The sequence below is a fragment of the Vanellus vanellus genome, assembly GCF_965231255.1.
Source record: "Vanellus vanellus genome assembly, chromosome: 14".
In the NCBI taxonomy this organism is placed as follows: Eukaryota; Metazoa; Chordata; class Aves; order Charadriiformes; family Charadriidae; genus Vanellus; species Vanellus vanellus.
Window position 1 is genome coordinate 7973929 of NC_138919.1, and position 144179 is coordinate 8118107.

The following is a 144179-nucleotide window of genomic DNA, read 5'->3' on the forward strand; positions in this document are numbered from 1 at the left end:
TATGTATAATTGATGCAAATATTCTTATATTTGTAAACTGTATTTATACTTTGGTCCATCTCTGACTTCTTCGTGCTAGAAATAATACCATTGCAGTAAATGTGAGCAAAGTAGAGGGCTTCTTTTAGGAAAAATGCAATTTTCTTAGTACTATAAATTATATCTTTGCTGTATGAGGCTAAAGGTGCCTCATTTATTAGCTTTTATGCCTGTTACCAGTATAAGAGAGGACATCTGCCCCAGAGGAAAGCGGGCCCTATAACATTTGTCAAGATTAAATAGTCTTTCAAAAATCTATACAGTTTGTATTGGAAAAATATTTGATACAAGTTTTATCAAAATTATACCCTGTGTGAATATCTAAAACTCATATACATAATCCTGACATTTGTATGGACATAAATTATCTCAGTTTTCAACATAGCTTTGAAGCTACTAGCTACAGACTAGTATATTTTACCCATAAGAAAAGCAGTAAGCAAAACAAGGATTATGACAAAATTTAGATCTTTTAATTTCCATTAATGTTAGCAAAATATATTTATATTTATTTTTTTCTGCCTAAAAAGAATAAAAAATTCCTCAGTTCTACATCGGCATTGTATTCAGGCAGTCTGGTTCCTGTATGGAGTCCCGCCAATTTAATTATGTTTACAGCAGATTACAGATCTACTTGCAGAAGCACAGTTTGCACAGGGAAGAATAATACATTTATATACCATAAATACAAACTACTTGCACAACGTTACACAAATTTAGGATTTATATTTTGAAGAGCAAGCCAAAGTAACCTCTATACTTCCAGCAAGGTTTTGACTCTGTGTAGTGAATACCACCCATGGATATGGAAATCAATGAACTATTTTAGATATTAGATATAAAGAACAGAGTTATAAAATTATTCACAAAATTCTATCACCTGAAACTGAAAAACAGTTTACTTGGGTTTATTTAAAGTAAACATAATTTAAATTTTTGCTGTGACATGGGTTGTCTGCGTGCAAAATTTCTTACAATAAAAGGCTGACAGAAGGACAAACTGGATGATTGACAAGAAAGAGCTCTATAAAAATGCAATAAAAGCCAACTTTATAACTTTTTTATATAGTTTCAAAGAGAAATTAAGTTTATCAATGATTAAGTTCCTCAAGCAAGGAAAATTGGTTTTCTTTCCAAAAAGGAAGTAAAATGAAGGCATAATATAATCATATTTAGCAATATTTACATACCCACAAATACATAAAGGTAATACCTCATATTTTTTTAGCATTCAGGTTCAATACTCAAGATTTGACATCTGAGGATGCAAGGTTTATCATACGTTACTGTAATATACCCATGTATGTTTTCAGTTATCTACGTAGAATCAGAATGGTTTAGGTTGAAGATCATCTAGTTCCAACCCCCCTGCCATGGGCAGGGACACCTTCCACTAGACCAGGTTGCTCAAAGCCCCATCCAACCCAGCCTTGAACGCCTCCAGGGATGGGGCATCCACAACTTCTCTGGGCAACCTCTGCCAGTTTATCACCACCCTCACAGTAAAGAATTTCTTCCTAATATCTAATCTAAATCTATCCTCTTCCAGTTTAAAACTGTTACCCCTCCTCTTACCACTACACTCCCTGATGAAGAGTCCCTCCCTATCTTTCCCATAGGCCTCCCTTTATGTACTGGAAGGCTGCTATAGGGTCTCCCCGGAGCTTTCTCTTCTCCAGGCTGAACAACCCCAACTCTCTCAGCCTTTCCTCATAGGAGAGGTGCTCCAGCCCTCTGATCATCTTTGTGGCCTTCTCTGGAGTTGCTCCAACAGGTCTACGTCCTTCTTACATTGGGGGCTCTAGAGCTGGATGCAATGTTCCAGGTGGGGTCTCACCAGAGTGGAGTAGAGGGGCAGAATCACCTCCTCTACCTGCTGGCCACGCTTCTTTGGATGCAGCCCAGGGTGTGGTTGGCTTTCTGGGCTGTGAGCACACATTGCTGGCTCACGTTGAGTTTCTTGTCAACCAACACCCCCAAGTCCTTCTCCTCCGGGTAACTCTTCATCCATTCTCCGCCCAGCCTGTGTTTGTGCTTGGGATTGCCCTGACCCAGGTGCAGGACCTTGCACTTGGCCTTGGTGAACTTCTTGCGGTTCGCATGGGCCCACCTCTCAAGCCTGTCCAGGTCCCTCTGGATGGCATCCCTCCCCTCATGACATACTGTCAGCACAACCCATATTTTCAAATAATATTTTTTTTACTTCTGATTTTGCATGCCTCAATTTTTGAAATGTATTTTCAAATTTTGGAATGTATTTGTATTGAACATTGACAGATGTGAGCTGCAACTGGAACCTGCCTCAGAAGCAGATTCTTTTTACGCTCCAGACTAAGCGAGTAAAGATTTCAGAGTGAGTGGGCAAGAGAGAAGTTCATTGGAAGATGCTTTTGGCCAAATGTTTCTTTTATGAATATAATCTTTTTCAAAATATTTTGTAGGTAGAATATGAGATCCATTGGTATAAAACCCTAAAAGTTATATATTGGAATAGTTATCTTAAGTCACTTTATTCCTTGCCCCTTTATGAGTAGTGTTGCTATCTGTAACTCAAAATTAGAAAGGATTTCTTCATAGTAGGAAAGGGACTGGATAACTCATTTTTATAAATACCTGGAATACAGAGATTATTTTGAAAACAATGGTATATTTTGCTGAGTTTTTAACTTACAGTGTTTATTTTGACATTTAAAAATTTCAACTGAAACTCAGTCTTTATCAACATTTTAGGAATGTGGTGTATGGACTCTGTAAATTCCACCAGTGCCCTTAAATTCCACAAACAGAGTGGGGTTCCAGAGTGTTCTGCAGATATCTAGCAGCTAGCTTGTATCAGAGAATAACAATTTACTAAGTCTTTTTGAAATGTAACTTGGGCGTTTCTGTCAACATAGAAGTAATTTATTTGAAAAAACTCATTGTAATGTGTCTTAATTAGGAGATACCTTTTTTTCCCCCAATTATAAGCCATTTTTTAGCTATTGATCTAATCCAGGTTTACATAACTGACATAAGGCTGAAATGAATTTTTCAGCTTGGAGCAAACTTCATTGCTAACTAAATCAAACCTTCCCACAAACAGAACAGATACCAGAAACGCTAACAACACATCCATAACTATTTCACTAAAAGCTGACATAGATATAGCAATGATACTTAAAATCATACGATTATTTAAAAGACTCTTATTTTCAGGGTAGAAATATTTTTTGCAGTGAAATAAATTGAAATCTCTCCAGGAAATTTTTATAATACTGATTTTCTTTAAAAAGTGAGAGAGATTTCTGCAGTATTTATATACTCATATACATGATTAATGGTGTCAGTGCTGTATTTTTTATTAGCATGTCTTTCCTATGGTATTTATGACATTAGGGGATTAATAGTAATGGCTGTAGTCAAATCTAGCGTAGAGAGGCACTACGCAGGCTTCTCCTACATACATTGACTAGACCATTACATTTTAGGACAGATTCTCCTGATGCAGCAAAAAAACTATTTAAAATGATGAATTAAACATATGACTTCTGGTTAACCTGTTGTGCTTTCTCCTCCTAAACCAACAGGGGTATTCCAGAAGAACGAGTACGAAGAAATAGCCAGTAGTAATATCTAGAAGGTCATCATCCTCATTTATTCAATGTGTTAATCCAGCTATCAGAGTCTAACTATGTTCCAGAGAGAAACTCCTCTGGGACAGGCACCAGCCATTTTTATCAAACAGCATTTACAATCTCCAGTGTTTAATCACTGTGCATTTAATAAGAGAAGAAACCTTGCTTGTTCAGCACAGTTGGACGATTTGGGATTTTTGGTTTATGAATATAGCAAAAACTTTTCATTTTGGTAAATAATTTGGCATGAAAAGGTTAGTAAGGATATTTCTTTCATTTCCGTACTAGTTTCTCACACTTTAGAGTTACTAATACTGCAGATTCCACATGAATCTTGGCCAAAATCTCTCAAGTTTCACATTGTTTCCTGTCATTAGTACTAACTTTTTGCTGTGTTGAAATGAAACCATACATCAGCTCAGGCATACTAAATGTCTTAAAGGGAATTTCAGACATTTAATCCCCCCCAATTGGGGGATTGGACTAGATGATCTTTTGAGGTCCCTTCCAATCCCTAGCATACTGTGATACTGTGATACTGTGAATTTGGTCTGGGTTTCCAGTTGATTTAAAAGCAAAACCTATTGAAATCAAGACTCTCTTCCATAGATCGAGATTTCTTTTTGAGAATTTCACACTATCTATGAAACGCTTAAAATTTACATAAATGATTTTTAGGGTAAAATATAGAAGTAGGCACTCAGAACAAAATGTTCTGTCAAAAGAACGTTTTGCTGTGTTCCATTATAAACAAAATGGTCTGTTACAAATGTAGTTGTTTGAAGATACGCTAAACTTGTGGTTGTGCAAATCAGTTTCGGATTTCAAAACGGATCTATGCCTACTAGAGATGTCAGGTGATAGAGATACCTATTTCTGCATTCTTTGATTTTCAATAAGGGTTCTCTAAATAAGGAAATTCAAGTTTCATTATAACCATATGCTACAAGGGGTTTTACAACATAATGTTTAATGCACACTCTTTTACTCTAGAAAGATTTATCAGTATGACTATAATGACATAATAATATTAGTGCCAGTAATTTTCTTTAAGTAGACAATTACTAAGTAAAACTATGTTTTGTCATTTAGACTTTATCTTTGATCGTGCTAGTACTTTGCGAGTCAAACATGTAGTTGCTTTATTTTTTATGTGATATTACACTTGCCTCGTACAATTTACAACATGTTCATAGGCTGAAATGATTTCTGGATGATAAATGCATGATTTTTTTCTATATTCATTTTTAATTTCATTTTGTCATTTAGAGTATTATCTGTAGGTTGCTTGAATAGATTTGGGCCGTTTATGAAGTGGTGTCAAAAATAGAATAGGCAGCCACAATGAGACAGTATTAAAATACTTTTTTCAGTATTTCTTCGGATCTTGTAAGTAAGAAAAACAATGTGCTGGCTTTTCATTTCTTAACCCTTTAAGGAACATAGCGGCTTTAAGGAGAATTAATCTCTCCTTACTTTGGTCATCTAAAACTTAGGCATCGTGAGGAACAGATCACTGAGGAGTACCCTCATCTTCCCTTATCAGGGAAGAGAAATAGCTACTGCCAAAGAGTTATTCATCTTCTCATATGATAAGCATCTACGATGGGTAGGACTCCAAGAAAAATTTGTTGAGTTTTGAAAGACTCTACCCTGAATGTGGATTTATTCTACAAAACCAGACCGCATCTTTAGGAAGGTTATGTTGTTAAGTCACGCTACAGCCATGAAAAGGTGGGTTGTATAGAAAGGGGTATTTCCTTTGCATCTACTAAAGCAAACTAATGTGTGTATATATCTATATGTAGTTTTGTATATATAAATAGATAGTAGGTTTTAAATGATCATTCATTGTGGTGAGGCAGAACCAGGTACGAGACATTACCTGTATTCTGAAATGTTTGTTCATTATTTTAATCACTTTTTAATTTAGACCTTGGCTAAGAACAATCAACATGGCTGTAAATCTGAAAGTCAAGTAGAAATGGATATTTCAGCTATAGGAGTATAGATAAGGTACTTCCCATATTATCAAAAATTGCTTAATAAGAATTTGTTAAATTTGTAAAATTTGTTACTTCAATAAGGATTAAATTAGTCATGCTCTGTAGGAGTTCTTTCTAATACTCTACTTAATTTATACTTTTCTGTAGAGAACTTATCATTCACCTCTATAGTACTTTTTTTCCATAGAGGAGGACTACATTATTTCAATTCCATTCATCTTTACATTGCATTTGCTGCTTTACTAGGATTAGCAAAGCGTTCCAAGTATTTTAACAGGAAAGTAATACATTCACAAAAATTCTCATTAAAGTCTTTATCTTCAAGTTACAGAAGACTGCACTTTTTAATGATTAAAAACTGCATACTGAAGCAGCACATACTTAGAGAATGATTCTGATAGTACTTTTGTTGTAGTGATTTGGGAAGATCCCTTTCTTCACTACCGCATTCTTCTGTCTTGGAACTTTATTAATAGAGTGATAAATATTGAATTCTAATTCCAGGATATAATGTGTGGCTATCAATGCCTGACTAAGTAAAACAGATCTCTCTTATTATTAAAACAATCCCAATATGGAAAAGTTCAGTTTTAAATCTAGAGGATCAAATTATATTTGGGTTTGTACAAAGTGAATAAGGCTAGCACATGGCAACAGAAATCCAAATGAACAGAATTCCCAACAAAACGTTCTGAAATTAGGTGTTTCAGATTCAGGGCATGTTCCCAAGAGGGGTCCTCCCAGAGAAATACTGCTGGCCTGTTGTTTTAAATGAAGGGGTCCATGAAGTGCCTCTGTAGATGACTTCTGCAGTAATGTGTAAGTAGAATAGAGATGATTTCTCAAAGGTGGTATCTACAGTGATATGTCACATACATTCAAATCTTAATTTTGACATACTCAATTCTGAAGCAAAGCTCTTATTAACTTAGTTATGCAGCCAGGCCTATGATGCTGCAGTTTCTAATACATTTCAAGTTATTGTATTGACAAAATACAAATATGGCTCATTGCTTTGGGATGTACACACACATTGCAAAGTAAATGACTTGTTAGAACAATGTGAATATTCTTCATGCCTGAAGAACATTGGCTATTCTCAGCAAACATAGAAATGAAGAAATGCTGTTCTTAATTGTTGTTATTCTCCATTATTTTCTCAGGATTTATGAATGTACACCATTGTTTGCTTCTATACACATATGCTTTCTTTTGCTTGCCTCCCTGACAAGTTGTCAGGGCTTTGTTTTTCAAAAATTAAGTTTTCAAACAGTTTTGTAAGTACTGCCATGGCAGGTGTGTGAAAAGTGGCAAGAATTTGAAATCAAAATTTGAAATGTTCGTCCATTGTAGAGACAATAATTTTTATGGTATCTGAAAATAATTTGTGCATGCATACATATGGGTAATTAGGAATCTTTTGGACACTAAACGTATCTTGCAATATTCAATACAATGCCCTGTACTAAGAAATTTTACAAATTCTATTGTACATTGAGATGCCATGTAACTTGGCATTATGCAAATCCCTATTGGTATTTTGCTATTGTTGTGTGTCTTTTCTGTTAGTGTGAAAGAATCCAAAGAACAAAAGGAAGAGCTGATTATAGAAGAAGAATTATGAATTTGACTCCATATAGAAATAACTTGTGAAAGCAAATTTTTACATGTATTTATACATTTACAGATAAAATAGTTCTGATTTTTCTTCACTCATATATTTAATGTAATAATTTTAAAAGATGCAGATGGAGTAGGAACAGTTACATAATTTCCATTTTGCCAACAGGTTTCTTGTGCAAGAGTGTTTTCCTGAAAAACATAGAGTTATTTCAGGCAATTAGTCATTCTTCTCTCCCTCCCCAAGTTTCTGTGGTCACCTTCACCAATGGAAATCGCAAACTCATTATTACTACTTGAACTGGTAGGTATTATAAAAATACTAGGTTCAAAAATGAAAATGAGACAGCAGCTTGTTATCTTAAATGCATTAAAATCACTGTTTACATAACCTTTCAGAATTATATCAATTATTAAAGGAGGCAAATAAAAGACCACTTTATCTTCTAGTCCTACTTCTGAATATTTTTCTGTTCATCCTGTATTAGTAGTGAATTTACATTGTGTAAAAAGACTTGGATGTAACTACACAATTTAGATTTGATACAACTAATAAACTTGCCTATAATATGCCTCAATTATTTTAAAAGACTAAACTTTTTTTAAAATAAATGTTGATAACTACAAACCATGCCAGCATTGGGAACAGGTTATCATAGAATATAATCATCATATCACAGAATATCATATCATAGAGTCATAGCATATAATCATAGAATTATATAAATTCTTAGGTAAGGAAAAGATTTTAACAAGCATTCACTAACTATATTATTTTCAGAAAAAGTCACCTGAGTTTTAAATAAATCCTGCATTCAAACATTACACATTTGGCTAAATCCAAATATCTCTTAGTTAAAAACAATAAGATACATTCCCGCTGCCTTATATTTCAATGTAAAGCCAATGTGCAGATATAATTCTGTGTGTCCATTCCCTTTACTATTTCTGGAAGAGGTCTTAACAGATTTAGATTTATCTATATCAGATATTCCAGAACTGACTTGTTGATACATTTCTTTGGAAGAGAGATTTGCCTCTAAATTGTGCTTAGGTGTTTCTAGGGTCCAAGACAATCAGAGCCAAAACTTCAATTGATATGAACTGGCATAATACTACTCGACTTAATCCCGATGTATACGAGCTACCAAGTGATTCTTGGTTTTTCTCTAGACTTAATAAATCAGGGTAACAGAACAAGTTCCCCATTAAGGTCTCATTTCATTACTCTAAAGTTGAACAAGACATTTAAGATCATTCAGGTCAAATTTTGTGTCTAAGTCAGTCTTTCTTTTTGAAATATGATGCTTGTTTTGGGAGACCTAATCTAACCTAATATAACCTGATGACAAAAAATAAATTGAAATCTCCCTTAGGGAGGATAATGAGTCTAAAGTGCTATATCAGTGGTCTTTTATGATATATGAACTTTATTCTACCCTAAACATTAAATCCATCAGACCCAATACAAGGCAAATGTTATCAAACAATAGTCTCTTCCATTTTAACTTAGATTTATTAGTTCCTTATGGCCATTTCAGTTTTTGCACAAACTAAGGAAAAATATTCTTAGACCTTGGAAGAGAAATTCTGTCTGTGTCTGGTGTTTCTGTGCTTGCCATATGTGACCTATTTATCTTAGATACCTGCAGTAAAGTTGTTGGTGTGAAATTGAAAGACAATTTAGTCTTTAAGCAGTGTGTTGCTCCTTTAGGCAGCAAGTTGGCTAAACTCGCATATTTCTTCTTTGCTTCTGCATTCTTACAGGTTATTATTTATGTTACAGGCCTACATAAGTACCTTTGATCCAGAGCTAAAAAGCCTGTGGAATGATGATCAATTACCATCCTGCTTTCTTCATGCCACAGTCAAGGTACAGAAGTTTTGTAACATTATGTGCTGATTATCACAATATAGATTATCACAAAACAGATTACCTGCTGATTATCAGAATATAGAGATCTGATGCCATGAAATATTAGACACTTTGGAGGAATCTTATTGCACTGCAAGAAGCTATTGACCTCACAGAAGACTTAAATTGAAATTTACACCTTGTAGGCCATCTTACTAGGTTGCTTGCTTTCTGAATCTTCTAGAGTGACTCTAAGCCCCAGTTGCTTAATAGTGCTACTATCTCCTGATTCAAGAGCCATCTAATTTCAGCATCCTGTTCTGTGAAGGCCATATCCCGTACCTGAATTTACATCTACCCGTCAGTGTCTGGTCTGTTGCTTAAGTTTTAATATTCTAGATTTAAGAATCAGAAGAAACAAGGATAAACAAATAAATGAATGTAATAAATAACTAATTGAAAATTATTCATGTATTAAATTATTGAACTTATTAACTTAATTAATTGAAAATATCTAGCATGCCAGTAGCAATACTTCTGTGCTATTAGCCTGAGAGTAATTCAATTTGAAAAATAATAACCCCTAGTTTACTAATATTAATTAGTATGGTGAATAAATATGCTACCAAGAAAACTGTTTATGTTTTCAAGGAAGCCAAGCATCTGCACACAAACAATTTCTGTCTTACAGCAGAATGTTATTCAGTGTCTGAGAATACAGAGAAGAAGAAAGCCTTCGTGCTTTCTCCTTCAAGACTAGACAGGAGTGTGTTTACTTTCACCAAATATCCATATATGTGTGACACTCTCTCTCATGAGCATTCCGTTGCTGTAAGAGTAAAACTTTTTTATTCCTTTCAGTAAACATCCTGCATATGCATCTCCTGTGTGTGTGCACTAAATAAAGGAGGAAGGAAGTCCTGAAAGATTGTCTATGTATTCAGTTGTGAGCTCCCAGTGGGAAACCAAGGCAAAGGACACAATTCTCATACAAATGGGCAAAGGTATCTACATTCCACAGTGCCAAGCAACCATCAAATCCAGAAGAAATTCCTGGTCCTCATCCTTGCCCTACTTCAGGCATCTGGGAATCATTGAAGTCTTGCAAATAACTGAAAATATTAGCCTTCTGGTTACTGATCACATCATGCTAAAGTATACATTTCATCTACCCGTCCTAATTTTCTTGTCCCTTTTACCCCATATTGTGAGACAGGATATTAAAATAGGTTCATCATATTTCTTTGACAGAGCGTAACAACATTTTCCAGGCAAAATGTGTCACCGTTTTCTCCACAGTGTATTATTGTTATTATAGAGTCATAAAAATTGGCATACCACAAATGTCAAAGGTGCTTAAAAGCCTGTCTTAGTGGGGAAAGGGACTATAACAATAGGAGGGATACTTTTGTGAGAAAAAAAAATTAAAACTTTTCTAAAATAGGTGTTCAATAAAAAAAATTCTATAAAAAAGTCATTAGAGTGTAGGATAAAAGTCTCTTCCTGCAGTCTAGGAAGAAGACCTTTTTCCTTATGTTTTTATCATCTGTGATTAATATACCCACCTCCAATTTTTCCCAGTAAACCCTGATATTACAGCACTGTGCATTATTTCTTTGTTTCTCCTTGTTTATATTATGCTGCATACCATTACAAAAAGGTAACTAAAAGTGACATTTGGGATATGTACAGCAGGATTTTTAATATTTACTTTGGCAGATCTTAGTTCAAATACAGATTTGATGACAATATCAAGAGCCAAACACAACCAATTTGTTCTAAGGCATATAGGCCTACATCAAAAAAATAATCAGGCAAGAATTTAAGGAGTGCTAAATAAAGGTGTACAGCAGAAACCATCATAGCACCTATTACGTACCATACCTAAATACACTTAGTTAATTTTCAATAATTACAAAAGGGAAAAACGTGGAAACAAGATCCAAAAACATCCACAGTTCATGTGAAAAGATACAGAACAGAAAATGCTTATTTTTAATCTAATGAAGTCACTAAACCAAATTCTGTCTATTGTGCTGTGAGTTTAGCATAGTTGCTTACGTTTATCAGTGTAGAATTTAGACTCCTATATTTGTATCACCTGAAAAAACAGAACCATAGCATGGTGGTATAAGGTGTACGAAGGAGGTAGATACATTGAGGAATTTACCACAAACAGAAAGAAGAGTTTTCTATAGCAGTGAAAGCTCCAGTTACTAAGAATAGAAAACCTTTCTTCAACAGAACACTTTGGGCATTGACCAATTATTTTTTGTTTTTCAGCTGCATTTCAAAACTTCCCAGCACATTTCTATCTTGTTCAAATGAACTAATAAACTCCTGATACAACTCTTGATACAGCTTATCAACTTGTCACGCATGGCAGTGTTTGTTAACTTGCAACAAGAAAATGTTTATCTTTTTGCTACACTCAAAGCAAGCAGCAGAACTGAAAGTTCCTGTAAGAAGCAGCTGGCAAGTGGCCGGCAGTCTAAAGAGACTTTGGTTTGCTGTGTTTTATTTTTCATTCCCATGCCTTTTCTCAGCACTACATTTTCTAGATTCCTAATGCTAAAGATTGGTAATAATTATGTACAGCCTGAAGTACAAAAAATGTTCAAAAATAAGGTACAGCACCTTAAAATTACTGTTTGTTCTTTCCAGTCTTTTAACACCCAAGTGTTAAACACACAGATCAGGACTGGGAGATGTAGAATCACAGAACAGAAACAAAGTCCCTATCTTCCAAATATGTTTAAAAGTCCATGTTACTGTTGTCACACTGCTGTATTCTGGTGCTTTAGCATAAAATACTGAAGTGGTTTTAAGTGTTCTGTAGGTAGAATGGGAAAATACATTTTTTTCTGTTCTCTGTGATATAAATAAAAGGGGAGAATATGTCCTTGGAATATATAATAGATAATATATATAATGTTAATACCATCCAATATTATGCTTCATTAGAAATGTTTTTTGTGCAATAAGATAAACTTGCTATTACAGGTATTGTCATATACTCTGCAGAATTTGGCATTCAGGTATACTGCTCTGCTCATATTAGTTCCTAGTGAAATCAGTTAAAACTGTGTGGCTAATCGGTTTGTCTGTTATGCAGGATCAGGGTTGTAGGCTGTTTTTTCAATACCGTTATTAACAATGATAAATGAAATTTTCTTAGGGAGTCAGGCGCGATGAAACTCATAATGCAGCAGTTCACCATTTCTTGCTGTTTTGTGGGTGATGTCTGAGAAAGTCAACAAAACCAGACACATAAAATAGCAATAATAAAGGTCAAGTGTGATCTGCTCGCTGACCAGCCCCAGGTAGTGTGTGCAGCACAAGGGACAGAGCCACAGCATTGCCCTGCAGGCGGAGGACGGGTGTCTTTTCACAGGGTCCTGCCAGAAGGCACTTTACCCCCAGCTCCAGCTTTGCACTGCTGTCTCCTCATATCACGGGCACCAATGTGTTTGTTGTACAGCCCCCTGCAAAGGCATACTTTTATTATACAGCCCACCACACTAGATGCATGTCTCTGTTGCAGGACATGATGCAAGGAGTGCCCTGCTTTAAAAGAAATCAAGAGGCTTGAATTGACAAATTGGTGTACTTTTTCCACACACGTGCACCATACTCGATGTTAGCGAGAGGTACATTATCAGGAAATTGCAGCTGTGGCTCAGTCTTTACTTTCTGGCAGGAGTGTCTTGAAGAAGCGTTACCTCTGGTGTGGTGGTTTGGTTTGTTTTTTTGGTTTTTTTTTTTTTTTTTGACTTCTTGGAACTTTCTGTTTATTAACTGGATAATCTGTAAAGGAGGAGATAGGAATAGAGCTGGGACAGAAAGATACTCTGTTTATGGCCAGAGCTCTGTTTATGGCTCTCGCCCACTATTCCAGATTACAATGTATTCTGAAATGAGCTGGTAGCTGTACTGCTCCCTCTGATAGGTGAAGTGCGTGCAGTACCTTACCTTGCTCAGATTCTAACGAAGGCATTTTGCACCTTCCTGTGACTGGCTAGAGGGCAAATCAGGGCCCAGACTTTGAATCTGGAACCACTTGAATTTGCAACATTCATCTCCTAATGCTCAGACTGGAACCAAAACTCCACAATTTTCATTTCAGATATATTCTAAGAAGGGGGTTATTTTCCTTTTTGGTTTTAGATATACCCAGAGTTTTAAAAGAATATTATTGTGAAATTCTGGTACAAATTAGAATAAATTTATAAGATAAGATGATTTTATATGAATTATCAAGATATTGAATCTAGACTATTTGAATATGAGTCCAGATTATATCACAGTCTGAGTTTAATTCAGACTGCAATCTGAAGATCTTCTGGACACGCTCAGTTCTTACTGCCAACTCTAGTCATGGGATAATTTTGTTATGGATTGGTTCAGAACTTCAAAAATGACTAGCACAGATTCTCTGGCTTTATATATGAATATCTTAGTGCTTCCTCTGATACAAAATTAACCTGCTGCAATATAGTTGGATAGTTATGCTATTCTCACTACTGAGCTCTCCGAAAGCCTCAGACAGCAGTCATAGTGAGGCTGTAGATTTCCTTTTATATAAAATATAATTTTTCATTGGAAAGGTAAAGAAAAAATGTGTCTTTTTCTTAAAAAAAACCCAACCAAACAACCCAGAAGTCAACAAAAAATCATTTTTGGTTAATTATTCCAGTCACTCAATAAATTATTTATTAGGTAATATCACATGTCAAGTCTAACTACTGGGTAAGTTAATCATCTCCAAATATTTCAGCTTCTATTTTAATTGCTTAAGTGTAAAATAGGTCATATCATCTTGATGAATGCATGATTATGAAATGTGGGATTTCTTTTAATGATCTTTATTAATTTACAAGGATTCCTTGTATTTCTGCATTGTATACACACTGGCAAATCTTTTTCCAGCTATAATTAAGATCATTTCAGCACTGTACTTCATAACTTACATTTGGACTTCTTTATAATGCAACCATAAAGATCCACTTCAGTCAGAATCTTGGCAGTGGTGGTTTAAATTTGGGATTAAAAATGTTTATACACATTTAAAATTTAAGGAAAATGAAAACAAATCCATTAACATATTTAATCAGCCATCAATGGCAAAAAATTAACAGTCTGAAACAGTTTAGTGTAACTGAGAAATGTAGTAGTGACCATTTATTAATTGAGTTTATTTTTGTATGCATTTCTGCTCCCGTAACTAACCATTTAAGGAAAAGATACATTGCAGGCTCATCATGAATACTGGTCTGCTTCTTTTATCCTTACTCCTAGCCACATCTGGTCCCCTGTTCAGAAAACTAGTTTGGTCTTTATCCTATAGATTTATTTACAGCATCTGAGTAGTGATTTATATCTTGCAGTTGACTTGCTACTGTGTTTGCTATAGATCTTCCCTTTCTCACATCTTTCTCTAACACAGGGCGAAAGAACATGGCTTATCTGAGCTTTTCTGAACAGCTTCATTTTGACACAGGTACAGTACTTCTTCCTGCATTCAAACTCTGATTCTGTTCTTTATGTAGGCGCATGCCCTACAGGTAATGGTACGAGGAGCTGCACTGGTACTCCCTCAGCACTGACTGAAGCAGAATTGATACTATCTTAGTTCAGTAAGAAGCTGGATCTAACATATCACAAGTCCAATAACATAGTAAATAAATATTATTAAAATGGATGAGCCAATTTCTGTATTCTGAATAATATTTTAAATAGTCAGTCTACCTACAGTTGAGGTAATGTTCGAAACTTGAGATAATAATGGGCATATACATAAATGACACTACATAAATGAGATTGGTTTATCTTAGTGTATTGAACGACTGCCTGTCTTTTCTGCTATTTTTGTTTATCTATTATGAGACTGTTGGTAATCACAAAAACTTTATACATAATAAAAAACTAAAATGCTGTAAATGCTCTTCCATTTTGTAAAAGAATGAAAGTATTCTCGTATTACTCATTTCTTGGCACACAACAAACATCTAATATCTTTTCCACTGTGGAAATTCTTTTTGAAAGATATTACCTAGTTGCTACTGTTCTAACTTTTAGATGAACACTGTGAATTTGTTGGTTCATGTTAATGACTCTTGGTCATATAATGAAAAGAAATCAAAATCCCTAAGAAGAGCCTAATAGAACTCTTAGCTTTGCTCATATTTAAAAAAAAAAAAAAAAACACAACAGGCAGCAAAATTATGTTTTACAAAATATTTTATATTATAACCTACTCACACCCTATTAGCAGACAAATTGCTTTTAGCTTCAGTGGACAATTTTACAGATGAGTTTTGCAGTCTTTCCTCTAAGGCTGTATCAGATCCAGAGGTTTTTGTGACATACTATTTCAAACCAAATAATTTAAATACTTAAAAGAAGCAATCTGAAGCAAGTATTTGAATTCTAAGTTTTAAGTGTGTATCTCAAACCGTGTACTTGGCTCTCATTTTCTAACGCTTGTTATTCAGTGATAAAGATGTGTAAAAAAATTACAATTGTATGTCAGGTGGTTTCTATTAGATATAAAAGGGACTGGAATATAGTGTTACTGGTTGTGATTCCCTTCCTCAGGATTGTTAGCTCTAAGCAAATACTTCTTTTGACAGCAGTGTCGTATGATAAATATAGTTTTACATATTTCATATTTACAGAGAACATATTCAGAGGGAATCTGACTTTGGCTACAGCCTGTATGTATATAAGCAGGTATGTATGTAAGAATCAGCTGTTGAGATCTACAAGTTATACTGCAAGAAATTTTATGAAAAATTACTTATGTTGGGAAAAAAAAATAATTCTGATGCCCTTGAAAGATTACATGTAAGATAAGATTGTAACATGGGAAAAATGGTTGGACTTGATGACCTTAAAGGTCCCTTCCAATCTAGATGATTCTATGATGCTAAATACAAAAGCAGATCGGGTTTAATGCTCAAATCTATCACAGTATTCTTTACATAGTATTGTGACTGGCATAGCCCCAAAAGACTTTTAAAAAGTAATTAAAATTCCAGTCAGTTCGTATGAGCAGTATCTTCCACATAAAGTTGATACAATTTATAGCTCTGGGAGCACTCCCTTCATGATCCTTAATATTACAGAACTCCATAGAATATGTGCGGTCTCACACTTTTTTTTTTAAACATTTTCAATTAAATGCTGAGTCTTTAGCTAGGAGTGTTATGGGGAAATAGAAAGTTTGCTACACATGCACACAGATGGCAAAAAAACCCTTTACTAATAACATTAATAATTCAATTAATCTAATACCTTGTAAGTAACTTTTATAATTTTAACGGCTGTGTAAGTCTTCAGGCAGTCTGTGTTATAACACCTTTCATTTATGTCAGAAGGCGTTAGGAATCATCTTGCGATCAGTAGTACAAATAGAAACACTAAAGTATTGACATGAAAATTTAGAATTAGTGTAACGACTATTTTTCTACTGCTTTCTGTCTATACATACATTTGAAATGCTGTTGCATGTTGAAATGTTGTATGTTGAAATGCATATGCCAGCGTGTTTTTACCTGTAACTATAATATTGTGCAACATGGCTCATTCTGTCCTTATAGAAAGTAATTTTCTTGTTATTGTGGTATTTATCTGGGCACCAAAAGTTCTGGGTTCCAGTCATAACAGCAAGCTTGCTTTGTGACCTATAGGACATGACTTAACCTGTAAGTTTTTCCTGCCTGAAAAATGAGAAACGCTCCTTTAGCAGAATGAAGAAGAGCATTTTCTTGGGGATTAAACTTTAGTATAAATGGGGCAAGGGGGGGGAGAATCTACCCAGCTCGTTTCTTTCCTATGTCACCAAATATTTTGAAGTCTATTTAAAGATATTGGACACTGTCAGAGGGACAATCTGATGCCGTATATCTTTTATTTCTTTTAAGCTACTTAGTGGAGTCAAGAGCACGTTTAACACAAACAAGTTATAGTACTGTCTTACACACAGCTACTGAAATAAATGTTACTAGCACTGCACATGTCAAACTGATGATATATTGCACTGCAATACCCAGTGCAATACCAGACAAAAACAAATCATGTTTACATTTATATGTTCCTGCCTTTTCCTTCAAGAACTGTGGAAAACCGCAGACTGCAGGGGAACCTGCCACCTAGCAGGGATAAACTGTGCCTGAGAGACTACGTGTGGGCACTCCAGTCCGGATCTCTCCCACTCACCCAGAGGGGTAGAGAGAGGAGCCATACAACATGACTGCATTCCCAATGGACTATGCTATCCTTCCTGCCTCAAAAGCCCCAGCAAGAGGTATGCCCACACAAAGATCTTTCAGGTTGAATAAGCATAGAATAGCTGAGAACCCACAATGTCTTTTCTAGGTTTAACTGTAAGTTTATTTTGGGACTGCATGAAAATTTGATGTGAATATTTTTGTGTGTGTAATTTAAACAAAAATACTGGGCAGAACTATTAATTTGATAAGTGGCCTCACGTATGTTCTTAAAAGCAGTTAATATTCTAAGTGAGGTCTGCTATAGCAGTCATTAAAATTAGCTTGCAAAATCTGTGTTGTTTTCAGAGACATACACACTAAATTCTTTATGTTATAAACAAGTTAATCATACCAAAAGAGTGAGGCTCTCACTCTTAAGCCAAAATATATTCCTTTTCATAATACCATGCAGTTATCGGCATGTCCCTTGGATTTATGACTTCTGACATTTGTTTACCAACAGGTGGTTGCATATCTTGCCATTTATATTTTAAGCAACAGTAAACACAACTAAAAATAATATAAGATAAACAAAATAAAACTCAGTGTTTTTTTTAAAGTGGTTTTAGAGAAAAGCTGTACTTATAAGCTAGGTCTTCAAGTAGTTCACACCAGGCCCAGCAACACGGAAGAATACTGCAAGAGCAATAAGGATTTTTAGGGGCATTATGATAGTGTAATGGAAACACATCTGCCCCCAAAAGTCCCTCATTTTCCCTGCGGTAAAGAGCCATGCAGGAAGTGGTGAATGCTGTGGAACATCAAGACTGAAACTATAAAGAAAATTTTTTTAAGTTAGAACAATTTTCCAACAATACTTCAGGATTTCATAATTTCCTGTTAGTCCACTGCATAGGAAAATTGTAGTTTTTCAAATAGCCTCTAACCTCATTTACTTTGGATGTATAAAATGGTTCTGTCCATTCACCAAAGTGAATTCTGAAGCAGCTATCTTAGAAATACTGTTAGTATTGGGAAGTTAAAAACATTATGTGTATAAAGTACAGACAATCCAGGACAATTCTTGTTCTTTCAGCTCCCAAAAAGCAAAAAATGAAACAGAATAATCACCATTAACAGTTGACCTGCATCTCTCATGTTTATGGATTTACTTCAGTGACAGCGTGAATGTTAGTTTATAAAAGAAAATGATACATAATAAAATCTTATAACATGGTTCATTTTAAAGAATTTCAAAATATTTTCCAACCCTGTGGGCAGTTTTTCATACAGACAGAAGGACCACTCAGAGTAAAAATGCGAAGAGGAATCCCAATTTAGTAAAGACGGAACACTCCATATTTATAAATCTCCTGAGTAAAACAGGGAGCAGATTTGAACTCTTAGTTATGCCTATTCAATTAACAAGCCTAATGAAGTTACTCTTTAAAAATACTCCACAATAAATAGCACTTAACAGGCATATTCTTCAATGGATTCTTGTAGCATAACATATAAAATATAATTGAAAAAAGCAATGCTCCATTCCTCATATATTATTTAATATGGTTTTCTGTGTAATACATTTGCTCTTTGTTTGTTCACGTTATAATATAAAAAACGAACCCAGCTCTTTCCTCAGGTTCCAGAAATTTTATGTGATCTCACTTGCATTTTTTGTTGATGTAGGTCCAGTGATTTCAGTGGAGATACTGCTGACTTACACCAGCATCCAGGCACGTACTGACAGTTATGTGCTGTGTGTGTGATTTGAAATAGACCTTTTATTACAAAAGAAAGCTTTTATACAAACAGCAGCAGCAACAAAGCAAAAATCTAGATTATGCTGACTTTAATAGACATTTTTAACAATAGCAATATGTAACAAATAGAAATAGCCCTTCAGTAAAATTACTGCATTCAGTTATTTTTACTGACCCTTGTGGGCCAATCCTGGAACATTCTAAAATGATTTTTCTCACCCTTTACTAAAACCATTTATACGTGCCTTGTTGCAGATGACAGAATGTGTTTTGTCTTTCTTTTTTGTTCTGTTTTAATTCTTATCCTGACCTACAAAACAAAAGAAAAGCTATTACATTAAAAAATTGATGTCTAGCTACTGTTTTATATCAGTTCACATAGAAAGGCCACGATTCGAAGACTGTCTGACAGAAGCGGAGATATTTAAAATACCAAAAACGCATCAATATTACATTACACTGGTGAATTGTAGCCTCCCTCATTAACAGCTGAATTAAAATATTACAGTAGTATTAACTGAAAATATTGAAATCATTTAAAGTCATTAATGTGTATCAACGATGTAAGCATTCAGTATATTAGGAAATCAGATAGGGCTGATGCATCATTTTTAAGATTTCTTTTGTGCTCAGCTCGGAGGAGGTATGCTCCAAACAAGACGAGAAAAAAATGTATTTTAAAACTCTCAAGCCTGTCTGTAGAGAATTATGATTCCAATGTGAAAAAGAAAATGTTGATAATTGAAGAGCCTTATATGCAACAGGGAGTCAGAAATCAGTGGCAACCTTCTGAAACCAACCACTAACGTATTCATATTTGGCTAGCTTGCAAAGCAAGTTACCTCAGTAATAGATGTGGTTTTATTTCTATTCCTATTAACTTTATTTATTCTGTACATGTTGTGGAAATGTCCTGAAAAGAAATCCACAAGCTGAATAACGCCTGTCCATTCACAGGTCACCTACATAAACATTGACCTTGCACTGAAACCACGTAAACAGAAATTATTTGGGCATTTTGACAACAGGCAAAACCCCCTGATTCTTTGTTTCCTTTTGCCATATTTGCAGCTCTACCAAATTCCCTACACATTTGCATTGTTTGACTGAGAAAAGCGTATGACATTGCAACAAGAGATTTGCGTAAGTATTAACTGATATGCACTGCGAACTGGGCAAATGATGCCTTAAATTCATTAATTTCACCAGAAGCGTCACAGTCTCAATCTGCGTGGTCCAAAGTGGATTTGGCAGTTCATGTAACATAACCACTTTTCTACTGCTTCTTCTCCTACAGGTGCAGCTTCCAGGTGATAGCAATGTTTTTCCCCTAATATTGTAAAGCTATCAAAAAAACTTAAAACCTTTTTTTTTTTTTTTCTTCATAACCTGCTAAATACAATTTTTAAGGCAAATAGAAAAGGATTTTTGAGTGATACCTTTGAAAAATATGTTTGAAATGCACTGGTATATGTTCGCATAGATTTTCTTTGTGGTATGAGGTCCAGGTTTTACACAGGCAAGCAGTGCTGATGTGTAACATTACAACAGAGAGCAGAGAACAAGACCCAATTTAAAAATCATACTTTGGGTGTCTGAGTTCTTGCCCTGGAAAAACTCTGGATAGCTTCATAGGAAGGGCCGACTGATTTTTGTAGCCTTTACTAAGGCAAAATTTTTAGTTGTTCCAGGTCATGAGTTTCCAAACTTGGGGTCACTACCTCCCTCTCTTTTTTTCTATGGCTAGATCAGAGGGGAGTCACAAAACTTTTCTGTCGCAACGTGAGGTCAGGAGATGTCAAAGGTTGAGGCCCTGCTTCAGAAAATGCAGGCCACAGACCAATCCCCAAACCATGCCCCGGGATTCTGGTGGAGATCCTGATCTTTTTCACTGCTTTCAATAAAATTTCAAAAGTAAACAGATTAGGCCATTTGATAATCCTCTGCTGATTCAGGGTTTGTAAGCTGTTTTTTTAAAGGTTTGCTTAAAAATGCAGAGAAGTCATTCTAAAAATGTAGTTTTAAATTTATTTTAAATAGAAACGTAGCTAGTAGGGCTTTCAATTTTATAAATTATAAATGCAATAAATAATTGGAGTTGATATTTCTAAATATTATTTTTTTAATAATTCATGACAGTTTTTATCTCAAGGAAAATTAATTTTGATTCCAAACATACCATCTACTTTTTATCTTCTGTAAATTTCTTTTTTCATTTCAAATAGCAAGACAGACTGATCCCAGGTATTTAATTATTAATGCTCTGGATACGCAATGCACTTCAGGAGTCTCAGCTCTGAGGCCACCACCCCATGCTGCATGCAACCCTTGTAGGGAACACCAGTGTGAGGGAAAGAGATCAAATTTTTATAACATACATGTTTAGGGAATCTATCACTGTTTTGTCTAATCATCATTAATTTGGGTGATACATATAAACTGAACATACATTTAAAGTTTAATATATATGCATCATATCTTTAGTAGTAGAAAATTGTTTTACCGCACACTAGAGACAAACAGGAGCTCTTTCTGTAAGCTTACTAATAGGAAAAAACCTAAATAAAAACTTTGTATGAGGAAGGCCTACAGGAGTGTAACTGTGTTCTTTAACGTTGTTCATTAATCATTTAGTTTATTAATTCTATAGCTAGGTTGTCGGCGCTAGAAGGAATGCATGTGAATTTTATGCATCTTCAATAGAGACTCAGATAGAACCTATTTGAAAAAAATACCTAAAAATGGCTGGTAAATAAAGCGCGCTACGTAAAGCACACCTTACTGAAAGTAGCCGTACAAAATTATGTTTTAATTTAAGAGCTTTAAAGTAATAGTTGGTGAGAAGCAACTGCTGTATTTCAGCAGAGCAGAGCTGATCTTTGCTGCTGTTTGGGTATGTGAGTTTGTTTCTCTTTTCCCTTAAAGCAAGATCCTCACACTGATCCGCTCTCTAATCTCTGATTCTCTGCTCTTATGTTCTCAGAATGCTAGGGAAGAGAGCATAGGAGTTAAACCAATCCAAATCTGACAGCTTATCACATTGGACAGGTCTAGAATGTATTCACAAACTAAGTACTACAATTAAAAAATAAATAAAACTCTACAGTTACATGTGTAGCTCAACTGGTTCATGAATATTGAACCTTTTTATAAATGCTGCTTTTGAACAGCATTATTTCATGCACAACAGTAGCTGAAAGGCATATTAGCAGCGCAATTCTGACCTAAGCTCTTCCACATCATTGTTCAGCCTTAAACAAGTGAAGAGTTTGTTGCACTGACGTTTGGATATGTCCTATTTCATGTGTGTAGAAATTACATTGCTACAAAATGTAAAACACGAGAATCACGTAGCACAATCTTGAAAATTCAGCATCATATCCATTTGCATGAATACAGAGATCCTGCATGTAGCCATGTGATTATACCGCAAACCCACAACTTTGTTTTAACAGTGTATCACTGTGTCGCTTCAGCTGAATTTCCAGGCCTCTTTGAAATATTCAAATTGATTCCGTCTGAGCAGGACAGCACTTAAAGTTAATCTGACTGCAATGATAATGTGACCACAATGTGAATGTCTCGATGTTTATGTGTAACTTAAGCAGGTGATTAGCTGGCATAAAATGTCAAAACTATGACAGACACATTTACACCAACTGAGAGGATGCTCCTGTGTGTATTTTGTGTGCGTATGCTGCATACGTGAGCCATTGTATAAAGCGGATTGTGTGAGTGTAATGTGTTTCTTTGTCTTGAATATATGTACAGTATATTCAGAACCACAAGAAAGTTCAGCTTATCTACTAACAAATTTTCAACGCTTACTCGAATCCCATGAGGAAAGTACGATGACCTAATTTTAAAGTAAAAATTATGCTTAGATTCTTTAGGATACTGATACCAAAATGTAAATAGTAAAATGGACTTAAACAGCTTTATCAAGCTCAGGTTTACAGTGCCTTACTCATAAAAAGATATTGTACAACTTTTATCAGTACAAAAATTAGTAATCTTTAAATTGGTTCATAGATACAGAGTGTAGACATGTAGACACACACATGTAAAAATCCAGCTAGTTGAAGAGATACATTAAAACTGAACACTTTGTGAGCTGAGGAGGGGATTGACAATACAAATATTAGTGGTGTTTATATGATGTTTTCAAGGTTTAAGCTGCCTCTCTTTTTTAGGGTCTTACTCCTTCTCTCCCAATTCACCTATATTGAATAACCACTCTTTGAAATGTAATTTTTTCTTCAGCTTTTGCTGGCTTTTTAAGAGAAAAACACCACCAACAGTTAGAACATTTTTTTTATGTTAAACTCTTAGAATGGTAGTATTTTCTATCCACTTTTTATTGCTGAAGACAACATTAAAATTAGAATATTATTATTTATTTAAAGTGTATAATAGCCTTTCACTAAGCGCAGCAGTAGTTTACTACTAAGTTTAATGTCCACTGTAAGAGCCATAATGTACTGGTTTCTTTTGCAGAACAAAGTGACCACCAAAAGCGGGACTTTGTGGGCCAGTTGGATAAAACATAAGCTCATCTCGCCCCCAAAACCCCGACTCTGGAACCACAACCTTCCGAGATTCAATTTGTAAGTAAAGTATCTTTGTAAAATATGCCCAATCAACTGAGAGAATCATTGCTTATAAAGTGGGTAATTTTCAGAGTAATAACAGAGAATATTTTAGCTAAGTCACAATACACACTCCTTCACTTTCTGGACAGCAAGAATTGCGAACAGGTACTATTTGGTTTTATTCACATTTTATGATTTCTTTATTAAGTAGCTAAGCAGCACCTTCTATAAGTGTCTATAAAATGACACAGAACAGTTATTTATTTAGACGCAGCACTCAAAATATCTATTAAGAGTTTTTCTCAAAGCGAGCAACAACTTACTTGCTTATTGGCACCACTATATTTCAGACAAAAGTCGACACATTATAGAGATGTCTGTCATTATTCTAAATTTGTTACTTGTACACTATATTTTCACTTTCCTTGAAACAGTTAGGTCTTTTTCCACTAACAGTGGTGGTTTCAAATATGCAGCCGTGTGTCTAAATCTTACTGCCCTGAGCATGATGTTTCTTAAGAACTTCTTTCAAAGATGAGAGGAAAAGTAGAGATTTGTAGACAAAAGGAACAAATTTTCTAAATCCTCAGTTTATAATTCCAACAGAACTTCTAAATAAAATCCCAGTTTAAAAGCATTATAGTTTACACTTGGATGACCGAAGTAGGTAAATGCTGTCAGTTACTTTAAAATAAACTAATTACGGTGCTTGAAAAGCCACTATTACATTTATTCTGCTTTTGATAATCAACATACAGAGCCAAAGAATGCTGTCCTCGCTGAACTGCTGTGCTACCAGCAAGTAAATACATCTTGAAACGCAGAGAAGTTGATGGTAATTCTGGCTAAGTGGTAATTATAATAGAAAACGTATGGCCTGTAGAAAGAGGAATTAGCCGGCTTATGCACGGCTGTGATGATTTAGAAGATTTTTCTTACTATTCTTTCAGACGAGCTTATCAAACGACACGTATCGAACCTCGCAGCGCGCCTCTTGGCCGTTATTTGCCGTGGGCTAGAGGCGACCCCAGAAGCCGCGTTCGGGCGCCGGGACGGGGCCGCTGCCCGCGCCCCCGGCAGGAGCGGACCACCTGTAGCTCCCGAGGGTGGCGGGCACGGCGGCCAGACCCGCCCGGCCTCCTGGCGCGGCGGCGGCGGCGGAACCAGGAGGGCCACGGCCTCCCGCCCGCCGGCGCCCCCTCCGCGGCCTGCGGCAGGTGGGCGAGGGGCGGCCGGCACGTGCCGCCGCGCCGGGAGGCGGCCGCGGAGGGGGGGTGGGGGGTGCGCGGCCCCCGCCCCGCCGGCCAGCGCCGCGCGCCTTTCCGCGGCCGCGCTGGCCCGGCCGCCCCCCCAGGTGCCCGCCTGGCGCGGAGCCGCCCCATCCCCGCGGCAGGGCGCGGCCCCGGCTGCCTGCGGCGGCGGAGCGGGGCGCGGGGCGGCGGCCCCACCTGCGGGCCTGGGAGGCAGCGGGGACGTGCGCGGGGCCACGCTTCTCCCCGCGGGCGGGGGGCGCGGAAGGAGAGCGCAACTTACCACTTGTCAGTTCCCCCGGCGGAGCCCCCGCCAGCCGTGAATAAATGAACGCCCGAAGCGAGCGGGGATCCCGAGGAGAGGGCGCCGCTCGCCTGGCCGGTCCCCGTTCTTGAAAGGAGACAGCCCTTCGGTCCTCGCTCCGAGCCGGCTCCTTCCGTTGGCAAAATCCTGACTCATTACATAAAAAGATCACCCTGCCAGGCGCCCAGAAACATTTCTTCATCACGGTCACGCCACAAGCTAAACAAGAGGCCACATCAAGGGGAGGGGGAGAGGGGGAAGCGGAGAGGGAAAAAAAAAAAAAAAAAAAAAAATCCAGAAGGTTTTTTTTTCTTAAGATCCTCTTCCTTTACAAAAGGGGGGGAAGTGCGGGGGGGGGAGAACAGCCACCAGGAAATAACTAGAGAAGATTCACTCATTGTTGCCACAAAGACACCTCTCCCCTTACACTCCCTCTCCATGCTCGTTCCTCCAACAGTGCTACAAAGACGTGCAGTCTGCGCCGGGAGTTGCTGAGCCCGAGCCGTGAGCTCCTCAACTCCGCGGGGGCTGTGCCAGGAGACCCGGGGCGCAGAGTCCTCCGAGAGTAGGTGTGGTGAGTCCAAGACCGTCCGAATATTATTTTTTTTTCCTAGAAGCTACCTCCAAATATAGTAACAGGGAAGGGGCATTCCTAGAAATTCGGGAGACGTCAGAAAGGGAAGATTTGTGAAATTCAGCTTCGCTTCCTGCAGAGGGCTCCTAGCACAGGAAAAAAAAAATCAAGTGAGCAATAAAGTGCTTTTCATGCTTCTCTGATCAGATAATGGTTAAAAAAAGAAGAATGGTAAAACACTTAACTCACATTTCTCCGATATGATCTAGGAGTTTCATGTGGGAAGAAAGCTAATCAGTAACCCCCTCTCCTCATTTTCTAGTAATGTTTATAGATTTCTATCTCCTTTATTTACTTTCCCCCATGTCCTCGTATCAGACCTATGCACACAGCAAATAAAAGGAATGCGCATATAAGTAAAAACCGAGCCAAATGATAACCCTCCCATGTATCATAGGAACACTAATTAATGTTTGTGTGTTATTTTAAACATGCTTTGCGGGTTACATCTTTCCTGCTACACTGATGTGAATAATTCATGTTATTACTGTAGATGTGTGCAGTATCATTACTCGCGTGAACGGGAATTTGTAGGTTGGCTTTTATTTAAGGGCCCCAATACTGAGGACTGCTGAGCACTGTCAGTCTCCACTGACTTAATGGTATCTTAGGCTGTTAATTAATTCTGCTCAGCAATTCACAGGATCAGGCCCTGACTGACAAATGTAAATCGGGACTTGCAGTAGATCCGCACACTGTCACGAGCCACTATTATTCCTCACGTGTCTCCTAAATCTGTATATTTGCTTTCTGCTTGTGTCTAACACCTAATCCTTCTTTAGTCATATCTTTTTTAAAAAAAGACTACTTGATACATTTCATAGGAAGCGGGAATGAATGTTTACAAAGCAGTAACAGATGAAGATGTTTTTATATGCTGTTAATTATATAAGATGTCAATGCATTTGTAATAAAGCATTATTTATCCAGGAACAGCAAATATTGCTATAAAACCCACAATAGCCAGCTTTTGGGGAAAGATAATAGATTTCAATGTGTGTAACTCTTGCAGGTTAATTGAATTTCCGTAATGAAATTCCCCTCAGCCACATGAAATCCTTGGGTTTGTTCTTTGAATTTCATTATGACTTGCAGAGTCTTCTCTGCCCCCAAATGAAATGCAATAAAAACACTGGAGTCTGGCTTTACTTCAGTGTTTTATAAACACTCACATTTAATCAAAACTTCGTTACAGAGACCTTGTCTGTTTGCAGTTTTGAAGGGGAATTAGCAGAGTTCACCTGAAAATCCTAAGTGTGCTTTGACTCCCGAGTATGTTTTAACTGTTATTGAAGTGCTCGATAAACAATTGCTTCAAAATACAGACCCAGCTTTCAGGGAGGTGCACCCACAGTGTTCCGTTAGCAATAATGCCTGGTTAGAAGTAGATTTATTTTGAGTAATCTCTTGGAATTCAAAACAGCTCTAGTTAATTGCAAGAAGGCCTTTTTAAGCTGGCTGGCTTATTTGTGACACGCTGCTCCACTCCGCCTGTCACTCTCATTTCCTGAGTGAAAAAGTGAATGGCAGCTTCAAGTTCAGGATCTTTTGATCATTCAAAGAAATGGATGTGCTGTCCTCTGTTGGCCGTACTGGTTGTCACATGTAAAATTCAATTAACCCAAAAAGGCAGCGAGAGGCTCTGTTGAAATGACAAAAATGATGAAACTAAATTAAATTTGCTTCACCTTCCGCGTTCACCAATAAGACTGCACAGCGTGAGGGATTTCAAAATCGTTTCTAAAAGATGATGCAATGATGGGTACTAAAAGCTGGATTAAGGAGAGGACTCATTTCACATGACTCCGTGCTACCGGTTCTGCCCTGGGATGGAACCCCATTGGACTCGGGCCGCTGTTTTAACCACTTGCCACGGGCCACCTGCCGTGCTGTGCTGTGCATGGTGGGTGGCACCGGGAGCTGCAGCCTCCCTCTGGCTCCTGGGCTGGCCCCCTGCGCGGCCAGGGTTGCAGGGGGGGCTGCAGCGCTGCCAAGCGCATGGTGAGAGAGGAAGTTTCCAGCTTAAATTTCATGTCACACGGTCCGGTCTGGAGACAGGGCCATGTGTGCCAGTACGGATAGTTTGCGCTTACGTGTAATGACGCATGTCGTGTGATGTGATGGCAGCTATGCAGCTTCTCAAAGCACTGTCACTATGGCAGCTCTGGCTTTGCTGGGTACACGTAATGCAAATTCCCACCTGCCCGCTCGTGGTGCCCTGCTGTGAGTCATGCTCTGTAGAAATGCTCTGCTCACTGTTGGTAAGCAGCAGTAGTGTGTCCGCTTTCGGGCCTCATTTCAAAAATAGTACGGAGCAACTGGAGAGGATGCGGGGAATTGTAGCAAGGATGATGAGAGGTGTGATTAGAGCTGTAGAAAACCTGACCTAAAAGGAGAGATTTTAAAATCTGGGGATTGTGTTGTCTAGAAAGGAGAAAGCTGAAGGCAAATACAGTAACACTTTCAAAAAGGTTTGACGTCGAGTAAATGAATCTATGTCATGGCAGTAAACCTGTGTGGTATGTTGATTATTTCTACTCTTAACTGCTACTGGATTTATCAATTTCTGGTCTGTGCTAGCTTCTCTTACACTGTGATTTCACAGTTTTCTAATTACAAAATTAATTTCAAGTAAATAACCATAAGACATGTCTTAAAACATTACTTAGAAAAATTATTATCGTGCTCATATTTTGCTACAAAACATTGCTAAATTGTAAGTTCTGCCTGCAAACTATGGAAGAACAGGCTCTGTATTACTTAATTTTGATGTGTGCCACGTAACACAGACTCGCAGGCCTCAAACCATTGTTATGTGGGTGAGATGCCACCGTAACTCTCGTGCATACCTGGTTTACTCTTATATTTCTGAAAAACAAGCAAAAATTTTTCACATTACTCATCACGGGCAGGGTGGCTCCTATCCAGGTTTATCCCTGAGGTTGTAGTAACAGAAAACAGTATTTATCAGATACACATTTTGTCCTTGAGTTTGATTTTTATGTTTAGTTTTGAAAACCCTCTTAAGATAGCAGGTTCAGGGACACAGCTGTTCCTCACTGTCCTTCATATCCATGAGTAAAACGTTAAAGAAAACAGAAACCAATTTAGAACGTTTTGGGTTCTAGTTTTGTATGTGCTCTGTGCTGAAACTGTCACTGCTCAAAATCAATAATTACATTTTTCTTCTCTCTAGGGAGATTGGGCAGTGTTGTCCCGGATTTCATACCAGAAATTTCAAGTTCAGAAATGAGCTGGAAGGTATGCACCATGGTTTCCTCTCTGCTGATGCTTCATCAAAGTTATGCCAAATTTGCTAAAGAGCAGTTCTGGAGACTTGTGATGTTGACAGTAAACTAAGTGCAAAAAATACGGATTTTAATTACATATAATTAATACGGTCAGATGATCTTCATAACAGTAAATTTGTGCAAAAAACCCCATTTTGTATAGAATAAATGGTTACAGCCCTTCTTTAAATCAAAATACAACTTGAATGATGATTTTGACCTACCAACAGAACTTATGTAATTTAGTTTAAAATATTTTACACAGCGTAGTGTAAAAAGTTAATGATGGTTACTTTTGTTCATACAACAATTGTACAATTTTGATTCTAAACAACAGTGGTGCAGATGATGAGAGGAAGATTTGTCAGGAAGAAAACAAAACTGGGTGTGTGGACTCATCAGAGGTCAGTGAAACTTCAGATGGTGAGCAAATGTCAAATGTGAATCAAGAAGATTTTCTTCAATGTGTACTGCTGTTATTGTTTAAATTGTTGCGATGGTTTTATGCACTGTCAGCCCTTAACAGTGTGTGCTGGTTTGGCGGCTGGTCCCGTCGGTGTCCCTGAGGTGGCAGTCCCGGCTGCTCGTGATCCGGGTGGCCCAGCTGTGTCCGAGGCCTGCGGTGGCCGTGCTGGGCGAGGGGGGAAGCACGGCACATCGCTGCCAGCCCCACCAGCCTCACCTCCCCTTCCCCGCCGCCTGTGTGACACGGGGTTGTTCTCTTTAACAAAATAGAGAACGTACAGTGGACGCTACCCAGATTGCAAATAATCCTTCTAAGTGGTTAGTGATACAGGTGAAACCGTGTGTTTTCCTAAACAGAAGACAGAACTAAATTAATAAATAATGAAATTAATTATGGGGTGGGGGACCCCAATGAAAAGAGCCCGGAATTACAGGGTGCTCTTGGCAGCTGCAGCCTGTGGGAACATCCCTTCAACCATGAGCTTGTTCCCCTTGTCCCTCGCAGGAGGAGATCCCCGTCGTGGCGGGTGCCGGCACGTGCTGCCAGGCCGCTGCGCAGGCCACGTGTGTGACACGGCCCCGTGGCACCGGCTTCTCGCACATGTGGAACGATCTTCTGCTTTTGCTTCTGCAGGTGAGCTCGGGACCCGCTCGGGTGGAGGGTGAGGCCCCGGGAGGGTGCTCTGAACAAAAACGTTTGGGCTCGGCGTGGCGGCGTTGGCCCGCTGGGGCCGGGGGGCGCCGGCAGCGACACCCCCGCGCTGCCCCACTGCGGCTGCCACGCGCCGCCGGGTGACCGGTCCCACCGCCGCAGGGGAGCCCTGCGGGATGCCGGGCCGGGCCGCCGCCGGCCGCGCTCCCTCCTGCCCCTAAAAAGGGATCGGGAAAGCTCCCGCGGCGCGTACCCGCCAAGGCACGGACGGGGTTCGAACCCGTGATCTTCGGTTTACGAGACCGACGCCTTACCACTTGGCCACCGCGCCTGCGTTAAGTGCCCCTCCCGACGCCCTTCTATCGCCAGCAGCCCCGCCTCGTTCCACCCCCCCGCCCCCGCCACCTGCACCTGCGCGTGGCAGGCGCTGAGGCGGGCGCTGCCGTTCCCTCTTGGTAGGTGTCCGCTGAGGAGGCGGAATTCGCGGGAGGGGGCTGAGGAAAGCCCCTCTCTCCGTGGGAGCGGCGAGGAGCTGCTCCGTCCGTCTGGGGAGGCGTCCATCTTCCCGCGTCGGCCGCAGCGAGGGGCCCTGGGGCGCTCCCGCCTCTGAGGGCGGGCGGGCCGGTCGGGGCGGCGGAGGGGTGTTCCCCGGGGGAGGGGATGGTTCTGTGGTGCCGCCGCCGACTGTGGCACGCGGCTGTGCTGCAGCCCGGGTTTTCTTTACCAAAAGATGGCACTCTTACATTTAGATTAGTACATGTATTGGGAGCAATGTAGTGTTCCTCAGACCAGAAAGAACAGCTGGGGGCGGGGGGGAGGCGGAGTAAAACTTTCCTCTCCCGAGAAAAGAAGCAGAAATGCCAAACGTTGGGATAATGAAATGGTAAATATCAAATTAAACTCACTAAGTGGCTGGTACTCGTTCGCTGTAAAAACTTAGTGTTGTGAAATGCAGAAAAGATACTAAAATACGTATTTTTCTAGGTTTGGTCTCCTAGATACTTATAAGTGTGACCTGAAAACAAAGCTTTCCATTTTCCTTTGCTGTTCACTGTGGAGATCCCTTTAAATTCCTTATGAAACTTTTGCTGGACACCCAAGTTATATTCCATCGCCTTGGATGAAAGAGATTTTGTTAATTGACCTGAGACGGAAGAGGGGGGATACTGATCCCAGTTATGATTAGTGGGGTTTTTCGGGTTTGGGGTTGGTTTTTTTGGTGGAAGAAGCATGTTAACAGAGGTACCTTTGTAAAGGTTGAGATCAGAGTTACTAATTTGCTGGTGCTGTAATGCAGAAGTGTTAAAAGATTAATATATCTGTATCCTTTTGAGATGTTCTTTGAACTTTCATCAGGAAAACTCATGCTTGATGGCTTGACTGTATGAGCAGTCAGTTCTTTAAAAGTTGCCATTTGTCAGTTTCTCTGATAACCCCTCTGCATGCTTCTGTTTCAGCAAACAGAGAAATTTTAAATAGCTTCACCTGCAGTGAAAGGTACCTAATTTAAGTCACCCTACTGGATAGTCGGCCCACCTTAAGTGTGTTTGCTGCTACCCTGGGATATCTGCCCCAAAGGTGATTCGTTTGGTTGAGTCCGTATGGGCATAACTGATGGCCTGGTCAGACCAAACACTTGCTGGAGTTTATCTGCTAGTCTTGCTCATCTCTAGCTTCAAAGCTTCATCTGGACTATGGGAAGTTGGGAACCCAGTAGTAGTACTGTTGTAGTCTGCTTCTGTCTTGATTGTGGTGATCACTGCAGCACTTCAAAAGTGGGATGATGAGTAGCAGTGAAAACTGCCTCATTCAACCCCCCACCTGTAACTTTTACGATAAGGAGTGACCTCAGAGGGCCACTTACCTTAGCTGACTGATGAAGAGACTCTTAATATTAGCAATGTTGGCAGCAAGAAGGAGTTAGATTTTAATAGATCATGTTTGACTGATGTCCTTCCATTTCTGGCCTACTAGCTTATTACAAATTACACTATTTTATGTGCCAATCCTTGCCACTTCTAACTTGTCATTGCAGTTCCTGTGAAGTTTGTATCTGTGTTTTATTTATGTTTTTGTATCTTTGTGAGCTGGGATGTACTTTTGCAATGGGAAGAACTAGAGAGGACTATTTGAGTTATATGAATTCATGAGTTGTCTGTCTTCAAATACACTACATTTTTAATAAATGTATTCAGTTGGCATCAGAAATAGTATTTAATGGTAAAGCAACTTCTAATGCTAAAGTCCTTCCTTAACTGTACAGGGAGATTGAAAGTTTGATTTGAAATCATAAAGATCTTCTGAGTAGATTAAGAGGAAATACTTGTCCGGTTTAAAAAAAGTTGCCTGCTCTGAGCTTAACTTCTTCAATGCGTCTGTTACTGTCTATCTAAATAAAATGCTATTTAATGGTCAGCTGATTTATCAAAAAGGTAGTTTTTATAACTAAACATGTAAATTTGATTTTAAAATGTGTGATTTCCTGTGGGGTTTTTTGACTTCTGGATACTTCTGTTTGAAAGTGTCTTTTCTGTTGGTCATTACCCTTGTTTGAGCTCTGTGTGAAAGCCTTTATTCTTTATGCTGAATTTTCCTTATGCAGTGTTCTCTTCTGACAAACTCTTTTTTAAGACACAACATGGATTTCCTAAAGGAAATTCTTTAGGAGACTCCAATGCTGAAAAGATAATTTCAGAGATTTTGTTGGAAGGAGAAGATAATCACCAGCTTTTTTTCTTCCTTCCCTAAGCCTCACTCTTATGAGATGGAGGTATTGCTTTAGGAGAGGGCTTTGATGTCTGCTTTAATGTACAAAATTAGGCCTTTCTACAAATCTCCCCAATTCTCAAGAGGAGATACAGAAGAACAGTCATATTTATGCAGAATTTGTGCAACTGTGTAACTGAGTTTATAAAGACTTGCTATGGGGTAGTTCGAATGCTCCTCGGTTATCTATTACTTAAGCTTAGACTTTGTCCTAGCTTTATGAAAGAATGTTTCTGTTCACTATTTTAACTTTTGATCAACAGCAGTTGCCTTGAAGGGATTCAAGAAGGATGCAGTTTTATGGTAGAGTGGCCCTGCAGTCCTTGTTCTGAAGAGAAGATTGGAGACTCATCTTCAGGTAACTTTTTATGTGAAAGGAAATATTTCTTTGAGTTACTCTGTAAATTTATGGATAAACACTTACAGGAAAAAAAAAATCCTCTAGCTGTTGCATCTCAGATGCTCCTCTAATTTGTTACTTTGATTCTCTTTTTAGGAAGGTCTTCGTGGGGTTGTAGACTGCAGCATGGGGTGTGGGAAAATGTTTGTGACTTCTTTGCTATCATGGCAACATCTTTGACTTGAAACAGTACAAATATTCTAAGAAATTCGTCACTCTCTACAACATTTGTATAATACACAACAAGCTAAAAGGCAGGAGTATATAGCATTATATATATAGTATATAGAGTGACGACAAATATGATGATGGCCATTTGTAGAATATGGTTTAATGTATTCAGGTTTTATTGAAAACCAGGGTTTAGCTTGTGGAAGCTCATTCAGCATAGTCTCAAGTTTCATCAGTCCTTCTTGTCTTGATGTTTACATCATAATACTAATATGAATACACTTTTGGGGGTCGGGTTATGTGTTTATATTTCTTCGTCTTTGTAAAACAGTCAAAACCCCAAATTGCCAGTTGGCACCAAACAAGTGCTTTATCTCTGATATATTCTAACTATAAATTCTGCAATGCACAAACACATAGTCAAAAAGTGCTGTACTTGTTTTGCAATGTTTGAGTTAGGTGTGTGATATCTGAAGGTAGGTTTTTGGCATATATAGTCTACAAACTTTTAGAATGGTTGAAGTTCATAAAGAAAAGGGGTGTTATGAAATTTGCAGGGCATATTAGTAAGTTTTAATTATTCAGTTTTACTGGTACTAGCTACTTTATGGGTTTTGTAACACTTGGCTGAGTTCTGATGTCATCAGCACAGAACAGACTTTAATAAGGAAAGGACAGGTGAGCTAGTATGAGGACTGCCTCCACAAGAAGAAGTATAATAGTAAGTATTTAAATGAAACAGCTTCATCATGAAAAGAAGCTTTGTGCATATTAAGCAGCTCATAGCTAATTCTCCTGAAGAAATGCGCAAAGGTGTTCTGGAACACAAGCTGAGCAGAATATAAATACAAATACCAAATCCTGTGATCCAGCACATCTTGAAAACCTTGGAAGAATTCAGGAAAGTCATGAATGAAAGTGGGTGTAATCTTGTCTACATCAGAAATAATTTTCTAATCCTTTCGTTGCCTTATAGTTCTGAAATATCCCTTAATTTCTCACAGAAGAGCCTTATTATTTGTACTTATTTGGGTTTTTTTACAAATTATTTTTTATTGTTAGAGAATTACAGGTAGCCTCTATTCAGAAAAATGTGATACAAACACTATTTACTTTCTTGTTAAATTTAAAAACAGTACTGTAAAGTATAAAAAAGAATCACAGTATTTTGTAGCCAATAAGAATGCCCATGTAAATTTACTTGGGGATTATTTCTGTATCTGTGACAATGTAACTCAATTAGGAGCAGAAGTCTGTATCACAAGGTGAAATACACCCAGTAATCTGCAGTGGTATTTTAATAGTTTCATTAGACTTCACTCTAAGAGGCCTTAAAGGTTCATTTGCATTAAGTGAACAAAATGTTGCATTTGACTCACAAATGAGGTTCAACTATCTGGGGAATATTGAGAAGCTTGCCTTATCACGCAGGCACAGCTTTCTAAGAGAAAGATCTCAGATCTTCGTGGCCTGATCTGAGCAGTGTAGTGGAACCATTCCACCAGGCTGCTCCAGGGCAGTGACACGAGAGGTTCACTATAGGAACATGCACCTCTCTGGAATGCCTCGTTTATTCTGTATTTCGAGTTGCCCTTTTTCCCTTCTCTGAAAAAATCCCCACTTCGAGGGTGGAGAGACTCTAGGTTTTTCCTTCTTCCTTTTTCACTGTGGTACTGTGAGCCAGTATTAGAGCCTCCCATCTCCCTTGCTGTTGCTTTTATATGTGACTTCACTATTGCAGCTTGTTCCTCTCTCCACCAGCATAAGGTGTGGACAAATTCAAGAGATTATCCTTCGGGAATTTTGCTAGAGACTTGACTCTCTGTGGTTGACAAAAATACATACTAGACACTCATACTGTATTTTCCCAAGTCCTACCACAGCATGTTGAGTTTTGATCGATTGTTGATTCAGTTTCTTTTTAACGGGGATGGGTTTAAACTAGTGCTTGTTCAGTGATCTCTTTAGTACTCCTATGCATGGTCAATGCATGCATTATGTAACTGTAAAGCCCTCTTCTATGCTAGACTTCAGAAGACTTTTTAAATAAGATGTTTTGCTCTTGTGAAAAAGAACAATGTCCAGAATTACTTAATACATCTCTGGAATTGTTAGTACAGTGTCAGAGCTTCTTAGGTTTGTGCAGTTAACACATGGTTACTAGGAAAAGCACTCCCTTCCAAACTGTTCATACCTTCTAAGAAGTACTATGGCAGGATAGGCATTCTTGGAAGCTTTATTTTTTAAGATTGGGCAGATCCAAAGAAAACAGTAATTTTTCAATGAACTAGTTAGTAGATGAGGTATTTGGGGGGATGAACCCCAGCAGTTGCACATCGTGAAAATACGATAAGAAATTACAAAATAAGGACTGTATGGCTTACGAGCTATATAAAAAGGTCATTGATTACAATTGCTTTAATTTTTACGAAGCCACTTCATTTAAAATCATTCTTCTATGAAAATATGTTGGAGAGTATCACACATATTTTACATGTATGTTATGTAAGATAGTTACACTTGTGCATACATTTGGATTTTATTTTTTTTTAATGACAAAAGTACTGAAAAGTCTGGGTTCTTACCCTACCTTTTCTTGATAAAAGAATAAAAAAGAAAAAAAAAAAGAAGGCCAAGCCCAAAATTTGAGAGTTCAGGAAGTCTGTTTTGGCTCTGATTTTGAAGACAAGCTATCATTCTTTTGGAGTTTGTCTAAGTATAGATTTTATTCTTTTTGTGACAAAAACACTTAGAACATAGGCCAACTGTTTCTGGCTTCTAAAAGTCAAAATTTTTATTGATTATTAATGTTTTTCACGTTTAAGTAGTAATCATGGACAAATGAACACAGTTTTCCTTTTTTATTTGAGACACTTAGCAAAAATGCTGAAATATCAAACATTTCCTCAGTAGCTACAATATTGCCACTATGTACAAAATATTTGATAAATGTAGTACACATATAAAAATACAGTATGCATTACATATATACAGTACAATGTGCAAAACATATGGCATTCAAACATATGGAATTGATTTTAGGGGTGCAAACAGCAAATACAAAGGCATCATGGTTTCTTATAAAAGGCAATACATAAACTGACGCCCTGATTGCCATAATTTGCATTTAGTAAAGTAGTGCTTAAATGAAGAGGGCCCTGGAGACAGGTGTCTGTCTTCTTCTTTTCACAAAATGAGATGCTAAGACATAATTATGACTATGAAAAAAAGAAAAGAAACACCTACTAGGGTTAGCATTATTTCTACTGCAAGCAGTACTGTGAAGAAAAATCCTATCTCGAAAAAAGCCTGTGCTATTACTTAATACAAATTTCTCAAACAACAAAAACAAATCTGTACTGTTAAACATCAAAAACAGCTTTGAAAATATCTACATCCTTAATTTTAAAAAAGTATGGATAATACTTTTGGGGATTTAATTTCGTATGCTTCAAAATACAAAGTGCCTCCTTTGGCAATATAAATGGCAATGCTTTGGTTCCTATTTAAATTTTTATATTATTATAATTTATTTTAGGCTGTCTTTTGAATATCTGAGCTGTATTTTTTAGAAAAATAGTGTGATTATATAGTTATTAACCATTCCCTGCTTTTTATTGAGAATTTGCTCTCAGAGCTAGAATGGCTTTTTTGGCTAGATTTCTACAAATACATTTATGCACTTTTAACTTAAAAAGTCTTTATATTCAGTATTGGACACTACAGAATGATGTAGGTGTCTCTTTTTTGCACTTTATATTTATTCCTAGCAAACTGGTATAAAAGGAATATTTGAGATTTCTTCAGCTTTTAATGGATGCTCTTTATTGGCCATGTATCTACTATATGCAACTCCATTCCACGTATCTCACATAAAAAACCATCTGTAGTATGGTCTAGAAGTCATCAAAAGGCAATTTAATAGACCATAATATAAACAGTTTTAACAGAACATTTACTAGAGATAAGTGGAAGAACTTTTTTTCCAGTTTTAATAGAATTTGCTTTAAGTTTATAATACACTGAAGATGCCATCCAAATAATAGTTGTTTACATCAGTGAGCTTTACTGTGATTTGATTACATAATGCCCTTCCAGTTAAATGTATTCTGTGATTGCATTTTCTCTGCCTTGAAAGCAGTTCAGCAGCTTGTGCTTGGTTTCCAATTACGGTGCCTACACTTTTCAGGCATCAGAATGTTTGGGATTACATAACATAAAAGTGTAATATTGAAACTCCTGTTTTGATCACCTGCTTCCTTGAACATAACTCCTGTTGGTGAATTTACAAATACCTTGGAACGAAATTTCAGTATGAAGTAGTGATTATTTCTAAAAGCTGTGGCCTCAGCTTTTTAAAGGTCTGATTCTGCAAGCCCACATTGCTGGATTAGACTCTAAATTCCTGTAGAGAACTACTGACATAAATTCACTTTATTCTCGGGGAGAATTGCTAGATTTATGACAATGATTTCTTAACTATTTATAATGTTAAACAAAATTTTGCCTGTAAACTTCTTTGCCTTAACTAATGCTGAATGGCACTAAAAGTGCATAACAAATATAATTTCTGTATTAAACACAGGATGTGATTCCTCTTGATTAACATTAGCCTTGTAAAACATATGTCTGAGCTCTCTCCATTGTCTAGAAGTGTAACACCAACTTTTGATTTTCACACTGATAAAATGGTATTCTTAATTACTTTGAAGGATGTACTAACAGCACATTTGATAGGATGTGTTCTGTTAGTATACTGCAGCCATTAAATGGCAAATTTAGTGCCAGTGCATTCCTTTGCAACTGTTCTCTTAATGAGAAATATATTCAGTTCTGTACAGTCAAACTGCACAGGCATGATGAAATTTCTAAGATGTATTAGTGTTACAAAAATTGTCATATAAAACATGCACACACAAAAGTCTAAGCAAAACCTATTTCTGCCATAACAGGCGTATATAACTATGGCAAATATACCACATTTCAGAACAAAGTCTAAAGCAAACCATTATATATAAGGTTGAATACACATAATTCTGAAATGTACAAAAAAGTAATCACATTCCCTATACTAGAATATTTGTACTTTAAAAACTAAAATGATCCCTTAGTTTTTTTAATAATTATATTTATCTTTTTTTTTCAAATAGAATTTTATAGTAGAAAGCTATACTGTACTGATAACAACACATCTCAACTGTTTGGGTTTATTTCTGCACATAGATTCCTATGGATTAGTTAACATTCTACACTGCCAATCAGGATAGTTTTGTAGCAAGATGACTTTGCCAGTTTTAAGCTCTATTTACACGCACATCAAAAATGACAGTATAGTTGCTCTATGTTAATTTGTCTGCTAAAAATTAATTTACTTGCCTCTTATTTAATCAGAAGGCAGGGTCAGAAAGGGGTAACTCTAACCACACATGTGGTATGATGTCCGGTGTATCACACATAATAAATTGACAGTACTACAGAACAGTAGCTTTCATTCAAAGTTGTTCCTATCAGGCCAAGAGTCCTTAATTCTTATTCTCGTAACAGCTGAGGGCACCTACTATCTTTGATCATTAGCTCCCAAGATAATATGATGAAAAGGAATGCAAAAAGTTAAATGTATTTGTTTAATGTTATTGAAGAGTCCTATAACATCAAAATTTAAGGCAGACAGTCCACATGTAATGTTGTACTCAAATATTGTAGGCACAGCAAGAAGGAATAAGGAAATAAATCTTTCAACTTCGTTTTTTTTTGTGAAAATCTCCACAGACTGTTCTTTTGGACTTAGTTTCAGATTAAAGTAAATCCTGGCCTGTAAAACTACTGAAGATATATAATGATTTAAAGTGCTGATAACTGATATGATGCAAACATACGATGCTAGTTTAAACCCTAAATCAATGATATAATCCACTATTTTATCTGAAGCCAGTGGAATTCTGTAATATTAGTAAACCAGACTGTGTTGTATATCTAGAGACATAAATTTGCAGTTAATTCCACAGTATTTTCTCACAAAATACTTTGTTTGATGATCGTGTTATGTTTTGTTTTTTTAATGTAATACAGGATGGTGAATAGTTAACAGCTACCTTCCGTTTTCTTTATTTCTTTGATACGTATCGTTACTCTAAGAAGTAAGAAAAAGATTCACGGCATTTTTTTAACTGGTTCCTACAAAACTTTATTTTTGAAGGTTGCTGGTGAGGAAGGAATTCTTCAAAGAGATCAGTTTTCAGACTAGTAAACATATCATGTTTTCATTGTTCAGGAAATAGGGAACTGTTTCCTTTTATCTTAATTTAGCAGTTCCCTAATAGAAAATAATGCCAATTTCATGTCTGATTATCAGCCTACGTCATGTATGGCAACATTCAACAGCTATTACCTGAGAGACAACCACAGAATTACAAAGTATGTATTTTACTTATATTTGCATTTTTTTTGTTTGCTTTTCCAACTGCTTTCATAATAGACTCTGAAAAAAACAACTAAGGGCTTAAAAAAATATTTTCATGTGCTTTGAGGTAAAAGATTAATTTTTGCTATTATCTGTTTCAGGTATGACATATGCATTCTTACCACAAAACAGTACATCCTGGTACTGCTTATTAGCCTTTTATAATTTTCCATAAGTGTGTGCTATTTAGGATTCTCATTGAGCAGCTTCTCTGTTTAGCTTCCCTGATGTTATGCAGCGGTAGATAAAGCTGTTTGATTAAGTGTTCAATAAGAAATGATGGCTGTCCTGTCAGTACTGTCCCCTGCAACTCGGTCTGAATCTACAAACATCTTTTATTGAGGGCATTGGGACTATTCTTGCATAGGTGCTTGCAGATCATAGTGCACAACAGCATTAATTAAACTTTTCTACTTCCTCAAACTGTTCTAATATGCTGAGATACTGGATTCAATGATATAACAAATATCCTCAAACACAAAGTAAGTTAGGATATTTATTATTTCCATTATAGTAATCTCTTGTTGAAGACACTGTTCCCCTCTGTTCACAAAAATAAGCTATACAAAGTTACAAGAGTATACAAATAACTGTCTGATATACACATTAAAACCTAGCTATTAAATCCAGAGCATTGCTATACAAAATTCAGTGTTCTCAATATTACCTGGCGTAGCTACAGTGGATTTCTTTGCAGTTACACTTAATGTCCCTTTGGATGCAGTTAAATTCTTCCCTCATGATTAAAGAATGGGGGAAGAGTTTTTAAAACCACAAAACCAAAATATAAAAACAACTTGAACAAATTAAGAGACTAGATATATGAAATTTCACTGAACCAGCCAGTGCTTCTACTTGCCTTTGCCCTCGCTTATCATTTTGAACCTGGCTCAGGCTATCCACAGGAACAATGAAGTGCAGTGATACCTCCATCCTCCCCCAAACATTTGCTCACTGTGTCAATACAGACAGTTGAAATCTCACTTTTTCCCCCCATAAGTTTAGCCATGTTGTGTTGCTCATTTAAGCACTACAGAGTCAGAGACATAACTTCATTCTTAAATATTTGTGATGCATTTACCTCGGGGTACTTTTAATCAGTAAGTACAATCATCCTTTCTTGACTTGTGGAATACAGCTTTCAGATGGCCCTGATCTGCATTACTGATAGGAGCATAAAGTAATTCACTGTCGTAAACTTGAAAATCAATAAGGAATTAGCTTCAAGCATTTGTTCTTCCAAACATTACCGTCCTAATTTATCTTAACCGCAATCAGAATTGTATAATAATGGATCTCTGCTGTAAAGAGACTTGCAGGTCGTGTTCTCATTGGCTATAGCTTAATCCCAGTGCAACTGTAAATCTTGTGGATCTAGAAAGTCAGTGGAAAACACGCTGGGGGCAGTAGAGCTGAGAGGAGTGAGTCCAGATGAGGAGCTGGGCATCGTAATGTCTAGCCATTCCATATTGTCCAAATTTGTATCGGGAAGGTCAAGAGACAAACAAGAATTATTAGTGGTAAACTGTGGGTCGGATGTTTCCATGGGTGAATGAGAGTGATCTAAAATGCTGGAGTGATTAAGCAAATCATTCTGGAGGTCTTCAATTAAAGAAAATGACTCTCTGTCCTCATTACTGCTTGTGAGTTGAGGAATTTCATTACCTGATGGCAAAGTTCCATCCAAGAGGGCTTCAAGTTGGTTTTCCAGACTTATAGACAAGCTGGTTGTTGGTTCTAAGGACACAGGAGGAGGGGCCATTTGGATTTGTGGTGGTGGGCGGGATATCACTGTATTCACTGGCATTGTAGTGATGTTGGCTGTTACTGGTCTCATTTTAGAAATGGGAGATGGTTCCTCCTTTATTGGAAGGGAAATCTCTGTAATAAAAAAAATAAAATTATTGGATTCAGATAAGATAATGACATATATCCTCAGGCTTACAACTTCCACCTGTTTTTGCCCACTTTGGGATGCATCCACAGTGAAGTCAAAGCAGTCAGTCATTTTGCTGTTCTGATAATACAAACACTACATACATCAGACTATGTCAGATACTCTATGAACAACAAAGTATATTAAAACAAGTTCCAGAGTTCTGCTTTCAGTAGTACTTCAGTCAATTACAGTATTTATATTGATGAAAAAAGGAACAATTTTCTAGATGTTAGCTTTACCTCCTTCACTTTTACAGTTCTTCTGACTAATTATAATAATTATGGAACCAACACATATCCTCATTTAGAGAAGAATACCTGAACCAATTCTCAGTTCCGTCCCTGTTTAGTACATGTCTGCCTTGATGAATTAAGAGTCTAAGATCAGTTGATTTGATTAGGATGCATTTATTCCTGATTCTAGAATCCAAAAATTCTCTTCTAGCAAAGCATTACTAAACAGACCCTCTCACTCTCTTGAAGTACATTAATAAGCTAAATATTTTTCAGTGTAGAACTTGCTCATGTAAGTGAAAGAGCCCTGAATGCTTTACTTTTCATAAAGAGGATCAGGAAACATTTGCTTTGTTGTGGCAACTTGGCAAATATGGAGCAGTTGTTACCTTTAAGATCAAATAGGTTTAGTAATATAACACTTGAAGCAAATATTTAAGTACACCAATGTTTCCTACATCCTCTGTTACAGAGGTAGAACTTTAAACTACCTATGCAGTATTCTAATAAAAGCACTGAAAGCATTTTTGAATGTAGCTTGAGTTGTTCCCTGCACAGGTTACTTATCTCAGTCTGTCACTGTCTACTCCATTTTCTTCAGCTGACTTTGCAATTTGCTTCAAAAAAGAGAAAATACTTTCATGTTTAGAAAATGGCTAACATCTTCTAATAGCCTACAATCAGTCACTTATGTCCTGGCATTCGGTGCTGTCAAGATCCTTATGTGACAGTAGTAAAAAACGTTAAGTTAATTGAATTGCTTGGCACCAGAACATTTCTCAGTATTGTAATGGTTTCTTAGTCTACAAGGCCTAATTATGCCTGAAAGCCTCCTTTTACTGCAAAGCTACTTTGTATATTGCTTTAGTTATTTCAGTTCCTTTCTGATAGCTCTCTTATTTTAACTGACATAAAAAGTTGTTATTCATTAATGTCTCTAGGTAGTTCATACGTGCTTTTTCCAGTAATGTATCTTTGATGTTTAGAGTTGATAATACATGGTTATATTTAATGGAATTTTAGTAACAACGTGCTTTAACTCTTACCTTATTCTATCTTTTTTTAATGTCAATATACTTTACATGGAATTGCTCAACTTTTCCAATTTTCATAAAATACATCTGTGCTAACCTAAATTTTAATTGTTTGAATGCTTTGTGGATTACTTAAAAGGGCTAATTTAAAAGCAGAGAAGTTCCAAAGCAGGTTGACTGTATGTGTTTTGGTAAATGTTTTCTTTAATAGATTATTACTGCATACTTTCAGAAATACTAGTTTCATCCAGGCTGGATAAATTCTGTCTCCTCTCCCAGGAAGAATTCTTTCCTTTGATTATAGCACTGAGTTTTTATTATCAGTTTTTACATCACTACATCACACAGATGTCAATTAGCTTACCTCCGCTCTTGATGAGAATATCAAAAAGATCATCCATCTGCTGACTGTGCGCACTGGAAATCTGTAGTGCATGAGAAAATGGTTATTCTTTTTCATGTAGTGTTTTTTCCTAAGCTGATGGATCCTAGCTTCTCTCAAGAGTACAGAGGTACTAACCTATGATCAAGACTAAAATTCTTCATATGAAACTGTCAATCTAGAAAACAGAGAAATAGTTTGGAGACACCCTTGTAATCCCTGTGGTCAGTTTCAGTACAAAGGAATAGGGAAAAAATCTGAAAAGCAAGACAAAGATTTCATAAAGGCAACCTAGAAGACAGGTGCAGAGAACCAGGGATAAGAAGGATAATTACTAACCCTGTTTTGTAGAAGGGTAAGTATCTGGAATAACTGCAGGACTTCGGGGGTGCACACTGAAATGGCTTTCTCTCAGACATATTCTTCAAATAGCTATCATGTAAGATGTATTAGGTTAGGTGAGGGTTGGTTTGGGTTTTGGTGGTTTATTTTCGTTGTTTTGGGGTTTTTTTCCAAGTTTGTAGATTAATGTTCTTTTTTAAAGAGGAGGGAAGCTTTCATCAACTGTTTATCTGTTTGTTTTAAACAGCCATCTCCTGAATACCCAAATCTTAAGCAGAAGGTAACAAAACCCCCACAAACCCATTCTTTTGAAAACAGTCTAGGAAAAATGGAAACTTTTATGATGGTCTCAAAACTAAAACTGTTTTAAAACATTGGTTATACTCCAGAGATGAGAAGTCATTTGTCATCAAGAAATCTAGCTCCTGAAAAGAGGCCATCTGGTAATGATAGAGTCATGTAAGAAGTTCTGTGTGCCTTCACTGTGTGGATCTGTCACACATGGGCAACAACATAAGAAATGGCATTAGATACCCATGCTTCTGCCTCAGTGTCTGCCACCACAAAACCAGTAACCAATACTAAGTTGCTACCAGGCTTTATCTTTTGGGATAGCTCTGAAATGCATGAGGTTAGGGATGCTCGTTAGTTTTGTTTGCAGCTTTCCGCCAACATGAAGGGTATAATAGTGTACCAAAGTGCTACACATGGCAAACTGACAGAGCATTCTGTAGGATTATTCATCAAGCTCACTAATATAGCCTCTTTTGAAGCAAGCACAACGCTCATGTGTATATATATATGTTTGCTTAAGTGTGTATAAACACACACATTCTCAAGTTTACTCACTTTGGAAAACATTTCTCCCTTCTAAGTCTGAAGTTTGGCTATCATATATCCTTGAAACATGTCAGTTGAAGGCTAATTATTGTTAAGTAGCACTAGCAGCATTATACCAATTATATATATCACCAACTTGATACTGTAAGACTTATTGACATGTCTGTCGCTTTAATAAGAAGAATCATGAAACAGGAGTCCTGCAGTTAAACACAGTTATGAAAATATTAACAGGGCATGTTAGAAAATCTTGACACCAAACAAAAAAATAAGCAATGGCTTTGATAATTCTGAAGAAAAGAAAATGGTTTTAATAAACTAAACAGGAGAAAATAACTACCTCACGGTGCGATGTCTGAATATTGCGGGTCTGTTTTATGGCCTCTTCATAACGAGGAGGATCTTTTGTCTTGGATACTGTGTTGTTGAAGAGGGATTGCTGAACAATATAAGGCTGGGCTTGAGATGGAGAGCCAGGCTGCATGAAACAACAAAATAACGATTAAATAATACGTTCTAGTGAATTCAAGATGTATCAAGTTCTACAGGTTATTATATTTTGTTGTACCAGTCTACATATTTACAAATAACAATAGCATAGGTAATCAGAGGGATAAGATAATAGTTTCTTCCTCACACACATATACATATACGCATTATGAAAATCTATAAAACATTCTTCCTCCTTGAGTGAACTGCAGTATGTACATAGTCACGTTATTTAAGAATAATAATATAAAACTGAACTTTATGGAACATTGTTGCGCTAATCTTACCTTATTAGGAGTAGCAGGTCCATTCTGCACAGAGGGAACCTGATTACCACCAGTATGAATGTTGGAGTTTGATGTTTTATTAATAAAAGATTGTGAAGGTGTTGTAACTGGTGCAGTCTGATAGGAAAATACTGTATTTGATGTGGTAGGTGGAAAAACCTGTAACGGATTAATAGGTCAGTCTTAGGTTGTGTTTTGTTGTTGGTTTTTTTTTTTTTTAAATTAATAACATCAGGTAAATGACATCAATAAAGTTCAAGATTTTTATTTTTATTTTTTTTTAATACTTGCTTGCTTAAATTCCCTATCAAGGGAATGTTATTTGTACTGATTTTTCCCTCCAGTGGAATAATTTGTAAATCTAGAACAATTACTCTTTCAAAGAAACTTCGTGCTGTTGCATGCTTTCATTTATCACTGATAACTAAAAATACTTCCTTGCAATTTTCCAGGAAGCATGAGAAAGTGTGATATAATTTTTCCAAAATACATTCAGAAAAGTATGGAACAGTTTCATACAATATGCACGATTCTTCCACCTAGTGGACAGTCAATAAAATGAATGTATTTCTGGCCTGATATTAAGTGTATGCATCTATCCACATTGATGTATGTATCCACACTTGTCCTATGCTGCCTGTTTTAAGACAGAATGGTTTGGTTTGTGCCATATAATTCTAATTTCTTTTAACTACAGATATCTATGAGTAGTGATGGAGAGGTACAAGATATAACCAATGAACTGGCGTATCAACTGTAAATTTGGTTACTGGTACATAAACTTTTTACTTCTTCAACTGATAGTCCATACATTCATTGTAAATGATTCCAAGCAGTATCCTACTTCTCATATTTTTAAGTTAAAGGGAGAGGAAGAGGAGCTATGAATGCGTGAGTGTGTAAGACTGTTCTTTTAAATTCAGTATCACTCCCACAGGATTATGACAAAGGTGTGACAAATCTTAGGTCAGGGATGGAGATAAAGCTAGGATAACTTTGTGGAATACAGTCCGACTACTAATTTAAGTCTGCTGTGAGAGGGCTTAGTACAGTTTTTGTTAGCCACCTGGATCACCTGTGTGAAAACTTTTACCTTCCAGCAGTCTACCGCTGAGGTGAATGGCTGTGGAGATGTCTCCTTATTACTGAGTGAATTGAAGAACAAGGGCCATGTGGTAGCTAGAATGTGAAGAGATACCTCAAGTGCGTAGGAGAAAATAAATGGAATAATCAGCTGGTTTGCATAAAAATATGAGCTACCTGAGGAAGTCTAGATGAATTCAAGGGAAACTGGTTCTGATAAACAACTATTTATGGAGGTGATCACTATTAGGAAGACCAACTTCACTGAAAAATGTAGTAAGTAGCATTACTCACAGTTCATTAGGTCAGTCTGCCTGCTGAAATATCCAAGCCTTGTGAAATGCAAACAGCAGAAAGGCAGATCTAATGCTGAATGCATGAAGACTGTCCTGATCTATTGTACTACATCGGTATTTTACATTCTGATGTAAAAAACAGTGCAATTACATTGTCTGGTTTCCTGTGTAAAAGATGGCAGTAGACATGTGAGAAAAACAGCTAGGATAGGCAGGCTGTTCAGCTCCAGGATAGCCAGATGCAGACTAAAGTCTGCTGGGAACTATGTGGTCTCCATGACAACTGATCTGAATAGGAGGAAAGACCAGAGGGTACCATTCTTGGTTATCTCCTGCAATCATTTCAAGGAGCTTCTAGACAGCAAAGGAAGCAAACTGCTAGTCTCGGGCACAAGTACATGCCTCAGGATGACTGGAAAATTTCTATATAGGACCTGTCAAATTAATAAAGTGAGATTAGCCCCTCAACAAATCCCAGAGAACCTGCACGAAATCTGCTTTTTGCATATATGTCAGTTTTTACTTCTGTAGTATAACTTCAATGTCCACGAAATTAAACAGGTTGAACAAGCAGTCTGAAGAGGGATAATGCTCGTTTAGTTGTGTTCCCCATTATTAGCCAGCTGTAAGAGAACGGCAGGACATAATCATACATCTTCTACGATAAATTCTTCTCTGGAACAAGAGCCTTAGCAGAAGCAGATTAGAGAACACTGCACAAGTAGAAGCCTCAAATCACATCAGAACATGGGTTTTATGAGGCACTTTTATAAACTGAAATACAAACTTTGAAGGCTGAGATATTTTGTAAGAGTTACATAACACACTGCAAAAATTATTCTCTTAATCTTGAAATTTCAGTCGTTTCCAAATTATCCTTTCCTTGGTTCTCCTAAGTGACAGGAACCTTAGAGTTGATAGCACTGACAAGGAAGCAATAAAAGTCCAAAACCAGTATCTGAGTTCCTAATAACAGAGGTCAGCCTGGTAGAAGTCCAAACAAGGAGAAAGCCCTTTCTTTTGTGATGACTGGTGCTGATGGGTGAGTGTCATGGAATCATGGAATTTTCAGAGTTGGAAGGGACCTCTAGAGATCATTTAGTCCAACTCCCCTGCTAAAGCAGGATTGCCTAGAGCACATTACTCAGGACTGCATCCAGGCGGGTCTTGAAAATCTCCAGAGAAGGGGACTCCACAACTTCCCTGGGCAGCCTCTGCCGGTGCTCTGTCACCCTCACTGTAAAGAAGTTTTTCCGTGTATTATTTCCATGTATTTGAATGGAACTTCCTGTGTTCTAACTTGTGCCCATTACCCCTTGTCCTGTCACTGGGAACCATTGAAAAGAGCCTGGCTCCATCCTCCTTCAACCCACCCTTTAGATATTTGTATGCCAGTTACCATATGACACTCTGACAGGCTTGAAAGGTGGGCCTGTGTGAACCTCATGAAGTTCAAGAAGGCCAAGTGCAAGGTCCTGCATGTGGGTCAGGGCAATCCCAAGCACAAACACAGGCTGGGCAGAGAACAGATGGAGGGCAGTCCTGAGGAGAAGGACTTGGGCGTGTTGGTTGGTGAGAAGCAAAACATGAGCCAGCAATGTGGACTCGCAGCCCAGAAAGCCAACCCCATCCTGGGCTGCATCCAAAGAAGCGTGGCCAGCAGGTGGAGGGAGGTGATTCTGCCCCTCTGCTCTGCTGAGACCCCACCTGGAGTACTGCCTCCAGCTCTGGGGCCCCCATCATAAGAAGGACATGGACCTGTTGAGCGAGTCCAGAGGAGGCCATGAAGATGATCAGAGGGCTGGAGCACATCTCCTGTGAAGAGTTGGGGTTGTTCAGCTGAGAGAGTTGGGGTTGTTCAGCCTGGAGAAGAGAAGGTTCCAGGGAGATCTTATAGAAGCCTTCCATTACGTAAAAGGGGCATACAGGAAAGCTGGGGAGGGACTCTTCATCAGGGAGTGTGGTGACAGGATGAGGGGTCATGGTTTTAAACTGCAAGGGGGTAGATTTAGATCAGATATTAGGAAGAATTTCTCTACTGTGAGGGTGGTGAGACACTGGAACAGGTTGCCCTGAGAAGTTATCGATGTGTTCAAGGCCAGGTTAGATGGGGCTTTGAGCAACCTGATCTGGTGGAGGTGTCCCCACCCATGACAGGGGCTGGAGCTAGATGATCTTTAAGGTCCCTTCCAACTCTAACCATTCTATGATATGAACATGACTGGATTGGCGCTTACAGCTGTGCATCCTGTGCTGATGAACATCTGTTTTGAAATGGGAAATTTCAGAGCTGCTTGCTTTGGGTAGAGAGGAACAGAAGGATTTCTCTCCGAATCATTCCCTCCATTCTTCAGGAAGAGATGGGGTTTTAACTCACTGGAATTGCTGTCCTCAGTATCAGAGTCCATAGCTGCCTTTGTAAGTAAGGATGAAATTAACAAGGAAAGTAGGAGGACTAAAAAGAACACCTGTAAAAGAATAGATCTCTGAAACCATAGGTAAAAACTTTTTCTTAAGAACCGCCTACAAGAATCTCCCACTTTGAGCCAGTGACAAATAAGAGAAACTGTCTGGAATACCTGGTATACCACTTGTGCCATGCATGAGGAAGAACGTCACAAGAGTGGTGGCATAAGTATACCATTAAGATAAAAAGTCTTTAGCCTTACGTATTTATTTGCAACTGAAAAAAAAGAATCCTGCATGGACTAAAATTTTGAAAGAGGAGTTACAAGCCCATTGAATTGCACAGAGAAATACGGTACAGAGATGTTTGGTGACTTGATCATTTATATATGATGCAGATGACATAAAAGATTCTAAAAGCACTGCCTAGAATTAGATTACACAACTATTTATCATAATGCTTATTGCTATCCACAAACCTTTCTGATTTGTTGGGTCTGACCAAGTGCATGCTGCGTGATGGTATTTTGTTTTGATTGTGGAGTATGCATCTGAGGTGCTGTCTGGACCAGGCCAGAGGAAGAAATAGGAGCAGGTATTTGTGATGGGGTCTGTATTCCAGCTTGTGATTGAGCCTAAAGGATGAAGATAAAATATTTGCATTATTCTTATCTCACAGTAAATTACATCATGTAAAAATTCTATTGCATAGATTATGCAGAATAGCAATAGCATGTATTCTGGCAAGGATGAGCGTGAACTGTGTATAGGAGACAAAATTTTTACCCTGTTAGGTACTGGTGAGTTCCTAGCTAAAAGCTGGTGTTTATTCTGCCAACCGAGTTTAAGAAAGATAAAGGCAAACTGCAGAGGGTTCAGTGGAGAGCAACAAAATAGTAAGACATAGAGCATAATTAGTAAGAAAGGACTATAAGAACTGGGTTTAAGTAACCAGAAAGACAAAACTGATAATGCAAGAAAAAGGCTGCTTTTAAGAAGATCATAGTAGTTTTCAATGGCCACTGAAAGGCAAGAAGCATGTCTAAGCTCAGGAAAGACAATTTTAGCTGGTAGTTAGGAAAACTTTCCGCAGTATCAGTGAAGTGAAATACCAGAACAAGCTGCTTATGGTTGTTACAGAATTTGAGCAGGATTTTAGAACAATTTAGACAAAGATCTGTATGGGTCTGTAGCTACCAGGAATAGCTCTTGCACTGCGGAGTGTGGGGCCCGTCCCCATCAGAATTTTACAGCCCTCATAAGTATTGCTAAATGTGATGGTGCACGTGCTAGCACCAAAGCCTAGGCCCACAACATGCCACAACAGCCAAGTACATGCTGGAGCTGACAGAATAGTTTGCTGGCACAATAACTGGGTGGGGTGGCAGGGGATTTCATCTAGCTATGTCCCAATAATGCCACTGGGAAGTATATGCTTAATTCTACCTTAGACCAACAGGTTAAACTGTTTCAGCTTCGTCAGGTTACTCTTACCTCTTCATATATAACCTATCTTGGTTTATGCTGTATTTATTCACTGTGATACTACCTATAATCAGCCTAGAAATAATATTTGTGTAACCACAGTTTCTTTTTGTAACTCCACTGGAGTTCTACAACCTAGCATTCACAGTTTTAAATATAATGAGCCAGCATCACGAAAGGAAATTCAAACATGCATTTTGCAAACAGGTACACCTCCAAATAAAGTACTTGGTTTGCAGCTCTCAATTTAGAGTTAACAAAATGGTGGTGTATGCTGATATAAATCAAAATAAACTGTACACGGAGGCAGTACATGGTAAGACGAGTACTTTTCAGGAAGGAATATCTGAGAACAAAAGTTGCAAAGAAAGCGAGTACAAGAAGTTACAGATTGGCTCTGAAGTTTTCTACTCTTTTCCCTAAAGCAGAAACAAGCTAAGCCTGATTTTTAAGTTAATCTTACAAGCAGCACATTTACATATTTATACTAAATTATGCAAATAGTGCCATGCACTTTACATGATGAAAAATAAAACCACCCTTACCTGCAACTTTATATTTCCAACTGGTAGCTGCACTGCAGTGGTAGAATTGGGTCCCTGGATAGATAGTGGAAGGAGCAGCTGTGCAGTTCCTTGGGTAGTTAATAAAGCTTGAGGTTGAGCAACAACTGCAGTTTGTGGCTGCCTCTGTGGATTAACATAAAATTGGGAAATGGCATTCTGAGTTTCAGCTTTGGCCACAGGTATCTCCTGCTTGATAACAACTGCCTTTTTGGCAACTGGATTCTGGCCGCTAGTATATACTGATTGTCCTAATACAGGTACAGATTGGCTTGTACTAGAGCAGTCAGTAAGAGCATTTTCGTCTTTGACAGCAGCACTAAACTGCTTCTGTTCCAGAGCAGCTGAGTTACCAGAAGCCTGAGACTGTTGCTGTTGTCCCCGTTTTTCAACCTCAAGTTGCATTTTCAGTACTTCCACAAGTTTTTGCTCTTGTTCCAGTTTCCTTTTGAGCTCTTCAATCTGCTTTTCTTTTTCTTGAAGCTTGCGGTCCTTTTCTGCTACATCAAACTCCATTGTTGAGATGTTTCCACTACTGCGATTCTGATTATCATCACTTGTATTTGCTCTTATTGGTGAAGTACTTAAGAACTGGGATGGTGACATCATGGTCATCATTTCTGTGAAAGTATCTGCCATACTAGTATCATCTGTGCTTAAGCTAGATTGTTCTGAAGGAGAGGGAGATATAGGCAAAGGAGAGCTCATGTTTTCAGTATTTACTACTTTGCAGCCAGGTCCAGTAGATGTTTTTTCTGGAGGAAAGCTGGATATTGTATTAGCCACTGGTTTATTTAGTGTTGCAACAGGAAATGCCACAGTCACTTCCCCAGTGTTACCTGTGGCCCCAGTAGAAGTGGTTACTGTAACAGAGCTACTAGTAGCAACGCCATTGTTATTAAGATCTTGATAGGGTTTCAGACGTTCAATAAGATCTGTTTTTGTTCCAGACACTGGCAATCCCCTCAATTTCAACTCCATTTTAAGCTCTGCTACCTGAAATAAAATAAAGCACAATAGTAAAAAAATAAAACATTAAAACTTACTAAGATGTAATAAGGTAGAATGTATGAAAGAAAAAATATTTTTCAGCATATTTGCTAGTTATTACACCTCTGGGTTCTGACAGTGTGCATGATCCGTGAGCAAGTTTCCATGATGTGCTGCTTATTTCGCTATTTAAGTGACCAAAACCTTAGTAGTGTTCAGTTGTTGTACAATGAATAGTAGCACTGTTAGGCTGATTTTTAATAAATATTCAAAATGGGAGAATGAACATACAGCTCCAAGTCTGGCTAAAAACTTCTGAAGCAAACCTGCAGACAATGGCAGCAGTGCAGATAAAAGCACTGAACACTAGCACGCTGAACCCCTTTTATTATACTATCAAGACAGATAGATCTACTTCTGAGAAATTGTATCAGGTCACTCAGATGATTCAATAGACCCGTCAAACACAAAGGCTCTCTCCAATTAGGAACTGGACAGTTACGGCTATGTGCCATCTGGGTTTCTTTTACTAACATAAAAAGTGTAAGTGATCAAAATTAATCTAATTTTTGATAGTAAAGTGTTCTCGAGTATCCAGTAAGTTTACAGACAAAGTAAAGTGCAAACGTGTTGAGTGTAAATTAATTCCATGCTTCAAAATATCAATTAAAAAAGAACAGTCTCAATGAATGGCTTCTGTTTATGATCTACACGCACCACACATATAGTGTTTGGGCTATATGTATGTTAGAAGCAATTCTAAAAGAATAACAGGTAGTAATTTCAGTAATGTTTCAGTACTTTCCCAGTCTAGAATTTTAAATTATAGGTCTTCATGATTTGGAAATGATGGAAAGTCACAGCAATCCATTTGCAAAACATCTCTAAGAACCACAGCAATTTTGTGTTAAATAACTGTCTATCTAACAATGATTATCAGCTTTTTCCCCTCAGTCTGTATCCTCTTCACTTGCTTGAGAGCACGTTCCAATTTTTCTGTTTTTCAGCGATGCATTTCTGAATTCTTAATCGGAACTGGTTTAGATGATTCAGTGTGAAAACAACCACCAGCAGGTCTGCAAGTATGGCTTATGTTACTGTTACCACATTAGCAGGGATACCAATAAGTTATGCAGAAATGAATAACTGAACAGCTTTAGTCACTGCAAAGCAAAAATTCAGACATTAACTTCAATATCTTAAAAAGGTAATAGTTAATACTTTAAAGTTTGAAAAGCTTATTTCAAACACCGTTGTTTCAATCGCAATTTACAGACTTGTTTCATATTAAAAAAATAGTAATGTATGGTTGCCAGTTAAAACCTGTCTTGAGAATCTGATCTTCTGAAACCTTTTTTATCCCTTCAAGTCTAAAAAAAAACCAAACAAATACTGACTCCCATCCCTCAGAAACCCTACACCTTGGTAAAAGGAAGAGAGAAATGGATAAACTGCCCACTAGATGTCCCTACTCCTCTGCTCAGGTTTGGCACATTTGTGTAGTTGCTATTGAACAGATCTGAATCTAAACCCCCCCACATGCTTCACAGTATTAATTCGTGTTAATGTATTTCTGAAGGAAGAAAATCCTATGCAGTGCCTTCATATTACAGTTTAAACAGTTTACAAAGTTATTTATAACTTCAAAAAACTTTTATGAAATTTAGTGTTAATTTTCAGATGATGTGTTGAACTCTGGAAAGATCTCTTGTTTTCTATTCTCTCTTACTAGTGTTATTTCTGTATTGGCTTTATAGCAGTGACCTCTCTGAATATGTTATTATTAGGACATCTTTTCATTTATACTGCTTAACTAACCCTCTTCATCGATATACTAAAATTGTCATAATATTACTGTTCCAGTGTTTAAATCTGTCTGGGCTAAAACGTCACGTGAAGTGCACCTCATAGTTTACACAAGGTATCAAATTATGTACCTATACAATCTGTCTGAAATTCTTCTTCCTCTTCTAATTCTTTGGGAAAGAAATGTCATTTCTAGAATATATGCATGTGAGGAGGCTAAATCAAAACAAATATTTAAGTCTGGAAGAGTGTATGAAAACTTTGACAACCTTATTCTAAACAGTTAAGAGAAAAGTGCAGTTTTCACTGGTAAATAATATCTGGGGTTATTCTTGACAGTAACAGTTTGCAAGTTATGACCTGTAGTGATGTAAAGTAATGGACAAATCTCTCTTATTTTTTACCTTCAAGTCATCCAAGCTTGAAGGTAGAGGTCCTGGTTTCCGACTAGGAATATTACTATTCTGTCTTGGCGAGTTGGCAGCTGATGTTGGTGTACTGTTGTTCAAAGTATTCAGTGGAGTATTCCCATTATTACTCTGCTTGTCATTCAGTGGCCTTCAAGTGATAAGAAAAAGGGGGACAATGTCAATGCTAAATATGTTTTCAATGAAGAAGCTGTGATTCTGAATCTAGTATCTATCAAATTATTTTTTTTTACAAATACATATTTAACATAAAACATTACCATTAAATATTTACAGTAAAACAGCACAGAGAAGAAAACATAATGGAGCAGTATGCTGATATTTTACTTTCTCTTCAGTTAAGCGTATTAATTTATGCTTCATAGTTTTTATTACTGTCATGGCATCCCCGAGAGACACTATGGACTGCGAATCAGTTTATACAAATTAATCATTAGATAGGGCAACTAGTTACTTTTTTGTTTGACATCAATAAAAAAACCTCACAATACTGAACTCTATGTATCAACCCTAGATACATGCCCAATATTCATATATAGTAAGGACCAATGTGAAGGCAGTTTACTCTGAAGATGACGCAGTTTTGTCAGCTGTCCTCATAAGAAGAATCTCATACAACGATCTCAAAATAATTGTAAGAAATTTAAAAATGCCATCATTTACACTAGGTAACATAAGCCAGCTCTTTTATTTTGTTCAACTGTTTTATGAAGAAACATTTCAGAAATGTCAGTAAGTGGAACATAAGAAGCGTGGGTAAGCAGGCAGAAACATCTCTAGTCCAAATGTTAGGATACATGGTAATTATAAATATAACCACAGATGGTATCTTTAACTTTTCTAGCCTCACTTGCTGAGGAAAAATAACTCAGTGAAAACTCATTTTAAAAAAAAACCAACCAGCAGTTGAAAGTCATTGGAATTTAGGGTTGTGCAACTGTGGCACGTTATACTGTAAGCACTTCTAGGAAAAGATTGTCATAGATGGTGAGAATGAAACTCTGCAGATAGCTTCTCATTCTGCTATAGGGTGCTGGCAACTCTTTGGAGATTTATTTTTCTGACTCCTACCTATAAATCAGAAAGTATACTTCTTACTGTTTAAAGTGCTAAAGATCAACACTGATGAGAACTTCTACAAGCATTAGAGATGAGGCTATAAACAATATACAAATTTTACCTAATTTAAAATGACTGTTCTTATTTGTAAACTGCGAAAATGTGGTCTCTGAAACAGATGTAAAAAGACAATAAACACACATCAATAGTACCTGCCTTTGTAAAAGCCATTGTCTGTAAGCTTCGCTTCTGCTCTGCCTATCTATGTCATATTTGAGTGAAAATGGCGCCAAAGCTTTTTTGCTTTCTTGTAAGTGCTTTGAGTTTCAAATATGCATCTGGTTGGAAGAAATGCATCTGACAGGTAGGAGGTTCCGTTTCCACGTCACACAAAAATAACTAGGACCACTTACAGGCTTATCAGACTTCAGGAGTATTTTAACAAGAGAATCACCTCATCACCCTGTTAAATGAGGCAAATAATACCCACAGTGATGCACACTGCCATTTAAGTTTTCTCGAGTTCCAACCGTCTCTTAACATTTGCAAAACACATTTACTTCTAAAGCATGAAGTCGACAACTGATGTATATATCTTTTCTTTAAAGGGGACAAACAACGCTTCACATACTTCAGCGGTGCAGGTAGAATTGTCTGGTAGTTGTAGTGTTGTTGCTGTTGGCTCAGGATCTGCAGCTGTAAAAACAGTTGCTGCTGTTGTAGCAGACGAGCATAGTTGGAGTCCATCTGTGGCTCATTTTTCTCACCTTTCTGATCAGGTGGAATATATTGATGATACTTCAATTTTTTCACCCTTGGCTTAGGTTCTTTACATTTCTTGCTCCGATGCTTATCATTTGGATTCTTTGGGTGGCTTTGCTGTTTATGGATGGCAAAGATTGAAACAACTGTAACAGACATCTTGTTTACAAGCAGTTATGCTAGGTACAATGATAAAGCATACAGGAGAACATTTACTGCAAAGAGATGCTGAATACAATTATCCCTACAAACCTGCCCAAAAGGATCACTTACCATCTTTCAAAAGTTAATGTATTCCAGCTGGCTTATACTGTGCACAAGAAGGGGCCATCAAATCACAGTTTGTGAATTTTTTTTTTAATAGATGGCAAAATGAAGCTAAGGGATTTTGCTAGTCATGACCTGTCATTGCTAAGAGGCGTTCTTAAACAGGTAAATTCAAAGCCACTTAACACTTTTCACAAGTGAAATCTAGTATCTTAAACTCCGTCTGTAAACGCTTCCAGATCGGAAGTACTTACAAAAGGTCTAGATTAAAAGCATAGACAGACAGTCCTATAAATTACAGGATTACTCCTATGAAAGTTTCAGCAGTATTCTTATTAGCAATACCTGCATGTGTGATAAAACTCTTTTCCTTTACAAACTCTTTGAAATTATTTTGAGTGAAAAGTTAAAGCCAGTTACCTAGTTATACAGAAGGTATCAAAGCAGAAATCCTGTGTTGATCCGTGCACATTTATTACACAGATAGCCTGTTTTGGGGGATATTTGTCATTAAGGTCTTGCATTAAGTAAGCTGGTAGAAGTGCAGTGATTTCACTGGATATATCCAAATTTATACTAGAAATGGACTATTAGAGGTCATCCTTGTAAATTTAACTAAGAATTAATTTCACGTACTTAGGGAGAAGTCTACATACATATAATCACTACACAGCTGAAGACCTTTGGCAAAGGTAACTGAAATGTTATAGACATCTTCTAGGACAACCCTCTTTCTAACTGTATTTGAAAAAGTTTTCTGTGCTGCTGGCTAGGTCAGTGCAGAAAAGAGAACTGAGTTTGTTCTTTTGATATTCAAATACGAGGATACACAGTAACTTCACTCACACAGTGCCTTCTGCTTATACAATAAACAAACTAAGAAAATAGTTGCAGAAAAGGAGCAACGCTGTTCACCAGTTTGGTTATAGGTAGACTATGAATGCGGTTGCCTCTGTTCCTATAAATTATTCTCCATACAAAACTAGGTGAGAAAAGATTAACTTCACCAACAGAAAGTAGAAACTCAATATTGCAAAAATCTATAGTCCTTATTTCTTGAAAACTTCGATAGCAATGTAATGCATAGTTCTGCCTGAAAACATTCATCAACTGTACTGTAAGGACCTCTTGAAATAATAAGCCAGTCCCTACAAGTGTTAATGGTTGATCCTGGCATGCAAAAGCTTTCAGTCAACAACCCAATACGTTCTTGTGAACACTAATAAAACTTGTTGTTAGTTACAGGCACTATAACATTACTTGTGTATTTTTTAATTAAATATAGCATTGGAAGAGGACATAGATTAAGAACATAGTCCCCAGATGCCATTATTACAGATACCTACCTTTACTAATGTTGGCCCAGGCTTTGCTGCAGATACCGTATTTGTGGTCAGGGTGGTTGTAGCAGTAGAACGTGTAACGTGCTGTTCGATTGTAGAGGGAGTTTTGAGAAATTCAGGAACTGGAGAGGTTAAAGGTGGATACTAGTATTAAAAAAATATAAGGAAAAAGAGAAACATTAAAAACATCCACCATCTGAATAATTGAAAAAAAAATGTGAAAAGGTTAAGACAATTTACTATCATGTCAAAGTCACAAAATATTTTTAGGAGGAATGGCGAAAACAGGACTCTTACGTGTACATTTTGGTACACTTCAAATATAGCAGATAAACTGTTTTCTTACCTTGACTTCTTAGTTTGCTTTTTAACTACTGCATGTAAATGTATCCAAAAATCTGTATTCACTAATACAGGTTTTACTTCTAAGTTTTACCAAAGCAAAACAGTAATTGATTTTAATATCAATTTTTGTAGTATATCATCATAAATATTTTCCCAACATTAAAATTTTTCCTAATTATTATTGTTTCTTCTGCAGGTAAAATGAATGATAAGCAAAAAGGATTTATAACAACATACAAAGGGCTTTGTTTTCATAACCTTTACACTGTTGTTTTAATTTGCAGAATTCTTTTCTCCTTTTAACATACATGAAAACAAATGAAGAAATATCACAAATCTTTCTTACAAAATCATAAAAAAGAACTGGAAGAACCTTCAGAAGTAACACCACCCATTCAAGTCAGGAACGTTTTACATAAACTGCTCCTAACACGTATTTGTCTCTGGTTGCTAGCCCAGAATCAGATTAACTAATTGATGCCAGTTCTTAACTTTGTAATTGCAAATTTTTTTTAGAACTGACAGCTGTTATTAAAGTACTTTTGCTCCTGGCATAAGGATTAAAAAAAGAATCTTCTCTTCAAGGTAGTCACTCAGAATTACAGGAAAAGGTTAGTCAGATAAATTTCTTTTCTTGTTAGCATTACCAATTTTCATACATGAAGGCTTTTAAAATCAATGAATTACAGGTTTTAATAATATAACTAATTTCTATACTTTTATATGCAACGAAGTACAGAAAAATAGTTCAAACAAAATTTTATTAATTATAAATAAAAGGAGAGAAAAGGGTTAAAAATCCTTAAAGGAACAACGGAATGCTCTGTTAGGAATTGTTAGGAGAGATACCACCATTTGTTATTACTTTGCTTGAAGCAACATTAAAATTTGACCCTAGACACACAACACATATACTGAAGAAGTCTGCTGAAGTTAGGCTGCTTTATTACTATAGAACTGATGTCTTCACTATCTTCTGTCTGAAGTCAGAATCTTGTGTACACAAGGAAAATCTTACCACCCAAACTAGTGGTTTGTCAGTAAAGCCTCTCTTCCATGAAGGCCAAACATCAACATAGGAAAATGAACTTGTTTCAGAATGATCATGCAGCAGCAGAGCAGATGTATTTTCATGGCAACCATACCTCTGACTATGCCAGGAGGTGCATTTCTCCTGTATTTGACTGCCAGCACAATTACATTACTCTGTAGGTACAACCCAGTAGCCTGAACTTTACTGACTTTGTTCCCTTGCTGTTAAAAACATGATGTGTGTAATTTCTTCTATAAACTTATGAAATTCCACATAGGCTTCAGACTTTTTTTATTATTCTTTTCCTGGGACCACTATGCCTACCAGAAAATTCCCAGAAGTTTTCCTACGTAATAACCAAACTTCACAGAGCTTAACTTTGTCAAATCTATTTTTTTCTGTGCTGAAATTGTCTTCTGATTTAAAACCTATTTCCATTTGTAGTGAATATCCCTCTGATGGGATATAGACTCTGCACATAAACAGATCTCAGCCCTTGTTTTTCTAGCTAAACAAATGAATTTTTATTCTTTTCTCATAAAAGAGATTTTTCATTCTGTGATCATTCTTTCCTGTTTGTGTTACAGTTTCCCTTAGTCTTCTTTGGATGTAACTGGAAATGTATAGGATATTCTGTATGGGGTCTCACTAGATCCTTGCAGTGGCATTAACACTTCCACTAGGATCATCTCTTCTGACATACTTGCAGTTTTACAGATGAAGTACGTGGTATCTCACAGTATCTCACTTCACTGCTGACCACTGCACCCCAAATGTCTTTCTCCTCAGTTTTCTCTTAAGTCAGAGTCCCCAGGTTTCCACTCTTCTTTTTCATGTGAAGAAGTGTTGTGTATTTTTCTTTTCCATTCTATTGGAATTCCATTTCTCTCTTAAAAGCCAAATCAGCTATTTTTTCTGCATATCAACAATCCAACTCTGCTGACTATGCCTTCCAACTTTTGCCACATGACCCATTCTTATGTCAAGGTTGTTAGTGGTAACATGAAACCAGAATGTCCCCAAATCAACTCCTGCAAGGCACTATTACCAACTTCATTTCAAGCCAATACTTCCCTCTTTCTGTCTTATCTCTGCTAATCTCCATCTTCTCCAGTTTTGCTAGCGTTTAATACCATACAGTATTAAATCCAGACAGAGATCAGTTGCATTTCCATTGTTTAAGAAAAAAAAATTAGATCGCCTAATACAATATTCCTTTTATAAAAGCCCATCCATTTCCCTTAAATTCCTACCAGTAAATATCCTTTCTCTTCAGAGTACAGTCTAAAACCTTGCATTCTTATTAAGTCAGATGGGTACTTCTCCCTAATTAATTTCTTCCTGTGCTCTACTATTCTTCCATGAGATTGTACCATAAAGGAATTAAATGAGTTTGCTAAAAACACTTGGTATGCATTTTGCAATGTTATGTCCTTGTTCTTTTGTATTTCTGGGATGGCAGTTATCAAGCTGCCAGTCTGCATGCGCTAAGCTCTCCAACTTTTGCTTACAATTAAATTATAATAATTTTCCCTTTTATCTCCGCTTTTCTTTTATACATTTTACTGCATTTCCAACAGTCAGTTGCCAACTGGCAGCTATAGCTAGCTTGTCGTAACCTATCTAAACTGTACAGTGGTTTTGATCCTTCTGTAGTACAGCCATCCAGAGGAAAAGCTGATACTGCCCTACTAAATTGCAAGAGTTAGTATGTCATGCCCAGTCACTGAAACATTGCACACATGCCTGTCTTGGGGTTGTGTCAGTTTATGGTGGCAGGCTAAAGATACAAATGCCTCTATTTTTATATCTAACTTTCAAAGTGTTTGCTCTGGAAAGCATCCGATATCTACACAGTATCTGTTATTTGCTGGACTTGCATAAGAATTGGCAGGGGACTTTAGAGGGACGTACCCTTTTAAAAAAAGCGTTCTGGGTGCTCTGTTCCAACTTATTGCTCTCCTGTCGCTATTAAGTTTAAAAGGCTTATTCTAGTTACAGCAGTAACATTTACAAAAGCACTTAGTTTGTCTTTGTATCAAAGTGTCATGTACAGTATTACCATAAAGCACAGGAGAATTCTCATGATTTTCACTGGTTCTTAAATTTTCTTTTCCTGAAGTCCCATCTAAAAAGCATTTTAAATGTTTGATGCTTCAGCTTATTCATGACATAATCTTTACCATTCATCACTCTGATCCTTCTTGAACCCAAACAAATAACCTGACTTCAAACATACTATTTGGCAACCCTTTATAGGCTATGAAAACAACTCTGTAATGACAGCACAACAAAACTCTTTAAAATGGAAAAGTTAGTAACTTTCAAAAAAACCAAACCAAACCAAAACCCCACGCCCAAACCCCCCACTTCTAATTCATACTGCTTGAAACTTACAGTGTTAAACATTCTCCTCTTGCCAGAGAGTAAATTACTTTTTCCTTGCATTAGTTGTTATGGTAAACTACAAAGAATTAATGGATACATGAAATACAAAGCTTTTTACAAACTTCCCAATTTTACCTGCAAGTGTTAGATGAGGCAATGAACCATGCATATCATTTACTTGATAATTTTTTTTAATTAAAAACCCTAAATTAACAGCTCCCAACTTCTTAATTTGATTACTTCATAAAGCAATGTAAAGATTATTTCCTTTGAACAGATCTTTTATTTCCAATTACAGATAGTATGATTTCTGGACCTTTTCTTCTAACTGCAAACAAGCATCTAACAAGTCAACAAGCTACAGTGAAAATATTAAGAAAACAGACATTATATTCTGTCTCATCAAGCAAAATACTTCTGCCACTTTGAAGATAACTGTTTAATGTCTCAGAATTGTGTACTCCACAATTTGATCTGTTTAGAGTGGTGTGGTGTGGTTAAAATGCCTAATCCTTAACAGATGCAAATACATCAGGTTAAAGCAAGTTTTAGGTCATCAGTCAACAAGAGCTGAAGGTTCCCAAAGTTAGGTTACATCCTCTGAGGCCTGGAAATGTCTGGAGGAGGAAACCTTGAGAAGAACTCTGGCTGCACTCCTCCACTGTTTTCAAAACATTCTTTGTATTTTATGTTGTAATAAAACGTAAAATTTGTCAGAGGAAATTAAAAGAATGAAGGAGCAATTTCCCAGATGCATCTCCTGTAGAGACATGCTGCGCTGTTATTCTTTATTTCAAAAGGAACAAGAAGGTAAGCGTCTGTTTTATTCTGCAGAAGAGCAGCTTTGCATTTTAGATCTGTGCACGCACAGAAGTGGCTGTAATAGGTTATGAAATCCATAAGCAAAGGATTGAAGTTCTATCTGAAGTGCTTTTTCAATCAAGTTCAAGTGCTCTGTTATTTTGTTGCTGCAATCACGTATCTATCTTACGTTTCCTACTTGAAAAGCTTTTGGCATGTATTGCTTTAAGTATTTTTATTTAACTCTCCATTAGAAACCTAACTCTTTACTTAGGAATCTAATTTCATGGGGTTTGTTTTCAATTTATTCAACACAATTTACATTCTCTCAACATGAAACCCAATCCACATCTTAATCTGTATGTTAGGGAACAGTGAAATAAAATGCATGTGCTGTACTTTGCGTCCAGCATTGTTTTTGAATATGAACTTTGCAATACTTTTGTATCTACTATAGTAATAAGAAAACCAAGGAGAATAATTCCAGATCTTGAACTACTCAGTTGCCAAGTATCCATGGTCATTAAGACAGTAACATCTTTGGAGCGCGAACAATAATTACCTCGTATTTAACTGTTTAATTTTACATTACTCTATACAGTAACAACTCAATACTCAGTTCTATCTTATCTTTTGTTCATGTCTTAAGTTATAAATTGCAGCACAGTTCCCTACGCAGAGCCCTGGCTTTGCGACGAATCCTCTTGAGAGTTTAAATATATAAATAAATGCGTTTTCCAAAAGAATGCTTAAAAAGACAAGTATTAAAATAATTTGAACTGCAAAGTTATGCATCTTTTTCTCCTTTGTGTAGTGGAGAAAGTGATGAAGGAACACTCTTAGGAAGTCCTCATAAAAAAAAAAAAATCCATTATAGATTACAGTTGATCAGCATTAACCTGAAAAATATTACATGTTTATAGTAGTACCACTCACATATTGGTCAAATTTTTATACACTCTTAAATTCTTTCAAAATAAAGCATTTTAATGTCTGTAGTATACAGGCTAAACCAACTTGTTTTTACCAGGTACAAACTTGCATGAAATGAAACAATTTGAAGTCCTAAAGCTTTTGACTTTCCATCAAATTCACTTTTCCTGCTTAAGGAATACTGCTTGAATTAATACAAAACATTTCAGCTAATTATTCAAAACCAACAACATTACCAAATTTTTTGTGTTTGCTTATACACGCATGGTATGGTGATACCAAGTACACAAAGCTGGGTGCAATATTATTAAACTGATGTCATTTGTAAGTCACTTCATATATATAATACTGTGATGAAAACCTAAGTCTTTCCACTAAATAGTTTATTGAAGTGTAAACATGGATAGTATGGTAAAATGCATCAATCTGAAGCATAGATTATTCTTCTGTGATCTAAGTACACCAGGAAAATGGTCTTACTGGGAGAAACAGTAGTTCAGGATCAAGGACTTTTTTTCTAGCATACAAGATTGCTCAGCAGACGTGTAAATTTGATTCAGCATCTTACTCAGCATGAATACAAGGCAAAATTTTTGTTACTGTTCATTTCAACGCAGGCAGAAACCAACAGTTCCTTTAGGCAAGTATTAACTCAGAATATAAGCACAATTTGTCATTTATTTAGCTCTGTCAGTCTCAAATGAACAAGCTGTTAACGAGTAGAGATGAGCACTGTTAAATCTGGCTAGTTTGGAGTTTGCTGACCGTTCAAGCTCGTTGCCATCAGACAATGTATGATGACACTGCTTGCCTTTCCCTCCACTGGAGCCTCAACTTGGGTCTCTTTTTCTATCCAGAGAAAAAGTTCCATGATTGTTGCAGAAATCTAGCTAAAAGCAAAGCCTTCTCCTCTTAACTGGGCACAAGTTAGTGAGTTTAAAAATACTACCTGAGGTATGACAGAAAATACCGCAAACAATCTGTTTAAGCTAAACATAACACCTTTAAATAAATACATATATCTCACTAATGAATAAACTTACTGATTAACTCAAAGGTGAAGATAAAGATCTGTGAAGCAAGCACTGTACAAGATACTGTAGAAAGCATCCACATAACTATATGATTATGCATATAACCCTGTGTGTTCAGTAACGAATAGAAGATTAAAAAAATTCATTTGTAGCACATGATGTTTGTTTCATTACTGTTTTGACAAATTATTTTACAACAGCACTTTTATGTGTTTTAAAGATGGGGTAGGCAACGTTACTGTCCATTTCAAATCACAAAATTAAATTGTTTTAAGAAGCATTCTCTTTCAAAACTCATTTTCACAACTCTTGCGAAAACAGTCAAATGTTTTCATTCAAATCCACTGTTCTTTAAATCCTCATGCATTTAAATGCTCTACTATATAGACATTTTATCTGCCATGGCAGACACTTACTTTCCTTTCTTTGTAAGTAACTGAAGAAAATACTAAAAACCTCATGGAAAAATCAACGTAAAGGTTATTTTCATTTCTTAAATAGTAAATTCCTTAGGCAGTATTTTAAAACTATAGGAGAGAACATTTAAATTATACGTGAAACCTTATTTTTTAAAGACTTTTCTGGAGATAATGGAACTGACGTCAACTGTTGTTGTTTCAGCTAAGTTTAATTCTAAACGAGTTCAAGACCTTGCTCAGAATGAAGACAGACATTAAGTAATCAATAACAGCTGGAGTAAACCATGGATATGACCTTTTAAACGACTTTTGGGAAAGCTGCAAATCTTCCACGGACCATAATGAATTTCAGTGAATTTAAGGCTTTACAACAGTCTATGGGAATTTCCTCATTGCCAAGAGCAAAGCCAGGGTTCTAGTCTATACACTCCCAAACAGAAAATGGAGTCCCAGACACTCCTTTACAACAGCAAGTATATTCATTCCATGTGAAACTATACCCTGTTTCTGTAGTGCCAGACCAAAAAACATACTGTGAAGATTTTGTTTCAGCATTTAAAAACTGTACCTGTGTTGACGTAGTAGCATTTGGTGTTATTGGTGATGGTGAGTCACTTGGTTTTGGCTCACCAGGGGAAGCTGCTGAACCCTGGGATTCTTGGCTGGCTGGCTGATCTGGTGATAAAGCATCACTGCTGTCTTCATCAAATGAATAATCATCCAAAGCTTGAGGATAATTCTCTTGTCCAACTGCTAGAATGTTTACAAAGAAACAAGCAAAACCATTTTTTTTAGTTACACAAATTAAATTTAGACATTGGTGGCAGAATTAGCTAATTGCTCGAAAATGTTCAGTTTTCATGTTCAGTTTTCAGTACAGTCTAAACATATGGTACGTATTTATTGTGTTTTTAATATAATGACAGCCATATTAAATCGTATTCAAGGAATCAATAAAACTAAGTGCATAGCAGAAGTTGTTTCAGTAAGAGATTAAAAGGTATGTTCAACATATGTGGACTGCACACAGACACCTATGACAGACTAAGTAATGGCCACATATGTTTGATTAGTTTTTAATATTTTTATTAAGAAACCAGTCTTTTCAAAGACAGTATTATACTCCAACTAACTTAGTTTCAATACAAATAGCATAGTTTTAATTAAACGATGACAGAGCTTAGGACTCAGACGCTGAAAGCTTAAGTAGTAATAAACTTTGAGTGTGTTTTCTTCTAGTGAACTTTAACCTCAAGAGTTAAATGATTATTTTCCACAATGCCATATAGGTAACAGATAGAAGCTGTGGGACTTCTACTTGCCTATAATAGCTTCTTTAACGCTGGAGTCTACGGGAAGAATATTCTTTTCTACCAATTCCATAGGGCCAGGCCTTTGAGCAATCTTCTCATTCAGATCATCTGCCAGCCGAGCTCTCTTCAGTTTCATCTGAGTGGCCTGTAGTGAAGGCTCTGCAAAGGTCTCTAAAAAGATACATTAATTTAAACATTCTGTTCCATCTTTTCTCCCATTTCATGACAAACAAAATTGTCTTGTCTTTGCAATGACCATTCCACTTTTACCAAAAACAGGCAAGTATTGTTTTGAAAATTTTCCTATTAATAAGCAAAAATAAGATCATATGAGTAGATGCTGTTCATCCCCATGATTTTTTTTTTCTATTAAAAAAACAACTCTTTTTTTAACAGCAGTAATACTTTTGGTAAACACTTGTATAATGTCCAACAATAAAGCAGGGAATCTAAAATAACAAACTAATTATAATCTGAAGACAGCATTTGCTGCTCTAATGATTTACCAGTGTGAGCTATGGTAAAAGGTTAATTAATCCATTGGGTTTTTTTATTCTCTCTTGACAAACATTTTTAAAAGTTTACCTTTAAAAATAGCTTCTAGCATGAATTTGAATCTTCAAAATTGTATTTCAATGAAAATATGGAGATAGTCTGTCAATATGGATGCGATCTATCAATATGGAGACTCCTATCCGGGTTTAGTATCCAAATGCATGTTTTGAAAACTAATGACTATTAAATTGACTTGGATTATGATTATTTGGTAATTTCTGTATTTGGAAAGATTATGGTGATAAACAGTAATACAGCTCAATTTGTAAAAAGACTATTGTTTCACATGACCTGAGGAACAAGGAAAATAACAAGGCAGGGTAAAAGTCAAGTTTATTAAAGGTTGCTTGGGGTGGGGGGGGAAAAGTGCAAGGCTGTCATGTTATTTTAGGGTATGAGTAGAAATTGAAGCAATATATACACTACATTTACATGCAGCATGGTATAATTACCATTATAGAATAAAAGCAATACGCAATTGCAAACAAATACAGAGTTGAGAATACTTTCACTGCCGTAGATGTATCTATTATTATACATGTTTAGAATAGTGTAAAAGTAGAGAAAAAGAGCTTATAAACCTTTAGAAATAATTCATATCAACACCTAACTCAGTTTGGAAACTGAGAGCATAACAGAAGTTCCTTCTAATAGCAGCTCAAAAGGTACATACAGCTGGGTACATACCTTCGAGGATGTGCATTCTGACCAGCTCAGATCGGTCCGGCCTGGTGCGAATCTTGTGTTTCAAAAAATTTTCAGTCTTTAAAGAAATGAGGAAATAGCATTAACTGCTGTTTACCAGAAAAATCAAAGTGGTTTGATAAATCACTGATGTCCAATCAATGAATCTTTGCAGTTGCATTCAGACAGGTGGACATCACTGTTAGAACATGGGCAGTAGAGGGATTTGCTTTGTTTTGTTCTGTTTTTCCACCAGTTAATCAGTGCTAATTAATTTTTATCTTCCCCAAACAAGTTGGGAATGTTTCTGAAATTGTTCCCATACCACCACACAAAATCACGACAGTATAGATTTGCTACAGAAATATTGCACAAGCATAATTTACCCAAGGATCCTATCCTTAACTGGAGGTAGCTATATATTACATTATGACCATCAGTGAATCCTTCACAGTTCGAGGTGGGGTGATAAAGTTCCTCTCAGATTTGAGACCAATATTTGATTTTAATGGATTCTTCCAACACAAAAGCACGTATTATTACTGCAATGGTAATCATTTTTTTCATGTACTTAAGAGAATTTAGTATTGCATACAACTGACTGTCCATTTTCAGATGTTAGTAAGTTTACACAAAGTGGTTTACCCTGGCTCGCTCCAGGCTCTTTATCTGCTCATGGAATGCAGCTGGACTTTTCAAAGCTGTGAAGGGAGAGTAAGAGTTAAATTGACAGGAAGTGATTTCCATAAGAAATATCCTAATCAGTATGCGCATATGGGTGTTTTAACACCATCTCATCGTTGTGTTTGCATCTGACCAGGCTTACATTTGACTCAGGCTAGTTATATTCACTTATATTTAACACGGATGAGCAACACTCCTATACAGAATACTTGGAATATTTGATTTTAACAGATATTAACAAGTAACAGTTAACTTTTTCACAATGCATACCAGGGTCTATTTACCAAAACTGTTCCACAGTAGAAATTTTATGAGGTAAGGTTCAGAATGCCAAAATACAGTTTCATTGATTCCATTGTATTTACTATCTGTCTCTACCTCATACTTGCTGTTACTAGACAGAACTGTACTGTCCCTTAAGAACTATTTGTGCTGTTTTAAAAAGAAAAACAAAACAAAACAGAAAAAAACCTGTAGAAACCCTAAGTGTTCTGACTAGAAAACAGAATAATGGTTAGCTGCTTAATAGCTAAAAAAAGTAAAAAACACTATTCATCTTGAAATAATACGAATTGTAGAGTGCTTCATCTCAGTTGGATTGTCGAAAGGAAGTGAAACAGCAGCAGGCACAATCCATCTTATTTGCCACACATTTGGCAGAGATAAGATACTGCTAAACAAATTCTTTAACACTTTTTTTGACAGTTTAGAAGTTTTTTTTCCCCAGGTTTCACTCAAAAAGAAACAGATCATTCTGTTCCAGAAGATGACCAACACTACAGACCTGGGAAGGTGCAGATGCTTTTAACAAAGCAATCTGAAGTCTGCTGCATACTAAAAAACCTTGAAGAACATAATAGCTTAAGATACTGTGCTGTCAAGCTAGAATTCACCAGTACACACTGGGCTATTTGTAATAACTTGACATAATTTTGATGGGGTTTCAATGGCTGGATTTTTTTGTTTGTTTGTTTGTTTTAAGAAAAAACCGCTTTTCACACAGTTGAATCTTTTAACAACTTGGATCCCTTATCTCGAGCCCAGTCTCATCCCACACTGTCCATTTAGGGATTCTCAATGTTTTCTGTGCACCCCTCATTCTAGGCCAGGCTGATCCCCAAAATAAGTCAGAAGATGTTATACTAAACAATTAGCATAGCATTGGGAACACCAAAACATCTCTAAGGAAAGAGTTAACTGCAGTTGAATTCTAGGCCACTAAATAAAAATATTCAAGGGGACCGTCTTGTGATTCCTAAATTGATTTTAGGTATTGTAAGTGCTGCTGCTGAAACAACCATCATCTCTAACAGATTGAAATCAATAAAGGAGAAAATGGACTCTGGAAATAAAGTGCAATTGCATAAAGCATGCCAATTACTTACTTTCAAAATACAAGTGCTATGAGTTCAGACATACGAATTTAACATCCAGATTTACAAACATTATTTGCTTGTCAAAGCACTATGATCTGCAATTAAATTCCAGTGGTAGAAGAGACTTAGAGATAAAAATAGTTTACTTAAGAACTAATAACTTCTTGCATAGCTGTCAAGGATGGTAGGTAGCCAGGCCAAAGACTCAGAAGCTCAGCATAACAAAATCCTGAAATCATAAATACATCTCCAGATGTATTTATGAACTTGGTGATGTTGCTGCCTTAACGAGACACTTCACACTAAAGGGATCAGCAGCTTCTTAACTCTTCCAAAGATAGCATCTAAAAGCATGAATTGAATTTTTGCCACTATGTAATCTTTGTTTTGGAAGAGAATACAAAACTCTACACCAATTTGGATAGTTTGCCAGATGTGGCAACTTGATCAGGAACTTCCTCCAACTGGAAAAAATGTTCTAAAACCAAAACAGAAAACAAAAAAATCCCAAACACACAAACAAAACAAAACAAACAAACAAAAAAAAAAAAACAAAGAAAAAAACAAACACCAAAAAAACCCAAAGCCACTTCCCATATTCTTGGAAATGTATTCATACTCAGAAAGGCCTAGACACGGAAGCTTCTGCATTACGTCATAAAATCCAGTGTACGATGCCCAGCCTAATCCACTGCCTCAGGCCCTGTAACACCACAGCTACCATCATGCAAGATTTGACAAAGACAACACATCTGTTGGCGCACAAGTCACAACTTCTGTGTGTTCTTTCTTTTTGTTTGGCAACCCTTGCCATCCTGCTCTTTAAAGACTGCTGGCTTTTTTACCGATGTCCACTCATTTATATAATTCAATTTATTTCAGTAAGATTAGTCATAATTTAAAAAAAGACAATAAAAGAAGAATCAGACTATGTCTGCAAATCCTTGCGTTTTCATCACAATGGCTATTTTAACTCAAACATTAGGTAAGCATGATGAAGTTAATTCATGCTCATTTAGATTACCAAAAGTATCCCACAAGTCATTTCAATGATAAAGTAATTTATAATAATTCTCACATAAATGTTTATCTTCATTATTTTATATATTCAGTTCATAATTAATACAGTATAGTAATACAAATTACTAGAAATAACGTAAGTCTTACGTGGCATGATGCCCTGGTCCACCAGCTGTTCTCTTGTCCGTCTTTGTTGTAGCCTCAGCTGAAGTACTGACAAAAGAAGACAATCATTCATTCATATGTAAGCGTACTATCCCTCTGAAAGCATGAAAAAAAAAACCTTTCAAAAGATACCAAGTATTGCAACTTTAGAAATATTTTTCTATACGTTTACAGACCTGACAGTAACCTGTAAGACACCTATCATAAAGGATCAACTGCTATTAACATAGTTTGGACTGATTGCTTCCAATCCTAATTTATATTGCAGTTTGCTGCTTTTTGGTCACATCTGATAAAGGGACTGTATTTCATACATACATCCAACTTTTCCTATCAGCTAGGCCTCATAAGACATATGAAGTATACATCTAAATCTAGGAATATTTTTTTCCTCTTGTAACGCTACTCTTAGATAATAGATTCAAGAAAACTGCAACACATAATGGTTATGTAGCTTTCTTACATGTCTTAAACCAATCTTACCTGACTGCATTATGCTGAAATAGAAATTATGTTTTCAGAGCGTTTTGGAAAACAAACAAACAAACAAACAAACAAAAAAACAACCAACCAAAAAAACCCCTGTATTTGATTGGTTGATTGTTTTTCCTTAAGGATTTTTTTTTTTTAATATAAAGTCTTCTTGTATATTTTAAAAAATCTTGCAGAAACAAAAGAAACTGAAGAGAAGCCAGATTTTACCTGGCTTATTTAAAAACACCAAAAAGTGATACAATCAGGAACAGACCTTATCCTCTCTCGGAACATCTGAAAATGCTGTTTTCCTGATTAATTGAGATATGTGTTATCATAATTATTTCAAGGACCAAATAAATCCAATACTGTCAAATACAGAAAAACCGTTTACAGTTTCAGAAGTAACTTCTCATGCTTCACTATTAGGACTTTTATGTAAATGTTCCCAGGAAAAAAAAAATACAAAAAAATTTGGTTTCTTCTAATGTTCCCCTTCCCCTTGTTTCTGTATCAATTTATCATAGTGCTTCATTATTTCTTAAACACATATAGCCATTACCCTATTGTGAAACTTTGTCTTTTCAACAAGAGATGGTCAAGAAAAAAATATATTAAAAGATGTAATACTCACATTCTTAAACTCTGCCTTGATAGCTTATTATGGATGTATGATTATGACATGCCATTCCCATTGTATTTTACAAGGAAGCAAAACAAACTAATGCATTGTGAAAACATCAAAATGAATCTAATTTCTAAAAAATTACGCTAAGGACAAAGTTCATTGTTTTCAGAATTTAAAAGGAACCAGCTTATTTCCTGTTCTACAATACAGGAAGGATACACCTCTGGCTAAAGCATTAAGACCGGGAATAGCAAGTCCTGAAAACAAGGACATTATTTTCTTGTGTCACACAAACATCGAGCATTTAAATACAAACATTTCAGGGATGTGGCACAACAATTCTATTCAGAGTTTACAATATTGTTACACAAGAATTACAAAGAACGGAGATGGGAGAATGTAAATGTAACAACAGTAAAATGTAAATTGGTGGAATGTCATTCAAAATGTATTTAGTTTCTCTGGAAACTTGAAAATACCTGCTTTAAGTAATGAATTCTGTTTTCCAAGTATTAAATGACTGTAAAATGTTAACTGAAAAATTATTTTATAATAGTTTGAATGATTTTTTTTTTGGTCTTCCTCAATTTCATGTGGCTGCAGGTAAGCTGTGACCTCTTCTTACCATATTTCTAACTAATAGATGCAAACTTGTGCTGCCTGAAGTCTTGAACCAACTCAACTGGTGCTGTTGCACACTCCCTTCAGCAGCGCTTCCCAGGTTGGGTTTGGCAGCGTAGTGTATATAGCTACACACTCCCAGTAAGTTCAGTGCACGGGTAGAGAAAGTTCAAATCTTTCTGCAGAAAATCACGTGGGTTGTTAAGTCCAATTGGTCTAATCTGCCCAGAAAAATGCAGATATGTGTGTGCAAAATGACATTTATGCAACTGTACATCCAACTTCAAAAATCCACAAGGGTTATACAAGCGTGAATTAAGAAGAATAATGTATCAGGTCAGGACTTAGCCCATTCGTACAGAAAAATTCAAGAAATCCACATTTGAACGGAAATGCATTTTAAGCGTACTATATAATGTTATAACGTTAAGCTTCCATCCTGAGGCTACTTCTAAGAATTTCCTACTGCACTAGCACAAAGCACTGAGAAATTCGCTAACTGGTATGGGTGTTGACAGGAAAGCAAAACCACCTGACGCATTCTTGTTTTGGATTCTCTTGATTACAACTGCAAAAATCAAGAAAGCTCAGAGTCAGTCTTAAAACTAAACAGGTAATCCCTTTAAAAATCTTAAGTAAGTTTTACCCATTCATGACACGAGAGACAATTTGTAAACAGCACGGCAAGACTATTCTATTTCAGATGCAATATTTTTGGTCTTGAGTGGATTAAAACTTGACTTTATTCTGTTCTCTGCTGAAACTATGCTTCCTTTTACATGACTAGAAAGCCACGGAAAGGGTTGAAAAGCATGTCCTGCTCTGGGCAGGAATCTCATCCATGCTATACAGCTGTATTTAGTCCACATTTACACCATACTTAAATTTGGCTTTCTTGGAACACTAGATACACTACAAATGCGTCCACCAAAACTTTACCTAGTTACAAGAGAGTTTTAAACATATGCCTCTTTATTTCAGGCTCAAGGTCTTCAAGAAAAATGACCTGCTCCAACATCAGTTATGTCCAGGGTAGAGCTGATAGACATCATCAGACACAGTAAGTAAATCAGAATTAGTATTTTTTTCAATTCCATCACCTGGAATGCAGTGGATCAACAAGCAACTACTGGAAATATTATAACAGGTACAGGAATGTTATCACTGATGTGAGTCATTTACCAACATATGACAGGCAACTCATCTAATAAGAAAAAATGCATTTGTGGTATGTGATATTTCCTATTTCTAATGTGCTTTTTACTCACTTTCTTTTTTACTGAGCTTTATCATACAACCCATTTTGTTGGTGTATCTGGTTCAGCTATGGCTACCTAAGCATTGCTAATATGGTGCTTTCAGTTATTAGTAAACAGAAGTGGGAAAGTTAAACAACTTTCAAATTGACCTTAACACTACAGAATGATCACACTGTTTTGCAGAGTTGATAACAACAATTTGAAAGACCTCACTAATTCACCAATTTGGACAGTTGGCTAAATTGGAATATTATTTTGTAGGAAGCACATACACCATCTACTCCATGAAACCAACTACAGTCAACAGAGACTGGTTCTATATCTTATCAGACTTTACATATTTAAAATTTGAAAGAAGTATCACTGCAATTTCAAATGTGATGTGCAAAGTCTTTGTGCAGGAAAAAATAGCTTAACTGTTTTTTTAAGAAATTAATTTAACTGTTAAAATTACATATAGAAAGGCAGAGTTTTATCAGAAATTTATTATTTATTAGTTAGAGAACTGGCTTTCCCAGATCGAAATACTGACATGACTTTCAGACCAAGGCTTTTCATCTTTCATATGAAAAGGATCAAACTTCTATTGGCATTCCACTACACCAAGACAGACAATGCTCACTGTTAGGTCATACGGTTAGATTGGACTGTCTAAACACATCATCCCACCAGTTCAGCATTTAGCAATTATTGCATTTTGATTTTTCATTGGCAAGTTTGTGGGAGGAAAAAAAATCAGAAAGGCCTCACACTGCACTTTGCCAATACAAGTAAGCTAAATAATTACTCCAGCACTCCTAATATGTATTCCCCTAATGTACACTTGAAAAAGAGTCTGCCCGAGGTACATTCAGCTGCTGAAATTCAACAGCACTAGTAACATGGAAGTGACAGGAATACGCCATGTGTGTGTCCAAAGAGGAAGACGCTTTGCACACGGTGAGTGCACTGGTACAGATTCATTGAGTGCAATGCAGTTCCTGCAGCTCCCCAGTTGTGCTATCCAGTGTGACGTGTGTCAGAAAGGGGGAAAGGCTCTACCTCCCTCTGCTATCACACTCGCACACAGCCCTATGCCATGGAAGCAGCAATACTGTAAAAACCACAACCCAGTGGATGTGTTACTTCTGTTTGTGCTGATGCCATTTCTGTCAGTTCCTGAAAATTTATGCTGCTTGGCCATGGGCATAATAGGTGGTATTCGTCCAGGAAATGGGGGAGGGAGCCTAAAACAAATCTATTCTGCAAAAAAACAGTGGTAAGAATGCAGGTAGCTTATCTCTTGTTTTCCAACTGGTTTCAACTAATTGTTTAATGTAGATGATGGGAAGCCCTGCTACATAATTTATGAATGTATTCTATCTGTGATTTGTGTTTTCCATTATGATCAGATATTTGGCTTAAGCTTTGCAGAAAGAGTAAAAACTGACCCATATCCCAAACAATGTATACTGTTACAAGACAATACAGACTGCACTATAGCAGATGGAGAGCAGTAAGAATGTGCCTGCACATAAACCATACGCACTCAGGTGTGAAGCTTTAGCATTTTTTAGGAAATATATATAAGAAATAGTTATTGTCTCTCATATTGTCTATGTGCCTACCTATCATCTGTTAACCTACACTAGGCATCACAAAGCAAATAAGGGATGATTTTGAAGTTGTCCCATGTGTATCTGGACAAGTTATAAAAACTGTGGGAGGACTGAAAAACACAAGAGATAAGAGATATAGACATTCAGTTATTCACTTATTTAATAAATATCTTATATATTGCATAGTAAAGAAAGAACAGCCTGTCGCATGACTAGTAGGGAAACACTGCAGGGGGAATACTAAAGAAAAGATGACTCATAGTTAAAAAGACGGTGTAAGATAATCATTGAAGATTTTGACTTGACCAGAGCAAGAAGGTCAAACAGAAACAAAGTTGGATGAAAACCAGGTGTTTGCTTTTGCAAAAAACTCAAAAATTAAGGAGGTTAAGAAAAATTTTGGTGTCTGATTTTTTAAAAAATAAATATTAAGCAGTTGAACAGATTATTAAACCAAGTTTCTAAACAGAAGTTAATTGTGAATAAAAACCCTAAATATATTATTTGTAGAAGTTGAAAATCTGAAAAAAACTTTTGCTTTTCCAAAGCAAACAGATCAGGAAAAAGCTAATATTTCTATCTCAATATAAGACATAAGGACATAAAATACTTTTAGCCCCCACAGCGACAAAAAGTAAAAAGCAGCCATGTTTCAGAGAAAGAAATGGTAACACCCGTACATGAGCTGCATAGCTACATCTAGTCAAAGAGGATATTTGGCTTACAAGTCTGCATGTCAGAGCAGGTGGTCATACTACAGCCAGTAATGACCTTTATATTGTTATTGTAGTTAGACAAACTGAGCAGAAACAAGTTACAGACAGACATATCTTTATACTGGAGATTGACCTGAAGTGGGTATAAAGGAAGGGAATAAGAATGAGGTTTGTGAAAGGCTCAAAAGGAAATGGGGAACCACAAAAATCAGCTCAAAGAACAGTCAGAAAGATAAGGAAAACGGGAGTCATGAAACTAAATTGCAAGTTTTCAGTAAGGAAAACGTCATTAAATTATCTTCAAAGAAAAGAATGAACAATGTGAGAATGGAGCACTGCTTTGCACTTTTGGCAAAGAATTGCAGATTTATTTCAGTGAGAAACTCTTTATAGAATAGAATGCAGGTTGGTTTAAATCTCATGTAATTACATCTAATACAGGCTTTGCTTATCATATATATAGAAATCCATATAGCAAGAGATTCCTAAAACAATCAGTAACACACAAAGAGATAAATCTAATAAGGATGGATGAGATAGGAGAGGACAGCTTCCAAAAAATCTAAAAACCCAAGGCATTAGCCAAAGTCTATTTGTTGTAGTGCGTGTGTGGGAGATGGGGGGGTTTGGTTGTGGGTTTGGGGTTTTTTTTTGTTTTGTTTTTTGTTTTTTTCTCTTTATTTTATTACAAGGAACCATTTACATACAAACCAGTGTGGAATGTGGGAAAGGGAGAATTCAAAAGCCACAAGGTACTACAAAACAGAGTTCCCCATGGGGTGGTACTTAAACACTGTGTTTAACAGCTTGCTCTTATCCAGGTAAATCCATTCAGCTTATTGCCTGATAGTTTACCTCTCAATTTTACACTTTTAAATTCAGACAGTTACCTGCATAACACCTACAATCATAGATGATCTCCAAAATAAAAGCCCAGAATTGACAAAGATTTAGATATGTTAATACACTATTAACATCAGTAATACTGTTCCTCATATTTGAAGTGTATGTGGAAAAGAAGGGCTATGTTAACACCACTGGGCAAATCTAGTGTCTAAAAGACCACACAAATATTTTGCACTTCACATTATCTGGCAGGAATCCCACTTCACAACACTGCAACTCTAAGAAATAGTCTTTGAACTGCTTCTGAATAAAAGCCACGCACAGAGAGGTCAGTCAAACTCCAGTTCTGACTGAGGGGGAAGGGAGGATATTCTTTTTTTAATCTTCTAGTCAGTGTATGATTTTAAGATTAACACTTTAACACCAGCTGAAGAGATTCCAAAATTTCCATGTGTTTTCTTCAGTCAGTAAAACGATCATTAAATCTTAGATAGCTTCTTTAATACTTACTGCCAAAACAAAAAAGCATAATCCCTCCTCACAATAAGAACATCTGGTTATCTGACTCTCATAAAATCAGTAGAAGCCTTCCGACTTCACTGGAGGTGTAGATTTTTCACCACCTGAAAAATTGAGTGCCAGAGGCTGGTGCTCCCACTCTTATAGTTGTTCCAGTATTAGCGTAGCAGGGAATCAATGCTTCTACATGTAAGGGAATGGAGATGATGGTACCAAAAAGTATAGGTTATCTGTTAACCAATGCACTTTTATTATTTTGAAATGTATTTCTACATAGCAGTAAACTTTATAAAGCTAATGCCACTGTTTACAAACAGTGAGTACTGTTCAGGTTCACATACACTATGCCATAAAGGGGCATAAAAATTAAGAGTAACCAAAACAAGCAGATACTCAACAGCTTCTTGCTGAAGCACTATGATGCTTTGAATGCAAGAAAGCTGGCACAAATAGGCACTTAAGCAAGTTGACATCACATTCTGTATGACACCCTTTGAAAGGTAAGAAACAGAGCAGTCCAGTCAGGTCTTACTCAGTGTGAATGGCAGATTAAGTGAAAATAGTGTGTATTATTAAATAGCTTAGAACAAACAGCTATTATCAAAGCTGAGCAACCAATTTCTGTTACGAATCTGTAATTTGTATCCTATGGAAAAGATGTCTCAAAGTAGTACTATATAATCACAAGCACTGGAATGTAAAGAGGCCAAAAATAAATTGATAGTTGTCCTGCAGGAACAATGCTATCTACACTGATTGACAAGCTTTCACCACTGCTTCTTGTCTTGAAAAAAACCCCAGAACTCATACTGTGCGCAGTTCCAGCACTAATAATTCCACATTAACAGTTAATTACATATCCTGTTAATTTAAAACCAAATTTAAATTTTATCTTTTTATAGAAGGTACTATGAAACACCTATAAACACTATGACATTTAACAATTACACAGATGAAACAGACACTAAACCATCGAGAAGGGGTTCATTAGACAGCATACGGTTCTTTCAAATGACAGCACAAAGAAAAATAATGCATCAAGATTTTTTTTTTATGTTCTGTATGTAATCATCTCATTATTTCTTCCAAAGTTAAAATCCAGTGGATATTAGCTATTTAAGCCCTTAAAACTGCAAGTAAAAATGGGAAAATGTAATGTCCAACATTCCTGCATACTCCCTTGGAAATTTTCAAGAGCACTAGAAACTCCAGTGCAGGCTGCTAGGCTGGCTGCCATGGAAACAGACAGTGCTGGAAACAGGGCCGTTTCCTTTAAATTAAAAGCTGTTACACAGAAAGGCTCCATTTCTTTCTGCCAGCTTAAAACAGCTTTTATGCAGCCAAGGTCTCTAACATTTTGAGGCTGAAACACAGAGCAATAGATGTTAAGAACAGACGTTGTAGTTGCAATGAAGCACCGCTGCAGGAGATAACTCTTCTGTTGTGTCCTCAAACTGCAGTAATTTGTAATTACTTATTTGGCATCAGGAGCATAACATTAATACAAGTTATAATATGAACAGCAGGGTGGCAGTAAAGTAGAAGAGGGTATGTTATCAGACGGTAGGTGGACTGTGTAAGTGATCTAAGCATCAGCTGTGTATTAGAATTCTGGACCAACCTCACAGCACAGGGCAACAGTTACAGAATTGCAGAAATTGGGTATCAAGTACTAAACTCTATGACACTTCCAGTTGTTACCCTCGTGCCTCCAAACACTATCTCCTTGGACTTAAAAGTTCCTACGGCATTTTCTGAACAGCGTAATTTACACAAAGTTAATTTTCCAGAGATATATGTTTTCCTTTCTCCTGGGGTGTCATTGTTTCTCCCTCAACTCTATATGGGGTGTTGTACTCTATAATTAATTAAATGCTTTATAGAGACAAAAACAGTTAATCTTTTCAACTAATATTTGCTCTGTGAATAAAACTAAAAATTTAATAATCTGAATGTTTTGTATAGTAAGTAAAAGAAAGAGCAGGTGATATGCAAGGTACACACTTCAGGAAAGTTATGGAATATGGTAGCTAGTTTTGCACCTGCCATTACTCATTCCACACGTGTCCAAAATCAGAAATTTGGTAACGTACCCTTCTTTTCAATTTTATCACATAGGGAAGAGGAGAGGGAAAAGCTATGAAAATATTTAGCTGTCTGTAAAATGCTATAACTGATTCTAAATAAGTTGTACAGGATTTTAAAGATAAAATGAATTTTAAATTGTGTTACGTACCTCCCATCAACCTGAAGATGGTGATACAGTAGGTTAAATTCTCTCAATTTTAAAATAAATGTAATTCATCACTAAAGAAATCAGACATCATCTAAACATGAGCGAATGTTCAAAACGTTCATGTTTGCCAGGGTATAATTTAAAAAAAAGAAAGTATTTTACTTATTTTTACTTGTTTTAATAAAAAAACACCTTATTTTTATATACTTTTAATGTTTTTTTTTCCCATTATTGTATATGTTATTTTTCTGCTAACACTAGATCCAAAATAATTAAGAAAAGTGAAACAGCCTCTGATGCATACTCATTTTCAGCAATTATTCAGTCATACTTTCATTTTAGTTTAGAAATGTTCTGGATAAACGTAAAACATGTGAATGGAGACTACTGAGGGCCGTTTCAGATAATGTCTTCAGAATTCTGGAGGGAAACCCTGCAGGACCTCCAAATCTTTTACATTATCCCACTGTGATTTAAAGCTTTTGTCTGTAAGCCAGTAATAATGTCCATATAACTGTTTCCAGAAGTAACATCATCATACTGAAAGTAGAAAATGAAAAACTAGATGGAAAAGATAGCTAAATGTAAACTTAACATTTAAACCAAAAATATAAAGCATAACAATATCATCAGTTGAGAAGCTTAAATGACTAGGATATAGGACAATCTGTATTGTGTCCTATTGCTATGGAACATGTTGCTTAGAAACAAGCCAGAACATACACGAGTCTCCAAACAAATTAGCACAATGTCTGCTGGGATGAATATATATATACACACATGTATATGTAAAAAGTAAAATCTATACTTTTCACGATTCTATTTAAATCTTTAAAATAAGAAAAATCACTACCATCTTGGGTGAAAAGTCTGAATAAACTAAATCCTACATTTCAAGTAGTCTGTAAAATTGCATACCTTAAGTATAGTAACAGTAATTACATTTTCTAAACCTGCAAGTATTCCTTTGCTTAGTATGGTCTTCTGATTTAAAAAAAAAAATAATCTGCATTTCCTCACACTACTATCAGCCTAGAAGTGTGCTGTAAGGGACTCATGAAACTTGCGTTCAAATTCTACATCTACTACAGACTTGCTTTGCAATGATTTGGAGCATATTACATTGAATGATGACAAATGCTTTCCAGCCAAACCCTCTCGAGCAGGTACTACCCTCCATTTTCCATGCTTTTCCTAGGCACAGTCGAGCCAGGAAACAAAATGCATACCCAAGCAGATCCTCCAAGTCATGAGATTACACATTAATTCCAAACACCAAGGAAGGTGGGTTTACACTAAGATGCTTTATTGCAAACTGGGATGTAAGCAATGGCATTGTGTCAACTCTGCTATGCAGACAACAACATCAGATTTCTGCAGATGCTTGCTCAGTGGATGAGTCAGATTGCTTGCAGTGACAGTGAAGTTGCTGCATTAAGAAGGACTTGGCATTAAAAAGGCTGAGGTACATACGTGTTTTGTTGCATGCTCTGTGAAAGGAAAGAAGCAGTGTCCGGCACAGCAACAAAACAGTGGTTTCAGAGTGTGGTTTCATAACTTAATATGATCTAAGACAGGATTGCTGATGAAAAGACAATGGTCTCTTCCTCCCTCCAACCCCAGCTGCTTCTGTTGCATCAACACTGGCAAAGATACAGCCTGTCCGGTCAGTGCTCTGATCTGGCTGAAAACTAACACTATTGAAATAAACAGTCCTCAGCAATACCTGTTCACTGATCCTACTCACTTCAGGGTTGCATAATTACTAATGCCAACACAAGAAAGAGGCTGGCAGTTAAGCAGAGTAGGGCCGGATGAGACTACACCTACTTTTGGCAGCAGCAGCCTTAATCCTAACCATTTATAAAACCTTTAAGAAATCTCATAGTTGCCATAGCAAGTTTCCTTAGAACTTTTGGTTAGCTGCTGTGTCCTCTATTTGTATACAGATTACATACAAAATCAAATTAATACACTGTGGCCTTGGTTTATCGAAGTATTTAAGCATGTGTTTATTTTAATGGGATTACCATATATTTATTACTACTTTAAGGGCTACACTGAAGAAGAAAGTTTTGTGCAATAAGTGCTGATTTACTAAGATATACAATTATCCCACTGTCATTAAAGAGACTGTTTATGGTAGATACATAAAGTTAATAATGTTAACACAGCCTCACAGGATCACCGAATTTATAGTGCTTCCTTTATTAACTAAGACGACAAGAATAATACTTTTTTCCCAGTATTTTTCTCATTATCTGTGTATCAAGAAACATCTTGATAGACTGCCACTGATAAGGGGGCAAGAAATATGTTTCCAAACACCATAGAACAAAACCTAAAAGCTTTTTGAAAACAAAACAAAACAAAACAAAACAGCCAACAACAAAACACCCCCACAAAAACAACACAAAAAAACCCCAGAACACCAAACAAACAAAAAAATCCCCAGGAAACCAACAGTAGAATCTTTAAATGTAACATGCCACCGCAGGAGAGCACTAGAGGTCAAGAGTATCACCAATACTCAACATGCCAGCAATAGCAGGAAAACTGTTAAATAAACAATTCTCATGCATTATTGATTTGATTGCAAGGGAGGAAGGGAAGAAATCCTTCCTGACTAAATCTGGTAATCTGTTAACCAGACAGCACAAAGGCATTTCCAGCAAGCACCTGAGAAATCCCTGTGCTTCACTCATTCCGCCCTGTATCCTGTTTCTCGCACTTGCCAGTTTCCAGTTCCTCACAAAACAGTAAAATTAAAAAGCAATATAAATCCAGGAAAGAAATTCTGTTTCAAGGTGGAAAGAAAATTTCCTTCCTGGTTTCTTTTTTTTTTTTTTTCCTTACAGTAACTGAAATAACTGGTAATTTAGAAGCTCAGATTAATATATATAAAAAGTATGGTGGAAACAAACTGGGATCCAGTCTCCTTTTAAATCCCACCTGAGATAGCACCATATTGATTGGTTTCATCAATTTAATACTTTCTTCGAGAGTTTTGCATGGTCATACACTCTTGCAAGAGCTCATCAATCTCTGTATGAAAACAATTTAGGGTACAAGGCCAGACTTTCTAAATTCACTTCACTCCTCCATTAGAAACCTTCTAATCTGCAGTCTAAATATATTCTAATTCCTAATATATGTGTTGTTGATAATACTAACTCTACTACTAACTGTGTGCACAATGCTGTCCTGTTTTCATTTAAGGCTTTTCACTTCAATTTTATAAATGTTTTGGCCCCTTGACATTAGAAGTCAATATCAGAGGAATTTCTGGAAAAGCTGTTTAGTTAGGACTGTACGATTCTCAGAACCAAAAAGTATTTTTGTTCCTTGCTCATACAAAAGGTAATTTTGATAAAATTACTAAAGAACTGTTTTCACAGAACAGACAATATGCAACAATAACATACAAGTTGTTTACAAGAAAGTAATTAAGAGGATTTCCTCCCATGCTATAGGATGCTATGTGCACCTTCTAAGAGTATTCATTAGCTTAAGCGAAAAAAAAAAAAATCATCCTTGTAATCTAACCTTCCAATGCCCTTAATATCAGTTTGCTGAAGACAGTGTTGGGATCTGCATTTCCATCAAAAGTCTCTTTCTTTATAAAGAAACACTAAGTAAAAAAAGAACTGCACCTAACAATTCTCTTGTTACTCATTGCTGAAATATGCACACTGTATTATCTCAGGATTTTTAGAGTTATCAAACCTGTGCAAAATAGATTATGAAGCAAAAGCTGTAGCACCTTCTGAATTATTTGACCTCAATGTACTTCATCTGGGTTTGCCAATAAAACTACACTTTTAATTTTTGCAGTTTTACCCATTCACAGATGGTATTATAAGTATTTTTGTGTCCTGACAAAAAAGGGTTGATGATTCAGGTGGCAAAACCACTCACATCATTGTTTGAGTTAAAAGAAAAAGAGGCAGGGGGGGACGGGAGGGAAGAGAGACACAGAATGCAACAAGCTAATTTAGAACATACTCTTCTGTAAAATAAGAAGTGTTTTATTAATGTTCTTTATAGTGTTATTTAAATAGGATGAAATTAACAACTGCAACTGAATTTTTAAAAATCTACAAAATACCTAAACTACATATTTTGTAATGTTATAAACTGAAAAGGTAAAGGTCTGTTTTAGTCTCTCTAGATGGAAATCAAGCAAATTTGCAATGTTTTCAATAATGCATTCTATATACTACAAGAAAGAAAATGCTTGTTTTTTCTAAGCTTCAGAAAGAAGAAAGGCTGGAAGAGGAGATCCTGTAGTCATTCATACTCTCAAAAAGAGGTTCACTAAAATAGTTAGGCCACCAAACTTAGGAGAGATAAAAGGATAAGCCATATTCACTGTGGAAAAGCAAAAATGGAGAACAGGTGCTAAATAGTGATTGTGGAAAACAATGATATCTTTTATGCACAGAATAATTTAAACTAAAATATTCATGAATTTAGACTGGAAGAATGTCCCATAATTGCAGATTTTTTGCTACTCTGACAGACCATCATTATTGTAACGTACATTCTTTCATCCAGTTTCTACATAACTGACACATTCAAAGAAGACTGAGGGTAACTATTACCGTGGTTACTTATTAGCCCACCTACACTACCCACCATGCTAATTTTTTCACGGCTTTCTTCCCTTTATTTCTTGGTAGCTGAAATTAGTTAGGGTTTTTTTTCCCCCTACAGTATTTCCCACAACAGTATGCTTATACTCCTCTGTCCCTCTCAACTTTCTCGCCTTCTTTCTTTGTTCATGGTGCCCCACAGAGCTTCAGAGGTAGCAGCAGCAGGTTTAACTGGGCCTGTTTGGAGATGCAAGGCAAATGCCATGAAAAAGAAGCCACTGTTGGCCCTTTCTCTTCTATCAGTCTTTCAATCAGTACTTTCCTGCTGTAAAGGAGGCAGAACTGTTACGCTCCCTGCCACAGCTGCATGCATCAACCACTCAACTTACTATTATTTATCTTTCCCATCAATAAGAAACCTTTGGTATCAGTACATTATATAAAAATCAGTGTTTTCTCTAGCCCTAACTTAAGAGTTAAGTAAAGGGTTTCTTAAAATAAACTGTCAGTTACTGAATTCAATAATGAATGTGGGCTATCTTTTTGCTATTTTGAACATTATTGAGATCCAAATTTAAAAACAAACCAACCCACAAAACAAACACACCATTTAAATTCTGAGAAAGGCATGATCTCATGTAGAAAGGGGAATAATGACAGTCTTGCCACAGCACCCAGAAAGATATCTCTGAATCACCAGACAATCCAGAGGTATCTGGAGTAAAAGCCAAAGCAGAGTGCTGTAAAAGGAAAGAAGGATTTTTTTTTTTTTTTTTTTTTTTACTACAAATACAGTTTGTTTCTGATTAAGAATTTGGAGTTCGAGTCTTGAACTGCAAAGAGTTTGGGATGTTAACATACACCAGTTAACAAACCGCTCTGTGCGGGGCTGGCAGCTGGTCTCAAGAGGTCTCTTCCTTCTCCTCCTTAACACTGGCCAGCAAGAAGAACACCTCCAGCTAGAAGGAGTAAGACAACTTCCATGCCTCAGCAATATTATTGCCACAGCCTAACAAATACTACTTTAAATGAATCTGGTATAGTACCATTTGTCAGCTTTAAAGAACACTCCAAATATTCTCAGACTATTGCTTATTTACAAACTAATACTTGTGTGTTATACCAGTTTAATGCACAGTCTAAAAGCAATCATTTACAGAGACAATGTAATTTGAAAAGCATACATCTGGAAAGCAGAGTCAAGTCTAAATTAAAGTATGAGGGGAGAAGGGAATTCTAGAGAAAGACAGCTTAGGAAAGCACTGCTGAAAATGAGGTAGTAATACACGTCTAAAACTAAAGGTTTGTGGGGTTTTCAGTGCCATACTTAATGACATTTATTTCATTATATGTATTTCAATAGTGACATTTTGAAGCATTTTGTGCAATATTTACAGGACAATTTCAGAGTATTTAATGCATTCAGCACTAAGTGCTACTCTGAAATGTACTTAATCACTCATTTTTCTTCATATCAAGCTGTTATCATCGTTATATTAATAGTCTCAGGCAAACTTTAAACTTGGCTTTTAGAAAGTTTAAGGGGGAAAACATTACCTAATTTAATATACCAAAATTCTTTGTGACATATAGCATTACACCACAAATGCTGGTGAAGTGAATCTGCCCAGTACTTCTGCGTTTTCTGTCCCCCAACCAGCAAGTGACTGACCTTCCTTGAGACTTTTCTGGCTGTTCACCTCAAGGCATTCCTTCTCCTTCAGTGGCTTAACATCTCCCGCAGGTAAAATCTCAGAAAAGCCCTGTTGCTGCTTCTTGGAGCTATCAATCATGATGAGAATCCTTTAGAATGGCAACATCCAGGAAAAAAAATACTACTTTGTCACCAAGCAGCGCACTGCTGTCCCGAGCACTGCTTCCAGGTCCTTTCTCCTAAGAAATGAGCGACTGTGCCTTTGAGCAGCCAAAAGCAGCCATCATCCTTCCTTGCTGGCTGACCTGCAGCGGGCTCAGTCTGCGCTGGAGCCGGTAACTCGCTCAGACAGCAGGCACAGAGCATGTGAAGCACAACTCCCCAATCCCACCTCTTCTCCCAGACAACCACTCCCCCTTTTCCTTTAGTTACGCTTGCTTCCTCTGCACATTCGTGTTTCAATATGCAGCCTGATGGTCAATCATCTGACAAAGAATGAGTCAAGCAGTTAAAAATAAATCCAGCAGTTGCTGAAGGAGCAGCATTCGCTGATACCTAAGACAAACTACTGCTGAGGTCTCTCTCTTTTCTCCCTTCCTTCTCCCTTCCCCCACTACCCTCAGTGCTGCTACACGCAACAGAAGTATTTTACCTTTGCCTGACTGGCACATTCATTACTCATTAGGTTTCACCAGTAAACAAACCTGCAGATTGGCATTAGAAAAACTTATGTTGAGGAACCTTCCCACCCACCCCAGTCCCAGGTCTCGTTTCAGAGACATTTATCTAGCAGAGGTAAGCGGGGAAAAAAAGTAATTATTTCCATGTCTTTCCTTGCAGTAGAGATTCTGTTCCTTGTTGTAAATATCTAAACCCCAAGTATTTTATTATTTTCCTTTTTGCATTGCAGTTACATATCTCATCATTCCCAGCAGTTTTAGGAGTATTTCCTTCCACAGCTTCTCATCTGCCATTCTGTCCAGCATACCCCATTTATCTTACATGAGCCATCAACTTCAGTGTCAACCCAGAAGGTTTGGGGAAAGGCGTCCCCTCTAATTAGCTGGCATTGCCCATGAGGGAACAGCAGACTAGTTCGTATTTCATGTACTTAGAGAAAATCAGCTATACATAGTTTTAAGTAGATGCCACATGTCAACAAGTAACTCCAGCAGGTGCATTTTCCCTTCCCTTTGGCCTAAAAATGCTATCATATGTATTTTCCATGCCGCTACTTTATCTTTAAATGCGTCAGCCTGAAATTATAAGAGATCTCCACTCAGAAAAACCGTTTCACATTCATGGCATCAGATTTGAAAAGATCTATATACAAACACCTGATGCAGAATTCTGAAAGTGGAAACCAGTAAAATATCATCTTGCCTCTTTGGATCTTTCTACAAGACAATCATTCAACACCAGCTCTTCACCTTCACCGCGCGCTCCTGGGGCCAGCAACTGATACCATAGGGTGTGGGGCTGCAGGACACAGCCAGCAGGACGGGGAAGTCTCTGCCTGGCTTCTCCTACTGCTGGGAGAAGGGAGACCTGGATCTGCTCAGAACTGCAGATTCAAAGGAGACGTGAGCTTACTAGAGCCATATCGACTTCTTCACACCTAAGGAGCTGAAAATACAGGCAAAAGAAAAACTCTTGCAGCAGAAAGTGAAGCAGCTCTCCCAGCCTAAAGATCTGTTGTTTGTACTTCTATAAAAATTAGCATCTTAAATTAGATTTTGCTTAAATACAAATTATAGACTATTCCAGTACATCTGCTTTTGCAGTGATTTTTACTGAACACAAGGAGAAAAAAAAATACTCTTGAAGAACTCCTTCATAAATCAAATGAACTTCCTCACTGCCTGCAGCCAGAACACTTACTATGCATAAGGAACAAAATTACTGTTCAGAAACTCCACATACTCAGGAAAAAAATAAATAATCCAGACAAACAGAATACAAACATGTACTGCTTGAGAAATCTATATGAAAATCTGACACTGTCAATAAATAGAATCTATTGTAACTGGCAACTGGAAGGGGGGTGGAGGAACAAACAAAAAACTGCAAAGCAAAAACCCAATAAACCCCAAAAAACAATATACACAGTTATGGATATACCAGATTATAACGCCACTTTTTTCTTGTGCCAACTGAGAAATTAACAGTTTGGATGGATTAATTATATTTGAACAGTGTAACAATATGTAACAGCAGAAATTATTTTATGGGAATGGTACAGTGCACTTCACACATTTTCTGAAAAATCAGTAGTTTGGTCTGAAGCAATCTCAAAATGATGCAGAGAGTAGAGTATATTGAAATTTAAAAAATCAACATACCAATAAAGAAGTGTGTAATTAAAGAACCCAAGGAGTAATACATTTTCCTTCAAGTGTCATAGCTCTGAAGGTAGTTCTATCCATTCCTATCTGTTTATAGTGCTTTATATAAATCAAGCATCCAGCACTCAAGTGAACACCGGACCAAAGCAATAGAGCTGGGTAACAGCAGTTCAAGCCTTCATCAATGTTTCTCACCTGTTCAGAAAGATGAGCTGCAGTAGCATGGAGCTCCTGCTATCCACTCCTCTCCTTTTTCAAAGGTACCCACGCCACAGCAGTTTGCAGAAACGAATATGTTTATGCTTCAGCCACTTGGAGTGAAGCCTAATATTTTGGTTCAAATTCACCTCCCAGTTCAATGCAAGCTAATGTACAGATTAATATTTTAAAACACTTTTTAAGAATTCTGATTAAAATCTCAACAGTAATTTGCAAGTAACTTTATGAAGAAAAGCAGAAACCACAGAATTTATGGAGAATAAGAATGATTAAATTATTGTGCAGACCAGGAGAGATGAACGGTCAAAATGATGCTGCATATTTTCAATGTAACCAAATATTGTAGTTGCCAATAAATGCTATCCAATATTGAATAGTTGGGGCGGGGGCAGATATAACCAAGAAGAAGAAAAGATACCTTGGAAGAAGAAAATAGTTTCTGTTCACATTCAGATACACTGTGAATATTCAGAATGCCCAGATGCTCTGCCCAGGGAACAGTTTGTCTTAAATCCCTGCATGAAGAATGACATTTATCCCCCACGTCATGAAAAAAGACTCGTATTGCAACAACATCTTGTTTTCCCAGCAGTCTTGAATATTCATTAATCCAAGCTCAACTGATAATTAGGATATACTGGTTACTTGAGTGATCAACAATATAGTTCTACTATTTTTAGTGACAAACCTTCAAAGAAGAAATAATCACCATGTCTCAACACGTCTATTAGAAAAGTCTAAAATTCCGAGACAGTTTCACAGGCACCTGAGGGCATCTCACAACTGCCGCCTCAGTAGATGTAGCTGCAGCACTGTAACATGGGAAAAGCACATGTTTTTATGAGCAACTTTCTCACATTCCTAACTACAGTACTAGGTTAGCACATTCAAGTACTGAATTCATCTGCTAACTAACAATACTCAGCTGTGCAAAGGTGTCTTCCAGTCACGAGCTGGTCCCATGTCAATCAAGGCAAAGTGCCTCCTCATGATCCGCAGAAAACCAATCCACCTGCCATTTAAGAGCTCCCTTCTCCCTACTAAATAAAATAAATTCGTAACTTTCCTTCAACTGCTCACGTATGTTCCTACCTTTGACTGCTAAAGCACCATACCTACTTCTCAGATTTACTTATGCACTTTCAAATCGGATAGTAATTTTTTAAGCTTTTGCAAAATAGCAGAAGCCCTGTCATCAGCCACCAACACCATGTTGATACTTTAAACATACTTCCCATGTTTCTCAAAGGTCATTGTTTTGACAGATAAAAACTGCTTTGTACAGCAGTAACTTTCACTGTTGGTTTTCAAGGATGCTAATTCCACATTTGTCTTAAAAGAACTGGTGAAGGACTTCAAGGGTGGGAACTTAATACTTTCCCATTCAAATTACCCATTTGGTCCTGTAACAAAAAATCCTTTAGAACAGTTATTCGTGAAACAATAGCAACTTGTTTGTTCTTTACTTTTTAAAGCCTTTTCTTCAATTTAGCAGTTATACAATAAATAGAACACAACCCATAAAACAGAAAATATACAAGTGGGTGAAATGAAGAAAAAAGGCTTCAGAATGGAACATCCCTGTCAGTTCCATAAACCAAAATCCAGTAACATCTTATTTCATAGCAACGTATTGCACTAGTTTTTCATAAACATTTGTTTACTTTTAATCTAAGGTAATCAATGTTTTTTCTTTCCATCCTCCCTCAACACAGACCTTCAAGCGTTTTGCCAACCTTCAGCCTACAGAAAAAGCATTATTTAAAAAGAGGAAGTGCCTAATAGATATTTGCCAAAATCACAATGTACAGGAGGAAACTGCAGCAACGTTGTACCCTCCATAGTGCCTGCCTGTCTGCCACTCAGAATAGACCCGTTATCTTTTTCAGTATCAGTGATCTGGTGAGTGAGATCACTAACTGTGAGCAACTTTACAACCTCATTAAACATGAAGTAACTAAGCAGCAATTGCTTTAACAGTACGTTCCAACTCTTCACATCATAGGGAGCTCATTCCTTTGCAATCCCATAAAACAAAAACCCTACAGATTAATGTAAATTCTAGTGGGGAAAAAAAAAAAGGAAAGTCTAAGGTATTTCATCTATTTCACTACCACAAGATTTTGAAGTGGGGGGGGGGAAAAAGCCTCATTACTCAAAGACTTGTTTCATCTTGGCTTTATACACACCTTGATGAATTTCTTGGTCCTCTATTATCATGTTAGGATTATCCAGTTCATCATTGTGTAGTAATTTCTTCACATAGGAAAATAGTGTTCTGACTACACAAACTAAAACATTCATTTAAATAATCCATTTTATAATTTCTTCTATTACTTATTTAAACAGTAAGAATGTTACCTCAAACTGTTAACTTAAGGGTTTTTGCTTTGCAGTTTTTTGTTTGTTCCTCCACTCCCCTTCCAGTTGCCACTTACAATAGATTTCTATTCTGCCTTCTTGTTTTGTTCAAAAAACCTATACCAGTACATAAGTTCTTTGCTTTGAACACTTAACACATTTGTCAAACAAATCAGCAGTAAATCTCATACAGTCTTATGCTTGTATTTAAAATACAAACGCCCAAACATTCAAGTCTCTCATCTTCATATCCTTTTGCTAGTAAAACATCAAGTATATCTTTCTATTTGTTTTTTCAAAAAGTCCATCGAAAAATTTGAGTAATTTTTGAAATAGCATTGTGTACTATGCTATGACTAAGGAATTACCTCAGAAGGACTGGACGGTTTGGCCTATATTCTCCACCATTGTGGTACCAAAGACCCAAACAATCCTAATTATGGTCACCACCTCCCTCAGTTACTCTTCCCAGAAGAACCCCAAACACTTACAGTGATATCAAATTTGTAAGTCTGTGTGTTCTGCTCCTCCCACTAAAACCTCCACAAATTCCTTTTAAGGGAGGACATACGTTGGCAGTGTTCACTGTTTAAATGAAAATTCCCTACCATTCAGCCTTGCCCATATAGACATCTAACCAAATATTTTAGAAGTGTATATATATAAAAATATTTTTATCTATATTATATATGTTTAACTGCATATATATAAAAAAATATATAATTTTTAAAGGACAGTATTTGGTCATCCACCACGCTACCTAAGATTTGCAAAAAGGCTGAAGTAAATACTGCACACCAGTTACCAGTTGTGTTTGCACTACACTACCTTCTTGCAGTGGCTGTATCACAAGCTAACATTTCAATGACAACATATGCAGCTAGGATTTAGTTCTAGCAATTTAAAACAATTACACAGTGGAATTTAAAATTAACTCAACATTCTTTTCTATCTATGCATTTGGTTATCCACAAGGCATTTCAGGGGAAAAAAAGCTAGAATAAGACAGTTTGATCAAGAGATCTCTTTAAAGGAAAACATACTTTCCATATCTCCTGTAATCACTCAAATGCCAAGCCCTCTAACAGGATCTTTTCACATATACTAGATGCCTTAAATTGAGTCAGTCACAGGTCATGTCTCCCATGTTAATCTCTTCACAATAAGCAGATAATTAAAATAAAAAAACCAAACCAAAACCTATAAATCAAACTAAAATGACAGAATGTTTGTTTAGAAGTTTACCAAATGGAATGACCCTGCTGGAATTCTTTCATGTAGCCTGTGAAAATGTCAGAATATATTCCGTTTAAGAGGTCACAGTCCCTAGAGAGCTCTGAGTTTTGGCCTGCGTGTCTTTTCACATGCTTTAATATTTGAAAATTGTTCCTTGTAGACACTGACTGATGCCCTGGGAATGCTAGGATTGTGGGAACTGGCAGTACCAATGACAAAGACAGACTTACTGGGAAATCAGTACCTACTCAGTTTGCTCTCATCTCATAACAGATAAGAACATCCATATGTTTACAGGAAGACCAAAAGAATCCACACATTGAAAGACGTTTGTTTTTTTCTACTGGCACTGTTTGTTAAAGAAAACAAAACCAACACCCCACCCCATCCCCCCAAAAAAACCCAAACTCAAACCACAAAGACAAATATATATTAATTACAATAAGCTGTGTTTTCTTACAAATGATTATTTAGTAGAATATTTGCACTGGATGTTCCATGGACTATTAAAACCTTAAAGGAAAGGCAAATCACAGAGTTGCTGAGGTTGGAAGCAACCTCTTGAGATCACCTAGCCCAACCCCCTGCTCAAGCAGGGTCAGCTGAAACAGGCTGCCCAGGACTGTACCCAGTCAGATTTTTAGTATCTCCATGGATGGAGATTCCACAACCTCTCTGGGCAACCATTCTTCTACACATACACGCACTATATATACACTATACTATATACATACACACACACTTCTATTGTAAAACTTATATAAACTGTATACTTCTATACCTATATAGGTCATTAGAATATACTTACTTTGGGGCTTCGTTTTGGGTTGAGGTTTTTCTGTATGCTCTTTTTCAGATCTCATTGCTTTCAGTTTAGTGACTATGAAACTGGTGAATTTACGTTGACGTTTTCAATTATTTTCTGTGCCAACCTATTACTTTATTCAGAACTAAGTTTTCCATTTGTTCTCTAGTCTTCCCACTAGCCATCTTTTCTCCACTTTATCTCTCCCAACTCTCTCAAGAAAATAACTTCTAAGCACAGTAACCTACCTATGTGCCATTCAGAGAGGAAAAAATATGCCTAATGGCAGATCTCAAAAGAGTGGGAAAAAACCTGCCATACACAGATACAAGGAGGATGTCCCAAATTTCACCTGATTCCCTAGTATCAAGTTTGCAGCTTCAAACCTATTAACTGCACAGAGGATTAAGAATTTGTTCAGAAGCCATAAAGCTATGCCAAGAATGCATGTTACCAGTGCTACATAATGAGGGAGTGGAAGATAAGAGATAACAGGCAAACTAATATACCCACGACTCTTTTAGATGCCAGAAAAATTCCCTTGGTTCATCAAAATTATTTAAATAATAGCATTAGGTTAAGTGTACTGTAGATTTCATTCAGTTATTTTTGGAACTGTCTGTCTCCCAGCTGGCTCGACTGGTCCCTTAGGAAGACTCAACATACACCATTTGGAGTGTTTTTCATTTTGGGGTTTTTCTTTGGATCTGTGGGGGTTTTGTTTTGGTTTGAGGGGCTTGCACGTGTTGCATCTTCACCTTCATTCACTACAGTTTCCCACAAGCTCTAGTGCCCCCATCGGAAGCTGTCATTCTTAGCTGACCTTCGGTGCCTCGAGGTCTTTCCTCCTGAATGTCACCGTTCTTATGCAGTCAGAAGCCCTCATTTCTTTGGGCTAATTTCTTCTAATAGTGATGTCACCAGTCTTGCTTTTACTTTAAGATGTTCACTGTCCCAAGGCTTCTTTCCTGACAAAACATCCAAGACTAAGCTCTTTTCTTAATTAGCTCAATTCTGCTGTAGAATATTAGCTGCTAGCCATCAAAGAGCAAGATCTAGCAGATAGCCACAGTAGGCACATCACAGCCTTTTCTACCCTCCTCCAGTACAAGACATACAAGCCCAAACAGAACCAGAACACTATCCTGTATCTAGTCTGGTTCTGCGATTAAAGCAGCAGACACCCATTAGCTGGAACAAAACCGTTTCTTCCACACAATGCAGAGGATAGAGAACAGGCACATTCACAATCCAAAATGATTTATAGCCAAGACAGAGCTGAAGGCAGCCTACAGAGTGGTAAAGGGCAGTCAGTGGCCCGTATAGGAGCCAACCAATTCTCTACTCATTTTACAAGAATATAACCAGGCTCTAATCTATGGATGACCACTACACAAGAGTAACTTGCATGTCTCTCTTTTTCAGAAACTAGTAGCCACTGGAGCTTGTGGCACAGTGCGATAGTCAAGGAAGCCACTGCAAAGGCAAGAGAGAGTGCTCTAAAACATAGAAGCTAGGACCTTTTCATTTTACAGGAACCTTGGAACAAGTATGACTGCATGGCTCTGACGCCCAGACCTTCTCACCTACCTCTACCAGCCAAAGTGGCATACTCACCAATTCTGGGAAAGTACTAATTCAGCATGCAAAAAGCTTTGCTCATGCAGTGCTTTCTTTTTTTGATCGTATCTGCATGTGCAATCCCTTCCCACCCTTTGGCTCTGAAACAGCAGGTTAGAAGGCTGCAAACAGCATCATTCCCATCCACCCTCCTGCTGTCAGCAGCAGACAGCCTATCCCTCCCTCCCTTGCCACCTCCTGGCTCTCAGACAGAAGCTTGTGAAACTGTGGTACAGCACGTGGGTATTACATTGTTCTGACTAGTACTTCAGCTGTGCCATGCTGCCGGCCACTCTGTCGTTCTTCCTCCACTGCAGTCCAGCTAAACACCACCTAGCCATCAATTTTCTCCCTCCTGCTCCTAAAGGAGAGCCTCATCTGTGTCACTTTTCTCCTCCCCCAAGCACTGTCCTTTGTAAGGACACGGCAGCTTGACTAATAAAGCAAATACAGTGTACACAACCTAGCATCCTTCAGGTGGGGATGCAAACCAAGAGCTTCTTAAGGCCACCGCATTCTTTTCCTAACCTCCATTTACGTGAGGAGCACAACTGCTCACATGACAGACGTGGTCTATACACCAGTGGTTGCCATTAGACTGCCAGAATCACAGGCATGTCTTCGGTGTCCACTCAGTAGGTGACAAGTAGAAAAAGCAGAACCAATGAATAGGTATCTTCTGCTGCTTTTTGGCAAGTGGAGCAAGAGTTGGCCTCCAGAGAACAGGCAAGATAATATGCTGCAATAAACAGGGCACAAGTTTACATGATTGATGCATTGTATCTATTGCTTAATTATCCAGAAAGATGCAGACTAACAAGAAACTGAAGTTAATTTCATTAGTAATCCAGTATTGCTCACAGCCATTAACTTGAAAACAGCTCAAAAGAAAAAAAAGAAATCTTAAAATTGTGACCGTCCAGAAGACCAACATGCAACATCCTGGAAAGATGATTCTTTGTTACTACGCGCAAATATATGTACAAGATTACCTTCTATAAACAGTTCATTGTTCTAACCACAAATAATTAAAGTTTTTGCTTTTGACCTGGTTCAGTTGAAGAATTTCAGCCTTGCCATACAACCTTTATCTAGAAAATCAGCTGGAAAACTCCCATCATTTGCCCTGCTATTAAAATGTGAAACATTAATTGGTTAATATTTGTGTTTCACAGACTTTTTATGATGGAAGACAACTGTCTAAAAAATTACATTTGCGAGGACAGGAATACGTTGCTGCCTTTCTCTCTCACTCCCCAGAGAAAACATCCATTTGTCTTTAATCAGGAAGTAAACACCTGCATGTAGTAAATGTCTGGAGAAGCTGAAGATGCTATTGCCCTCCAACTGTTTGTTATTGATCCTCTACTGTAAGTTACAACCTCTTCAAAAGAGTTGGCAGACCATATAAGTGTTCCTTTGTCAACTCAAGGGACAACAGTTCCAGTGGAGCTTAATCCAAACCACAAGATTTTGCACTAAAAAGTACTGAGCTATGCTCACCTGAACTCTTATGCTAGCTTTGCTGTATGACTGTGATCTCTGGGGGGAAACTGGGCAGGGGAAGAGGAGAAAAATGTAAAAAAGGACAAAGTAGTAACATCTCAAACAACTCACCAGGCATGCGTGTGCAATTTCATTGTACATTTGTTACCCTGCTGTGATTACCTCCATGTAAAACAAACCAAACCAAAGCATAAGCCTCCCACACTTCCACTGTCATTGGAAAAGCTAGAAACGCAGTTTCTGTACTAACTTGTGCAAGCCAGCTTAACAACACTATGCAGAACCATACTGGAATAATTCAGCCTTCTACTGGATTACTGCCAAAAGACTCATTCAAGTAAACAAAAGGTTTAAAGGATCACTACCAAAGCTCACAGTAAGCATAATGCATACTGAGTAAAAATATGCCTCCTGCATAAAAATATTCAACAAAAAAAACCCTTAAACACTTCAGATTTTTTTGTATTAAGTGCCATCGTATTTCTATGTACTAAAATCTCTTATGCTTACGGACTTTATAAAATAGTGACATTAAAATACTCCTGACGGAATCCAGTTTTGGTAAAAAGTGAAAATAAAGACTTGTAGAAGTAAAATTTGAACTAGATAGATTCATGTTACAAGTTTTCTTCTGACTTTCATCATTTCTACAAAAAAATTATTTTTAACTACATTAACCAACATTACTAAACCTGAACTTATGGGTGAACAATAGTTTAGGTGCTCTGGGGAATGACAGTGCCCAAACCTTTTTGTCATTTTACGAAAGCAATTTGAACACAAATGTCCATTTCTTCCAGGAACAAAAGCAGCCAGCCAGTGTGAGGTCAGATATTGTCAAATCTTTTGTATAAGGACAGGAAAAGAACTAGGATTCTCCTCTTAAGTTAATTTAGGAATTATTTAAATACTACAAAACCAGCATTCTCTCAGTGGCAGGATGCCTAAACAACATTAGAAAGATCCATAAGACTGAAAAAGATAGGAAGTTGCACCAGTGTCCACCAATCTTTATCACATCTATCAGACCGCATTCCTCCAAAAATTCCTCCAATTACATGATTTCTCAATCTGCCTTGCAGATTATTGAGCTTTTTCCTTTTCAAAAGCAATAGGGTTGTGCTAATTATGGCCTTGAAAGCAATGCCTAATCTTTTGGCCAAGCCCAGCCAGACAACTTAGTCTCGTCACAAAAGACACAGAAGAAGTGAGGCCACTGCCCATTATGTGAACTTCATACAATCTCTTCCTCAGAAAACACATTAAAATCTTTGTTGGAGGCCTGATACTTACTATGGACAAATGTTCTAAAGTATCCTAAGGCATAAGAAAAATTATGATAAATAATGAAGAGAAGAGTAACAGGGCAATGGTTCTTAAGTCAGCTGGCACAGAGGAGTGAAAGGCAGCTTCTCAAATTATTCATTTCCCCATCATCACTTTATTTATGAAAATCTCCTCTGTTATTTCAACAAGCCAGAGCCCGTAAGCATTAAAATCTCTTGCCACTGCTTTTCTTTGGAAAATAAACAAGGAGATTATACATGAAGACAATACAAAACCTACCTATAAATTATTTCACTAATTCATTAAAGCACAAAAATGCTTTCAAGTTATGGGAAGAATGCCTAAAAAAAGAACCGACTGTCCAATACAGAAGAACTAAAACCAAAAGACTAAATAGCAAACATGAGTAAGTTTAGCACCTGAAGCTGCACACCTTGTTTTACTGCTTGTTTGACAATTTATCTTTCTTAGTAAAAGCAGGAAGATAACAAAATAATGAAATTACTTGACGGGGATAAATATGTACTTAACACAGTCATAGCAAGGTTTGTCAAAAGAGAAATTTACAAGCTTGCCATCTCTTATAAAGTGGGGATTTTCATCCTTAGTAAAGTGATTTTTATAGGGATCCCCTTATAAAAGGGATTTTTCCTTTTAGCGCATTCTTGTGGTAGTAGCCTTCAAAAATGAAAAGTTTGACTTATTTGCACTCAAAGATTCCCATGTCATCTGTTTTGGTTTTACAGGCAATTAAAAAAAAACCCAAAGAAATTTTCCAGAGGTATAGGATATACACATAGGATGCAAAAAAACCCACTACATTCTCTTTTTGATGAAGTTTATGATTTAAGTGTTGGCATTTTTAGCGTCATTATGAAATAGCTTTCTTTAAATACGTATTTCTCTTGCTTCCTTGATAAAAAGGTGAAATGTTGTAAGCTATCTTGAAACAAGCTTCTGGTATAGACAGACCTATTATCAATTTAACATCAAATAGTAGCCAGCAAAAACTATGTCTCCCAAGTTACAACTTTTTTTCTGCCTTACAAAAAATAATACTTAAGGACGTAGAGCCAAAATACTAATAAATTAGCTACAGGTCCCTTAGGTTAATATACTTTGAATACATTATTATCAGTTAACATAGTATTCTGCATTTCGGGATCTTCATACACATTAAAAAATAAGGAAGCAATTGTAAAAGACAAGCTCAAGTATTCAAAGAGGTTGTCACTCCACATTTATATAAGCTAAGCCTAAGCCTCTCCCCTACCATATTTTCCCTTTATTACATTTTTCTTTCTTGGAGTGCTATGTAATACTGAGGGGTACGTACACAAAGCACCAGAGACTTAGTCCCTCATTATGGAAACAGGAGCGTCTTGCTTATAGACAATATTCCATGTCTTTCAGAAACAGAGAACACTGTGATTTGGACCTGTCCCCAGGTAGCTCATATACATACAGTCTAGTAATATATATCTCCATTTTCTTCTGGTTTAACGCTGGGATATTCTGGTAGTTTTCTTCTTATTTAATAATGCTTATACTGTTACAACTGAATTAATAGCCAAGCTGATTTTTAAAAAATGCTTCAAAACCTGAATACTTCATTTACATACTTTCAGCGTTCCCACTATTTACTACAAATACTGGAAAACAAATCTTCATTATAAGACCTTAGTGTGAGAAAACAAACATACACCAAAAAAAAAAAAAAAAAAGAAAAAGAAAAAGAAAGCGTCCTGCCTTTTCCCCAATAAAAATGAGCCTACATTTGGATTCAGACCTAATTCTTCCTGATGCTTACTGTAACAGTGGAAAGACTTTCTTCCTAAGTTGCCATGCCAACATCAACAACGAAGAAAGATACTGGAAAGATTCCCAAAATGTAAATCTTATTTTTCTTTCGTTGTTCAGCCTTAAACTATGTGGCGGATTAAACTTTCTGGGATACAATATGAAACTTCAGTTCTGTATTATACTGCAGGTAAAAAAAAAAACAAAACAAAACAAACAAAAAAACCCAAACACTGTTCTTTATAATGATCCCAACTCTCAAAAATATTTAATTAATGCTTCTATTATACACTAGCTGTGGTTTTAAAACTATTAAAAAATATAAACAAGTCCATTCTATATGCCTCAACAAAGTATTCCAGTTGGGGTTTTAACGTCAGACTTCCAAGCTGCCGTGACAGGTGAAACTGGTCAGGACAGATTTCGTACCAAACACCCTAGCACTTGAACTCTACATTACATGGGTTGGGAACAGCAAGTGAAGAGACTCAATTAACGTTACTTGAAGAAAGCAAAGAAACATCATTATTCCCACAGAAAACATTGCTTAAATGTAGAGAAAAAGGAGAACAGTCACTTTTGCGCTCACCATTCTTCCGTTCGTTGAGCGGAGGCAAGTACTGATGGGGCTGCAACGAGAGTTCCTTAAACTCGTGTGCAACTGCTTCGCTGTGAGGACTAGGGGCGAGCCGTGTTAGCGATCCAGAGTCATCCTCAGCATCTGCTGTCCCCAAGTGATCCATTGTGTTAAATCGTCTGGAGATAGGGAGAGCAAGCAGTCTCTTAATCACCCTATAGTTGATGAAAATAACAAAGAAAAAAAAAAATCACGTAGACACGTTACTTTTTTGTTCTGTTTTTGGTTTTGGTCAGTTCCTTTGCACACAATATTCAACTTCAGAATTATATATACATTATTGAATAATTTTCCGCAAGTATTATGGGTTTTCAAAAATATAGTTAAGCAATGTATTTACAAGCAATCTGACAGTCATTTGGTTCTGAGAAGCAGGGCAGCTTCTCTGCTCACTTTGACAGAAAAATTACAGTGTGAACTCTCAATATGGACGTCTGGAAGCTCCTGTGCCTTACCTTCTAGCAAGTGACACAGCCCGTTTATCAGCAAAACGTTCTTTTTTTGTTGTTTTTCAGTAGCTTATATTAGAGAATGCTGAATTAATATATGATAACATACAAATGGCTTTTAATATTTTGAAGCACTGCACAACTTTCCTTTGGATCAAAAATCAACTTGGTATTAATACAGGACTTCATACCACCAAAGAACTGTTAGTTAACAGAACTAGTTAATCTTTAAGCTCTCCAGAAAGGAAGGCTTTTTGCCATGAATTTTTTTCAAATTAATTTTATTGCATATTAGCTGTTTACTGCAAAATACGCTACAGAGTGGAATAAAAGTCCCAATTTATTATTTCTTTCCTTTCTATCATCAATGCAGTACTTAATCTACAGTGAGGAGAGACCTAAGTATGAATTACTGGCACAGGCTTTTTATAGCTCACAGAACTCTATCAAGTCATTAAAATTTCAATAAATCAACGTGAACTTCAATGAAGCGTATCCCTGGATTCTTGGAAACTCGAACAATATGAAATATTAACAATTCATGAAGATTTGTAAGAAAAATAACTAAAAATAAACAATTTAACAATAATAAGACATTTCTTTGGTTTTACGAAACACTACTGCTGCCCATACTCAGCCTTAAGCTTCGAACTTCAGGTATGCTGAATATAAATACAGCACATGTTGGGTGTGTATATAAAGGTTATTAAAATGCAACATGTGTTTTAATGACCATACCCAAAATATTTCAAATGTTACTTGGTATTTTAAAAAACATCAAGATGACAATAAATTATCATGACCACCACAGAATGGCCTACGCTACTAAAAGGGGTAAAGAATGATGTTGCTGAAAGTGCCAATTTAAAAATAAGAAATATAAGCAAGTACTGCTTGATATATAACTCAGTAGAACAATTAGAATGGTTAAGTGCACATTTTTCATTATTTTCCATAGTTACCAATTGGTGCTTTCACATTAAATGAAGATGCATTAACTTACTGTTATGCAAGATTTTTTTCTTTGTTCTTAGCTTTTAGAAGCATAATTTACCCAGCTCTCATTCGATTTTCTGACATTACACTCTCCTCAAACTCCCACTCACCCATACAAATTAAGTACATTATTAACCAAGCAAGTCTCTTCAGAGCAGAATTTAAGTGAAAATGTAGCTTCTTATCTGCTCATATTCCCAGCATTTTATCCACAATTTATTAGCTGAGTTATGCCTTGGAGTCACTTTTCAAAAAGATTAAGCCACATTAGCTGTATTCATGCCATTAGATCCACATGGAATTAATAGAAACACCTTCTTGTACTACAGGTTTAACATTTAATATGCTGCACGTTAACTTTAACTAACTCTTGTTGTGATGACAGATAACTAAATATCTTGCTTTAAATTAAACCAGTTTAACTTTCATCACTTCTACAACACACTGCTAAATTAGTTACACGTCCATTTCTTAATTTTTGTTTCAGGAATGGACATAAATTAGGTTTTATTTTCCAGATTCAATGAAGACTCTCATGCAAGAATTATATGCAACGTATTAAATGACATTGATGGCAGCATTGCAGTGCAACTCAAAACAAGTTGACTTCTCACTCAAAATCTGCTTAACCTGTGGTTTGAACCTGACCAAATCAGGTTAGAAGGGACCTTCTGTAGGTCATCTAGTCCCCCAGTACCAAGTAGGGCTACCAGCTGTTCAGGAACTTGTCGTATCAGGTTCTGAAAATCTCCAAAGCTGGCAATTCCACCACCTCTGGGTAACCTCATTGTGAACACCTTGTGGTTCCTCCCCCACTTCAAACATAATTTCTTCTACTGCAGCCTGTGACTGTTAGGAAAAAAAATTTCACTGAAAGGGTTATTAAACATTGGAATAAGCTGCCCAGGGAGGTGGTGGATTCACCATCCCTGGAGGTGCTTAAAAAAAGGGTAGACGTGGTACTGGGGGACACGGTTTAGAAGTGGTTTTGTCAGGTTAGGTTAATGGTTGGACCTGATGATCTTAAAGGTCCCTTCCAACCTCAACAATTCTATGACTCTGTGTTGGGTCTATAATTCTGTGTTGCTGCAACACAGATGATATTGCCGATCGCGACTCTCAGATCCCATTTTTTACAATGGTTTCATACAGTACACAAACTTGGTCACAAGGAAATATCTAAAACCAAAGTTCTCCAATGCAGAACTCGAACTGTAATTCGGAAGTTTCCAATTCACAGTAAAGTCTCAGATGTTGCAAATTCCATGTCTTAAATATTTTTGCATATACAATTTTTACCATTAAAAATAAAGTTGTTCACAAAAAAAATTGCAGCAAGCCTTAACATCCACTGTTTATCAGTTTTCCATCCTTTACGATTACAGAATTTCAAAGGAACAGGCCTGTAGGAAGCAAAATGGAACCAGGTTGTAGCATGCACATCAAAATACCACAGCTGAGGCCTTTTTTTGTCTCCTCCAGCAGTTGTCTATACTGACTGACAGAGCAGGATAAGGTCACTACGCCCTGTTACACGCAGAAGGCCCTCTTTCAATTTTTTGCTGGAAGGGTGCTGCCAGCCCCTCTACCTATAGGCTGTTAAAAATCCGGGTATTTCCCCAAACGATCCTGTAAGCCTAGAACCTGTTGCTATGTTGCTACATCATCTTTGAACGAAGACACTCAAGAACTCTCAGAAAGTCTAAATTCCTCAAATTCCTCTGTCATATCTCAAATCACATTTTGCTCTCATTTCTTTTCTTTTTTACTGATGAATTGCTACCACATCAGACTACGGAAATATTTTGAGCTTAGAACACTGAATTCTCTTGACCTTCCCCCAAAAAAGAAAACACACACCTCCACCCAACATTTACAAGCCTTTTTTGTATGGGGGAAAAAAAGTCTGTAACCTACATCATCAAGATCTGGCTCAGATACACTATGATGAACATCAGCTCCTTACGGAATCAGTGAACAGAACATATAAACAATACTATAAAGATGACAAATTCAGGACTTGCAATAATAAAATATAAACAATTAATTTGATTCTTCTCTCTTGTTCCATTAGAATCTAAAGCAGAATTCAGCTGTTCAGCTTTTTAAAAAGAACTTCTAAACTTAGCATCCATAAAATTACTAGTTTGTCTTAGGCATAAGGTTTTCCTTACTGATTGAAAAAGTAATTTTGGAACTTAAGTAATTTTGATAAATAGCTTTCCAAACCAATAAAAAGAAATAGACAAGAAGAAAAAAAAGACATGTCTATGTAAACAACATCTTTTTACACTGTTGTATATATGAGATAATAAACCACTACTATTTTTTAGCACACTTATTTTAACTGCTAGACAAGATGCACACAATTGCTTTATCACCGGGAGGTTACACAACCAGCAGCATTTACTTCACATGAAACTAGATTTAAGAAATGCAGAACATCTCCCATCTATCGTCAGTTTTCAAAACCTGTATTTCATTCTGACATTTCCAATAGAACTGATTGTTTGGACATCAGCAATTCAAACACAAAAAATAGTAGGAGAAAATATTAGTTCAGCTTAATTCAAATCAAACCTGTACAATAAATACTTTCTCCACCCATCATGTACAAAAGTGAGAAACTTATCTGATTTAGAATTTAATGTACCATGAAACTATCATATTTTATATTAAAAATAACACATTTGCCTCTCCTTTCTCATTTATTTGAAGCCTCCTCAGTCTTGAAGAATTATTTCGTGTTTGCCATCTGCATTTGCAGATGGTAACCATTATCTATGTAACCCCTGACTTTAAGCAGACCTATACACAAAAGCCTATTAATAAGCAGAGCTAAAACTCAACCGTAAAAACATGTACAGGAAAAGTACAATTTTAAAAAAATCCAAATTATTAAAGTCTCAATATTCTACTCTGCATAAATCCAAGAAAGCACCATTTTATACAGGCTAATCTGACAGTCAGAAATCAGTTGTCACTTCAGGGGTTTCCACTCCCTTCCTCGAAACTAACACATCTAAAGGTTCATTAAGTTGTATGAAACATTGTCCTATTTGGTATGAAAAGCATAAATATAAACTTATAGAAATGTTGGAAAATACAATACCATATTATTTGTAGCAACAAAAATACAACTACTCCACTCTTCCAGCAGTCCCAAAGGATTGCAGGTTTGGGCTTTTGGGTTGGTTTGGGGGGTTTTGGGTGGGGTTTTTTGTTTTGGTTTGGGTTTTTTTTTGTTTTGTTCCCCCCCCCCCCAGAATTCAGCAAAATGTTTAAGAGTAGTAAAGTGAAAACTAGAATAAAATTATTTTCCTACTTAACCTTCAGAATAGATTATCAAAATGGAATGTGCAGCAGCGCTGCAAGCGAGACTTTGGTTCACGTTTATCCAACAACCACAAAGAAAGTGTGTTCCAGTTCTGGCAAAGCAGAACTCCCGTACAGCGTATGAGCATTATGTAAGTGTTCTCACAGATTGTAGGTGGATGCTATCTTTCTTAACTGCTGAACACAAATGCTTCTTTTATTTTTAAACATTTTATCTTCAAAAGACAAAGTATATTTCCTTAGAAAAATCTTAGAAGGGAGGAAAATACTGACTTCCCTGCCACTTGAGACACTAGAATTGGGATTTTATCCTGCACAAATTGTGAAATCTGGATGACACTTAAGTAGTAAATCAGCTTTTATTTTAGAGATCTGCTGGAAAAAAACAGTTCAAGAATCGGTGCATTCAAACCCTGGCCAAGTCAAATGGCTAACCTTAACACTGCTCACTCATTTATACCTGCAAGGAACTGCTGTATCAAATTATTGCTAATACCTAATCTGGTCTGACTATTAATACCAGGCTCCAGAACAGCATTTACTGCAGAATCACGGCGTGAACATCAGCAGTCAAATCACCTACGTTTACGTCTCTCCATTTATAAAACTCAGTAAAATGTTAAATGATATAGCTAGCGGTTTGTAATACACCAGAATCTTTAGTGGGCAGAATACAAGAATTGCAAAATGTTGGGTTTGGATTTTGGGTTGGTTTTTTTTTTCTTCAATGTGTCAGGATACACTAAAAAAGACTTAAAAAGCTTACGACCACACCCATCAGTTGCCAATGAAGGTCATTTGCATTAAGTTCTTGGATCTCCCTGCCAGCGCCTAGGACTTGAAAACCTGTACAGTGGGGACGATGGTGTCTAACACCAGAGCAGTAATAAGCATTTAGGTGACCATTACAGTTTCAGATATTACTTCAGTTTGAACAGTGAGCATTAGTAATTTGTATCTGAGATAACATGCACAATTTTTGCCCAAACTGTAAAGACTACTTATTAAATTAAAAAATTGAAAGATTAATAATATTTTTTTTTTTTAAAAGCAGCTTTGGAAATACTTACAAAGTATCTAAAAGCCACTTAAAGCTATTCCTCCAAATCACTAACCTGCCTTTTACACCAAGTCTCAAATATTGGTATTTTTAAAATAGTAAAGATATAAAAAAAAACAAAAAATAACCTTTTGCAGTTAGCACTGCAATTTTAACAATAAACTGTTACAGAAAAGGGTTTTTTGAGTTTTGTTTTTCTTTTTTCGTTTTCTCAGTAGGTTTCAAATCCACTTACTGAAATAGCATTTAGAACCAGTAAAGATGAATATATGACTGAGTACAAAATGCACATAGACATGGAAAGTACTTGCTATTAATAATCATCCAGATTATCAGCAAGTTAACTGAATATGTTTGTCTAATTCATTTTTGACATTCGTAATTTCACTGATTGGAGAAAATGCCTCAAATTAAGTTTGCCTCTGCTGCAAGAACAATGCTCATTCTGTGGAGAATGAGGCCCCTCATTTTATGTATTCCACAGTGGATTAAAAGATCAAAAGACAATTTTCATGAAAGTCTTGAAAATACTCAACCATTTTAGTATTCCACTTCACACAGTATGATCCTGTTCCTTTTCCCAAAGAGAAGCAGCGTCAACACTGCTGACAACTTGGTGTTGCTTCCAACTTCTGCAGTTGGTTTCTCAGACAACCTCTCTCATTAAAAGTATTTTGGATAAAGTATATGAACTCTGAAATTAAAACCGTCATTACATTATTATATTGAAAGAGAAATGGCAATCCTAAAGTTAAAATACAGTGTTGATATATTAATTCATGAAGACAAATTTTGTGGCAAAATACACAGCAACAAGGACTTACATCATACAGCTATTTTTACAAAGGTAATTAGACAAAAGCAGAAAAAGATGAGAAATATCAACGGCTGACTAACTGTGAGTAATCATCTTGGATTATGCATGATCAGAAACTCACTGTTACTATTCATTTCTTTAAAAAACAGTGTGCAGAAGTATATGACAGAACTGAGGTTCTGTCAGGCTTCTCACCATACCAGTAACTGGAGTGACATGCTTCTTAAAGGAGCACGGAGTCAAGACTGGACTGATAAATATTTCAGATAAACTTCCTCTTTTATTTAAGAAATTATTGAGATTAAATTTTTGTAACTGTCTAGCTAAATTAAGACCACTGAGCAGACACTAGAAGACCTCCAGAAACTCATTTAACATTTTTGCATATTTCAATGACAATGCTACACTGAGATTCTCTTTACTAATTCTTAGAAGGAAATCTTTAAATCTTAAGTCTTTGGCCTGATTGAAGCCTGGAAAGAAATAAGCCACCCTAGCAAATGCACACCCTGCTATGTAAAGCATAGAAAAAGACTCGTATCTGGACAGAGGCGAGAGATGAGTCAACAGAATACTAGATGATACATTCCTTCCTGTGCCATCTCCAGGAGAAAAAATAAAAGGCACCTCATTCGTAATGGGAGGCGTGGCCTGCTAAGTGCAAATTAATTACCAGGCAGAGAGTGTGGGTCTGTGATGAACAAAGCCAGCCTCCCACAGCTCCCTTAAAGCGTGGGGAAGCAAAAGCTTACCCTGTTGCTGTGTAGGGCCATGCAGATGATTTACTTACTCTATTTCACATTACTGCCTTCTCTAAACTAACCTATTCAAAAAACACTTGGTAAAATCTTCTGGGCCTCACATAGTCCTACAGTGGAAAGGATAAAACTCGTAGGAATGTTGTAAAGCTTGGTGTTTAAATACTTTAAGGTCTCATAAAAATGTTTTAAGTAGATATATTTCAATTATCTTCTGTGTTCACATTTCATGAGCTTTAAAACGGTAATTAATAATAACATTTATTCAAGTTGCTGAACTTCTTACAAATATTTTAAGTAAAGCAAGCCAAGTTCTAACACGCATAATGTTCAAGTCACTAAAATGAAACCAATCCCTTGAGATTGAAGTGATGTTTAAATTGTTTACTGATTATATAAAACTTTTCAGATGTACAATCTTTAAGAAAGTTAGGAAAATAACATTGCAGCACGCACCAAAGTCAATAAACAAACGGTCTGATAACCAAATGAAAAAAGTAGAATCTAGGATTAGCTGCCTCTTAAAAGCCAATACACAGTCAACAACCACCTTCTTTAAAGAAGACTATGAACTGCTTTGCTCTTCTATCATGTGAAAGAGATGGTCACCTAGGTAGCGGTGCAAGCTATTTAAAACCAAGCATCGAAGCTGCCATCTATTAATGCATCTGAATAACCTAGAACATCTTTTAATATACCTCCTATTGATGTAATGCTTTAGAAGCAGAAGCTACATTATGCTTAACTTGTAATACAGTACTGTTTGTAGCAGAAAGTTCATAAAGACTTAACTCATGCTTGAAAACTCCAAATCACGATAAGAAGATATGTTATTTCATCTACAACTAAGAAGTCCATCCTTCCTAACAGCTGCTACCTGAGCACTCAGTAGCAACAAGAATTACGGCAACAACACATGAAAGTATGATAAACATTGTCCTATGACATGTCGTAAGCAAAGGACTTCCAGATACAGTCTTCAACAACTTTTTACTTTTAATCACCTTATGAGCAGACATCATTTTATTTCATCTCATCTTTTTTGTGGATATTCTTAGTAAACAATGCTCATATTGAGGCAACACTAAGTCATTCAGCTGGATTAACTTGATTAAATAAACACAAAGCTGTTACAGCACATATCCTTACTAGTTCTATTAACATAAACAACTTCATAAAAATACTTTGAACTAGAAAGGTAAAACATGAAGTAATACCTTGTTTAGATGTTACATGCACGTACACGCTATGCATGGAAATATGCCATTCGCAAATGCTCAGAAAAATCTAAACATGACATTCCTATTTTTCAGTCTATGAAGGTGATGTTGATTGTCAATATTTTTAAATTTTAGTAATGTATTAAAGCAAATGTAAATGCCTTTATTAACACTGGCAGCAAATTTAGACTCAGCGTAGAAAACAAGACAAGGTCAGCTTTATAATATCTACATTTAGGAAGAAACCATGTGTATTATTGGTATGCAAACAAATGATGCTTCTAGATACATCCTCCTGTATCTCTACACATTTAAATTAGATCTTTTTAAAAAAAAAAAAAAAAAAAAGAAAAAAGTGACGTATCATTTCAGAAGCAATTTATTTGAACTCCAATTTAAAAAAAATTCAAAAGGTCTTAATATCAGTTGTAATACAAAGTGCTTAGCAGTACTGTTCAACTAATTGCAAGATCAACTGCCAAAAACCAAGTTCGGTTCTTCTGGTCTATGACAGAACTTCATGGAAGGAATTAATAAGATAACATGTGCTCCATCATTTTCTGTGGCCAGCAAACATAAGTAGATTCTGATGGCTACACAGTTCACGTAATTGAAGTTGAAAACATATTTAAAAAAAAAAAATCAGAACACAAATGTTTATTTTGGTATTATAAAAGTGTTTGATAGCTCAAGTCTGGAATAAGGGTCAATTATTTATATCAACAGATCATATGATTGATAAACATTTTAGTGTTGTGTCCTAGAAATGGGCATTTATTAAAAAAAAAGGAAGAGAAAATATACAAATATACAGAGCTTTTTACAAGAGGTGTTCTGGCAGTTCAGAAAACTTTTATCAATAATTATATAATTATAATTATCAATAATCTTTAGCAATTTCTTTGTATTCACAGTCCTTTAATAGCCAAAACGCTGATCTATTTTAAAAATGGATGTTGGTAGAGCATCTAAAGAATTTCAGAAAAGGTTAAATTACTCCATGATTTCATTTGTTTGCTTAGCTACTTCAAGATGTTCCTATTTATGACTAAGCTGCAGGTGCTATTCTGTTTATTTCAGTGCCTGTAAACCAATCCCTTGAATCGAACAAAGCAAGGAAAGCATTAGGATTCAAGTGAAAGAGGAAGGAACTGCAGGACTGTTTCCTGTTAAACATGCTACGTTCTGCTTTCCTTCATAAGCATGACTGAACATTAAACAGTCATTTCTATGTAATGAAATTTCTTGAAGAAGACATACTTTGCTACTTTTTATTTCTATACACTGTTACAGAGACCAGCAAAATTTTATTATTATGATATGCAGTGTACCAAAGACTGATATTTGACCTCTTAAAAAATACAATCAACTTCTATAGGACAGTATTTAACTTATTATTCACATTCAGCAATAAACTAAATACTAACTAGACATGAATTCAAAATATTGTAGCATAATTAGGGATTACTAGCAACTTCAATTTAGGGGATCTTGCAAATATCAAAATGGCTATGTCTGAACTGCAACTCAGTGCACACATGCAGATGATACTCAGTTAAGTAGCCCCTACTCATAACCTTCGGACAACTCGGAAAATCTTTCTTCCACAAACCTTTTGCTGCATATTGACTTGTACCAACACAGCTGCTTTCAGATATTAACAATGCAAACAATAACTTGAATTAGCTCCCATGGAAACCAGTCAACTTGTTGCTCTTAACTTCTGAAACTAAAACTCATAAAATTTAACCCACTAATGGGTGAAAGAAAAACTTAGGGGACAGAATAACATTTAAATAAAAAAAGACAAAAATCAACTTTCTGTACGTCTGAAGCAGCAGCTATTTACCATGCATTCTTTATTTATTTGATTTACACTAAGTGCTTCGAGTTCACACAAAACATTTTCTTTTCTGTTCTTTTCTTATTTATGATCACTTAACTGCCCTGTAAAAAGCAAGGCAGAGCATTATGACACAGATTTAACTGTCCCAAATGACTGGTTTTACTTTGCAAGTTATTAGAAGTATTTAATCTTCTCCTCTATTCTATTTCCTTTAACTAGAAAGAAAAGAGAGGCCTATTAACATATCTGATTTACAAGTTCATGGGACCAACTTTGCAACAATTCAATTTACATAAGATGATGTGACACACTTTGAAAAGAAACAAAAGTATGACTAAGGGCTAATTAAAGGTGATGGAAGTTTTAAGATTATTTTTTTTTTTAATAGTGCTGCTGTCCTGCTTAGACAAAACCATTGGGTGAGCTACAACCATAAGCACTCCCAAAGATAACCCACAGTTAACTACATACATTAAACACATGTATTCATCACATGCATGCTGTGTGGGTATGAACGCTCATCCTTCTCAACTAAACAGAGACAGTGACGTAAAATTCTAGCACTCCCACATTACCACTTCATGCTATTGCCAACTCTTCTACTCAATACACATAAATTATTCCCCACTGCACTTGTCATTACCCTAGAGTCAGAATGAGGTCAATATACTTCTCATTTCTTACAGCTAAAGCTGCTACTGAAACTGGAAAATATATGTTAAAGTATATATATTAAAAGTATTACTTTCTATTACAAACTTTAAAAAGCACTTAAAAGGGAAAAAGCACAGTTATTTCAGCATTTATATACCAGCTATCATTTAGATTCATGGCTTCAGGAGAACTACCTTAGTCTTCAACTGATGCTCTCTCCAAGTTACACCTTCTGATATAACAGAGTTAAAGAAAAGTTATCACACCTTACCTGGAAGCAAACAGAACAAAGTGTCACATTACATTTGGTAACAGTGAACCACTGCTCAACTGCTCAGATCCCATGTTGTATTAACTGACCTAATTTTTTATATAGCCGTGAGAAAAGGTCACAACATGAATGCAATTACATCAGTTGTAATAAATTTACACCTTGCAGTATCTTCCCAAGAATTTAAGTGGGTTTTTTTAATAGAAACGATAGGGATGCGTACTAAAAAAAATGCTAAATTCCATGCATTTAAGAAAAACAAACCACAAAACCCCAATCCTCAGCTTCCTAAACAATAGAAATTAAGCGTGAAGATATGTCACAAACATCACATTATGACTTTAACTGAAGAAGAAATACATTTTGTTACAAACTAACACTCTTTACTGAACAAAAGCCAAATTTTTACTTCTCAAATCAAGAATGTTTCTTCTAACAAGGCCAATAATACTCTCTGTGTACAGGGGAAGACCACAGGAAGGAATATCAGAATCACAGAATCACAGTTGTTTCTTTATAAATACAGAACCAAGGTTGTAAGTGATCAAGCTTAATCCCCAGATCAACACCCATATTCTAATAACCAGAAGAAATATGTTATTAGTATGGTGCCTGAAAACGCTGATGTTCTAAACAGTTTAATGCTGTAAGCCACAGTCCATGCCCTCAGTGCTTTAAGAACCAATTTCTCACGATCTCCAAAGCTAAAATGAATTCCATTTTCCATACTGAAATTAGCTAAAGACTAACAGGGCATAAACTCTGGGTCAGGAGAGTTTGTGTTGCCTAAGGCTACTTTCAAAGACATCTTATCTGTTATATTATTATGTGTTCCAATATTTCATTCCCTACAAAGCTGCTTGTTTAAAGATAAATAAATAAATAAATAAGAGATAGATGGCAACCATAAAATTGTTTACAGTAGATTTCTGCACAAATCGCTACACTTAACAGCTGTAACACATCTAAATTCTGTATTTCTTGGGATTGTCTCTTAAGATTTTCACTTGAAGTGAAAAAAAGCCATCAAACCTTTCCCTTATAAAACAATCATCATTCTCATCTCCCTCAACTGTAAAGGGGAGAAGAGAAAGAAATCCTCTGTTGATATAGAAATGGCAGTAACCAAGAATAAGCTAATCAAGAAAGAGACATAATGGCCTTCAGAAATACTTAAAATCTCAAGAACCACGCAATAGAAAGTTACTAAACACTGAATACGAGGCCTTTTTTCTAAGATATACATTTCACGTATGTAGACTTAAAAATGAGAAAGCCTGACTGCAACAAATTATTTCCTTCACTCATTTAAGACTAATTATTTCCAAAGATCATATTTAAGGAAAATGTTTCGAAATTCACAATGAAAGTAATTAACACAAAGAATCAATTTAACACATTGATACGAGTATAAAAAAAAAGACTGTCTGTACCCACCCTTCCACCCCCCCAGTTTGAAGAACAGGATATTTCTGAATTAAAAAGAAGAGACACCATTACTGAAGTCTGCGATACTAATAGAGAAAGCTCCTGTACAACACTGCCTTATTATTACAAAACTTAAACAGGTGTTACTAAAGGTTATTCCTTAATTCAACATACAACACCTGCTACTACTACAGTATCTACTTCAAATGTTTACAAAAATTAAACTATAGTTATTGTCTATTTAGGTCCAATAGCATAGGGACTAAACATACGGCATTTCTGTTAGAACCACCAAGTCCACTTGCAGTTGTGCTGGCTGACAACATCACCAGTCTCCCAGTTGATGCTCACCACCAGTTTCTGATTATCATGATCCTGTCCACACTGCTGGGTCAGCTGTTGGCATGGGTGCTCCTTATCCACAGAGAGCTCAATCAGCTTAACATGTTTGAACTTTGCTAACTTGGCTAACCTGAACTGAAACGGTTTAGGAGAACAAACCCGAGAAGGCAAAAATCTCCGCTAGGCTCCACCAAAAGACAACATCTATCATCTTAACCATGTTTCAGTGAGTTATGTGGCTGAATAATTCTCTCCCCTCAGCTGAAAACATACTTCAAACATGGAGTAAACTTCATGAGCTTGAGTAAGCCAAAAAAATCCTTAAAACACAGGCTGAAATATATTTTACTGTATTTTCGTAATATTCTTCTGCATAATGCTAATGAAAAAGCTCTTACTAAACAACACATCAAAACTAGAGTAACGGTCACTTTACAAACTCATGAGCCTAAAAATACTTCAAGCCATTCTCTTTATTTGTATACTACACATTTTTGGTCTTCAGCAGCATAACAGAAAATAGTTTCTTCGGTTTTCCTTCTTATATGTAAGACTTTAGTCATTTAACAGTCCTCACGTGTAATTTATTAGGGTATGTTTCAAAACACTTTGGTTAGATCCATTTACTGACACTAAAATACACAATATATTTAATCATGAATAAATTAGTAAAAAGGGCTAAAAATCTAAGCCAATGCCACTATTTCCTCAAAGGTACATTTTTTGAACAGCATTAAAAATATTTTTGAAAAAAAAAAAAAAAACACAAAAGAAAAATACAAAGTTTTATTAGAAATGCTGTTGGAAAACTACTGATAATCTGATGAAAACAAGATATCCATTAACTATTATCTGGTCAGATATTATTACAATAGCCCAAGTTTCTCTTTTTCTCTTGGCTTATTTTCATTATTTCTCTTCTGGCATTAGATCATAGTTCATTTCTTCCCCAGATCATTTCAGTACTTGCTTTCCTTCTTGATTCCTCTTCCTGAATTCTCTATTTTTTTCCATCCTCTACGTATCACTAGATCACCTCTCATCTCAGCTTCCACTTTACCTGCCAAAAATGCTCTGTATACCATCCTTCCTTAACATATATTTTTTTCTCTTGACCATGTTCCTCACCCTGCGTAAGGCTTGGCTTTGACTTTCAAAAGCCTACCTACAGATGCCAAGAACCCACAGACAGATCAAAGAGATGCTACAGAATTCTATCTTTTGGGCTACCTTCTGGCTCCATTACTGCCCCAAATATTTGAGAAACGGTAGATTTAGAACTGTGCCTATGTTCAAGAGCCTCCTGTCAACTCTCAGTCTGGTTTAGTCTGCATAAAAGGAAAGTACCTTCTACTGTTTTATCCATCTTCCACTTCAAATTTCTAGTTTGTCTCCATATTGCCCACCTTGGCTCCGGCTGAGGACTTTCTTAGGGCATAGAAAGATGAACTATTGGCTGAAGTAGGTTGTTACCGACTGCATTTCACCCCTTCCCAGAGATTCCACCTTTCTATTTTCCCAGTTCTGCGTGTTGAGTTTTTTAAATCGGGCATATTTTACAGGACTTGGTAAAAGAGCAGTCAAATGGTTAAACTGGCAGAACAGAGGAAGGGTGGAACATCTGGCAGAGGAAGGAGAGAGTCATTAACCACTCAACTTGGATCTACCGCAGCCAGAACAGTTTGCCTCGCCATGCTGATCTGATTCCAGAAGAAATCACCAATTACACTATGTTATTCATAGAAGAAAAGTTGGTTGAAAACATCTACAGATGTAGAGTGAATTATTTAAAGTGTGATTCACATTGGAAGATTTATAATTCCTATAACTGTAAAGATGGTTTACATTTTGCAGAAACTGATAGCATTTGCTCAGTAAACCCTTTCTCTTACACCAAGTGAAAGTATGAGTCCTGCTAGATTATTTGACATTAACTTAAAGAAGCATTACTGTAAATAACCCATACAAAATCAGAAATAATAAAGACTGTATAAAGACTCTCTCTCTATTAACTAGAAACACAGTAAGTGAGCACTACCCTCATAAACTGGATATTAAAATCCTTCTGCTGCACAGAAACTCCAAATGAAATTAGTGTTGAATACATTAACTAGAAAATGGTGAGGTTTTCAGTCATTCCTGTAATTTCACACACAGTTGTACAATGATGTTGTGATTATTCTCAATATTTACCTAAACTGTAAGCCAAACTACAGAAACATTGGAAAACTTTAAAGAAATAACAGCCAGTCCCAAGCAAATGACCGTTTAACTGATCAACTTTGCTTTTGGAGCAATTCCTCAGTATTCAGGGACAGCAGGTATTATGAGCACTTTCACTACTTGCAAATTGTATTTAAGTTTTGGATTTCTTACCTGAAAAAACTTCAAGGTTTGCAAAAAGACATTAATGAGTTCATCTACTCTGGAGTACAAGCATTAAATTCTGCAATATTACTAAGAAAACCCTGCTTTGTAACAGTGAAAAACTTAAACATGAGAACTGACATGCAAACACACAGCTTCATTGTCAATTTTGCAGTCAATTTCATAGCAAATGCTGCTGCACAGTGATACTAAATCAACAAGAGTCTGAACTGATCTATTTTCAGAATTTTCTTACTAGGAGTATACATAAATTTATTTTCTTCTGTTGGATGTGAAGCAAGCACAAGTATAATTATGAGAAGAAAATGTGTGAACAAGCATATTGCCATCCAAAGAAATTATTTTATTGATTTGAACTAATAGCAAATTTAACGCACCATTACTAAATGGTGTCAAGAGCTAATTCAAAAAGATTTTAAGAGTTATCTCCTAATTCACACAGTTTACAAGTCTTTAACAAAAACCTTATAAATATACTAAGTATAGTACAACCTTCCTAATATACTAAGTATCTTGATAGAGAGTACAGCTGGACAAAAGAGTACAACTTACATACTGAAAATCATTAGCAATGCATTAAGGCATTTCTTTTAGTTACCTGTCTCAAGTTGCATTTTCCATGGAAATGTATTTTTAAGACTATATTTTTTAAAGAGAAAATCCTAAAAAATAACCTACCAAGTAACACGATATCATAATGAAAAACCAAACACTCCAAAATAGTTGAGAGTTTTATTAGTCCATTCAAACAACTCCTAAAATAATACACAAACGGTACAACTCAGACCAACCGTAACGAACATGAAGAGCCCATTAATTTCTGTATAGTAATCTCAGCATATTCAGCAAGCTCCAGTTTCAAAACACACACATTCTGAGGCCCTCGTCTGCCTGATTAACACCAAAGAAAGATTATAAAAGCACAAACTCACTCCTTTGCTTTCACGCTTCCAAAGTCACATACGACAATGAAACGTGCGGAGAAAGACGGCTAATTCCCAACCTACAGAAGCATTGTTAACACATACAACTTATGCAGCGTTTTAAAACACAAAATGACAGCACATGTTCTCTCAGATAACATTTAAGTATAAACACTTACTAAGACCATAATTGACAATTCACACTGAACACCTATCAATGTAAAAGATATTACCTATACAAAAAATAGCATGTGTGGTGCAAGAAGGAATACACCCACCACAATGACATTCATACACAGATTTCTCTGCTTATGTTAAATCACGACTATTACTTTCCCAAAGCTTTCCTAACATGTGGCTCTAAATCCTGAAAAGCTTTGAGCATGTGTTCAGCTTCATGCAACCCATTTAGTCTCATAAACACATGCTTAAAGCTTTGCTGGATCGCAACTTTACCAACTTTTCATTTTTAAAAAAGGGGAACAAAATTAAGGCTTGTGCCAGCAGTGTAATTAGACAGAACATCAGTAACTGGAATTCTGGGTCTCTATAATTTTTTTTCTATAGGAAATATGGAAAAACTTGCCACTTCGTGAGACATAAGAACCATTTATGGCTATTAACTGGACTTTACTGGAATACACTAACAATTTGAATTCTATTTTAACAAGTTTCTCCACTGAATTTTTATGAGCTACCTCTTTTACATTTATAATAAAGAATGACTGGCAAACTACTTTTAACATCTCCAGAATTTTCAATCAAGTTTTCAGGAACTGTTCCCTAGCCTTCCAGCAGACTTCTAAACATTATTAACAAAATGTAGAAATAAAAATACAATTGTTCATCCTTTTCAGGGATAGAAATTAGGCCTAATTATCTCATAAATTCTGAGTTTGAGAAGGGTAGAAAACCGTGTGTGTGTGTCATTTTGTCTTTGTTTTGAGGGTTTTGTTCATTTGTGTTTCACTAGTCGGTGTGAAGATCAAAAATGAGCTTAACTATGACTTCTCTCTCACTTTGTTGCTTTTGGCATCATGCCCAGGCTTAAGCCAGTTTTCAAACATTTAATTAATGGCTTTAGCCAAGTACCCAAATATGAAATCTTAAAATACTGTCTACTGAGTCAACGATCGCAGAGATTCAGTTTATTGCACAAGTGCAAAACTGTTATATTAACATCTGGATTTAATAACAGTAATCTGAACACTATTTAATAAATTCTGTAATGTGCATTTGCATTGGAGTTTCAGGATATGGAAGATTTTTGTGGCTGTGGCTTCGACAGAGCCTCAACACCACTGAAGAGTAGCTTTACAGCAGCTGTCAATCTTTACCACAGAAGAAAAGTTTGAAAAAGTTTTATTCCCTAATTAATATTATGCAATTTAGGCTCTTGAATTTCAGGTGATAAAAATGCTTAAGAAACAATGCGAGGAATGCTGGCTCACTATGCTCAATGCAGCACAGAATAATTTCATTTAAAGAAGCAAACATGAAACATTCGTGGTTGTCAAGTGCAAACAGGCTTAACTTCAGTTGTTAGGCATGCGGCTAAAAAAGCAGCAGATATATTCACAGTGAGACACAAAGGTTGCAGATGTACTAAACGAGGACATGAAGTGAACTGGTTTGCCAAGTCTAATCAAACCTGCTCTTCTTCATGTAGCCTGAACACAACCCTAAAACACACCTTACCTTCAGGTTAAAGGAAGCTCCCCTATCTTTAAGTGTTTCCAGTTGCTAATTTTTTGCCTAACGCTACAGTTCTGAGGTTTGTTGGGATACATCAATGCTCCAGATACATACCACCTTCTGTGCATATCCAGAAAGTTTTGTACATCTTGCTGTTCTTCCACTCTCTGGAGCAGTTCTTAGCCATGAAAGTTCTGTGTAGCGTCTGGCTTTTTCTGTAGAGGTGGAGCCAATGCTCTCTTTGATCTTAGAGGAGCCTCAGTAGAAGTTATCAAGGAGGCCTTAAGCTTGATGCTCTCAAGCATCTCTCAGTTATTCTGAAAATAAAACAACCCTTTCCACCCCATCAACAAAGCCCTTTTTCCCATACAAAAGATGGAGAGGGAGGGGGCAGGATCAGAATTTTCACCATTTTGGTACCAACTGAACATCAGAGGCACACAGTTCCAAAACTGAGAACGTTTCAGTTGACATAACCCAAGTTCCTTATTTTACTAAGCTGCTCGAGTCCCCTTCCTAATACCTACTGAAATAGAATTCTACCAGCAGCCCTTAAACATTCTTAGTTACTCCCTTGGAGAAAGAACATCCCTCTCCTCATCTATAACTGCATTTACTTAATCAAAAAACACATTGGGCCGGGTGGTGCTTTGGAAGTGCTGTGCCGTTAAGTGCTCTGGTGCTATGCTGGTACGAGCCTGAGACACTGCAGAATAGTTGTTAAAAATAAACAAAATGCTATATAGGCCAAAGCTTTACCAACTGATATCAAAATTATTAACATTTAGAAATAGTCTAATATAATCTGTGAAGGCTTGCAAGTGCGACAGTCCTTTAAAAAAGAGAAAATATTATTTAATCAACATAAGAATATTTACATCAAAATTCTAAGAGGTGATTTAAAAAACACATCAAACGGCAGAGCTAAAACATCACAATAACTTGCTCTCAGCTTATGTAACATAGGTACTACATATCCTCAAATTTGTATGGGAATATATCTCTCAGAACACTTTCCATTTTAACAAGCATTATAAAACCAGCACAATTTAAAGCGATACCCTCCTCACTAAAAAACTGCAGTTTTATTAAAAAAAATGTATTTCTAAATTTTTACTTGTTTTAAGATGTAGCACTTACCTTGTATTTCTGGCCGCCTCCTATAGTGTCTGTTTCAGCACATTTCTGGTCAATTGGAAAGTAGACAGAAAAAAAAAACAAAAATCACAAAAATGTCACAAAGATTCTTTATTTTAAAAGTTACATATGCTATTCCACCTAAGAAATTAAAACCTTAAGAATACAAGTTGCTCTTTCTCAGTTTTTGCAGTTTTGTGATGTTGAAGTATCTTACTAGGTTAAAAATCCTTAGAGTAAACCAATTGCAATGTGCTCCAAGATATTTTTTACCGCCTTTCATATTACTTCTCAAATTCTAACACACTAATTATTTGTCTTTCCAGTTACTTCTGGCAAAAATAATGGTGCTAGAGGTGCATCACCCACTCCTTTTAACTCAACTACAATATGTAAGACCAGTCCTTGCTCCTTCAAGCCCAGCCCGCATAATTCCTTAGAGCTGGAATGTCTTCACACTTGGAATTTTAAGTGCCAATTACATCTATGCGCTGTAACTTGATTTAATAACAGAAATATATTTTAGCTTTCTACAGATTCCAATATGAAGGAAACTTTATAAAGAAAAAGGAAACTGTTCACAACCACATTTTGGCTTTTTGCTGTGACAACTCCTCAAACATACATTTTCCATCATCAACATTTCGTTTATTAGTATATTTTTAGAGTATCTGTGTATATATAGGCATATACAGACAACATATGATAATGTCAATGGAAACCTACTGGATATAAATTTAGAAGTTAAAAAAAACCAAACAAAAAATAAATCAGTTATCTTTAAGGCTGGCACTTATTAAATGCTGATTTATACAATATTAATGAGGTTGTCCAGTTTTGGCTTTGAACCCACAGGTACTGCCTAAAAGATCCCATACATTGCTCAGCCACACAATGCTGCTTTTGCTCCGAGAGACGAATCCTAACAGATAGGGGGTTTCTTCTTTTAAAGGTTTGAATGTCCAAACGCTGAAGCTGATGTTATGGTTTCTATACATGTCAGTGAAAGAGGTTAAAAATTAAACATGTAAAAAAACCAAACCAAAACACACAAGAGGAAGAAGTTACAAGATGGAAAAGCCAAAAAGGCCTAAAAAAAGAAATGGCCTACAATAAAAGGTATTCCCATTTCCTTCCAACGATTATTTAATCAGTAATCTAAGTGCTGTTTAAAAAAAAACCCCAAACCCAAAGCCACAACTAAGCATATTCCCTATCCAATATCATATTAATTCGTAATTTCATCAACTATCTAATTTGATTTCTAGGCTAATAAGCAAGGGCTCCAATTTATTGAACACTTTACACATATAAACACTAAATTTGGCTGAATATCTCTGCATTAACCTCCACCTTTAAAGCTTTTCTTAATTAACTCATTTAATAGAATCCCACAAATTAAAAAAGGTAAATATTAAGGCGATTCTCATGCTACTGAATGACTACTCCTAAAAATTCACCTGCATCATTAGGTCCAGTTTTCTACATTTCTCCAAATACGGCTAAGTTGTGAAAGTTGCTCTGCACTTTGGAGAACATACTCAGGATTTTCAGCTTCCAGATGTTTTTGTTTTCTTAATAACCGGTGTGATTACCAGACAGCACTCTGTCAAGTTTTAAATGCAAGTTATACCACAAAATCATAATTTGCCCTAACTAATTGCACAGGAAAGAAAACCAGGAAGGAACCAGATAAAATGTCAAACACTAAGAAAAGAATCTTATCGAATGCCAGCTACGCCTTTGTTGGGAGCTTTAAAACATCAATGAATTCAAAGCCTGCGTATTTTTCCATCATAAAGGGAAAGCTGTAGTGTGAGGAAGAAGCGTAATCCCCTTCCCATAAACATGTACTTTAGAACATGCCGTACTCACAGCACGGTGTAAGCTGGGGGCTTTTTCCTTAGAAGCTGACTATGTTAGTCTAAATCTTTTAGACGTATGGACAACAAAGTGATGAGATTTCACGGGGCTGCGTGTGAAATATGCATGAAGAGGTAAGTTTCTGATATTCACTTCGTGATTAAGCAAGTTATTCACTTTATTTCAAATCCTGTAGGGTTTTATTTCAGCTATATGGCCCGCCGCAGCCGTGAAGCCCCCCCGTTCTCTCTCCCGACCGCACGGACAGAGCCTCACAGCCGTTTCCTGCACCGACACCGGTACAGGCACCGCGTTAACCCATTTACCGCATGTGGGACACGGACCCGCGCGCGCAACCGCTGCGGAGACACTCGGTATTGCCCCACAAAGCTGATTAGCCACCTGCCACCCAAAATCTACGTCCTTCCCCACCACCAAGGCAAGCCCTGCCGCAGCGCCCGGGCTCGGGGCCGGGGCGGGCGAACCCGCGCGGCAGCCGCAGCCGCTCGGTGACAGCGGAGGTGCCCACCGCCGCGCCCCGAGAAGGGGAAGCTCTCCTTCCCAGGCACCGGGATCTAAGGCCAGACCCTGCAGTTACGCCTCTCTACCCACAGGCCCCGTTCCTCACCCAGGAGTTCGTGTGCCTCGCTAAAAGAGCAATTAAAAAAACAAACAAACAAACAAACAAAAAAAAAACAAATCCATGAAGGACGGAAGGAACACCCGTCAGCGCAGGGGGCCGCACACCAGCACCCCCGCCCCGGGCTGCTCCACCTGCGCGGCGCGGCGGGGAGGGGAGCCCCCGCCGAGGGGGCCCGGCGGGGCTGAGGGGACGCCGCCGCCGCGGCCCCCGGAGCCGGCCCTGCGGGGATCCCGCCCGCCCTCCCTCGCAGGGAGAGGGGGGCGGCCGGCGCGGGGCCAGCCGCGTTCCCACACGCCGCCGCCTCCCTCAGATGGCTCTGCCTGCGGCCGGCGGCGCCCCCCCCGCGGGCGGGGCCGTGCCGCTGCCTACCGAGGGGCCGGGTGGCAGCGGCTGCCGCCCGCCCGACCCCGGGGGCGCGGCGCGGCGGCGCTGCCATAGCGCCGGGGGCGAGCCGCCCGCCCCGCCCGTCACGTGACGCGCGCTCCCCCGCGGACCCCGCGTGGAGGAGCCCGGCCCGAGCGGCGGCACCGTCCGCCCCCCGCTCCCTGCCGCCGCCGCCCGCTCACCCTCGCTCGCCGCCGCCGCGGACATGTCCTCTCGCGAGCTCTGCAGCCGAGACCGCCTTCGGGCGCGCACCCCGGCGGTTGGCCCGCGGGCGGGGGCGGGGAGGCCGCGCGCGCTGCCGCTCTGCGGCCGCCGCACACATGTGGGAGGCGGGGGGTGAGGGGGCGGGGCGGGGCGCCTGCATCCGGGTACTCGCCCCCCTCACGGAGGGGCGGCTGAGGGGGCGGGCGGCAGGTTGCTCTGCGGCCCGCCCCGGTTGCCTTCGCCGCGCCGCGCCCGGCTCTCGGGGGCCGCTCCCTCGGGGTCTGAGGTAAACTATCTCCCTTCCTCCCTCACAGAGGGCTGGGACCGCCGCCCGCGTTCAGGTGGCTCCTCGCTCTGGAGGCGCCTGGCTGGTGGCGGGAGGGTCGCGACAGAGCGACCCCGTGGCTCGGCTCGGGGGTGGCAGGGCCCAGCCGAGGGGCCCGGGGCTAGGCGGGGGCTCTGCAGCGCTGAGGCGTGGCCGGGGCGAGCGGAGCGCACCTCCCCGCCGCCGCGGCGCCGCCCCGGGCGGTTCCCACAGAGCTTTCCGCCAGGTGCTGCGATCGCACGGGTCTGAAATTCGAAGCAAAACTCACGGTGTGGCTTCAAACTTCGGCTGTGCAAACACACGTAAACAAGATGGGACTCATAACTCGTGGATTTCGCCTTCGGGCTTAGCAATAAATGTCTGAGGTGACTGAACTTGAAGAAACATCAAACCAATCAGGAGGGAGAAGAGACATTTCATAGAAGAGGTGTTAGAAACCTTATACAATCATAGAATGGTTTAGGTTGGAAGGGACCTTAACGATCATCCAGTTCCACCCCCCTGCGGTGGGCAGGGACACCTCCCACTAGACCAGGTTGCTCCAAGCAAATGATGATGTGCGCTTGACAACGTGCAATAGAAAAAATACACATTTATTCTACAAGCAGAACATGAGTATGCACACACAGAATAATTAGTTTGTTGCATGTATTGTGCAACATTGTGCTCTCAGGGGTGAATATCTTACTAACAAATAGACTTTTGCTAATACTGAGCTAGTCCTATTCCAGAAGTACACTGCATTGGATCCGTAATTATGCAACTCTGCTTTTGTTTTGTATTTTTTTAGCTCACAGATTAAGAACTAACCTGCCACTCGGTGCAACTGTCTAATGCAGGGTTTTTTTGTTGTTTTGTTTTGTTTTGTTTTTTTTATTTGCAATTTGCTAGTGTCCAGGAGCTTGCTAGGAGACTATATCATGCTGATGCCACATGCAAACAAAGCAAAACATGGTTCCCTGCTCCAAAGAATTTTTCAATGCATTTGTTCAGCAGTGATACCACTGACAAATGGAACACATACATGCATTTAAAAAAAATAGCAAGGTTTTAATTTAAGATGTTAAACAACGTTCTGATATGATTGTAGACCAATGCTTTGACATTTAAAGAATTACTTGTTCAAATTATTTAGATAGGTTGGAAGGGTGGTTATTTGTTTTGCTTTTTAAACAGGGGACATATCACTTACATTCCTCTAGATTACAGTTAGCTAATCAGATTTTATCCAATTTCAGAAACAAACTAAAACCAGCAATGACCTGGAAACTTTGCAATGAACTGTGTAAAGATCTCATTAAAACCTGTAATTTGCTCCAGATTTACTTCCGTCACCCTTCAAATAAAATAGTTCAGGTGTGAGTCTGCTGTTAAAACCGGAAATGTGAACAACTCCAAGTAAGTACTCAATGCGTAGCATTTAATGAATCAAATTAGGATTATAAAACAATTAAGGTGTAATTGAATAAAACTAATTTATATCTGAATTTTTCAGATTTCTAAGAAAATGAAAAAAAGCTGTATAATAGTACAGAGATTAAGATCTTAGTCCTGCTTTGCTGTTATGTTGTTTGAAGAAGGTCTTAAAACTTTCAAAACTAAGGCAGAGAAATGATAAACATATGAATTCAATGGATGTCTATTGTGTCCAAACATCTTTTTCTCAAACTGAGAGAAATGATGCTGTAAATTCAGGACAAATTATTACATACGATGGAACAGCTATTGCTGTTAACAAAAACAGCAGAAAAGGTAACGGAGATGTACGTAACAGAGAAGTGGATGAGACTGACAAAAGAATTGTGCTGTGGAACAGCTATTAGAATACCTTTAGTTCAAGGCCTTTTTCCATGGAAAATGCTTTTAACGTGCTCAGAAATTTGTAGGGATTAATTAAAGATGTTTACAAACTGATTCTTATTCACCAATATTTGTGTTCTGACACAAACCAGGGATTCAACCAAACATAGCTACATGTCTGTATTTTACATTCAGCCTCTAAGGACAAATCAAGGAGGCTTCATCGAGTCATCCCAATGACCACGCCTAGAACATAGATATTATCCTTCAAAATGACTAAATATTTGGTGATGCCCTCTCCTATAATATCTAATTTTTTAATGTTATGGCAGTAAAAAGTTGGTCTAGAGAGTTCTAGGAAAAATAACTGTTAAACAAACAAAAAAAAATCCTCACCTACAAATTCAATATTGCACACAAAACTGAAAGTAATTGTGGTAAAACAGATTTATAATGTAAATCCTACCAAAGAATTTTGGGTGTGAATGGTACTGAAGATGAGATGTCAGATAATTAGGCTGAAAAATTACGTTATGACTTTTTTTCTTCTTCAAATGCACTGAATAACAGGAATATTTTCGGTATTAATCTTCTTGGAATGGTTTCCATTCACGAAGAATTCTTTATTTTCTCTTTTCCTGAAAACACAAGACATCCCCTTGCTACAGAGAGATTATGTTGATGAGGTTCAGTCTGCCTCTTCACCTTTTTTTTTTTCCTTTTAAGTTAGCCAACACATATAAAAAACAGAAACATTTTTCTGTGTCTTTTTAGATAAGCTGTGATTTCAGGTGATGTTAACAGATAAATCATATTTCTATCTTGTATCTAGGAATTGACATTACATAATTATTGCAAAAATGCAGATTACTTCACAGAGTGTACAGAATACAGCTAAACAAGCATATATAAAAACATTGTGCAAGAGGTATAAAATCTCTTTAATGTCACAATGCAGTCTAGGCTATTCTAGTTATTTTAACTGCCATATGTATTAAGGCATTGTCAATTAATTGATGAGAAGGGTATAGATGTGGTTCATATTATGGAATATCTTGAGTATTCCATGATAAAGAATGTTGCAGAATACTAAAAACCTGAAAAAATTAATGTGTCAAGAGACAAAGGTGTGTTAAAAGGTTGACGTTAAAAACAATTGATACTCATTTCTTGAACGTATTTGTGCTTTTTAAAACAACATAGTCATACTAGCCAGTGAAAAGGAAAATGCATTTAAAGCAGCAAATAACTACTTGAAAACAGTTTCTGCCATAAAATCACTCTATGGAAATTGCCCAGTTCCACACAATAGCTCTTGTCTTTTGAGCACCACCTTTCCTGTCTTGGGCATGAACATGAACAACACTTCCTTCTTACTACAGAAAAGTACAACTACAGCACTCAGCATTTGCCTCCAAGGATAACAATGAACTCTATATTCCCTTTCTTAGAACAGAAGTAAGTGTAAGAAACAGAGGTACAAGGATTTTAACTGCTAGAGTAATGCTGTTTGAAAAGATGGACCTAACTCACCCTCTGTTGCTTTCAAACTAGTCCTGCTGTTAGAAACTGCTGAACATGAAGAGCAGACAAATGACACGTCAGTATTTTAATATCCAAAATAATGCACAAGTAAAAGTATTTGTTGTGATTTATAACAAATACTTACTTCATCATGCTGTTGTAAGCTGTATATTTTAGTGAAGGATTGTTTGTGTTAATGAAACAATGCAAACAATTTTTTAGAAATTATTCAGAAACTACAGATGCTTTTCAGTTCCAGTACAGGCTTTATATAAAGAGTTTGATTCTTCGAGAGATGTAAGCACTGTGTTCAGATTTGTTAATAAAGACAATTCATTATTTAAAACATACAATAAAAATATACTGTAATTAATTTTAAATTAGCACAAGAATTCTCGAATTCACCCATACAGTTTTGTGTGGTTTTAAGTGTCAAAGTCACATCAAATACAAGCAGCGGTAGTAAAATCATCGGTGTACTTGTCTGAGATGTACCTGTAAAAATCTTACATATGACACTGCAAAGTCATTTAATTTTTTTTTTCTAAAAGCTTTTCATCATTTCTTTTCTCAAGCATATTAGAAAAGAGAGGATTTGCTATATGTCTTCTAGACCAACAAGTCCATATGTGTGTTGATAAAGAGAAGAAGCTGTTGTCCAGAAATATTAAGAATGTGTTCACATACACGGAAAAACTTCTTTACGGTGAGGGTGACAGAGCACTGGCAGAGGCTGCCCAGGGAGGTTGTGGAGTCCCCTTCTCTGGAGATTTTCAAGACGCGCCTGGATGCAGTCCTGAGTAATGTGCTCTGGGCAATCCTGCTTTGGCAATTCTGTGATTCTGTGATTCTGTGTGTTGCTGTCACTCCTGCCTCTATCTATAGCTTCATATGAACATGGAAGTTCACTGCTGTTAATGCGATAACCAGTGCATCCAATAGACTAATTAGCAATAATATCTTGCTACTGTTGTTTGTAGAAAGACATTGTCTTACAGTGCAGGTATTCTGCAGGTCTTCTAGTCTCTCTCTTTTTCTGATACGTAAATATTTGGTAACTATATACAAGAGTCACACTGGCTTTCTGGGAAGGAAATTAATGTACACCACTCAATCAAACCACATTCTGTGTAAACTCTAGGGAAGAATTTAAAAAAACATTAGTGTACGTTTTCAAGTAGTGCTGTTTTCGTTATCCTAACCTTCAGGCATTGTGACGTTCATTTGTAACGTCCTTCTCAAGAAAGCACTTGAAGCCTGTATCTGCTAACACAAATAACTGAAGTACTTCGTTTGAAACATAGCCAAATTTATGCTATTTCAGAAACAAGCTCTTATTCATAGGTAACCTTGCCAACCATAATTAGCAGCCACTCAGATGAAGTGTATCATACAGTTACACTTTTCTACAAACAGAAATGCCATGTAAATGAATTATATTAAACATAAGAATTTTTATTTAATTTTTCTTATTCAAGGCATAAGAATGTCTTGAAGCTGTTAAGAAATTTAAGTTCTGCTTTAGAACATGTTGGAAATATACCATCATTGAAGCACTGAAAAGAATATATTGATATACATAAAATCAATTTCTGCACGAGATCAAAAATTAAACATTTCAGAGAATTTCTGTAAATCTGCCTTTATCCAGGAGCACCAGTGAACCACTTTTGGGGGGCTTTTTTTCTGTTTGGGTTGCAATTAGTACATAGGATATGATTTTTTTCTCAACATGAATGGTTATTGAACAATTAACCTTTAAGAGGTTTAATTACACATTCTTAGAATACAAATGCTTGGTCAGGTATTTTTGTCAGAAATTAGTTCCATTTTTTCCAGCATATTTATGGAGTATCCCGGGTCCACAAAGGAACAATTAACGTTGAAGCTCAAGAGAAGTTCAAATACAGGATATGACTGCAGAAATTGCTTGTTGTTAGGAATTTTTGATCATGTTCAAGCTAGAGGGAAAAGGAGGATATAGAAGAAACTTTCTAGTAACAGCCACGCTTACCTTATTTTCACTTTCCAAAGAGATAAATCCCTGTTTCTTTGAGTGGGTCCTTAAGTAGGGGATATCTTAGCTTTTCAAATATCTATCATCTGTGCTCTTTCATAATTTTTGGCAGGTTATATCCCCAAAGATTTGGATTACCTGCAGAAAAATAAATGCAATTGTTAGCCTGGCTCCCAAAGCCAAATGTCAGCTATGTACTTGATAGGGGATATTTAATTTTATGGTAGAATTAATTGAATAAATATCACAATTTTGCCATGTAACTTGCAGGATTACAGAACAATAGTGCAGTTAGTTTACAACTAAGCAAGCTATTTTGAAACTAGGATGAGAACTATGGCTTCTGCTAGTGTCATATAAATAGTAATTATTATATTCCGATATATTCCTTAAAGGCCTGAGATCAAAATTAGATTGACAAAATATGCTATGCAACGTAAAAATGACTCCTTTCTCCAAAGGTCTTTTTGAGTTACTTCAAATAACTGAGGGGTAAGTGGATGACTTGTTGATACAGTGTTATTTGGATTTGAATAAGCTTTTAACATGCCTGTTACAAAGGCTTTTGCAAAATGGCAGCATAGTTAAAAAGGGTTGGTTTTCTCACAGATGGACAACTTCTTAAATTCAATAGGAAACAAGGGATGGGAATGTTTATGTGAAGTGTCCCGTTGTGGCTACTCTTAGAGGGAGGATGCTGGTATAGCTGGGCTTTTAGTGTAAACCACAGTACCGCTTCTTATTTCTGTATGACAAGGAAATTGAGAGAGAAAAAGAGCGTTTATTGGCATAATAGATTAGAACAAACCCACAAGAATACAAAAATCTCCCACTGATCAAATTAGCAGGTATAATAAGTATATAAAACATTATTAATTCGAAACAGCCATGTTACAGAAACAGTAGGCTGACCTTATCTCTGCCATAAGTTGTTTTGTATTTTCTAGAGAAACTTAGAATGATTTTAGCCCAGTGATTATACAGAGGGGACTCGATGTCCGGAAGCAGTGATCCTGCAAGCAGTTTTCCTCTCCATTGCCAACTGTAGTCATGCTGACTATTGAATGGAGCTCACTGGAGGTCATCAGTGGGTTCTTGTAAAAGAAAACAATATTACACTTAGGGTTGCATCTGAGTAAATAGTTATAACTCGTGAATATTGGCTGTTACTACATTAGGCTGTAGCAGTAACAAACAGCAGTTATTTATATTAATTGTAAATTCAGTCTCAGACTGAAGCTTAAATAGTCTGTCACAAGAAATAGATATTTATTAATGGCATTTAGATTCTATTTTTTCCATTTGTGTTCGATGGTTGAATGTTAGTGATGCTAAGATTAAAAGCTTAGAACCTGTAGTTTTACTTCTCCCGATTAAAGAGCAAACCAACCAACCAGCAAATATTAAAGGCAAACCTTCAAAATATCTTTGTTTCTGAAAAACTGAGAATATTTACAATTTTCTGAAGTTCAAAGTTAAGAGTAGATATAAATACAACTAGAATACTGTTCTTGAATCCTTTCTGAACCTGTGAAAAATACTGATCTGCTTTCAACAGTGATTGTAATGCACAGGTTGTTGTAATGGTGTTTTGTTTAACAAGCAGTCATTGTCATTGATTGTAACGAAATTGCCTAAACTTTTTCTATAGCTAGCTTTTTCTATAGTACTTGAACAGAAGGCATATCTTAAGTGTTTGAAATATTACCATGCACAGTTATTTCTTATATTTTTAATACTTTTTGACTTGCTGTATAAATGTTACATGTTGTCTCCTAAAAATCAGAAACCAGGATTCAAGTATGGCTCAGCAAAAATGGTTCGTTACAATCTGCCAGCTATACACATAGTCTGGATAGACAGTTTATCCAAATATTTCCATTATTTTCTTTCCTCTGATCTTCCTAATAGCTTCCCTTTTTTTGGTTATTTCTTCCTATGAGGTACCCGTATTCCCTGTATCAGCCCAGTTTGCCAGCATTAGACTTTTCTGCCCGTTTTTCCTCTTGTGTAGATGCAGTCCTACGTTTGAACACGTGTGTATTCCATCTCTGCTGCCTCCTCATGCCTCTTTTCTCCTCATCTTGCCTAAGCAACAGGAAGCATGCCAGAGACTGCTGTTCTTTCACGTCTCAGCCATAGTCCTGCAGTTTTGCCGAAACTGGAGACTTGCAGGGATAAGATTGAGTTGGCAACAGGAGTCTGCCTACCTGTAGGCTGCAGGTTTTTTGCCTGCTTCCTGTCCTTTTACTCAGCAGCTGGTGGGGGAAGAAAGAGGTGAACAAAGATTAAAAAACCCAGTCTTTGCTTCTCTTTCCCCCAGGTATACCAAAAAGAGGGACAAAGGCACTGTTGACTCTTGCTACTGCAAAATATTTGGCTTGGGACGTATTCTCATGTACATGTAAGGTATAGGTCCACAGCTATTCCCAGGCAGTAGGTGAATATAAATGCCCAGGTTGTGGGCATTTGTGCCAGGCGCAAAGCTATTTTGCACCATATATGAATTTATATGAAACAAAAATTTTCTTCACCTTGCCAAAACAGCAGTGGCCGAAACAGTGGCAGAGCAATGCAGCTAGCTGCTCAAAGCTTGGTGGGTACAGCTAGATGATGGGGCCAGGTAGAGTTGTTGCTTCTGTGAGTGCTGAGGCACCTGGAAAGACACAAAAAGATGTAGACTAATGTGTGTGGATTTGGGCCAGTGGCTGTATGAGAAGCAGTTGCTAGCGGTGTGGCTCTAAAGGCTGCTACAGTTAGCCAAGGAGACTTAAGAAGCTTTCAGAATATCCCTTTGTGAAATATTTTTCTAGAGAGCTGAAGATACATTCTCTGGTTCCGCAGAGACTCCAGAATCTCTAGTCAGTCTTTTGCCAGCTGGCGGGGGGAGGCCCTCATGACGGTAGCTATGATCTTATTTACTGCTATCCAGTAGAGAGACTAGCAAGAAAAGCGTGTAATTTATCACCTTAGTGCCGGTTTAGCAGATGTTGCAAAACCTTCTGCCTTTTCTGTAGAAATGGAGGAAAACACTTGCTGTAACTATTGAATATGTCTTTTCTCTCCTTGCAAAGCATCTTCTGCTCCAGGCCACATACACTACAGGACTGGCAGTGTTATTCAACTTTATGAGTTGTTTATTTCATCATGAATATCAAAGAAGACGGAGGTGATGGTCAATTCACACTTTAAAACAATTAGTCATTTTGCTTAACTGCGTTACCAGTGTAGTGTGGGCTACTAGTAGCCCACAGTTTGTGAAAGATCCTGAACTCTTTGTGAATTGCTTCTCTTGGTCTTCAGGAGAGAGGATTTCTGAAATTTCTGGTTGTGCATCAAAAGCATTTGAGGAGAGGGTGTTTGCAGTGGGGACGTTTGGTATTTAGTTTTGGAACATTGGCAGCCAGCCCTTTACTTCTAATTAAATGAGAGAGACAATTTCTCACACAGGGAGGTAGTTGATTTAATTGTAATTTTTGTCAAAATGCCCAGAGCATTGAACAACATCCTTAGTCCAGATTGAAAGAATTAATACAATTAATTCACCACTACCACAGGAAACATTCTAGGATTTTGTTTATGCAGATTGAAACTGATGATGAATATACAAACCCAAATGTTACTCTTGCCTTTTCCATGATGCAAGTTCAATTTCTTATGTAAAGCTCAGGCCTGAGAGGCAAAAAGCACTTATTTTGGTACGTGGGAGATGGAGGTTCTCCTAATTCCTTACTAGAGACTGAAGAGTCCATGGGCTATTTGTCCCAGGTAGTAATTGAGACCATTTCCCAAAGGATGCAGGTATCTCAGCACCCATCTCATTTTGTTCTAGAGCATTTTGAAGTATAGTTATAATGAGAGCTTGGCAAAAGAACAGTTTAAAATGTAAAAATAGCAAAATGTGCGGAGGCTGCTGTTCATTTTGTAAGTCAAAAGCTTGTGACTAAAGTGTGCTGCTTAGCAACAGATGGGGAAAATCTGAAGGTGATCACATCGTTTTGCACTCCCTGAAAATTAATTATTCATGTTCATCCTACCTTTTAAGCACCATCCTTTTCATGTCCCTGTTCTGCTTGTTCCTTGGGATTAGGACTATGTGACTGTCTCAGTCCTGTAACCCAGTTTTATTATTACCCCTACTCATGCTGATGCAGCTGTGATTCAGCTGCAGAATTCTAGCTCAGGCTGAGGCTTCTTCAGTTCTCCGTCCCACTATGCTGTACATAATGTGTACTGATCTGTATGGAATAGGACACCAAGGTGTCTGTCCTAGGAAGGAAGGAAGGAAGGACACCACAGACTACGCAGTTTCTGTAGATGGTTGTTTTATTAAGCGCATGCTTCTGACTCGACTAGCACTGTTCACCACCAACCCTTGCTGTAACTCCTCCTCTGCAACTTCTCACACCTAGTTCACCAACAGTGAAGGAGTCCCCTTCTCTGGAGATTTTCAAGACCCGCCTGGATGCAGTCCTGAGTAATGTGCTCTGGGCAATCCTGCTTTAGCAGGGGAGTTGGGCTAGATGATCTCTAGAGGTCCCTTCCAACTCTGATAATTCTGTGATTCTGTGATTCTGTGTGAACAGTTTGACTTCGGTTGCTTTCGTTTCTAAGTTTGATTTTCCTTAGGAAATTAATCAAATCTCAGTTTGAAAACGTTATAAGTGTTGCTAATGACATACGCTCAGATTGTGGCATTTGGGAAGCTGTCAAGTTCCCATTTGATTCACTTGACACTGCCATCATTCAGCATGCACGGGGTGGAAGCATAAATACAATATTATAAATTGGCAAATAGTGTTTCATTTATTTATCTACAGATGCTTTCTGTGTGAACCAAGACTTATGTTGACCAATCATTAATCAATTTGGTAGGCTTAAAATATAAGCACCTCATATCCAACTGAAAAATTAATTTGCATAAATAGTTAAAGAAGCAGTGATTTGCATTCGTATTTAACTGGTATATGCCACCAGATGAAATTTTGCCTGACAGATGGTAAAAAGTCTTTGATGGGATGTTTGTACTCTTCACTGGGGTGAATTTCAACTTTTAAATTGTAGTTTTGACACAACATAGTGTGGGAGTTATTTAGAAGAGTTACATTTTTCTTTATTTCTTCTTAGCCCTAGAGCGAGGCACCTTCAAGTAAGGATAGTGGTTTTCTCTACATACAGAGCAGAGAAAACATCAGGGTTAATGATTCGAGATACTGGTTAGGGATAAAACAGCAGACTATAAGAAGGTTTTTTTTTTAAAGACTGTCATCATATATTGATTATGCTTATTACTTAATAAAAGCATATTTAAAGATGAGTTTCCAAAGCCTTGAAGTTAATACCTCCCTCATTGTGTGCCTCAGTGGCATATAAATCCATTTAAACAAACAGAAAGGATAATACTTTTTATAAAGAAAGTAGAGGAGCATTTATCAATATGTAAATAGGCACTAATAAAAGTAATGAATATTTAAGATTTCTGAAAGAATGCACTGTAAAAAGGATCATCTTGCTATCTGATTTGTAAGAAATATATACTTTACATCACATGCATAATTCTTTAAAACAATGCATACAGGGGTCCCCAAGTTTTCTTTTTTTGCCAACTAGCGTAATAATCTCGTGTAGCAGAGGCAGGTGATTGCATGCTTTCCAGAGTGACAAACAAGTGGAGTTAGGAAGAAGTGTAATGTGTACACATACCTGCTACATGATTCTATTTTAAGAGATTAAGGATGAAAGTGCTGATTGTGCCTTTATAGTCAATGTACATATGAATAGCCATGCTGCAGAGGACCAGAGATCTGACGTGCCTGATACTGTTTCTCTGACACCGGACAAAAAAATGGATGTGTAGGGAAGACTAGATGATGTGTTCTCAGGCTGCACCAGTTTGTACCTTACGGACTTCTTGAACCATATGTGGCGTGGAGACATGGGCACGTGGTGTACAGTGTTGTGAGCTATTCATGATCAGATATTGGTTCCAGTGAGGAAAAAAAGCCCATGTTCTTCTCTTGGAGATTGTGCAGGCCCAGATTAAGAATTTTAGATGTCTTTGGCATAGCTATGTATGTTTGGAAGCTATTAGATATTTGAATGCTGTTTTAATATAAATGAATTAATTTTTGGTATCTCTGGGAAATCCTTCAGTGTTAGTAACAATTTTGTGCTCTCCCCATGTTAACAGATAGCTTGAAAGGCAGAGCAGATGTTAATAAGCACAGTTACAGAAATAAGTTTAACCCTTACAAGCAATGAAGAAGGCCTGGGAAATACTAATTCTTAGGTTGATTACTCTTATAATGTACTCTCATAATATGAAATAGAACTAGAATCTAAGCTGCTGATTTGTAAATAATTGAATATCTAATTTAGTGTTTATTTTATTTGCTAATACTATTGTTTACTGGCATTTGAATTTATTTTCTTGCTTTTATTTTTTTGCAGTTAGGATAAAATAGTCTGGTATATGGATTATTTGTCTGCATTTGAAGAAAGACTTTTGACTCCTAAAAAGATACATTATAAGAACTGCTAAATAATTAAATAATAGATAGCTAGTGCAGTAAGCATAGGTTTTTACATATTCTCAAATGCAAAGAAATAAAGCAAAAGTGTTAATGTAAGAAGAGGGGGTAGGACATGGGTCTCCTCTGCTGAAAAGACTCTCTCCTCTCTCCTCTTTCCTGGGTTGTATAACCATTTCTTCCCCGCAGTTTCCCCTCTTGGCTAAAGTTGATCAAAGAATTCTCACTTCTATTTCAATCTATTTTATACAGTACTTACTTATAAGATACCTAGATCCTCCAGTGGGCATCTACACACATCTGAAGGGAAATCACGATCATATAGCTGCTAATTTGAGCTTCCAGGTTGAAGGTTTGGATGTTTGTTTAAGACTCAATTAGTTGAAAATGAGGCATTATATACCAAAATCCCCATGTCAGCTTTGAAAGTTAAGATTATGATGAAATAAGACATTTAAAAATCTAAGTAAGTTATGGCTGCATTCTGTCTTCCTCTCTAGGCCAAATGTGTGTTCATAATCCTTTCTACTTATTCATTATTTCTTTACACACAATAGCGAATTAAATCCACATGAGCCTTTTAGATAAATAAATACAGATCATAACTGATTTGGCCCTGATCCTATTTTGGAATCTGCTGGTTTAAGCAGTGTAACCCTAATAATAAGGGTCAAACTAATTACAGTTGCTTAGAAATCCAAATTTTCAAGGTGTGAGCTGGATCCTGCCTGCCGGCCTGAATTTGAAACTCACTCTTTGAACAGGGACTTGAACTGAAAAAGTCTAGCAGCAAAACAGTAACGTCTTAGTTCTTGACTCCGTGCCACCACTTAATCCCCAGCTTTCCTCTCTACAGGGTAGTTAGAGACAACTCAGAATGTAAGATGAAACTGGCTTCTAGAGAGGTTTTATTGGTGAGTTAGTGCCATAGGACAGGTGTCATTGGGTCACAAAGCTATACTGGCAGGATTGCATGTGGTTGAGACTGGCTTAGGGTGAATCAGTGCATCAGTCCTAGGAATTAAGAGAAATTTGAGTGTATGCTACTCAAAGTATCACTAGACACTGAAGTTAAGACTTTTACCTTAAACTGGTAATAAATAACAGCATCTCAGAAGTGAAAAAGCGAAAGATGGGACTTCTAAGGTATAAACTGATCTGTGAGTCAGTGGCTAGTTTCACACTTCATCATAGACTCGCTGTGTCAGCTTGGGCATATCCCTTTGCTTTTAGTTTTTCTGGCTCCCTGTTTGTGAGATAAAATAAATACATAACCAAGTGCATGACAATTAAAGTCTTAATTTTATAATCTATCAAACAGGCACAGTACTCTCTTCATAGGATCTGTTTGTTATTTGACTAGAGGTTTTATTCTTTCAGCCACAACGGGTCGAGTTACATGAGTTCTGCTTATGTCCATAGTCATTAAAAAGACAATTATTGTGTTAATATAAGAAATCACCAGCAAGCCTGCTCTGTTGTGGTGCAGTAATTTTACTTAACTCTGAACTTTGTGTGCTGCTTTCTACCTCATCTATTTGTTAGTGCATAGACCAAGATGCAGAAGAGCCATGTATACTCCTGGTACATTAGAAGAAACAAAGCAAAATATAATAGGACCAAAACCAGAATCTTTATTATTATTATATTTTATTATTATTATTATTATCACCATCATCAAGCCTTTATGACCTGTTACAGCTAAAGAGTTAAAAAATGTTGAATGAGGAATTACTATACCTGTTTAAGTCTCTTTAAAATCTTTTTTCTGAGATAAAAATTGTAGTTAAGTTAAACTGTTGTTACTGAAGGTAAATAAGATCTGTACAATACCTTGGAAAAAATGTTATGGTGGTCTGCCCTAATTGACTGAGACTACCTGAAAGCTTTTTTTTTTTTTTGAAGGAACTTCACCTCCAATCTGGTTAGAATCCTTGATCCAGTTTTAGGATTTGAATTATTAACAATTTTTACATTCAGTAAACAAACACTCCAAAACCTCACTTATGTGCAGAATGCTTCATTCTTGAAGTATTGTACTGTTCCTAAAATTGCATTTAGATAAAAAGCTGTTCACCTTCAGATAATGAAAACATTGAGAAAAAAAAAAAAAAAACCAACCAAAAAAACAAAGGAGAGGAGATAGCTCTGACTTGCAGAAGCAGTCCTAGCTGACTGTTCTGGGAATGATCTTCAGAATTACCTCATTATTTATTCTTGGTGCAGTCCACCAATTAAACAAACAGTTTTATATATAGATACAGGGATGGGCTTAGCTTACTTTTTCAGGGTTATTTTCCGAGACATGGACACTGAAGATGTGCAGGCTCATATTACCCAACACAGCAGATACTCTCCGTCTGTGTGTGTATGTGCATGTGCAAACTTGTGTGTGTAATGTTACAGGCTATCGGCAAAGTTGATAATGAGTGAAGGGAAGTCAGAGATTCCTGGTGGATGGATATTGGTTGAAATTCCTCTATTTGGGTAATAATGCATGTGTTATTCAAGCCACTAGAAATATGTCAGGGATCCCTAAGAAGCTGATTAGGCTGAGAAAGAAAGAAAACACACTACATTTTAATATCAGTAACACTTTGTGGAAAAAATTCAGACGGCTTAGTATGTGATCATTCAAACCTTCTGTCGTATTAAAGTGAAAAAGAAAATCTCGATTATGATTTCTATCAGCTAGTGATGTGCAATATAATGCTAATATTTAAGAAAACCCTAATTTACTGTAATAGTTATACAAACTGTAATACAGCAGATTTATTGCTGCAATTCAAGGCTTGGTCAAGACATCTTCACTATCTTAAAGACTGTCTGTATAGATAGTACCTCCTGCACCAAGATTTGCATGGGACATCCCTCAAAAGTTTCTAGGTATTTTTTTTGTATTTGGTATGGGCAGGACGCTTTTCTTGAAGGATCTCTAGGTTATTGCTGTTGTGGTATAGCCGAAGGTGATCTGAACATTTACATACTGCCCATCTCTCTTAGGAGTGTCTCTCATCTCCAACTAGTGGTCATAACATAATGCTTTCAGGCTGCAAGCATTATAAATATAGTACGACATCCTGTAAGTTATAGAAAATTGGACTGATACACTTCAGAATGTGTCTGTAACAAATGAAGCAAGTGGATTACATAGACTTTAGCAGTTAGAATCATGTAATAGTTTAACATAAATTTTAAAAGACTATAGTTCTTTCCAGTGCTTAACATTCACAGATTTTAAAGATGAAGCAGGAACAAAACGTATCTTGACAATGGGAAGAGCTAGATAGAGGGATTTGGTTAAAGAAAATTTAGAGGAAAGTAGGAGACATGGAGTTAATATTTTTGGTGTTGCAGATCTCCCAAGTCCTGATATGAATTATTGTGCACGGAATATGAGTTTTTGCAAGCTCTGAAAACATGACGATCGTATTACTACAATGTTTTAAAAGGACATGAGGTATAAATGCCACAAGAAAGTTGCTGCTATCTAGGCATAAGATTCCAAGAATTTTGTTGTACATAAAAATGGCTTTGAAAGTTTTCCATGGTTGGGAACAATTTATAAAATCAAGTGATTATAATCTGGTTTTAATCTGTTTAAAAAAACACAAACCAAGACAAACCCAAGAATTACATGTTGCAAGAACTGCCAACCTGCTGCTCTGTGTTTTCTCTACATGTCCGTTTTCCAAGTGTGACGCACCTCGAGTCTGAGACCAAAATGAGAATGAAGTACAGTAGATTTTTTATGTAAGACCCTGGATTTTAAGTACTGGACAAGGCTCCAGTGCAGCCAGTCTTGCAAAGAACTTGATGTTGTGCTCAATAGACATCACAAACTGCAGCAATATTTAAGCAGCATTCCTGCAGGCAAACAAATGGATAACAATACACACAGACATTGTAAGGGTAAGAGAAGCAAAAAAGAAGCAAATTAGAAAATTCCAGAAGAAAAATAGAAGAAAGATTAAAGTTGAATGGGAAATCTGAGAGTAATGCAAACACAGCAGCATGAGAAAAAAGTTACAAAGAAACTGTAAGATGTTACTTAAGTCAGTGTGAAATGGTGCTGTGGGTGCATGACACAGAGACCTCCACTGCAGCTGCACCTCACTGGTGCCCCGGAGCCCTGTGACATTCCGTTCACCCAAGAGGATGTTCAGAACATGGATAACAATGTGTGTATCCGACTGCGTACACTAATGGGAGCTGAGTAGCTCTATGCAAATTACTCAAATTAGAACTACAGTGCATATTTTTAGGGTGGCTGAAACACAGCAATGTCAAGTTTAGGCGTTATGTACCAGTTTCGCTGGGCAAACTCCTGGGCTTTCACTCACTTGGGAAATCCTTTTGTATGTGTTTGAAGTTGGAATGTTGGTATGTTTCTGTGGACAATAGGTAGCAGTCACTAAAGAGAGAGAAACAAGAATTATTTCACTGAATCTACAGATAGAAATTTGTTTCTCTTCTTGCTAATCCAATTATGCAATATTCCAGTGTATACTTGCGAGCTTTCTGAGTTAGGGTTGTTGAAATTTGAATTCAGTTGAACTATAGAATCATAGAATCATAGAATCAGTGAGGTTGGAAGGGACCTTTAAGATCATCAAGTCCAACCATTAACCTACCCTGATAAAAACACCACCACTCCTAAACCATGTCCCTAAGCACCTCATCTACCCTTTTCTTAAACACCTCCAGGGATGGTGAATCCACCACCTCTCTGGGCAGCTTATTCCAATGTTTAATAACCCTTTCAGTGAAAAAATGCTTCCTAACATCTAATCTAAACCTGCCCTGACATAACTTGAACCCATTTCCTCTTGTCCTATCACTTGTCGCCAGGGAGAAGAGGTCAGCTCCCATCTCTCTAAAACCTCCTTTCAGGTAGTTGTAGAGGGTGATAAGGTCTCCCCTCAGCCTCCTCTTCTCCAGGCTAAACAACCCCAGATCCCTCAGTCGTTCTTCATAAGGTTTGTCCTCCAGACCCTTCACCAGCTTTGTAGCCCTTCTCTGGACACGCTCCAACACCTCAATGTCCTTCTTGTAGTGAGGGGCCCAAAACTGAACACAGTACTCGAGGTGAGGCCTCACCAGTGCCGAGTACAGGGGGATGATTACTTCCCTAGTCCGGCTCACCACACTATTCCTGATGCAGGCCAGGATGGTGTTGGCCTTCTTGGCTGCCTGGGCACACTGCTGGCTCAAGCTCAGCCGGTTGTCCACCAACACCCCCAGGTCCTTTTCTGCCAGGCAGCTTTCGAGCCACTCCGCCCCCAGTCTGTAGCGCTGCATGGGGTTGTTGTGACCCAAGTGCAGGACCCGACACTTGGCCTTGTTGAACCTCATACCATTGGCCTCAGCCCATCTGTCCAGCCTGTCCAGATCCCTCTGCAGAGCCAATCTACCCTCAAGCAGATCAACACGCCCCCCCAGTTTAGTGTCGTCTGCGAACTTACTGAGGGAGCACTCGATCCCCTCATCCAGATCGTTGATAAAGATATTAAAGAGAACGGGCCCCAGCACCGATCCCTGGGGGACACCACTCGTCACTGGACACCAACTGGATTTAACTCCATTTACCACCACTCTCTGGACACGGCCATCCAGCCAGTTTTTTACCCAACGAAGAGTATACCTGTCCAGGCCATGAGCAGCCAGTTTCTCCAGGAGAATGCTATGGGAAACGGTGTCAAAAGCCTTGCAAAAATCCAGGTAGACAACATCCACAGCTTTTCCCTTGTCCAGCAAGTGGGTCACCTTGTCATAGAAGGAGATCAGGTTTGACAGGCACGACCTGCCTTTCACAAAGCCATGCTGACTGGGCCTGATGACCCTGTTCTCTTGCATGTGCCGTGTGATGGCACTGAGGATGATCTGCTCCATGACCTTCCCAGGCACCGATGTCAGACTGACTGGCCTGTAGTTCCCTGGATCCTCCTTCCGGCCCTTCTTATGGATGGGCGTCACATTTGCCAACCTCCAGTCAGCTGGGACCTCCCCAGTTATCCAGGACTGTTCATAAATGATGCACAGTGGGCCGGTGAGCACTTCCGCCAGCTCTCTCAGCACCCTTGGATGGATCCCATCCGGCCCCATAGATTTGTGCACCTCCAGGTGCTGAAGCAGGTCCCTCACCATTTCCCTTTGGACTACAGGGGCTTCACTCTGCTCCCCATCCCTGTATTCTAGCTCAGGGGTCGGAGAATTCAAGGAACAACTGGTCCTACTGCTGAAGACTGAGGCAAAGACGGCATTAAGTACCTCAGCCTTTTCCTCATCCTTGGTTACTATGTTACCAGCCCCATCTACTAGAGGACAGATATTATCCTTGGTCCTCTTTTTATTGCTAATATATTTATAGAAACTTTTTTTGTTGTCCTTGACAACAGAAGCTAGGTTTAGCTCTAGCTGAGCTTTGGCCCTTCTGATTTTTTCCCTACATCGCTTTACTACCTCTTTGTAATCCTCCTGGGTGGCCTGCCCTTCCTTCCAAAGGCCGTATATCCTTTTTTTTTCCCTAAGCTGCAACACTAGCTCCCTGCTTAGCCAGGCCGGTCTTTTTCCCCGACGGCTTGTCTTACGGCACACGGGGACAGCCTGCTCCTGCGCCTTTAGGACTTCCGTCTTGAAAGACATCCAGGCTTCCTGGGCTCCTTTGCCGTGGAGGACTGCCTCCCAGGGGACTTTGTCGACCAGGCTCCTGAAGAGCCCAAAGTCCGCTTTCCGGAAGTCCAAGGTGGCAGTTCTGCTGACCCCCTTCCTTGCTTCTCCCAGAATTGAGAACTCTATCATTTCATGGTCACTATATAGTTATCAAAGAGGAGCTGGAACAGTGTGGAATGGTGATTTAAAAATACAATTTTTATAAATTTATAGCACACAGAATAGATTTAGTAGTGATTTTGAAAATTCTACTTCAAAAATTACAAATTTACTCTCAGGCATTCTTAAAAATCCTTCTGTAAGGCCCCTGACTAAAATCCTTTAATCAGTAGTCCCAGCTGTGGTTGCTAGCTTAATAGTTTCTGAAACTGTGTTTAGTCTTCTTTGGACTTAGCTCATGGTAAACTGTACCATTCATAAACAGAAAGAGACTCGTGTGGTTTTACTTTGAGACTCCATAAAAAAGAGTCTTTATTGTGATCTGCTGAACAAACATGTGTGAAAGGTAGCCATTAAAAAAGGCAAGTCAGTTGCAAAACCTTTTTCTCTTTTCATAAACATGAAAATTATGAAATTTTCATAAAAATGAGAATGGTCTAAGTGTCATTCTGGGAGTTGAGGAAGAAGCTGGGAGCTCAAGAACAAGATTGCATTGCTGAACAACAGTTCCAGTTTGCAAACAATGTCAGTTGTTTAATAGCTACGGTCTGTGGCTCTTTGATAGTAGATGATAAAGTTGAAGGAAAAAAAAAGAAACACTGAGTGACAGAGAACCCTAGAAATGAAATCTATGTTTTTATTTACAGAGCGAAGCTCTTAAAAACAGAACTATGGTATAATGCAAACTAAGAAAAGAGTATCTATTTAACCCCTAGGTTAAATAGAGTATCTATTTAATCTTCCTAGGAAGACTGCTTTATAGGAGTTTTGGATTAAGAGTATTTTGCCATGCTTTACAAAAATCACACTAAAATTAGTATGTATGCAGGCCCATTTTGATATATTGCAACAACATTTTCTGTTTAGACAAGAAATCACCATAGCAGGTAGCAGCCCTAGTCACCCTTACCAAGTTCATTTAGACTGAAGAATTCAGCTCTTAGCCTAGCCAAGCTGCCGAACATTTCTTCCCTGTTTTCAAGACTGTGTAGCTGAGAATATTTCTTCCTTTTATTTTATTGTGGAGAAGCTTGTAAAATACAGATCAAAACTCAAGTAAAAAGCCGGCCAGCCTATTTGTATTGAAAAGTCTGGGAGATGAACTCTTAACATTTTGTACTCAAAATAAAAAATGGCACTGAAGCTTTAAACCATTTGAGTATTTCCTTGTACAGCCTTATTAAAACACTTAGTCACGTACATTCTGTATCTCTCTGTCTTTCATAATAGAGTAAATCGCCCCCCTCCAATGGCTGATTCCAAGAATAAAATACAAGGGAAGATAATACTGCTGAAGTATTTGTTTTCTACAGGACCCTCTCAGTTCTCTCTTACTTAGTATCAGTTTTTCTGAGCCTTCTTATATATGTATATACATACACATGTGTTAGCTGCATCAAGTTAGTGGGGAAAAAAGCTAAGTGTTTTTATTAAGTCATTATGATTCTAGTCCCCTTTAAGAGTCTTAAGAGAAGCTAAAGCTGAGAAATGAACAATTTGAAATGTCAGCATTTCATCAGTTGAAGCCAGAGAGGACAGGAGCTCCGAATTCTCTCTCAACTACATTCTGGGTCAAATTTCACTGTGAATCTCACTGTGACTCTTATTATGGCATACAAGTATCTGAAGGGTGGGTTGAAGGAGGATGGAGCCAGGCTCTTTTCAATGGTTCCAAGTAACAGGACGAGGGGCAATGGGCACAAGTTAGTACACAGGAAGTTCCGTTCAAATACACGGAAACACTTCTTTACGGTGAGGGTGACAAAGCACTGGCAGAGGCTGCCCAGGGAGGTTGTGGAGTCCCCTTCTCTGGAGATTTTCAAGACGCGCCTGGATGCAGTCCTGAGTAATGTGCTCTGGGCAATCCTGCTTTGGCAGGGGAGTTGGGCTAGATGAGCTCTAGAGGTCCCTTCCAACTCTGAAAATTCCGTGATTCTGTGATTCTCTCTGACCCCATTGTTAGTGGCTGGTGGTGGGGCAGGAAGGTTTGCAGGTACTCTTTCAGTTACCAAATTCTTAGTCTTGGGCATCATTCTGTACCACATGAATCGTGCAACCTTTCGAATTCATACAAGTTAGAACTTGAACCTCAGTATAAAGAAAAACAGACAAATGCAACTCCAGATTACAAGAGATGTACTCAACAATTACGTGCTACTAGCCTCACCGAACATGCTCTTAACACAGATAAGTCACTTTAACTGATAAACATAAAAAAATACTGTGTTTACCTCTTCCTCCCCCCCTCCCCCCATCTTGTAGATGAGGAATATTATTTCTCATGGAGAAACTTAGAATGAACTGGAAATAAAAAATAGAAGTGAGAACTGATACATAGATTTGTCAATAATATTTACGTCTTCTTGACTAGGGTGCTAGTAAACTGTGGAACAGCATATTAAGATTATTATTCAAGAGAGGAAGTTTTGGAAAGGATAACTATAGAAAAAAATGGAAAAGTTTGGGACAAAAAAGTGGATGCAATTGCAAATGAAGAGAAATTAGTGCATATATTGCCAGCAAGTGTCTTTTCAATGCAAGAGGTAGCTCACAGTTAAGTAGATATTAAGGACTTCATATGAAAAACATAAAAGGGTTTCTGCTTAGTTTGAGTTGATTCTGCAAATATCCAGAATTCTTGCTATTATGTCAAGAAAGAGTGAACAAGTGAAATTAATTACAAAGTATTACAAAATCCTAGAGCAATAGTTCCTGAACTTTCTGGTTTATGACCCTATTGCATTTCTTAAAACCACATATTGCAGAAAACAGATCAATTGAATATTAATTTAATTATGGCTGTCTTTGAGTAAGAGCTAAGGAGAACTTTATCCTAAAATAGCCCTTATAAAAGGATTGTAAACCTTGCTAATCTGAAATAAAAATTGTCAATTGGTA

At 37.3% G+C, this 144179-nt stretch overlaps 1 protein-coding gene and 1 long non-coding RNA gene across 2 annotated transcripts; both read right to left on the reverse strand.

The window, feature by feature from the left end:
* Positions 1-19074: 19074 nt before the first annotated feature.
* LOC309677637 lies at positions 19075-25799 on the reverse strand. Its single transcript, XR_014269699.1, has 3 exons — positions 25236-25799; positions 19356-19420; positions 19075-19104 (listed from the first exon to the last, which is right to left on the reverse strand). It is a non-coding gene; the product is annotated as an uncharacterized lncRNA (long non-coding RNA).
* Positions 25800-41436: 15637 nt separating this feature from the next.
* Positions 41437-100006, reverse strand: MRTFB (myocardin related transcription factor B; the record flags this gene model as incomplete). The annotated part of the gene is made up of 15 exons (XM_082490466.1): positions 99793-100006; positions 70861-70926; positions 68279-68334; positions 67637-67712; positions 66404-66565; positions 65650-65834; positions 58132-58272; positions 56388-56635; positions 54674-54827; positions 51456-52469; positions 49905-50060; positions 45641-45799; positions 45205-45342; positions 43665-43725; positions 41437-41975 (listed from the first exon to the last, which is right to left on the reverse strand). Exons 1-15 carry the CDS (start codon positions 99944-99946, stop codon positions 41437-41439), a joined length of 3309 nt encoding a protein of 1102 aa, XP_082346592.1. The 5' UTR covers positions 99947-100006.
* Between the last annotated feature and the right edge of the window lie 44173 nt (positions 100007-144179).